The sequence below is a fragment of the Magnolia sinica genome, chromosome 19 (assembly GCF_029962835.1).
Source record: "Magnolia sinica isolate HGM2019 chromosome 19, MsV1, whole genome shotgun sequence".
NCBI lineage: Eukaryota > Viridiplantae > Streptophyta > Magnoliopsida > Magnoliales > Magnoliaceae > Magnolia > Magnolia sinica.
Window position 1 is genome coordinate 10,501,121 of NC_080591.1, and position 144,179 is coordinate 10,645,299.

Consider the following 144,179-nt stretch of genomic DNA (forward strand, 5'->3'; position numbering starts at 1 on the left):
GTAGTTCCAAATTAATTTGGTTGCAATATTTATTTATTTTGTGATCCATTTGATGAATGGTATAATTTTTTTGTGTTTTTAAAAAATAAAATTTAAATATTTATTGACCAAGGGGTCGGTTCTAGGTTCCTCTCTAAGGTTTGGTTCATGGTCCGGTTCAATTTTATAGAACTCCAAAGAACTGAACTGATCTGACTGATTCTTTGATTTTTGAAACTAGTGCACTCTAGAACTGTACCAAATTGTGCGGTCTGATTGTTTCTGGTCCGATTTACCAATTCTACGGTCCTATGTGCACCCTTATCAACCAGTGAGGGATCTAAATTGTCTACAAGACTAGTTTTATGCCGTTGCACAAAGCATCCAGCTCTATAAAGCCACCATGTTTTATATGAATCCAATCCGTCCGTCTTGTGAAAATATGTAGGCACAAAAATTCAACCTGTTTTAAAAAATCTGATAAGCCATGTAGTATAATTACTCCTATAAGCTTTTAACTCCAGACAATGTGTCCTGTATTATGTCTGGATGAGATTGATTTTTGTAATTTCACTTTATAAATATTCCAGTGAGTTAAACCTAATTAATGAGCTTGGGGAAAGATACACGCCTTCACCACCCAAAAATCTATAGTTGGCATATCATCCCACTGATCCCTGTAGTATTGCTCACGTAAGATATGGATCTCATTGATTTTTTTTTTCATATTTTCTTAGATTCGTGGATAAAACCTTATGGACCGAGTGGATTTCACAAAAAAACGACATGGTGAACCCCACAGCCTTGGTGTGTTTTTGCGTGTGTTACAGAGGATCTTGGTCCATGAATGGGTTCGCATGTCAGTGAATGGGCAGAACCTGACCACGTCCAGCAGTCTGATGCATTGAATGAATGCTTCCAAAGAATGATACATTGAAGGATGTGGCGTCGAGTCTTTTCTTTGGTGGTTTGTTCAACGGCTCTGCTCAGCTCAGCTGTCGATAACCACTAGTTTCGAGCGGTTACAATTTCGTGATATTCTCCGGGGTGAGGAGTTGCCCCAGTTTGTTCGGTTCAGTTACCTCCAATCCAGACCAACCTAATGGTGGGTCCTACCGTGGATAGAACATCTCATGGGAGTGGATTGGGTGTTACACGGGTAACGCTTTGTGGGTGTTAACTTTACTGTGGGGCCCATCTTGATGATATATTGTATATCCACGCCGTGCATATGTTTCTCCAGTCTGTTTTAGGACGTGGTACCAAAAGTTAAGCAGATCCAAATCTCAGGTGGACCACACCACAAGAAACAGTGGTGATGGTGTACCTAATAGTTAAAAATTCCAAAGGGCCCATCCTAAGGTTTTCATAATGTTTATTTGCCATCCAACCTGTTGATAATATCAAGAAGCTATGGATGAAGGGAAAATACAAATATCAGCTTGAAAACTTTTGTGGCCTACAAAAATGTTTTTAGTGGTCATTTATCACCTTTTCTAGTAGTGTGGTCCACTTGAGATTTTTATTTTCTTAAGTTTTGGAATAGGATTTTAAAATGATATGTAAAAACAGATGGACGACATCGATATATGAAAAACACATTAAGATGGGCTCCACACGATTAATGTAACACCCACTAACTAGTAATCCGGGTAACAGCTATATCGCTCCTATATCTCCTGGAGCTTGATTGGACTGGCTTGGCCCTATATATAGGGTACGTCGAATTTTCGAGCTGCCCTGTGCAACTGGCTAGCCTGCAAATGTGTTATTCTAATCGTAATATTTAGAAAGGTAACTGTTGATGCAGAAATTTGGTTCACCCTTATCGAGCTCCAAACAACACCCTTACCGAGCTCCAAACACTCATGCCGAATCCTGTAAACCTGTATAGGAGGAAAGCAAAGGAAACCTTGGCTAGAGCAGGGGACCCTCCGATGCCAAAGTTAGGCTAGGAATCTGGGTCTAAGTAGCGTTGATGGGTTTTGGGTGAGAGATTTTGCACACCTATTTCTGTAGAACAATCCCTTATTTATACATATGGATTGGAGCTAATGTGGCCGTCATTCTCGGCACGATCTCTGCCATTACGCGGGAGCTGAGTAACTGAAGACGTTGACAGTTACTCTGAGATTGTGCACCGTATGTTGCTCCTTACGTGCGTTACTGGAGTTAGTTCTTGGGCGTGATTGTAGGTCACGTCTCATTTGAGCCGATCCTATAGTCTGAATCTTGCCTAAAACGGTCTAAGCCTACAAATAGGTCGAGTTCACTTACTCGCAGACAGGGATCTGGTCGAAGTCGACGATAGAGTTGACGTTTAATGACTTATTCTATGTTCCAGACTGTGAAAGCTCTATAAAAGAACTTGACAGTCAGGCACTATCTCAACTGATAGTATGGACTTACACAGGGTAGACGAGCTGAGCACAACTATCGTTGAGTAGGCTCGGATCACGTTAGGTCGGCTATAGACAGGTATATTCTGGTCATTCCCAATTGATTTGGTTTGGATTGTTTGAGCCCATATATCGCCATGGGTCAGACCTTTGTAGCTTCACTATCTTGCTCAATGAATTATTCAACACGGCCGCTCGTTTGTCTAAGCAAACCTGAAATGAAGCTTAGTTGAGAGTGCCTTTCATATTTTACTCCTGGGTCAGAGACACTGACATTGCTATGACTTCGCTAAACTATACACAACAAGCAGGGCCATTTTTCCTATAACAATAACCATTCATCGATGACATCCACTCTTTCTATTTGCAAAGCTCCACAATCAATGATATGGCTAAAAAAATCTTTTTATTTTTCAATGGGGTATATTATTATCTATAATTTGCATATATCAACTAGAAATTTTCATTATTATTTACTTATGGCTGGCACAAGTTATGAAAATTTGATGAAATATAAAAGTATTTGCACCAATAAAGAATAAATAATATAGTTATCTAATTTTTGCTATAAAATTTTTCATAAATATAATGGAAGTAGAGTTGGGCATGGGACAACTCAACTCGTCTAACTCGTTTAGATCTGACTTGATCTGAATCGAGTGGGTGAGTCGATCTGAATTGGGTTGACATTGTCTAATTTGAACTCAAACCGAGTCGATTTTGAGTCACCCAATAACTTGACTCGATCCGAAACTTGACTCGTACATATATATTAAAAAAAACTCATATATGATGTTTCAGATTTGAGATGTTGTGTAGATGATAGAGAGGTTACAATTCTGACAAGTGAATCTAAGCTTTTGAGTGGTGATTTCAGTCCATGAATACCTGTTGCACTTGACTCGAGTTGGTGCCGACTTGACCCGACTTGATACTTGTGACTGGGTCGGACTTGGTTTGGATCAATCCATGCCAGACCCGGACTCGGATCAGGTCAAGCATGCTGGACTCATACTGAGTCAATTCAAGTTTGGGTCAAGCCTATTTCAAAACCAAATCGAGTCAGGTCAAGCCTAATTCAGTTTGACTCGACTCAGTAGCCAACTCTAAATGGAAGTGCCTTGTGAGAGGTGAAATTACCATAATACAATCGTACACTTATTTCCTTCAAAACAATAATAAAGTGAAGAATTAACAAGCCCACATTATATTTTTATGATATCCAACCTGTCCAAAGGATGTACTCTATCATGATGTTAAAAAAATTTTATTTTTTTATTTAATAACTGTTAGATCTTAAGAAATAAGATACATCACTTAAAAGCATCAAAATACACATGCAACCCATCCAGTGATTAGATGCGAAAGGTGGTTCTGTCTAATATGACTATCATGGTTGGATGCTTCTTGTCTGATAGGTTAAATATCATATACCTACTATTTGGGCTTTGAAAATTTCTAACTTTATTAATTTAAAAGAAAAAAAACTATAAAGGCATATGACAACGATTTTTAAATAAAAATACACTATTATTTTTAAATCCTTATTCTGTAGGGTTATTTATAAATAATTATTAATGCAGTAATACATGAAATCCCATTCTTCTAGTTACCAAGAAGCGATAAATTAAAATCCCACTCATGGTTGAAGGAGCTGAGCCGAGCCGAGCGGAGCGGAGTAAGCCAGTTGCATCCGTGACGGCACGGTCACGCATGTCATCCTTGAGGTCATCCCCAGTCATTGCCAACTCAGCGCTAATGAAGCAACCTAATTTAAAAAGAAAACGGACGCGGATTGCTTCCTACTCCGCCCACCGTGATGTAAGTACCATCCAGAAAATGAGGCAGGTGCATGGCTTGAGTGGACCACAAGGTGGGGATTGAACGTCCACCGTTAAAAACTTCTTGAGAGTTGAAAAAGTTTTGGATCAAGATGATATTTGTGTTTTCATTTCATATGCGTCTACGTGGCCTTATGAATAGGTTGGATGGTAAAAAAATGTCACGGTGGCCTTTAAAAAAGTTTCAATGGTGAGAGTCATTATCACTGCAGCTTCCTTTGGTGTGGTCCATTGGAACTGTGGACCTACGTCATATTTACAATCATACCTTAAAATGATATGAGAAAAGAGATGAACGGTTTGGCTAAAACACTTACATCACAGTGGGCCTCACGGAGCCCTAGGCAGGGTAAGACGCAATCCACGTCCAAAGAAAACAGCATTGTTCTCATTAAAATTTACGAGTTAACCTTTTAAGTTGACAATAACTCTATGAAGATTGTCTCTATCCCAAGCGGTGACATGGTAAAGATGCGTTCCACTGTCCAAGTATAATGATAAAGAGTTAATCGGGACCATTCATATATTTTTATTTTCCTTACATGTCACGTGATTAATTTTTATACACTAGGGAGCAATTCTATAATTACATTTCTTTTACTAAATTTCATCGACTAAATATTTTAAAAGTCACCATATATATAAATTTTGTTCTAATCTTAGAAATTGACCATTGGTGATAGCTTCCACTGATTCTATAGTCCAGATTGACAGTTTACCAGGGCGCCTTCTATGAAATCGGATTGCGTACCGAGTTACTCTGGTGCACTTTTATCATACTGAGTAAACTCAGTTGGGCACACTGTCAATATATTTAGTTTATCCACACTGTCCATCCATTTTTCATGATAAATTTAGCAGTTGATCCTAAAATTGAAGCAAATCCAAAGCTCAAGTGGACCATGTCACAGGAAACGGTGTAGAATAATGATTTCCACCGTTGAAACTTTCCTAGGGCCCACAATAATTTTTATTTGTCACCCAACATGTTCATAAGATCACAAAGACACCAAAGAAGAGAAACAACAAACATCAGCTTCATCCAAAACTTCTATAGCTTCCAAGAAATTTTCAATGGTAGAAGTTTAATCACACTGTTTTCTGTTGTGTGATCCCATTGATATTTTGATGTGCTTAAATTTTGGTGTCAATCCATAAAATTATCTATTTATTACATGGGTGATCGGAGTGGATAAAATAAATAAATAAGGGCGTGTTTGGACAGGCACGCTGCGTTGGAGTAGCCTGTATTAGGCTGGATAGGGTACTCCAATCCCACGTCGTCAGAGTAGCCGCCTGTTTGGACGGGCAATGGATTCGAGCTTGGAAAGAAAATCCGCTGGATTGGGGCAGATTTCGTCACTGGATTGAAAGGGTTATCGCCCATACGGCGCAATCCCATGAGATTCGACGCTGTATTTCTCTATTTTCATTCTCTCTGTCTTCCTCCTTTCATCTTCGGGGTTTCATGGGCTGGGATTTGGCGGGAGGGTTAGGAAGAGATGGTGGCGAGAGATGATGAGGTATGGTGTGAAAATGGGTTTATAAGAAGCCGTATCAGGTCGCCATGTTTCATCCTTTCCGTTCATACATTTTTACCGATCATTTTATGGCTTGATCCTAGAAATGAGAGGTATATACATTTTTGCTGGACCACACCACATAAAAATATAATGATTGGACATGCATCATTAAAGTCCTCGGAAGGCCCACTGGACTGTTCATTTGACGTCCAATAGGTTGATTAGGTCCTACAGCCCCAGATGAATGGGGAAAAAAAAATGAGCTTGATCAAAAACTATCTACAGATCAAATTGTATTTTAACGGTCGACGCTCTCTCAAAACTGCTTCCTGTAATCTGGTCCATTTAAAATTGGGATATAGGAATATTTGACTTCACACCATCTTAAAATGATCTGTTAAATTAGATGGACGGCATGGATGGGACATGTACATCATGGTGGGTCCCACGGAGCAGCGACCACCAGCCAAAGGCTACTGTCAGGTGGAGTACCCAATCCGTAAACCCAGTACATTAGGGTATGTTTGGCGGGAGACGGTTTTATAATCGTCCTTTGCACCTGACTTATCAGGTGTTGTAGTTGAATCCAATCGGTGGCTTACAATCCCACGCCTGTCCAAACACACATGCACTCAACCCAGTCCCATCCAGGCCGCCCATCCAAATAGGCCATGGGTTGGACGCTGGATACAGCAATCCAGTGGGATTGCTTATAATCCATTGGCACTGCATTGGAAGGCGTGCAATCCACCCAAATGCAACCCAATCCCATCCAGCGTGCCAGTCCAAACACGCCCTAAAGGTAAAGCCCACAAAGTTCACTCCGGATTGGAGCAATCTCATAGGATTGGCAGCAATCCCCTGACATCACCATCCTTATCTTGAAATCCACCCAATTCCTCCTAATCCCACCTATTTTACCTGACACATGTTTGGGTGGACGGATGGGAAGAGATTGGCCAGGCGTAATCTCGGAATTGGCCAGGCGGGCCAAACATACTCGGTGGTAGATTCCCTGGATATATCGATCCTATGGGATTGCAGCAATCTACTGGCGCAGCCATCATTACCTGCCATCCACCCTAATACAATCTAATTCCATGGGATGGGCCCGTCCAAACACGCCCTAAGGGTGCCGAGTTACTCAGTACGCAATCCGCTTCCGCTTTCTGTACAGACGCCTCTTCTCTTATCGGATCGGCTACTCCCCCTGCCACCGGCCAATCACTGGTGGTCGGTGCTCTGTGGGCTCTACCATGATATATGTGTTTCATCCATGCCATCCATATATTTTTCTAGATCATTTATGATATGAGACCAAAAATTAGGTATATATCATTCTCAAGTAGATCACATTACAGGAAACAGTGTTGAATGAACATTGACCATTAAAAACTCTTTGGGGGTCATAAAAGTTTTGGATCAAACTGATATTTGTTTTTTACCTTCATCTGGGTTTGTATGACCTAATCAACAGACTGGATGTTGAATAAACAGTATAGTGGGCCTTAGGGGGATTTTAATGGAGGATATCCAATCATTATTGTTTTCCTGGTGTGGTCTAACTGAGATTTTTATCCCTCTAATATTTTAGATCAAGCTTAAAATTATATGTAGAAATGGATTAACCGCATGGATGAAATACATACATCATGGTGGGCCCAAAGATCACCGAACACCATCCACGGGACTGGTGGCAGGTGGAGTAGCCAATCCGTTTCCCCGCTTTCGCTGCAGCAAATGTCTCCACGAACCGCAGTAATGCACTCTCGAGCGAGTACACTCGCGGAAATCTCCTTTCACACATGAAAAGTTGCAAATTGTGTGACAGATCCAGTCCGCTCATAAGTTGGTTTCCACCGCGTTGATTTTTTTAATCAAGAAATAAGGAAGATTTATGACTCATCTGGTCCACATGTGATCGCAAAAATTAAACCAATTTTTTCTCTCAACCGCTGGTCAGTTTTGTAAGGATGGGTCCCAAAATATTATAAAATCCATTTTATGTTTAAAAACAGTTGGGCCCACCTGTTGAGTGGCTTGGATCACTCATATGTGGAAAGCGAGTGACATAAACGTCCCCTGTGAACTGGATGCGCTGGGCGACTCAGCATTTATACGTTGTGAGTCCGCGACAAATGTGGATATGCCACCGCACCATCAATCTCATCCGAGCAGATTCTTGGCACCAAAACGAAAGCTAGAAGAAATTAAACAACGGTCCACATTCAGGTCCCAATTTGGACGGTTGGAGTCGTCCGAAGGGTGTTACTTTCAGGTACGGCATCACCTCGTCCGGTGCTCGCCAGATCGCCAGACCACCAGCTTGATCCAAATCTTTTATGGCCCCCAAAAAGTTTTTAACGGTTGCCGTTCATTCAACACTGTTTCCTGTAATGTGGTACACTTGAGATTGGGATATAACTCATTTTTGGTCTCATATACTAAAATGATCTATAAAAATATATGGACGGCATGGATGAAACACATACATCATGGTGAGGCCCACAGAGCACCAACCATCAGCCATTGGCTGGTGGCAGGGGAGTAGCCAATCCGTTTCCTGTCAGGAGTCACGAGTGTCTCGCAGCATATAGATAAGTGTGCCGCGGTGGGCCCCACCATGTCCAAAATCACGCTGACCATTAAATATTCAAAGTATGCAAAGCGCACCACCCAAGGCTTGTACGTTACATCTTCGGTTTCTAGTTTGCACTCGTGGAGCGAAGTGGGGCCCACATGAATGTGTAACCTTTATCCGACCGTTCATCTGTTGGTTACCACACGTTGGAAATCAGACTTCATGGACAATCCTCACCCTTTTTAGGACTGTTGCACGTGGTCCGTGGACAGCTAATTCGATTTTTCTTTTAACCGTCCATTTGTATTCTCAAAAGTCATACATCATGTGGCTAATATCATCCATCAAGCGAGAGTTTCTTGGTACGGATCCGTCCATGGAATGACGTGAACGGTTTGGATCACATCCAAATATTCTGCATGTGCTAGATTAAATATGGATATCTAATCTAATGATGGAAAACTGACAAACACAGATGAGTTTGGTGGTGGGCCCTTATGGAATAATCTGATGGCTACCCTTCCACTTCAGATTGGAATGCCAGGTTGGAGAATATGCCTCTAATTTATAAATTGTAAACCCTACAGGAGCTTTTGTAGAAGGCAAAGAAAGGCGGTTTTTTGGAACAGTTGTAGACAGATCTGGATCGTCCATCTCATGGGACACTTAAAAAAGCCATCAAGCGGATGATCCGAATTACCCATAAGTTGGCCTTCTTTTCCACAGCCATCCATTTCCTACGCCATGGATCAGACGGCCAGGATTACATGAAGTGCTAAAATCGATTCTCTGGATTCATGCACTATCCATGATGGACCTGATAAATAGGTCTCGATTTGTTGATTGGGCCTACTTTTAAAGACCGTTCACTTTATGGCCCTAATATATGGACGGTTAGATTGGTCTCCAATGGTGTATTTTTTTATGGTTGCTCATGAAATGGCTGATGTGCCTAGTGGATGGTCCAGATCTTCCAATTGGACTGTTCAGATTCTCTGATGAAACTAGGAGCACTGTACGTAATTATAGTGCTCGAAGTGCACCAGATCATTCTCTGCCTTATGATGCCGAGATTCGGCCCCGGCATGAGGCACGTGACGTTCCCCTCTTGATAGGGGCGAATGTCATATACTTGCTAGTGGACAAAAGCGGATATATTTATTTTTTAAAGCAAAATTGCCTCGTTCTGATTAATTAATTCAATGTGCGATAGAAAACTCAGTCAAGCCATTGGAAATTGCGAGGAATGATCCGAGATTCGATGGTGGATTTCCCGAGGAAGTCAAAGTGGGGCCCACTTGTTGGTGTTGGGTCTTCATTCAATGGTGGTGATGTTATGTAACATCTTGAATTTTCACTGTTTTGGATTTTCAAAAATTCTTGATTTTTTTTAATTATATAATTAACTTATATTGTCACTTACTGACCATTAACACTCAATGTTAGTTTACGCACTAGTGGAACCAGTAAAGAACCGCACAAGTCCGATTAATCAACCGTAGGAAGTCAACAAATCCGTTCGATCACTTGAACACCAAGTTTAGCCTCATGATTTACTCACATAGGGCCTAAATCTAACTGACCCATCACTATCTCAATACCTAATTCATTCCAGAAATGCCCCGATTTTTTGAACAAGCTCTAGACCGCTCGTTGGCGGGCCACTAGTTCTAAAACTATAGAATAATGTCCATTTTATTGGGCTTGACATCCATCGCGGGAGTCGGACATGGGTACTGTCCAGAACCGCTCAACTTGAGTCAAAGGACGAGTGCATGAGAAGTGCAAATACCCTAAAGGTAGAAGCTGAAACTTAAGTGAATTGGGTTGTCCACTCTTAGGCAAAGTTGAGAATTTTGGACCGTCGGTTTATGACCAAACTTCACACGTGGAGTAAGAATTTTCCCTGCTTATATTCGTATACCCGTGGCCTCGATCGACCATCGGTGACCGTTGAACAGACTTCTCATCATATCTGTCAACCGGCACATCCAAATAGCTGGCTGAACATGTCCATACGTAGATCATCATTAGGGTTAACTATCCTACGGTGTATATCAATATGTATACCCCATAGTGGGCCCTAGAGGCTAGAAAAACTATCCCATAGGGCTAGTATAGTAAAAATCCAACACTTGGAGCCATTTGCACCAAATCTGGCATTATAAAAGAGGCTTCTTTGGGGCACCCCTCTCCCCATACGAATTTGCCCTATTAGGAAAAGGGAAAAGGGAGAAGAGAAAAAGAAAGAAGTGAGGAAGAAGAGAATGAAGGATGGTGTTGTTAGTGGAGGAGCCCAAGGAAACTTAGAACTTTGGCAATCTTCTTCCTTTCTCCCACATCCACACTCCAAGCTCGATTCCCAACCGATTAGGGAGGTAAGCGCCCATCTTTTTGTAATCCTTTGTGTTGAGGGTGAATTCGTATGAGATTCTAATATGCAAGTACATTGTCTTAGGATTCCAGCCGATCGACTCTGAGTTCGGCGCTCCTAGGTCATTTTCCAAGCTTCAAACGATTCATAGGTGCAGACTATTATTCTTAAGTCGCCTCGCACCAATTTTAGTATGAGTTTAATGATTTTGCTTGCTTGGATGATGCATTTGGAGAATCTAGACAAACCTAGGGAAGACCTTACCCTTGATCCTATCGATTCACATGGAATGGTTATGGAATGTTGTTGCCTTTTGTATGATTGGGTTTAAATTGATGATTGCATGTACTTGTCCTGTTTGGTTCTCATATGATGTTGCCTCATAGCATGTATGATCCATTAACTCTTGTGTAATTTGGTTCTATTAGGTATAGGAAGTGCCTAACTTCCTCACTAGCCCACACAAAACACATGCACTCTTGTTTCATGATATTAGTGGCTTTGCTTGATAGGAAAATCTTAATTGTACATTGAGAAAATATGAAACATGATATTGTTTTATGCTAGATGATAACCCTGCTAGTTGGCATGCTATAGATTACCATCAAATCCTTGGGTTGGTCAGGAATATGAGGAGAGTGAAGGTGGTTCCGTTGGTAGGACTGTCCTGAGGTTAAACCCATAGATTTGGGCGGGTGCGTGTGGTGACAGTAGTTAGGCTACATGGGTCGCTCGTACCCGATGTCGTCTGTCCCGCACTCCCCTAAACTCGTGCGATCTATCCTACTTACTGACTAACCTTTTTCGTTAACCCTGTTTACTCATATATGTATGGAACCTAGAACACCCTTCAACCATTGTAGCCCATTGCTAGCTATTTGGAGCCGATCTACCTACTCATGAGCCGGGCATGGTGGAATGGAACACTGTGTTCGACCTGTCGGCCTACGCTGGGGTGACGAGCTTTCCCGTAGTGATCGCGAGCGATCCCAATTCTCAGCACTCCCCATGTGCTTGAAGTCGGGGATGGAGAACCCGACAGGATCAAGGATCGCGGTACCCTGGCCTCGTACGTTGAGAGGTCTTGGCATCGCAACTAGTTAAGGGCATTAATACGTGGGGTATATCAGTTTCCCTAACCTGCTGGATGAATGAAACTAATTAAGAACTCGGCTAACACTACATTGCATCGCACTAGTTAGGTTGGTGACTCGGCAGTTGAGGTCGCGATGAGGGAGTGTTGTTCATACGCGATCGTTAGATGGAGTCGCTTGAGGGAGCGTTATAGCGAGGGCATGCATCATATCATCTATCATGCATACGCATTAATAAGATTAGTTAGGTGTTTATGAATGATTGTCTTTCATTAAACGCATAATATAATTGATGCTTGTTATAACTTAAGACTAATAGCACCCATTGAGTTGATCACTCACTCCCACTCTGGGACGGTGTTTTAAAACACCAACCAGACTCTCCCGTAGATGCAGGTAATGCAGATCATGAGGAGCCTGACGGCGAGAGTCTTGACGAGGAGGATGAGCTGTCTTACTTCCAGTTGATGGGCGGTTCTCCATCGGCCTAGCAGACGGATTTTTGGATTGTTGGGTGTTGGTCTCAACATATTATTCTTTTTAGACATGTGATTCTTTTTGGTGATTTTGTTGGGCAACGCCTTGTGCGACCCATCTATATTCTTTTGGACCTGTACATATTGATCTCTTTTCATTTCAGCAGACTAGTTGCGATCGTGCTTCATGTTCAAGTAATTCCATATTGCACATTACCCTGATTAAACATGAATTAGTAAAAAGATTGGATAAAAGTGATACTGGGGAACTTAGGAGTCGAGCGTGTGCACGACCTCCAAATTTCAAGGTGTTACGTGTTCACAAAGACCGAGAGGAGGCCACCAAGTCTGTTGAATTCGGCCTATTACCAGGTGTAACCTACCCTGCATTTTCCGTGGTACGAAAGTCAAGCCAGTTTGGTCATCAGGTGCTTCCAAGGTAGGCCCAGACTCTTTGGATCTTGGACTCGTAGGGTGTTGGTCGGTGTGGAAGGCAGATCCAAATATCAGGTGGACCACACAAAAAGAACCAGCATTAAAAACTACCTTGGGCCCATTGTAATGTTTATTTGCCATCTAGTCCGTTGATTAGGCCAAACACAAATATCAGCTTGATCCAAAACTTTTTGTGCACACAAGAAGTTTTTAATGGTAGACGCTTAATCACCACTATTTCTTATGATGTGATTTACCAAATATTGAATCGGACTCATTTTTGGTTCATCCTTTAAAATGATCTGACAAAATGGATGGATGAGATGAATAAAACATATATGTTAAGTGGGGCCCATAGAACTTTTCCATCACCAACCACCAGTTGGGTACTTGAGTGGTCACTAATGAATAATAGTAAGGTCATGTGGGTCCATGGGATGTGCGTGACATCACCCCTACCAGCAGTCGCATAACCTGGTGTTAGGACCTGAGCCCAAAAATCACCTACGGTGGGCAACACAATATAGGGGAAAATGGGGATGGGGACACCGTGTTGCTCGCTATAAGAATCTTGTTGGGCTCTTATCCAACTCATTCATCAAGTAAGCCCCTCGAGGATGAAGAAGACAACATTACATACCATCCTATCTCAAACTTGGTCCGCCACCTCTGGTGAATCAAAAACTCATTTGACACCTTTTGTAATTAGAATTCAATTTAAAATCACACCAAAATTAAAGTAAATTGGAATCCTTATTTGTATTTGGCAGCCTATGATCAAAGCATACTGGAGTCTAAAAATTGTGCTTGGGAGCATAGATTTGAAATGTATAGAAAATCTGCATTACATTTTTGCAACCTGAATTCGATTAGTCACCTCGATACATTTGCTGTAAGTGTGTGTGTGTGTGTGTGTGTGTGTGTGTGTGTGTGTATATACCTGCGCACCTACGCACGTGCGCACCTTTGTACATGTGCCATGGGTGTCTAATCTGAACGGTCCATGTGATGCGGAATCCCATAAAACCTAAGGTGAAAAATTTTCACCCTGATCTAATATTCTAGTGGGCCATAGAAAAGAGAAATGTAAATCAAGGGAGGAAACTGTTTTCATTTTAGATATATAGGGTTTCAGAGGTGCCGCTTCACATAACGGTATATCCACATATGTATATGGGTTCTCGAAAAAGTTCGTATGTAGTATAATTTCCATGTATATATATATATATATATATATATATATATATATATATATATGAAGTAATGGTCTCCTTCGTGCTGTACCGTAGGTGACCTTTTATCGCACCTTTTCCCCACCGGTCATGCAGCTTGTGTGTATTTGAGGTGGGCTTCATTGTAATGTGCCTATGAAATTCACTCCCTCTATTAAGTCAGTGATAGTAATTAAGTCGTGGGGCACAAAAATATGATGGTTTGTGGTTTAGGTGCGCCCCACCAAGTGAAACAGAATAGATAGTGGGTGTCCTCCGCACTATTTTTTCTTATGTAGTATACTAGAATTATGGATGTGGTTGATGTTTAATTTGTATGCCTAAAATAGCGTCATGCCCCTTATGGTTGGAGTGGATTTTATAAACACATCAAGGAGGGCCCACCTCCAGTCGTCCCTGTATTGGTGGAGCCGCAGGCAGATTCCACGTTGAAACGGTCATTAGCCACCTTGTTTTTGATCAGGTGCTGGCAGGCCCAACAATTAAGTATGTATTTAATCTAAGCTATCCATCCATTTTTTCGAACTCAATTTATGAAATGGGCTAAAAAATGAGCCAGATCCAAATCTCAGGTGGACCACACCATAAGAAAACAGTGGATTGAACTTCCACTTGCCAAGGTCCACTATAATTTTTATTTTCCATCGTACTTATTGGTTAGGTCATACAAGGCTTGGATTAAGAAAAACAAATATATCAATTTCTTCCAAAACTTTGGTGGCCTCAAAAAAAGTTTTAATGGTGGGGCATCCCTATACTTTTCATGTGGCATGGTCCACCTGATATTTGAATCTTGCTCATTTATGGGATCATGCTATACAATGAGCTTGTAAAATGGAATGGATGACTTAGATTAAATAAATACATTATTGTTGGGCCAGGAGCACTGACCAACAACCAGGTGGCTACCCAAAGTCTCAACCTACAACAACAACATCCCAACGGGCCACATGAGCAGACAGTGCTTGGATGCCCACCATCCAAACTTTTTCACTTGGTGTGGCCAGCTTACATCACATATGGGCATTATGATTGGTCTCCATGAATTAATTTCTACAAGGCATCCAATGGTTGAAGTTGATTTTACATAAACATCATGGTGGCCTTGTAAAAATTCAAAGGCAGGTGCCCTCCTCTCCCACCGTTTCCCTTTTTGTGGCCCACTCAACTCACAAATCTACAAAAATTTTGTGATTTGTGGCTTAATTTCTATCTAAAACTTTATGGATGATGTGGATTTAATGGACGTATCACGGTAATGCCCACCTCAAACACACTAGACAAGTTGCATGACCGGTGGGGAAAAGGGAAGCTAGTGAGTAACTCACTACGCTTAGCGTACTGAGTAATTTCTGTGGTGTCCACCATGATTTATGTATTTTATCCGCTCTATCCATCAATTTTACCAGATAATTTTAGAGCTTGAGACAAAAAATGAAGCATATAAAATGTTCAAATGGACCACACCATAGGAAACAATTGAATTGAATGTTTATTGTTGAAATTTTCTTAGGGGCTACAAAATTTTTAGATCAAGCTTATATTTGCGTTTCCCCTTCATCCATGTCTATATGATCTTATGAACAGGTTGAATGACAAATAAACATTACTATGGGGCCTAGCAAGGTTTTAATGGTGGAAATCATTATCCTCACTATTCACCGTGGTATGATCCACTTGATATTTGGATATACTTAAATTTTGGGCTCACCCCCTTAAATTAGATGGAAAAACAGATGGACGATGTTGATAGACCACATACATACTGTAACGTTTCGGATTTTTGCCAACTTGGAGTTAGACGTCCTTGGGCAATGGGTCTATCATAACACCTTATCGACTTCTCAAAACTCAATCCCAAAGTTTCAAATCCCCTTTTTAACCTATTTTCTTCAAAAATCTCACCTTTCACCACCTTATTCTTCAAATTTTTCTAATTACTTTTATATTAGACACAAATCCTAAAGCTCAAAGGATGAATAACTATAATTAAATTAAAATTTACTATAAATAGTAAATATATAAATAAAATGGGCTTTTGACCATTAACCTTATGGAATCTCATAAAATAAATAGGTTGTTTGGATAAATCAGCTTCTCCTATCCCAAAATCATATATTGCACGTCGAATAACTCATTCCGGTTTGCGAAATACAACTGTTTCAAAAAAATTAGGTGGCAAGCACCACAAAGGGGCGCGGCGCTATCGCCCGAGTGGCGGGGCGCCGCCCGGCTCTCTAGTAGACCACGGTGCCACCGCCCGGTCGGTGGTGCGCCGCCGGTGCACCAAAATTCGGTAGACCCTCGTTGAAATTTTATGCAATATAAATCCGATTGAAGCTTATAAAATATAAATCCGATTTAAGTGATTAAAAAGTCAGATTGAAGCTTGATAAGTCTAGTTTCATATAAAAATAAGTAAAAAATAAAATAAAAATTTTAATATATTTAAATCTAGGTTGATGTGCAACTGTCCAAAAATTATTAGTACGGGCAGTTGCTACTTCCAGAATTTTTAGAATTTTTCTAGAATAAAAAATTTAATGAAATTTGGTAGAGATAAAGTAGACTTGATGAAGAACTACTAGAAAAATAATTAAAATAATATAGTAACTAAAAGTGCCAAAAAGGGACATAGAACTACCCTAAGACCTTATTCTGTCATAATTAGGGCGGAATTTGGTTAAGTACTAAACTAAATAATTGCTGGATTTAACTTGAACCACTATTTATACAAATGATAAGACCTAAAATTATCAAAATCACTGACTCAACACTACTTAAAAACCTAGGAGAAATCTCAAAAGCCAAATACTCTCGGGAGGACATTGAAACTCCGTATCGGACCTATACCGCACGTTGAAAGTTCGATTACCGCGAAACTAAAGGATTATGTCAGTCTTATTGGACTTGACAAGCCCAAACAATATCCAGAACCGCACAACTTGAGCTCTAAGTAGAGTGTGTGAGAAACATAAATACCTTTAGAAAATGTATTGAAACTTAAGTGAATTGGGTCATTCGCTTGTGGGCGAAATTGAAGACTTCGGACCGTCAGATTCTGACCAAAATTCACCCATGGGTCAGAGAAATTTCCTTGCACCAATCGGTATACTTGTGACCCTGATCGAGGAACGATGACCGTTGATCTAATACAGGTCCTTCACGGCCGATTCGTTTGTCAGATCGCACCAAAAACACAATCCTGACATAGATCCATTGTCAGGGAACTTACCTTACGACGTATGTGAGTTGTGGACCTCCCTATGGGCCCTGTTTGTAAAACAGTTGCCCTTTGGATACAAACCAGGTATACCGTGACCCTTGGGCCATTTGCATCGCTTTTGAGCCTATATAAGGCCCTTAAACCCACCTCCCTCTCTCTTATACGAATTTCTCTAAACCCTAGGAGAGAGAAGAGAGAAAAGGAGAGAAAAGAGTGAGGAGAAGAGAATGAGATTGGGAGATCGTTGCTGAGATTCACTCCCACTACTCTACGTACCGAATCGCCTCCCCACCATTGCTACACGAGCCGTTCTAACTTCGATTTGGGTAAGAAATCCTAACCCTAATCTTGTTTTAGGAATCCAAATAAAGGAATCGACGAAATAGCTAATGCATTTCGTGATTTAGGTACCATTGTTCTGTATACGGGAACGTAATATTCGAACTGAGTTCGAAACGAGTTATCCGATGAAAGGTGCGGGCTATAGACGTTTAGGTTATGGTTTTCAAGGCTTTTAATGTCAATAATGATTTATGTCTGACTTGATTGCTGTCGTATGATCTTAGTTACAATGTATTCGATAAATTATACATATGTGTGAACTATGTGAATATATAATGCATTCCATGTGTTTGTTGAAATGTTTGAATGAAATTGCAATTATGATTTGGGCTTGCCATGACTATTAATCTAGAATCCATGTTTGTTGTATGTATGACAACTCCTTTGTGAAAGGATTTGCCATAATATATGCTATAATTAATTTAGTTCATGTATGTAGCAATCTGTAGTCTAAGTGTTTAATAAATTATTTGAATGAGAAAATATTGATGATTTGTATCCATTAAGAGTATTAAGATAGTATTCCTATTTACCTTGCTCGTATGTATTGTTTCCTTCATATAATCATATTTGTCGTTACATAATTTATGGATGAAATTCAATGTTTGGTAATATGTTAATGTGTTTGATAAAATGCTCAAATGAGTGTTGTATTTGGATTGTTCGTTAAATGCTTATATGATTATCACATGTATCCACATGCTATATCTGAGTAAGATTGGGACTACAACATAGTCCAGGCAGCCGGTAACAATTCTCGTTTGAGTGGCGGACCTAGTCTCGCCACACTTGATATGTTCGGTGAATCCGGGTCATACGACGATTGTCAATAGTGGTTAGGCCACGTGGAGTGTTTATGCGCTCCATGTCGATTAACTCACCGTGCGCTCATACCAATTGAACTTGTCTAATAAACCGATTGGCTTATTGTGTGTTTACCATATATGGACATTGAAAGTGCCCTGGTTTGTCAATTAGCGTGAGTGTCGAGTCGAACAGACTGCAGAGCCTCGTGGTGGAATCAATTCAAGCTCAGACAAAGACTATTTTGTTCACAGCCCTGTCTCTAACGAAAATATTCAGGCTGTCATCAATCGAGACACAATACAAGATCTGCTTAATAGACAATCCTACATGATGAAACAGCTGGATGAGTGTGAAGTCCGTCTACTGGATATCAAAACCATGCTGGAAACCCTGTAACACGATACACAGCAAATTCTGAATGTCCTGCCAGCACTATAGAGGTTGTTGATTGTCTATAGAATGTCCAAAGAATCACAAACCTGGATTCTCATTGAAACGCTGAGGGCATTAATATCTTTTTGAATGCTCTTCCCTCATGCATATGTGTGATGCATTACTATAGCTCAAATCCTTTTTGTATATATATATATATATATATATATATATATATATATATATATATATATATATATATATATAAACCTTTGAGTAAGGAAGACTTAGTCTTTGGATGGTTTTCTGTTCTACTACTGCCAACCTTGGGCAGTGTATGTTCTTTTTTTGGATGCTGATGAATATGGCTGAATATAATTCTATTTTTACTGCCATTCTGATATATGTGATCCTCTGGCTTTATCTCGTTTCTGATATAGAGTTCTTGTGACTTTCATGATTATTTTACTCCTATCACTGCTCTATCTGATCTGCTATGCATACATACTTACTGCAAATAATGTCCGATTAAACTGATTTGATTATCTTATATCTGTTATATGCATATTCTTCTGAATGTTAGTTCTCCCACATGTCTTTAAACTTCAGTCAATATCAACTGTTATATCTTTGTCAATGACTGACAAAAAGGGGGAGAAAAAGTTCAAACACCCCGAATGGAAAATTGTATATTTGCTTGAATGGTGTTGCAGGTGTTAGGGGGAGTAGCTACACCAAGAGAGGGAGAGTTTGCAGCTAAGGGGAGTAGATACTAGGTTGTGTACATGGGTTCTCTAGAAATTGTAAAATTGTGTAAAATGCATGTACACACAATTTAGGATGTGTTTGTCTAGATACTGTTCTAGGGTGTTTTGGTATTTTGTTACGTAATTGACAAATGGGGAGATTGAAAGTGCCCTGGTTTGTCAATTAGCGTGAGTGTTGAGTCGGACAGACTGCAGAGCCTTATAGGAAGATCAATTCAAGCGTCTGCCTCAACCAAGATGTGTGCAAGCTTGCCTCAGGTGAATCTAAGCCTCACATCCCATGTCCCAAACACTAGGTATATAAAACCCTTAAAACAAATTAGAACATTATAGGGTTTATAAGTGAGAAAACTTTTTCAAAAATCAGAAAATCTTCAAATTTTCTTGCTCTGTCGATTTTATCGATACACTTCTCGATAGAATCGACCTGCTCTGTCGATATCCTCGATGCTTGATATCATCGAAATGAGGACAAAAGTGTCCAGCAACCACATATATCTCTGGACTGATTTATCGATATATCGATCTACCCATCGATATCATCGATATTTAAATCTCGAGTCTATCGAAAGTGACTCGATAATATCGACAGACAGATCTCCGGCGCCCCTGTTTTTACTTAAGAAAATCACATGTGCATCGATATATCGAAGCCGTTCTCGATACCATCGAAGTTCAAATCTCGATGATATCGGAGGGCTCTCGATATTATCGGTCATGGGCGCCTAGTCTTCCAGCAAAATATTTTAGGATGTTTATCTATGATCGGGGGTCCCTTGATAGAATCGATATTCAAATATTGATGATATCGGTACAGTTTCGATATCATCAAACAAGGATAGAAACTGTCCAGTAAGCTTAAACGAAAATCCTCTGGATTTATCGATGCATCGACACTCTATCGATATCATCGATATTCAAATTTTGATGATCTCGAAGGTCCCTCGATCATTCTAGTAAACCTGAAATATTTCAAAGCAAGTCTTCCTCAGTTTTTAAATGTCGAGGAATCGAACCTTGCATCGATGGAATTGAAGTTCAAAATCTGATGACATCGATACGAGTCTCGATTCCCTCGACCAGCTGGCAATTGGTTTCAAAAGCGTATGACATTTGAGTTTGTGTTATCGAGCGGCCAGTCGATGCTATCGAGAGTATACGCTCGATGATATCGACCATGCTCGATGATATCGAACTCTGTCATAAATGTGGCCATTTTATATCCGTTAAAACCTTTTGCCTATATAAAGAGAGCTTGTCTTTTGATGCTGGGAGAGAGAAAGAAGAGAGTACTTTTGAGTATTTTACTTTATATCATATACCCAAAGCCCTTTCTCTCAAGGAAGTTCATCCTCCAATCCACCACCATCATTGATATTCAATAGAGTGGATTGAGGAATGAACTTTCACATTCAAGGATTCTCTAGCTACTACCTTAATGACAAATCATTAAGCTGGGATGCCTTGAATGTATAACCGGAATCACTCATCTTCCTTATAGGAAAATTTTTTATAGAGTAGGATTCCGTCTTAACCTTGACCCAACCCGAAGCCTCATATTGGTACATCATTTGTGTTGCGGATCAAGGAAGTCGAAGATTCTTCATCAACAAGGAAGAGATTTTTGTCAATGCGCTGAATGAGACTCATCCACTTATTTGTAAGTAACTAGAGTCCAGAGGACACTTGTGATCATTCTTTTGTAGGATTGGGTCTAAGGTGTTTCTCACCCTTGCAAGTCCTCTAGGAGGCCTTCGACGGGAGTGTACGAAGTGGGTGCGTTGTGTGGACCCTTGATCTGTGGAGAGCATAAACATCTGGTTGAAGGTTAACTTGTCTAAAACCTTAGGTTAGAGGTGAACCAAGGAAAACCTCAGGGTTTTGTGGAAGATCCCTGACCAGTGTGCCTAAAAGTGGGTGCGTCATGTTGACACGTGCTCGTGAGAGCATAAATAGTTAGCCTTAGTGTAGGTTGTAAAGGTTGAAGGTGAACCTGATTTAAAACCTTAGGTTTGAGGTGAACTGCTGTGAAACCTCCTTAGTGAAATTCGGTACACTCAAGGGTTGAGTGCGGTTACCGGGAGTGGAGTAGACAAGTAGTCGAACCACTATAAAAATGATTGTGTTTGAGATTGCTATTATGTTGATTGTGTGATTTACTTTAATATTTTCATATATGAATATCTGAGATCACACTTCACACACATACACAGTCATATCCATCATAAACTAGTTTACATATTGTTCACTTCTTGAATAGTTTGTGATTGGATCCTCTACCGGGCTTGGAAGCCAGTAGAGTTACTCTTGAGTAATCTTGATAAGCGTCTATCGTTAGGATTAGTGTAATAGGATTTTTATTAAATCATAAAAACTTTAAAAAGTCCTATTCACCCCCCTTTAGGACATTGGCATATCCCTACTTCAACTAAAGCGGTCTTCACCATAATTTCAGACATCACCGCTTGAATCAAGGTACCACTTACCAATGTAAAGACCCATTTCAACTATGGTACTATGATCCGCTAAGACTCATGAGCCGGGCATGGTGGTATGGGATACTGTGGTCGAGCTGTTAGCTTACGCTGAGGTGACGAGCCTCCCCATAGTGACCAGTGAGCAACCCAAGCTCGTGAGCTGGGCATGGTGGTATGGGATACCGTGTTCAAGCTGTCGGCCTACACCGGCGTCGCCTGGCTACGGTCCCAGCGTGGGTTGGGGTGAGCCGTCTGATACGGACCCCTTTCGAAAATAGCACTCCAGTTGGTAGGGCGTTGGTGGAGTGACTTCAAGTATAAACTCTTGAACTTACCTATCCACTGTTCTCATTAGGGGTGATGCCCTACAACTTGCCTATCGTATGTGACTAACTAGGATTGATGACCCTGGATGGATCTTTTGTTTGGTTTATTGATATAAAGGGAGATACCTTAGCTTCCCAAATCTGCTGTATGAATAAACCTAATCAATTACTTAGCTAACATGACCATGCACCACATTGCATGTGCTTTGGCGAGGAAGCGCACGTTTAGGGAGTTTGTCATGCGCGATCGTAAAAAGAAGTCGCTGAGGGAGTGCAGGCGAGGGCATGCATCATTACTGAATTAACAAGAGTAGTTAGGAAACGCTTGTTGTATTGTTTTATCATTACTGCTTGATTAAATTGATAGCATGTTAACCTTTGCCTTATAGTACCACTGAGTTGGCCACTCATTCCCACCCTGGGACGGTGTTTTAAAACACTACCCAGACTCTGGTTTAGATGCAGGTGATGACGAAGTCTATACAGCCAAGTTGGACTTCGTAGGCGAGGAGGAAGGATTCTCCTACGTTCAGCTCTCAGATGGGTTTATGTAGACCCAGTGCTGATTCGACGGGATTACAAGGACTTATGGATTAGTTGGACATTTACGCTTTGATATTTTGTAAATTTTGGAACCATACATGTATATATTCAGCCTGGTAACATATTCATACTCTGGAGGATGTGGAACACTTATATACTTTATATATCTATCTCAGTATTTCGCTTGCCTAATTACATTAACTTTGGAGTATGATATGCTGATTTAGTATAATCCTACTCATGTTTAAATGCACTAATACGGACAATATTTAATTATCATTATCTATGTTGCATAAGTGATGCATTGGATATTGGGAGTTGAGCTTTGCTCGACCCCCGAAATTCAGGGCGTTACACATACAAGGTGGGCCCAACTGAGTTTACTCAGTACGATAAGAGCGTATTAAGTAACTCGTCACACAATCCCAATTTGGGGAAAAGGTGTGTAAAAGGTCTCCTGCAGTACAGTGTGCAGGAGACCATTATTCTACACACACACACACATAAAAGTTCTTGTCACTCATGTTGATGGTTCGATTTTTTAAAGGTAAAATTTTTGTCCCATATTGGAATACAAAAGAGAAGAAAATTGAATCTATATAGTAACATCCTTATCATAAGACTATTGTATAATGTGTTATACTATGCACAAGTTTGTATGTGCATGCAAGTGGTGCAATTAGTGGGATTCTTATTCAAGGTTTGCTAAAATTTATTTTTTAGTCATTGGATATGGCCCTCTCATCATCGGCTGTTTCCATTGTGTGAAACGTGCCATACCTTAAATGGGCGCATTTCCACTGACATCAGTTTTGGTTTTAAAGAAGGTGTCGGTTTTATAAATGGTTGTTTGTTTTATAAAGGGAAAGTTTTATCGAAAAAAACATGTAGAAAAAAGAAAACCTAACCCTATATCTTTCCTCTAAGAATCATCCATGTTTTCATTGGGCAATCGAATGCTAAGTGTGAGTTTTTGGTGCTGGGGATCTCTTCAACCTATGCACGCCGAGAAATTCGATCATTGGGTGTTGTATCTCGGGGATGGCCCGTCAGGAGCCTCTGCACCGATCGAAATCGTTCGATAGACGCCAACTATCTCAAAGAGAGTGACATCATCCACGCCTCGTCCCAACAACAGATTACTTTATGCATCAACCTACAATCAGCAATCGTGTGGGGTTCTAGTCGGGTTGCTATTCATTTACTTTCTGATTTGTTTACTGCAGCTATGCAACAATATTTATGACATTTTAGATGATTATAATAACAAACCCATTAAAATTGATAATACCTTAGGTAATTTTGAACCTCGAACAAAAATAGCAAAAGGACATGCCAAATTGTGCTTTGAAAAACGGTTGTCAAAGGCACAAATTAGGTTGCTTCATTCCTATACATGGCTCTTAGTAATGGATTTTCCAATACTAATAAATTCGAAAGTTTGTTGTTAGAGAAGACCCAAATATTAGCATACCTAAGTTGCTTTTGAAACATGCTCATTTGGGAGCTTGTAAATGGAGGTAAATGAATTGAGAGTAAATGGCTTACTTAGTTGTATTTGAATGGGAATAAATGAAATGCATTTGAAATCAATATATTCTGTTCAGATAGTAGTAAATGGAATGCCTTAGAATTTTTTAATATTTCACGAGAACTTATGTGATATCATAAATCATTTTTAATATCATAAATTACTATACATATGTGATGTTTAATGAATGATTGTAATAAGCCCATTGAAATAGATGCTTTAGTAAAAAAATTCAAAAATTTTGAGCTTCAAGTGGGCCACAAACATAATGATTACAAACAAGTAACTTGCCAACCTTTTTTAACCGTCCATTTAGATGGTCAACCTTTGGACAATTTGAATCATATTTATTGGTGTGATTTTAGTGATGTAGTTGATGATTGGACAGTTTTAGAGTATCATAAGCGTGCCATGTGTATGACAGACATGTGCGAAGTGGCACCTTTGTTTATTCATTCGACTCTCTAGGGGAGATCAAAAAGTCATTTCACCCGATTTACTTCAAAATCTTCTCTCATGGAAAGGATTTCATTTATTGGCTCATTTATTTTCGTTTCATTTCATTTCCATGCATTTACTACCATCCAAATACACTTCAAATTCCATTTATTTCCATTTACTCATAATTGCCCCCATTCACCTCAATTTACCTTATTTACTCCCAATCCATCCCCCCAAACCTTAATTTACCTCCATTTACTCCCAATTCCCCCCTTTTATCTCAATTTAATCCCATTCAAATGGCCCCTTAGTTTGATTAAGGTTGAAGATGCAAGGAAGGTTAGTAGTTTTTGTAGTAAGTCGGCAAGTATTAGTTTTAGGTTTATATAATTAATAAGGATCAACGGTGGAAATCATATGAAACAACAACATAACAGAGAAATTTATCTTATGACTTAGAGATATTTCGGGCATTGATATACACAAACACCCGTCACTTTAAGTAATGAACACATACCTACAGTTTGGGATGATTAAGGAGTTGGGTTGGCCTTAACCTCGGATGGAAATAGCAAAGGGACATACCAAATTGTGCTTTGTAAGATGACTATCTGAGACAGAAGTGTAGCTGCTTCATCCCCATACGTGGCTCTCAGTAGCGAATTTTTCGAGACCAATGAGTTCGGAAGTGTTGTTGCTAGAGAAAACTCAGTTATTATCATACTTAGGCTACCTTTGGAGCTAAGTTTGATAAAGATTGAATATGCAAAGAGGGTGTTGGAATTAAGTTTGATAAAAATTGAATATGAAAAGAGGCCTATAGTTTATGTAGAAAGTGATGCAGGACAACTAACCACTTGCTGTAAAAGTTCAAACTGATAGAGCGTGGTGAATCAATCCCTTTATCTCATAGCCTATGCCCCACATCTCATGAGTAAGCCATCAGTCGAGCCCGCACTGAATGCGCTCATGCATCCCACAGGCCACCCTACTCGAGCCCGGTGTGAAAATGCCCCTATATTAATCACTCGCAGTGAGGATTTTCGAATACGAGACCTCCTACTCTGATACTACTTTGATGCAAGACAACTAACCACTTGCTCTAAAAGCTCGAATTGATAGAGTGTTCTTTATCTCATAGCCCATGCCCCACATCTCATCGGTTAGGTCCTCGGCCGAACTCCCTTCGTGGGCTCTACGTCACACGCGTCTCACCTCACATGAGTCACCTGCCTCACACGAGCTGCCAACCCTGAGCATGCCCTCGCATCCCACAGGCCACCCCACTCAAGCCCGATGTCAAAAATGCTCCTGCATTAATGAGTATGCAAGTATCAACTTTGTGTTTGTATGATAAAGATTAATGCTGAAAATTATACGAAACAACATCAATGTGGCTAAGAAATTCACTATAGACTTGGTACTTGTCGTACACTCTTCACAAGTGAAGAGCACCCACCATTTTAAGGAGAAGTAAGCTAAGATGATGCAAAATACATTGGAAATGCCTTCCTAAAGATGTGACAGAGGTCTACTTGAGAAATCATGTCAGCTGATAGGAAGAAAAAAAGAAGAAGATCATGGTTTTCCGTTGGACTAGTGTTTTTATGAATTTTGTATATGATAGGTTGTCAATGGGCTAGGCCTAGGGTTGGCTTGGGGTCCAAATTTTGAACAGTTTTAGGTCGGCCCCAATGGGCTAGGCGTATTAAAAAAGTTGGTTTTGCGTGGCTCGAGCGCAGCCCATTGACAACCTTACCGTTATGTGGGGACACAAATTGTATGGTGAGGCGCTCAACGTGGTATGAAGATTCTATTTGGTCTATTGTGATGTATGTATTTTATCTACACCATGCATCTATTTTTTCTGTTTTCGTCTTTTGGCAGGCAAGAACAAACCATTTTCTTATTACTAACAGAGGCCACGAGATAAAAAATACAAAGAACAAAGAAACCATAATCTCAATGCCAGAGAAAATAAATGTAAAATAGAAGGAAAAATGCCAGAGAAAATAAATGTAAAATAAAAGGAAAAAAGAAAGAGAAAAAGATGGCTATGCCCTGAGCTAGGGAAGAAACCCACACTTCAAGTAAGGGGAAGCCCACACTTCAGGCAGAGACGGGGAAAGCATCCACACCCTGAGCTAAGGAAAGACACCTATATGAAAATAAGGGTATCAACTAGGGGTACAATTTATGGATTAGGCTCAAGATATCGAACATGAGCAAGTTTGGTAACAATCTTCCATTGGGAAAAGCTAATAAGAGAGATTGAGCTTTGTAATATGAATTATAGACTTTTAGTAGCTCTAGCTTTTAAAATGCAACTTCCAAGGAGATTGGAAGGGAGCCATGATAATCTTCTTAATTTCAAAGATGAAGACTTCAACTTGGATACTTGTAACGTTAGCTTAAGAAGTCTAGTCAAGCCTAGAAAAATAAAAGAAAATAGAGCTAACTATGTCCTCCCATCTAGCCTCTGAGATAATACCTCAATTAGCTTTAATGAAGGAAAAAAAAAGAAGCAAAGAACACCAATCTTACAATTAGAAAAAGGAGCATGGCAGAGATACTAGTTTCGAGAGTGATGGGAGGAAGAAGAAGCAATATCACATTTTTAATAATACGATGTCTATTAGGAGGAATATCCCAATAAGCAACAATAGTAGTGGACAAATCACTACCAACTCTCAAAAGAATACATCTCCTAATGTTATCAACGTTAAGCATAAGAAGAATATGCTTACCAACTTTTTGACTAAAAGTGTGATAGTTTCTCTCCAAACGGACCATATAAGCATAGAAAAACAAAGATTAGATATAAGAAAGCAACCTAAAATAGCTGGTATAGAATTGGTAAGAAAGGCGACTTTATAAAAAAATTATTAGAAGAATGATGATGCATTTTCATGCTTTTTTACTAGCCATGGATTTTCATGCCTTTTTACTAGCTATAGTCACAAACAATGGTACATTTTTATGTTTTTTTACCACTAATTTTCATGCAGTTATTGCCAGGCCATTCATCATCGGCTCAGGCCTCATCGCTGTGCTAGATTTTACGAATCGACCTTGTGATTTAAAATATGGAAAATGAGATTGATATATGCATTAATTGTGGGAATTGAAATAATTAGATTTGAATTTACATATCTATTTGAGAAGTCATAAGATAAGTTGGATGGATCGGATCTTCTACAACTTACACCTTTAGAGGACACTAACAGATGGAAAAGCTTTGTGGGAGTTTTTTAATTTATATTTATTCATTTGTTAAAAAAACTTATCCAAACTGGACGTGGTCCTACCCTGCCTGTCGCTAGCCTCGGATGGGCAGATCTGTGGGTGGGCTCACTGTGATGTATCTGTTTATCCATGCTTATTCATGCTGTCCATCTATATATTTTCTCAGATTATTTTAAAGCAGGAACAAAAAAATTAGATAGATTTGACGTTGAAATAGACCACACCACATATGACTCTTGCATTTAATGCAATTGGCATTTAATGTTTTGTGCATTAATGCAATCAGATCTACTTGAGTGTTGGATCTGTCTCATTTTTGTGTCCATGCCTTAAAATGATCTAAGAAAAGGAATGGATAGCTTGGATAAACAGATACATCATGGTGGGCCCACCCACAAAACGGCCCATTCAGGGCTAGAGACAGGCAGGGGTAGGACGCAATCCGCGTCCACCGAAACTTGCGTCCACCAAAACTTCTTTACATTCATGAATCCACGCTTAATATTTCATGCCCATTAATATTGTGTAACAATGCATGCTACCTCTAACACGTTTTCAATATGATCATAACATAAACGAAGTCCACTACTATGCTTGATCAAATTATTTATTTTTAAGTAGATTTGAACCCTTGATCAAGTAAGCCCACCTTAAGAAGTTTTACGGGCTTAGCCCATAGGATGTCGGGCCAAGTTTAACAGCCTGAGCAGTGGCCCTGCATGTGGGGCCTTTGCCTACCGTACTGCAAAGCCTGTCACTAAAACTTGGGCGTGCACCGATGGAAACGGATCGGCTACTCCCCCTGCCACCATCCCCGCGGCTGGTGCTTGGTGCTCTGTGGGCCGCACCATGATGTATGTGTTTCATCCATGCCGTCCATCTATTTTTCTAGATCATTTAATCATACGAAACTAAAAATGAGGTATATCCCAATCTCAGGTCTACCACATTACAGGAAACGGTTTTGAATGAACGTTGACCATTAAAAACTTATTGGGGGCCATAAAAGTTTTGGATCAAGCTGATCTTTGTTTTTTTCCCTTCATCTGGGTCTGTATGACCTAATCAATAGATTGGATGTCAAATAAACAGTACAATGGGCCTTAGGATGATTTTAATGGTGGATATCCAATCACTATTGTTTTCCTGTGGCGTGGTCCACCTGAGATTTATATCCCTATAATTTTTAAAAGTGAGCCTAAAATGATCTGTAAAAATGGATGAACAGAATGGATCAAACATATACATCATAGTAGGGCCCACAGAGCACCGACCATCAGCCAGGGGGCTGGTGGCAGGGGGAGTAGCCAATCCATTTCCTGCACTGACTACAAGTGGGGCCATGGTTCAGTGATTCAATTGTATATTGGCGGTGGTGCGTCAATGAAGTCACACATGGAATATCACACGCATTCAAAAGGTGGGCCGGCAAATAGATGACTAAGAAAGAAAATATTCTTTAGCTAGGATATTCTGGGAACTTATGGTGCATAGGCCATCCACCCATCCAGGGTGGGGCCCAACATGTCAATGGTTCAGAACGAATAGCCACAGAGAGCCTTCTCCTAATCAGGTGGGTCACATGCATAACAACGAAATGGATGATAAAAAATTTGACCTAATGGTCCACATTCAACGTACTCACGTTACCTACTAAAGAAGCAGAGAGGCCTGATTTTAGCCACATAAAATATACAAGGTAGGGCCCACCCAATGAACGGCTTTAATCTGAAGCATTGGCCCTATTAGAGGTGAATACACTAGCAATTAGTGAGTGCACGTCAGTCTCTCTTCAGGCATTGAGTCCCGGGGCCACAGAAGGCATAGTTAACGAAGGTGGGCCCACTACATTCATCAGCTATCCTCTTCTGAAGAAAAAGGGGGGGAGTTATTTGATATTGTGGCGATGGTTGATTCGGTGGACACCTGTTTACTGAATTCAGACCGTTGCTTATTTTTCATCTCAACCGTCTAATAATAGCTGATCAACAGACCAGTTAAATAATCAAATTTAGTTTACCTTTTGGTTTATAGATTCATCTAAAGTGGGTGTCACCATTTGTTAGCGCCCGTGTATCAACCATCACACTTTGCCAGAGTATGAAAACGTCTCTGTTCGTTGGAGGTAGGGCATCGTTACTGAAATGGCGGAATCGATATGCAGAGTGTTGAGAGATGGATGTCTGGAAGGAGAACATGCACCCGCTCTCACCATCAAAGACTCCGTACACATCCCTTTCGGATCCCACGCCTTTAATTACATCCTCTGCCATCTCTCCTCCAACATCTCTGCCCTAAGATCTCAAGCTCGGTAATCTCTCTCTCTCTCTCTCTCTCTCTCTCTCTCTCTCTCTCTATATATATATATATATATATATATATATATATATATATATATCCGTCGAGTATATTGTTTTCATCCGTTCATCGTAACAGGGGTCTTGTGCTCGTCGCCTTCGATCGGAGCCCGTCCTTCTATTTCGATTTACTAAAGAGTCGAGGAATCAATGCCGATAAATGGTAAGAAAAGTGCTAAATTTATTTTATTTTATTTTTTAAAATTAATATGAGTATGAATTCAGCGCGTCCTGGGTGCACGTAGGGTTGGTTGGCGGGAATCTATAAGCATTTCGTAATTTGACTATTCAAAATCCTATTTTGAAATGCTTGTTAAAATTCCCGCCCGCAGTTGTTGGATGGGTGCACGCAAGCTTTTCCTTTTCTGTTCGATCTTTGAAATTTCTGCGTTAGGGAATTTAGCTTTCTTATACCTGAATTTTAATTCTAGATATTAGTAAAGAAGCTTAAAGAGATGTTGTGCTGCACATGTGCTAGCATGGGCATGCTTGTGTGGGATCCAAATTCTAGACCACTCATCAGGTGGGGACCACTGTGAAGATGCCGTGGGCAAAAAATATCCAGAAGGTTTGCTTATCAGGCTGGCCAATATGTTCGTTGAGAATAGGCTGTGGGGAATGTTGTTCTAATGGCCCATTTTATCTCACATGTCTGCACACCTTATGAGCGGACATGGCTGACTTTCGGGCCAGAGCATATTCATAGTGGGCCCCAACTGATGAGTGGACTGAATCTCACACACATGTGCCATGCTGGCATGTGTAATGCTGTGAATTGCCACCTCAAATCCTTGTCATGCAAATTGCACTAGCACTGCCTGCTATGCAATGTTTGGACTGAAGAGTATATGGTTTTTTTTTTTTTTTTCTCTGGCTGGACCATGACTGGTAAAGATGGTCCTGTATTCTAGTGACCTGGAATGTTCATTTGGTGGGCCCACTAAGGATAGCACAACCTTGACCCTAGTTGCCATCTATGTAGCTTAGAAATCTAGATACATTAGAAGATGAGGTTAATAAACCATGCATATCAATACCTTTTATCTAACATAGAATCCTCTTCGACCTCTTCTTTTATATTATTACTTTTCATTGTGGGAGCTTTGCTCGGCACACTAGGTCAATGAATTACCTCATTCATTAAAGTTGTTCATGGGCCCACAAATATCCCATGACATAAATAGTCATTTCTTTGATTCTTTGATAATTACAACAACGTTTACCTAATTTGGATCTAGCAATTGGAGAATCTTCACCAGAAAGGAAAGTTGCATGCTTATTCATGCCCCCTTAGAATTATATGATCATCCACCCAAGGATATGCACATTAATGGGTATCGGTGGGGCTCAGTGATCTAGAGTGTTGAGCCGATGACCCACTTGGGGTGGACGATTGATGGGGACATCACCGCGCACACGCGCACGCACGCCGCCCCATACGCACATATGCCAAAAGAAGGAGGTCCCCACCGTCGATCTGGATCGATGACAATGTCCAGGGAGGGCCTCCTAGTTAGGAAACAAAGTTTTAATTCAAAAGAGTGGGCCCGACAATCAACAAAAGCCCACCATGGGATCTCATGATCATGACCCACTAGTCGGATTGATTTCATATTTTAGATTTTGCTTATTGTTATTATTTAGAACATCATAAACGCTTTAGATTTCTTTGTTTGGTTTTTATTTTAGTTTACTTCATCGCCAAGTAATAGGTTGCGCACATGGCGCGAGTTTTGGAGTATAAGGTTTTCTTATAAATAGGCACCCCTTGTAGTTCTTTTGATTCATTGACGATTAATAAAAGGTCTGCGTTTTCCTACTCTCTGAGTTGTAAAGCCTAATTGGGTACGAAGCCCTCCTTTCATCGAAGGGTTAACTACCGTGGTGCGAAGCCACATCTATTCCGATTCGCCCCCATCCATCGCCATCTTTACTACCCATCTTCTACCATCCTTTTTTCTCATCTCACCCCATCATCTACACTTTGAATTAATCATCTATTGTAACAATTTTCCTCCCCACAACAGAATTTCAGAATCTGGCCTTACAGGAGGGCTGAAACTTCGGCGGAGCACCACGCATAAACCGGACATCGGATCGAGCTAAGATTTGGGGGTTTTGGAGTCCATCCCTGGCCGACCAGGGCCAAGGTGGCATTTTTCTGAATAGTGGGCCTCACACACGTGCGACCAGGATCACACGCACGTGCGTCTGGGCCATTATTGTTGTCCACGCGTGCGGTACTTCTCTGAGTCGTCTCTCTCCTTTCTTTCACTTCGCTTTCACCCAAAATTCCTAAATCTAACCCTAAATTACTCAAATCTCCAATTGTATGCCCCTTTTCTTATCCTAGGGTTCCCCGAATTGGAATTTCTGAATCCCTTGGATTAGGGACTGATTACTATGCATGTGTGGATGATTATTTATTATCTTTGAGTATTGTTTGGTTCATAATTTTTATTGATCCAGCCCTATCATGTGTAGGCCTGGACTCGCATAGGTTCCCCTTAATTGAATGTTTAGACTCTCATGTGGGATATGTAATTTGTGTAATTGTTTCTAAACTAACATGATCTTAAGCCTGAAATCTCGCATATCATATTTAATTTTCATGTCCTGCATCAAATTTGGTATCAAAGCCTAGGGTTCTTGTAGGGGAATTCATTACATGTTTAGGGTTTGGTTGTTTATGTCCTTTACGCATCAATTCTCATCATATATGGCTGTTTAGAAGTCCATAAACCCTGACATAAGCTGCTGAAATTTTTTGTTACCCCCTTATTTGAATTATTTTAGAAATTAACTTAGCTTTCTATTTCTAGGTTTAGAAACTTTCCTTTTCTGTTTTTTAGAAACTATTTTTTTTTGAAACTTTCTTAATCTGTTTTTAGAAACTAATTTCCTTTCCTTTTTCTTTTTTAGAAACTAGTTTACTTTCCTTTTTCTTTTTTAGAAACTAGCTTACTTTCTATTTTTAAAAACTTTCATTTTTCTTTTTCTTTAGAAACTAGGTTGTTTTTTTTTAGAAACTTTTCTAATTTTTTTTTTTAGAAGCTTTCCTAATTTGTTTTTAGAAACTTTCCTTTTTCGTTTTTAGAAACTAGGTTACTTTTTTTTTAGAAATTTTCCTAATTTGTTTTTTTTTTTTTAAAAGAAACTTTCCTAACTTGTTTTAAAAACTTTCCTTTTTCGTTTTTAGAAACTAGGTTGTTTCTTTAATATTTTTTTTTTAAAACCTTATATTTTGACAACTATATTGCTGAATTTTGGTTGACACCCTATACTAAACATGGAACAATTGCAAGAGTCACTAAACAAGCTGTTCTAAAAGTTGGAGTTTTTGATTAAGCGCTTTGAAATGGACCAATGCTTTGAACAACTTGATGTATGCATTACCCGACTAAAGACCATCGCTAGAACAAACCCCACCATTGGGGTAGATGTTCAATCTTAGGCAGGTGGCCTGGAGGATAGACCAATGAATGGAGTTGGTCAAGGAATCAATTATGGGTGTGCACCCACCCCATGAGAGACATTAAAACCACTATTTTGAGGGGTACAACATGTGTGGTCTTATGGCTGGAGAGAGTACACCAGAGGCTAGTGTAGAGTTACCCACTGAGGCCATTCTGGTAATGGATGAGTTATGTGATGTCTTTCGTGATGATCTACCGGATGAGTCTCCCCCTAGGAGGGATATAGAGCACACTAAAACATAGGACACCGTAATACGTACAACCGAGTTTACGTTTAATAGTTTTGTCGATAGGTCCACAGGTCTCAGTCCTTATGAAGTCGTCACTATTTATAAATCTGGAAAACCTATTGATCTTGTCCCTATGTCACTGTCCCATAGGGCGTCAGAGCCTACAGAGTCTTTTGCGCATCACATTTATTCATGGCATCAAGAAATCAGGCAGAAGATCACTACTAGTAATGAACATTACAAATTTTCTGCAAACCAACATAAACGTTTCAAAGAATTCAATATTGGGAACTTTGTGATGGTCTGCACCTGGCCCAAGCGGTACCCTCTGGGGGCCGTTTGTAAGTTACACGCGCGTAGCGCTGGATCCTTCAAAATTATAAAATGAAACGGTCTCAATGTGCATGAGGTAGATCTTCCACCTTCCATGGGAATTAGTTTCACATTCAATGTGGAGGATCTAGTTACTTTTTAAGAGACCACTGATACTTTGTCCGGCCCTTCTCCCATCCATCCTGATTCCCCATATTTATCCCTTGAACCATGGTCCCTTTCCGACCCATTTGTCCGGCCTTTACCTCCCATACTTACTCTTCCTGACCTTTCTTGCCAGCCTCTACCTCCCATATATACCATTCCCGACCCATTTTTCTAGCCTCTACATCCCATATCTACCCGTCCCAACCCATTTTCTCAGCCACTATCTTCCATACCTACCCGTCTCGACCCATTTTCCCAGCCTCTACCTCTTATACTTACTCTTCCTGACATTTCTTCTCAGCCTCTGCCTCCCATGCCTAACCTTCACACACTCAGAGAGGAAATAGAGGATATCTTGGACCATCAGATAGTTTCAATGTCAGACGGCGAGTTTCAGAAGTACTTGGTTAAATGGAAGTCACGCCCAGCTTCAGATAACATGTGGTTCACTGAGGAGGAGCTTCAGAGACTTGATCCTGGCATCCTGGAGCGGTTCAGGAGTTTTATTTCACCAGTGGCGAAATCTTCGTAGCCGGAGAGAATTGATGGGGACATCACCGCGCACCCACGCCGCCCCCTACGCACGTACGCCAGAAAAAGGAGGACCCCACCGTCGATTTGGATCGATGACAACGTCCAGGGAGGGCCTCCTAGTTAGGAAACGAAGTTTTGATTCAAAAGAGTGAGCCCGACAATCAAAAAAAGCCCACCATGGGATCTCATGATTGTGGCCCACTAGTCGGATTGATTTCATATTTTAGGTTTTGCTTATTGTTATTATTTAGAACATCATGAACACTTTAGATTTCTTTGTTTGGTTTTTATTTTAGTTTACTTCATCGCCAAGTAATAGGTTGTGCACATGGCACGAGGTTTAGGGTACAAGGTTTTCTTATAAATAGGTACCCCTTGTAGTTCTTTTGATCCATTGAAGATTAATAAAAATTCTGCGTTTTCCTACTCTCTGAGTTGTAAAGCCTAATTGGATGCGAAACCCTTCCTTCATCGAAGTGTTAACTACCGTGGTGCGAAGCCACATCTATCCCGATTCGCCCCCATCCATCGCCATCTCTATTATCCATCTTCTGCCATCCCTTCTTCTCATCTCACCCCATCATCTACACTTCAAATTAATCATCTATTGCAGCAATTCTCCTGCCCACAACAAAATTTCAGAATTTGGCCCTACAGGAGGGCTGAAACTTCGGCGGAGCACCACACACAAACTGGACATCTGATCGAGTGAGATTTGGGGGTTTTAGAGTCCATCCCTGGCCGACTAGGGCCAAGGTGACCTTTTTCTGAATAGGGGGCCCCACAGATGTGTGACTGGGATCACACGTACCTGCGTCTGGGCCATTATTGTTGTCCACGCGTACAGTACTTCTCTGGTTCGTCTCTCTCCTCTTTTTCACTCCGCTTTCACCCAAAATCCATAAATCTAACCCTAAATTACTCAAATCTCCAATTTTATGCCCCTTTTCTTACCTTAGGGTTCCCCGAATTGGAATTTCTGAATCCCTTGGATTAGGGACTGATTACTATGCATGTGTGGATGATTATTTCTTATCTTTGAGTATCGTTTGGTTCATAATTTTTATTGATCTAGCCCTATCATGTGTAGGCCTGGACCCGCATAGATTCCCATTAATTGAATGTTTGGACTTTCATGTGGGATATGGAATTTGTGTAATTGTTTCTAAACTAACGTGATCTTAAGCCCGAAATCTCGCATATCATATTTAATTTTCATGTCTTGCATCAACCATGCTCCAAAAATCTCCTTGATAGGACAATCCTAATCTTTCCAATACTGGCTTACTTGTAGATGGTAAAGAAAAGAAATACAACAACAATACACATTTAATCAGAAAAGGGCCCAAGATTGGTGGCTATGATCTTTCAGTCCATGAGATTCTTGGGTCATGGTCCACCAAGTAGGGCCAAACAGGCTGATGGTCTGAATCACTGAACCTTGGTCTGGCTTCAAAAAACTGAAAACCTGAGTATGCTCTGCATGCCATTGGATGACAAACCATATTATTCCTCTTTTCTTTTTTGTTTGACACAACAAGCTTCTTGTTTCATCTTTAGCTTATGCAATTGGCTCCAAGCGGGATTGAAGATTTGTGTTGAAAGTGATTATGAATGTGGTGACTTTTGGTATATGTGAATCTACTAATTTCAATGCACAGGATTCAGATTTTGGACTGCTATTCAGATCCTCTTGGTTGGAAGGATCGGCTTGTGGGTCCTGGAAGTTGTGCCAAGTTCTCTGCAGAACGTCGAGTAACTCCTTTTAAGGATGTTAGAGATATGGAGAAATTGTTTACTTCCATTATTGATCTCGGAAGAGGTATCCTTCTTTCAGTTATGACCATGGCATTATTTGTCTATACGGATAGACTCTAAACTTCTAATGACAAGGCTGGCCATTTTTCCACTTTTTTTTTTTTCATTCTTGTTTAATACTCCTGGTGCTTGTTTTTGGTTACAGGAGTGGTTGAGCAAGGCAAAGTTCGCTTTTCTGTCGCCATTGACTCGGTACTTCCACTCTCTCCAAAATTTTTATTTTTTAAGAAGAGTGATAATTTTTAGAGAACTTGTTGCCTTGAAGCTTCAAAGCTATGGATGTCAGCAATTATGATTCATAACAAGAATTGCTAACCTCCATAGCCAAACATCAAACAATTGGTAACCTTATAACAATTGCATATAGAAATTTTTACAACCTTTTTATTAAAATGGAATAGTAATCGGCAACCTGATCCAGAGAAAGCAAACCAAATAGTCAGATGGCAGATGATGATGATGTGGCTTATGATGAGACAAATCTCGCCTCTAAATCTCCAGTGAATGAGGTTGAGAGAATCACTATTTTCCGTAAACAAAAGATAGAATGAAAAATATTTCAGAAGCATCTTGCAGGTTGAGAATTGAATCTATATAGTCTTAAACAATCTCTCAAATCATTGTTTGAGAGGCTTCTTATGGCTATGTGGATGGTTATTCACATGGGCATTTATGGACAAAAGATGCAAGGCAAGAAGTGCTCTGGTCTTGAAACATTTTGTTGGAAACTAAAGTTTCTTGTTCTAAAGAGGGCAATCTTCATCTGACAACCAAAAAACACCTTTGATCTCTTGCAGACTTTATATGTGAAACCAATCATGTGGAACGGAATTATCATTGTTGTGAAGGCAAGGAATTGGTAGCTGACCGAAGAGCCTATTAAAGACTCGTGCTTAAGTTGATTTACATAAGTAAAGCTGTCCTATGCTTTGTTTGTGCACACTCTCTGACATAATTGGAGTGTCTATGTATAATTTTGATGTATTTTTAATTCTTTCCTATGAATGGACTTCGAGTGGTTCTCATAACCATCTTCATGTCACAATAACATACTCAAATACTAGTTGGGTGGACTGAAAATTGGATAGATGATCCATGTTAGTGATTTGGAGGAAACCTTGTGGCCTAGACCCTGGGAAGCAAGAACAATTAGTGGTGGCTAGCAGCTAGGAGAGTGCTGAAACGGAGTATGGTGGCATGGACCATAAGGCATGTTTAGTGACATGGCTTAAGACTTTCCAAGCTGAATTGGGTATCGATGTCCAACTTACTATGAGCAAAGTATTCTATAACGGTAATGATGGCCACAATGGCCACTGCCGTTACCATTACCATACAGGTTGTAACGGCCGTTACGACCCTTTTTTTCTTTTCCTTATCTTTTTTTTTTCAATGGACAGTTACAGGGCTGTTACGGGCCATTTTTTTTTCCCCATCATGGCTGTTATGTCCCCATAACACATAACGGTCACCATTGTTATCGTTACGTAACTGTTTTGGAATACCTTGCCCATGAGAGATGAGATGGAGTGATTTTTTTAACATTCGTGAGGTGAATATTTGGAAATAAGTTAGTGTTTCATACATGAAGATAAGAGATCAATCGGCATAGGTGTTCCTAAAGGCCCTCAGAAGAACTTGATTGCATGGGACTTCGTAAGATCTGGGTACGATGGTCGTCTATGATCTAGCTTGAGGGAGACAGTTGTAGCACATTACTAATTGAGTGCGAGGGATTTGTTGTCATTTTCCGTATTAGCTAGGATATAATATGAAATTTGAATATTATACAATAGGCTGCAAGAGGATTAGGGTTGAAGGGCCTGCAAAGTGTTTTGGCCTGTTTTGGGCTCCATTGGGTTATGCCTAACTCTATTACTGACCTTTTTTGTTCCTGACACTTTGGTGGGCTGGGGAAAACAGAGCTCCCTATGTGGAGAGTTGCATTATTAGCCATCATCTGGTCAGTTTGGGGAGAGAGAAATGCTAATTGCTTTCATAATAGAAGCAACTCACCTTTGGGAGTTGCTTGCAAAGTTCGCCAGTACATAAGGGATTGGGTGCCTTAAGGCCTGATTGTATTTTCTTTTTCATCTTGCTTCTTGTATATTCTTTGCTCCTTTTCTGTTTTTCTTTTACTCTTGTGGCTTAATAAATCAATATCTTTCAAAATTTTTTTTTAAAAAAAAAGAAGAAGGAAAGGGGATGATAGGTAGACCTAAAGGACTTGGATCGAGGTGGTGAGAAGGGCTATCCAAACATGTTTACTTTATCAAGGATAGGGCCTTAAATAGGATTGATTCATGGGAAATGATATGTAAAACTGACCCAAGTAGCTGGGACAAGACTATGATGATGATGTAATAGGCTAGTAAGAGTCAAATTAAAATACCTATAGAAGCCCTACTGGATCTCTGTCGTGGCTGGTTGTAGAGCCCCTGCAGAAGTGGAAGGTTGATGTCAGGTGGACAGCCAGTCATAAAACTTCTGCTGATACAACAATTAAAAGCTATCTCAAATTGCTATGGAAATGATTAAGATGATTGTAATGATTGTGGTTATGGATGCCCCATTGGTTGATTTTTGCCCTTCCCAATTCCCATATTCTCTTCTTGTTCTTCTTCCTATTTCCATATGCCATGTTTAAGGTTTGTATCTTAGAAAAAACATGGGAACTTACTTGGAAAGCAGAGGTATTGATTAGTCCAATCCACACATATTTTCCTTAGTTGTGAGCAGTGTTCATAGTATTGGAATTGTTACATGAATCGCTAGTTGGGGATACGAAAACATGTATTGATGTCGCCAATACCCGGAAATGTATTGTTGATTGAGGGAAACTTGGGGAAATGGTGGAATTTCTCAATGATACTTCAAGAAATGCTAAAATACACATATTTGCACATTTAGTAATCAAATAATTGCAAAAAGAGGCATACATGATAAGTTCCCATTTTATGGGGGTTTAAAAGCACGTGTCATTGTAAAATATCAGTGCAATAGTAACTAGAATGAGTTTGTATAATTTAAATGCATCCAATCCAATCATCCATCCATGCATATGTACATGTCTAACCATCCAACCAACCATCCATCTAACTATCCATGCATGCACACATGTCTAACCATCCAACCATCCATCCAATCCAACTATTCATCCATCCATGCATACATACATACATACACATCTAACTATCCATCCATGCATATATACATGTCTAATCATCCAACCATCCATCCATGCATTGCATACATACGTGTCTAACCATCCAGCCATCTATCTATCCATCCATGCATACATACATGTCTAACCATCCATCCATCCAACCATGCATGATACATCCATCCATCCATCCATCCAACCATGCATCCATATTCACATACACACGGCCTGCCCGCGTGCATTTCATCGTACAACCATCCATAAAAAATTGAAATGGATTTTTTATTTTTATTTTAAATAAACATATTTTTTAATTAGTTTTTTTAGAAAGTATAATTTTTCATCAATAATTGCAGCCCATTGATCATAAACATGGACCATAAATAAGAAACATCAAAAGAAAACTAGAATTAAAAAAAGATTTAAATTGATTTGTTTTTTCTAATTAAACAGATTTTTTAAAATATAAATAATTAAAAAATCCTAAAAAATCAAGAGCTCAACATCAATTGATAGATCAGCCCCTCATCATCTACATATAAAAAATTGGGGGCCCAATTACATATTTTTGGCAAGAAAATGGGGAATAATTGGATTTCCCTCAAAATTTCCAAATTTCCCTATTTCAATCCTAAAAGCTTTTGATTTTCATCCAAATCCATGTCAATGCCTGCGAATCATGCATAGACATGGATTTGGAAAGAAATCCATGCAAAATAAATCCAAAAAATAATTTTTTTTAAAAAAAACAATTTTTTAGAACATTCATACCCTGGAAAGTTATGGCTTTAGGCTCTCTCGATCTTCGATTTCTCTACAAAACAGGTGTTTTGATTTAGAAAACTCTAAGAGGACTGGTTGAAATTTAGAGGGAAACAAAACTTCCAGAAAAATTCCACAAAAATCCCTTAGGGTGTTTACGCACCTCTCCCATGGAATCCCCCTTGCATCGACGATATCGGCAATATTATCGTCGATATAGTGAACCCTTACAAAAGAAAGGTGGTGATATCGAAACGTGTATCGTTATCAGTGATACCTGGAAATAATGAACCTCATGGATGTTTTGGTATCGTCGAGTCAGTGATACTGATATTATCAATAATATCGTCGAAATCTGAACACTGATTGTGAGTGATGGTATCCTGTTTGTGAAGTTTTTGTATTGTTTGGGTTTCATCTCATTAGTGATTGCATGAGTTTGACTTGAGGACTGAACTTGGTTTTTTAGTTGGCCAAAAGAAAGAAAAGCATGCTTCCTTGCATTTGCTGCCTTTTGTTTCAGTGGGTGCTTGGATCTTGCTTGGCTGAAGGATAAAAAAAGGAAAAAAAAAAGAAGAGGAAGAAGAAAAAGCAAGGCTTACCTGCTTTTGCTGATTTTTATTTTGGTGGTTGCATTTGTGGCTGGTGTAGACACTGCCCTTCATGTAAGATAAACATCAACAAATCTTTCAACTCCCTGTACAATATTTTTTGAAACCACAATAGCATCTCTTTATTCAGGGTAGGGGTTATTTAAGTCAAGATATGTTTTTTTTTTTCCCTGTTATTTGGAGTGAGTTTTGTCAAGTTGGAAAAGTTTGGTTACTGCATTTTCTGTTTATATTGAATATTTATCTCAGTATCACTATTTAGTTGCCAAGATTGCTTGCAAATTGGCTCTTGCTCTCAGAGGCATGCTTTGATCCTTCACTCCTTTTCAGGTTAGTGCCATGTTAAGACATGCATCATTGCCATCAATTTCAGGCCTTTTAAGCAACCTGCGCAGCAATGGTACGTGGCTATTCTCTTGGCTTAATATTCACTATTAGTTCCTCTTGGTAAATGAATGGTCTGATATTTCTTGCTAGTGCATTCTTTGTATTTGATTCTGAGGCTAGTTGATTCTTATCTATTCATTGCATGTTCCTCGAATATCCATGATGTTCCTATTGCCATCTGAACTAGTTTTTACTTTCTAAAAAGAATTCGAAACTCTTTTTGCTGTGAAGATTACATATTATCCAACAGGAAATACTTTACACGTGGATAAAATTCTTTAAAAAAAAAAACCCTATGTGGATAAAATTCTTGAAAACTTTAATGGCGTCGACGGATCTGCTGGCAGGATGATTACAAGATCTACCAATCACAACTACCTTTCGCAGTCCTAGTTGCTATAAGCAATTTAAGCAACTAAGTGAATGGGATACTCTTTTAAGATGATTGGACCTGATGGTACTTCATTGTTCTTATATTTAGGGCTGGCAATCGTACAGACCTGGGCTGGGCAAAATCCATACTTTCAATATGCCCAGCCCGACCAGTTCAGGATCCAGGCTTGTACCGAGCCCAGGCCTCTTATATTTGATGGAACTTTCATGTGCATATATTTGATGTTTGAAATCTTCCAAGTATTAGTGCATTTGAAGCTTTTGATGCTAATAATGTCAGGTAGTGGTTAGCTTTTGAGAGTGCTTTTTGAGAAAAAAAGGACTCATGTATTAAATTAACTTGCTTGAGAAGCTAATCATCTTCATTTAGGCCTAGGGCACTAACGCAAGGGCATTTTCACACCGGGCTTGAGTGGGGTGGCCCGTGGGATGCGGGGAATACTCGGCGTGGGTGACCGATGTGATTTGGGGCCCACAGGGGAGGTCTCGTGTTCGAGACTCCTCGCTAGGGGTGATTAATGCGCATTTCACACCGGGCTCGAGTGGGGTAGCCTGTGGGATGCGGGGACACACTTGGGGTGGGTGGCCCATGTGATTTGGGGCCCACAAGCCCGCGAGGGGAGTTCAGCCGAGGTCATAACCCCTGAAATGTGGGGCCTGGGCTATGAGATAAAAGGTTTAATTCGCCATGCTCTAACAGTTCGAGCTTTTAGAGCAAGTGGTTAATTGTCTTGTATCAAATTGGTATCAGAGCGGGAGGTCTCGTGTTCGAGACTCCTTACCGGGGGTGATTAATGCAGGAGCGTTTTCACACCGGGCTCGAGCGGGGTAGCTCGTGGGATGCGGGGATACACTCGGGGTGGGCGGCCCATGTGATTTGGGGCCCATGAGCACACGAGGGGGGTTCGGCCGAGGTCCTAACCCATGAAATGTGGGGCCTGGGCTATGAGATAAAAGGATTAATTCGCCATGCTCTAACAGTTCGAGCTTTTAGAACAAGTGGTTAATTGTCCTGCATCAGGCACATACCTGGTGGGGCCCACCTGATTAGCAGCTGGGTCTCAGACATGCTTTCTGTGTTGGCCTGTGTGAGTCACAGATGCTCTTGTCTAATTCCCATTGGCAGGGCTCCTCTTGCCTTATGGTGTTACTTTACAACCCACTAGACTCAAATACCTTTAATTTGCTCATGGCATTCACTATATCAATGGATGGATTCTTTATCATACCAGAAAGGTTCTCTCCCGCTAATATTTGTTTATAGGGGTTAATAGATTTCTTTGTCCTGTTCAGTCCAAATCTGAATTGTGAACTTCTATTTGCTTGATTTGGTTGCAGATCAAGTTTCATGTCTCTTTTGGTTAATACATTCAGATCTTCATGAAGTCAGGGCCGTTGCATCTGTTGAATACATGTCCAGTATAGTTGCCAGTTTAGAGCCACTAATTCAATCCATGGATGGACAACAAAGCCATTCAGGGAACCTGCTTTTGCTGGAACAGAATTCTAGAGGAGGAAAATTTAATGTGCGGATGAAGCGGCGCAATGGAAGAGTTAGAGTGATTGTGAGCTCTCTCTCTCTCTCTCTCTCTCTCTCTCTCTCTCTATATATATATATATATATATATATATATCCTGAAATCTCTCGTATCGGTTGGTAATTGAACCTTCTAACATGTTACAATTTGTGAAAATTGTTATTTAGTGTGAAGAGTTTCATATGGAGCAAGCAGGCATTAAATTTGTTGCCGTTTCTTCTGGAAATGTGGTGATCAATCAAACCCTTTTGCCTAAGGTCAGTCCACATCAATCAAACCCTCCCACACCTACGTGCTCAAACACACACATACAAGTGCAGAAACAGGCACACCTCTCCGTCTTTTACTGGGTTAGTTCCAGTTTTTTTAATGAATCCCCTTCAACAGGTACAATTCAATCTCCAGCTATCAGAGAAGGAACGGGTTGATAGGGCAAATGTTATCCTTCCATTTGAACACCAAGGTATGCATACTGTAATTGCTGAACTTTGATTGTTAAAAAATACTGATTGGCGTTCATTAAATTAGAAATATTGTCTTTATTCCTAATTTTATTATCAATTTTTATTTTTGCTTTAACAACAGTTTAGCCTTTTTCTGTTTATTCGATATTTTCATTCTTATCACTTCACATGAAAAAGTTTATAAATGATATCAAGGCCTTGGTGTTACTACACTAGTTGATGCATTACTCCAGCTATTGGGGCATTCCCAATTGTTACTTGGGACAAAATCCTTGATAATATATTAAAAGTAATGATCTGTTTTCGAGCCAATATCATGACATAAATCCCAATAACTGATGCTAGGGTGTGAAGTGCAAAACATTTTCTTTGGAGGTTTGACACCTGCAGTTTCTGACAAATAGTTTTGCACAAAGGGCAGATATTTTTCAGTGGCAGTGACTTCACTAGTCTGTTACTGAATATGCACTCACATGCAATTTGGGGACCAACCACGGTTCCAAAAAATCTTGGAGTCATTTCAAAACTTGGTGGCCGAGTCTACTTGACTTGGTTGAATTTCGAGTTAAATCTCCATGCTGATTCAGTTCAACCAATTTAAATTGGAACAGAGGGATATTTTGGATTTCTTTTTCTTTTGTTTGATGGGCAACCGACATTCTATTAAAAGAGAAACAAAAGTACAGAAGCCAAAAAACAGCAACAGAACGTCAAAATCAAACAACCACAATAGCTGCAAAAACCAGTACTAGCCCAACCCCAAAGACACCCAAAACCCTTAGGTTTCTTTCTTAGAAGTGTGAATGCTGGGAAATCGGCGCCCACGCAGATTTTGTCGTTGGTTTCCTAATGATGATGAGGGTTATCGAACTGATTTGGATTGTTGATGCAAAATAGACTTGGAGTCGTCACCAGCCACTTAACTCGAAATCCCGCAGTCGGCTAGAACCTGCAGAATACGTAAAGTTAGGGAATCCAAAGACTCTCTTGCTTTAAATTGACTCCTTATCTGCGGTTTGAAGATTCTGAGTAAGGGACCTCGGTTACAAAGAGGGAAGGTGTTAGGCACCCTCTTTGCCCGTACGGGTGTACGGTCTCTACTTCGTGTGGTAAAATATTCTTAAGGGATGAAATGATAAGATTGAAATGAGATTAGACATACTCAGATTTTTGATGTGGCAGGTTTCAAAATTTCTAAATGCCGCAGAGCATACGTCCAGAGAATGTCTACAAACGGGATTTATGATGATGTTAGAATGACATGTAGGAGGATTATACTACCATGAGTTTCTAATGTAACAAGATCCGAAGTTCTGGCAAGTCACAGAGCATACATTCAATGACAATTTAGAGGAGCAAGAGGGTTGAGAAGGGGAGTAATGATGCGATTGATAAAATATGAATGCTAGTGATGATTGTATGATCTTTGACTTGTACTTGACATGACTTGGATATTTAGGTGCATCATGGTTGGAAGGATTGACCTAAATAGGATTGAGGGGCTAAGAGATGACTTGATGAGGCTAGAGGGGTTTGGAAAAGATGGGAGCTTGAGAACTCAAGCACTCCCTCTCTCTCTCTCTCTCTCTCTCTCTCTCTATCTTTGTGGGTTGGTAGTTGTCGTTTTGAAATGAGGATAGTGGGGTATTTATAGCCCTTTGGGATGAATTTTATGTAATTTGAGGGTTTATCAAGGGTAAATGATGATGTGACAACTTTTGATTGGTGGAAAGGAGAGATGTCACATGACACTTCTTTATAGGCTAAAGGGCTTGGTAGGATGGTAAATAAGGTGAATCTGGAGGTCAAATTGGTGAAAGAGTTGACTTTAGGAGAGAGAAACAGCTATAGCTCAGAGGGGCACATTTGTCGAGGTGGGGTAGTAATCAGATTACCGCTCGCGGTAATCGGACTACCGCATTTAACTGTTTTGGTCCGAAATTCAGCCAGCTGGCTCCGCGCATATTTTTTTAGAGCAGGCGGTAATCAGATTACTGCTCGGGTACGGTTGCTCCCGCAATTTTGGGTCCTGAGAGTGGCCCAAAGCCCCTTTTGGATATTTGGCTCGAAAATGACTCAAAACTGGCTCGATTACAACTTGAAAGTGGCTCGAAAAGTGGATTGATTGTGGGTGAAGGTTCGGGTATGCTTTGGCTTGGGTAATGACTTAAGTTAGGACCTGGGGTAATGGAATGACTCAGGTTCGGCTAGGGTTTGGGAAATGGCTGCGGTTTGGGTAGGGTGTGGGGTTTAGGTTCAGTTCCTAAAGATCATCCATGCCTTATCAAGTTGCTAGCCTGGGTGGGGTGTCTACAAGAAGTAGGGCTCATTTTTGTGTCTACTGTTTGATCGGGTGATTGTGATTGCATACTGAGAAGTTATAAATGAAAGCAAACACATGGATTTACATGGTTAGTCATAATGTGGGGCCATGCCCGCGGGTCAAGAAGATCGGAGCTTTCAATATGCAGAAAAAAATGTAATACAACCAATTGCCACCTCTAAACATATTTTCTATACTGAAAATACCTCTAAGATATTGAAGTTGGGGGTGCTGCCCTTAAACCCCCACCCACGAGGCCACTAGCCTTGGACCCCGCCAACTAGGATTGTTTGCAGTCCCATAGATCAGATAGACACCTTAATGTAAATGTAACAATTACCTAGTTTTATAGTGTGGTGTTTATTTATGCTATTTTTTTAGTTTTTTAATTCATGAATTATATATCATTTAAATACCGAATCTATATCTTCGAGTTGACCAGACCTGAATTGACATTGAGTCAAGTCAGGTTTTTGGGTTCTTAAACAGTTTTTTTTGCCATGCATTGTTGTCTTCTTGCGACATTGTGTTGGGCCTATGGGTGTTTGTGAAATCACTTTTGCCCTCAGTTGGACCACCATCTACAAATGCCCCCTTTTTTTGTTGCTTCTTATAACTGCTACCCTTGATGGGATAATTTTTTAAGTGACTACTTGTTTATTTCAGAAAATGGTAAGGCAGAACAGATTTATGATGGCCGGCGATCCCTTTCCGAGGACCAAAGCGATCCGCATCCAATCAGATCCGTTCTTCCCGACAGTCAATTGATTACAGAAGCCAACAGTGGCAAGGGTGAGATCCACTATATTCGAGATTCAGATGATGAGCAGCTTGACTCCGATGAGGACCCAGATGATGATTTAGATATCTGAGCATGTTTCTCATTTCTTTTGGTTGCAAGCTGTTGAAAATCAAAGAATGGAGGACTGATGTAGATGTTGGTTTCATCTTCATTTGACCTGAAAAGAGTGAGGTGACAGTAGCAAGATGCTGCTGTATTTCTTCAAAGTCCATCAATGAAAGTAAACTCCATGGCCAGTGATGTGGATATGGCCCAACTGATTTCATCTTTCTATGGTTGCCCAGAGATGTCAAAGGAGATGCTAAAGATTGTGTAGCATTGGAAGAAACAGTTCAACCAAGTACGAAAAAGGGTGGAACCACTCGGATATGTGGAGTCATATCCACATTGTATGAGAAACCAATCAAGAGTGTGTCAGATCCGTTCTGCAACATACTTCTGAATTAGCAAACACATTACCAGTGCCCAGTTTGAAAAATGTGGATTTAGCAACCATCCAAGACCGTGCCAACTTGCATTCTTCAAAAGCATTCTGTTTGGAAACTGTGATATCACCATTTCCAACTCAATGGCAGAAGCCCAAATTGCCTGCTTCGAATGGACAACATGAGGGTCTTTATAAACCAAAAGCAGTTTCTGATAGGGTGGCGTATGGGCTGGGTCAAGCCAAAGCATATCCAACCCCAGCCAGTATCTGGCCTGGGCCAGTGCTACCATCCAAACAGTCTGCATACGAATGTTGACTTGGTCTGTGCTTACCTACTTCCTGGGTCTTTAGGTACACGCCACATCCTTCCCAAAGGATTACCAGGAGTCAGATTCATCCCCAGATCTGACCTGTGACTCTTGAGGCACTGCCTGCATGTGGTCTGGTCTTTGGGCCAGACTAGGCCAGTCCATTTGCCTATCTAGTTTTGAGGGGCCATTTAATTTCACCTTCGTTGGAGACATTGGCACCATATTACTAATGTTGAACTTCATCTATGGTTTTTAGATCTGCACACAAGTTCAGACATGTCCAACAATGAGGGCATCTTCAGATGCTGGATGCCGTGAGATGTAATAGATAGGATGGCCCATCTGTCGCATTTCAAGTTTGAGATGCAATGCATTGACTTCTAAAAGTGCCCTTGCCTGTGACTTGTTGAAGAAACTAAACGTTTCTCCTTCTGATTTGAACACTTGCAATGAGAAGATATCCAAAAGACATGTAATTCACGCTATCCAAATGTGCTCAGAGACAACATTGTCAACTAAATTGATGCAAGAGACAAGCGAGACACCCACAAAATCAGTCAGCTAAATCATTGTGCTGATGGGCCCCACAAGTAACTTGCCCAACATGTCCTTCTAAACTCAAATAAGAAGTGTTCCGCCACTTACCAAAAATTTCAGAGTGGATACAAAGTATCCTGAGATGTTTGGATTCAATCTAGCAAAGCGGCAAAAGAGTTTTTATTAATTTCCGAGTTCAGTTGAAACTAAGTAAACATAGATTTGCTACTTGGAATTTGGAACTATGACGGAAATGTTAACCAATTGGTTGGAAAACAAATTACACAATAAAAACCAAGAATGCTTCTGCCTAGATTTCATCAATGATTTACAAAAAAAATGGAAGTAGAGTTACATCCGTCGTCCTGAGAATCCAAACTCCAAATTCCTGCATATGAACAGATGGGATCAAAATAGAAAGACAATTAGATAAAAGAAATTTGCAGTCAGCCAACTCACTTGCAGATAAGATCCACATATAAGACAAAACTACAATTAGGTTTGTTTCATTGAGGCAACATGGAATATCCATGTAACTTCATGTTTTGATTTTCTCTTCTAAATTCCTTTTGCTTGAGATATTCATATAATAGACGGGAGTCTGGGTGAATGTGTGAAAGATAACAGTAGAGGATATAACAAAACAATACACTTCATTCATGCAATTCTACATTTGGAAAAAAAATGGATGGCTAGGAAATTTGGCCGACAGTCTGCATTTGACACAAGCATAGCTTAAAAACTTGAACACTTGACTCAACTTGATGTCTAGCTGAGTTAGGTCAACTCGAAGACTTGAGTCTCTGGTTGACTTGATTCAATATTTTAATATAATTAAATTTAAAGTATCTACGATGGGAAGAAAATTTTAAAATTGTTGGAAAGAGAAAAATTCAAAACAAAACAAAAACTATACTCTGTGGTGCGTTGGTAGCAGGTGCGACCTTCCTCAAATCGCATTTAAAAAAAAAAAAAAAATTAATAACAAAAAACAGATTGGACAAGTGACTTGGCTGATTCATGCCGAGTCGATCCAGTTTTTGAGCTGACTTGACAAGTCACATTGAGTCCCAACCGAGTCGATCTCCAGCAAGTTCCCATGAGACGGCTCAAAATCTCATTCAATTGGCTGAGTTTTGATTCAAGCGAGTTTTAGATCTATACAAGTGTTGGCCTACCTACTATGCTGCCCAATCTGAATTTTGGGAGCCTGATGAATAGCTTGAGTTTTGCACAGCTGTGCCTACAACCTGCACAAGTTGCATTGGCATCATTTACTCCATTTACTGGGATCCCGGCTTCCTTAGGGAGCATTTCTAGAAGCCATACTTCTAAGTACAATGTACAATACATGAAAAGCCCAATAAATAAAAGCCCAAGGCCCAAGCCCACAGCACTAACAACCACTATAACGGCCTGTTTGCAGGCACGGTGCTGCCAGTCAAATCAGATTTTGGATAGCCTTATTTATTTCATTTTTGAGTGGGAGAACAAAGAGCACAGTCTGAACGTATTTTCACTAGAGGCCCATTTGGATACCACTAAAGAAGTTACTTTTTCTACTTACAATAGCAGATAAGTAACTTATTTGAGATAAGTAAGTTTGGTTTAAGATCAATTATAAGTTACTTTTCTACTTAAAAGTACTTCAGCTTAATAAGTAGAAACCAAGACAAGCTACTTGAGGCATAACTAGCTTATCTTAAGTAATTTACGATCCAAATGCCCCCTTAACATCCAGGACTTTTTGGATAAAGCAAACTCTTGATTAGAAAATCTGACTAAATTGGGTTTTACCCCAATCCAAACAGGCCCCTCCTAAACAAAATTCATCACTATGAAGTACAGAAAAACATGAGAGGATCATTTCCTAAAACGTTAAAAAATCAAAGAATATAGGACAGAATTCTACCTCAGGATAAGATGACAAGACCAAGGTACATGGACGCACATAGAAACACAAGCGATATAAATCCCCTGCAAGCAAAGTCCATCAGGAACTAAAGTTACAGAAAGCAAAAACAGAATCGTGAAAACATCCGCTTGTTATCTGGGGAAAGTATACCCAGATGCGAAACACCACCCGACTATGGAAATCATTGCTCCATTACTCTCCACACTGATAAAAAGTTGTCTTTTTATGGGACTCTCCCTGCAATACTGGAGTTTTCTTCTTCTTCTTCTTCTTCTTCTTTTTTTAAATAAAAAAAAAAATCTAGTATACTTTCCCCAGAGACTCCAAACATAGCCTAATTTAAATAAACACATGACCATTTTTTGTAGCATGTTCATTTTCTTGGCAAAAGCCTCACCAAATGACTCCCCATGCAACACCATTACAAGGGCAAGGACAAACTTCCGCAAACTTCTCAGCATCACTTGAGTGGACCCTTCGAGAAATTAGGTCATCATAGATATCTGCATTGATGCGTATATATATGGCTTTTAGTATATGGCTTTTAGAGGAAAGCATTTGAAATTTCACAAGCGGTTATCTTATATCTGCTAACAAATGCCTAACTAATTAAGTTTAAGATTGCATTGATGAAATAGGAACTGCATGGTTCAGAGCCTCAGCAAATGTATGATTAGGTGACCCTCCCAATTCAGTATATGAGGGTTCTTAGTGATCTGGACTGTTGATCAGATGTGCCCCACAATGGATGGGTGATGCCTAAAATATCTCCCAGATCAATGCCCCACAAATAGACAGTTGAGAAAAAGTATTGGTCCATAAGGCAGACAAATCTTAGATGGGTTTGGTTTTCTGATCTTGATGATTTCGGACCATTGTCCTTTGATGAGGGGACCGTAAAATCAACATACTGAACCAATGAACCGTGGGTTCCACGTGTACGAAACTGGGAGCACTAGCAAACTTTTGTTGAGGCTCAGGATTCTATAATCCCTCTCAAACGAAAAGTAGTCGACAACTACCACGGTCGGAATACCATACCGTAAACTGAAAACAAGCTGTTCATTACACCTGCAATCATAAAAGGAAAGGGACATAAGCAATCTCTAATTTTCAAGATGGAGAAATATGGAAATCATTTAGAAAGTTCAATGAAAGGTACAACACAAACATCCAAGTACTTACCTATGAATAGAATGATATACCGGAGTATACGGACCTTTGTAGTTTCTTGCAATAGCCAAATTATTGCAAGGAATATAATAAATCCTGAGTGTTCGATTTTCCAAATGTTAATTATGTGCTAATCTTGAATGGAAGTACATAACATGAGTATTGAAGGAAAGACGGATCACGAGCACGAAGAGCTTACCAATACAAAGTCCTCGAAGCAACCACTGCACAGTCAATAAAAGAAAGATAAATCAAGCAGGCATGAAAAAGCCATGAGTCCAAATAAGATACAAGATTTTATTTTTTTCATCACTGAAGTCCTAAAGAAAGCTACATATTATGTAGAAGTACTACTTACGTTTTTGGCCACAAAGAGGACAATAAGCAATGCAACGCCAAAACATCCAGCAGCAATTCTTGCAGTGAGAAGATTTGTGGATGCAAGAATAAAAACCATTCCCCAAAATGAAGAACCAAGATCTGGATGCCAAAGGCACACGCTATTAGACAGTGAAAGCCACTAAGAAGCAAGTCTGGTATCTCAATACCGTTGGAATGTTGAGTGTTCTTATTCATGTGAGCTCCCATAGAACACATGGCACATATGCATACACGATGTGGCTGCTTGTCCAGCAGGTCCCACAGGCCAGACCCAAAAATAGGCCCATCATATGGTCCTAATTTTTTATTTTTTTTGGAAGATGAGCAAATGGGCAATCCTAATTGCTTGCTCGATGGTCCAAAAACAGGTGGTGCTCTCTCTCTCTCTCTCTCTCTATTGGACAGGTGGGCTTGTCCATCATCCTGATTGTTGGGCTATGGCCAGATCATCATGTTGGGGTCCACTGGATAAGCAGATGTCGTTTTGTAGAAGTTTGCCAGGTGTCCCATGGGAACTCGTGTATCATAAAGTGTGTGATAAGCCATGGGAACTCGTGTATCGTAAAGTGTGTGATAAGTCACGTGCAGTTCCTCCTAGGAGCTATATGAGCTTGACACGAAGGCATCACAGTATCCTCGAGGTTTCAGTTTGTGTGGGATCCCTGGCTCCGTTTTCTAGACAGTTGATCCGATGCTCTGCACCAAGGATGGATAATTGCACAATAAATCTCCCAGACAGGAAGATCATAGCTGCCCAATATTTGACCTTCTCTCAGTAGAATCTGGACCAATGCAGTACTTCTCTCCAGAAACTTCTATTTCCAGTTCACCAGTTGGGGTAGGATTGTCATGTCAGGAAAATGTTCCGGGCATGGCCCATCCGACCAATTGTCTAGATCACTGAACCAAGGGCCCCATTTATGCAAGCTGGATACTGTACTTGTCCTTGGCGAGTATGATATAATACCTATCCTCACCACCACCAACACCACCACCAACAACAATAACAACATGGATTTGCAAGGCTCTAACTCAGAGCTTCTGTTGAAAAATTACAAGTCTTTATAACGAGAAAACGTAAAGATCAAAGATATAAATGTATTACATCCAGCAGGCAAAATCACCCAATAAATACCGCCACGAGTCTGTGTGACTCCACCCTCATTGGCATGAACTTGGATCCCCTCCACCTACAAGTCAAATTGATTAGGAAAATATGTTCGATGCATGTAAGGATTTTATTAGAAAAATAAGGTCAGGGCATGCAAAAAGTGGATCTACAGACTAAAAAACAAAAAAAGAATTACATATGCGTAGGAATTGTCTTTATTCAAGCCGACTAGGTTGTGATGTTCTAAAATCATGCCACCCCTAACTCCATGAGAAACCACATAGCCACATTGAATAATCACTGTACCAAGATAGCTTAATAAAAAGCAATGGTCTCTTAAATTGCCCGATTAGAAGTCATTTCATAGAAATCCACCCCTAGAGACCTAAAAGAAACTAGCATGCATGCACCTATATACAAGGATGTTTCATTCTCTAAAGAAATTGTCATATGATATCTAGTTCAGACATATGTCGACACACAGAGACACAACTAACAGGGGAAACATCAATTAATCTTTGTATTGAATTTTCGGTGTGTTTGTGTGTGTAAGTAGAGAGAGAGAGAGAGAGAGAGAGAGAGGGGGGGCAGATATCTCATGTGCAAGCAAAGTTGGGCCAGATAACCTGTTGATGAAGATTTCCACAAGGGAAAGAGGGGCTATATATTATCTGAGAAAAATACATGAATACCCCTACACATATAAGAAAGACCCAACATGGGTCCAAGGGCCATAAAAGGAAAAAACTATAACAAATACACAATAATGTACAATATACGTGTGGGGCAAGAGCCCGGCAACTATGGCCATCTAGCCAAACGGCCCCTAAACTGATGTGGGTTGTCGACAAGCAGCAATTTGCTAACAAGGAAGCAATGTCGTGTAGAGGGTAGCGTCTTAGTAAGAATGTCAACTATCTGATCTTGGGACGCCACATGGGGGAGAGAGATGATACTAGACTGATATTTCTCTCGGATGAAGTGTCAATCAACCTCTATGTGTTTCGTCCTCTCATGAAAGACGGTTGGAAGCAAGCTGGACACCGCACTGAGGCTATCCACATGGAGAGGAGTTGGCGATTGAAGGTGAAGCCCAATATCATTGAGAAGCCCATGAAGCCATACAATCTCACTACATGTAGCAGGCATCGCGTGATATTTGGCTTCGGTGTTGGACTTGGAAACTGTGGCCTGCTTCTTGTACTTCCAAGAAATATGGGAGGGTCCAAGAAAAATGCAATAATCATTAGTGGAATGGCAGGTGACAACACAACCAACCCAATTAGCATCAGAATAAGCCCGAAGATCCAAAGGAGAGCTGGAGGAGAAGAACATAGACCGGTCCATAGTTCCACGCAAGTACCGAATAATCCGAAGGACAACGATCATATAGAGGGTTTGGGAAGCAGAAACGAATTGATTGACGACTTAGACAACATAGGCAAAGTTGGGATGAGTCATCGTTAAGTATACTAGACTCCCTACCAAGCAATGGTAAAGAGTAGGCTACTCTATTAAGTCACTATCATCACAACCATACTGAACATTCAGCTCCAGAGGAGTTTGAACACACTTCTGATCTATCGACTGAGCCAAAGCAATGAGGTCCTGTCACCCTGAAGGATATGTGCCAAATCCTGTTCCAGACGGTAGAGACGAGCTTCGCTGCTCTGTTGATAGACAGCCTTGAGGTGATCCCACACCGCCTTGGTTGTACGATGTGAGGTCAGGCCAACAACGATCAACTAATCCATGGAGTTAAGAGTTCAAATGATGACTCTCACAATTTTCATTTCCCAATTGGCTAGTTTCTCTAAATCAGTAGGAGGGATCAGAAAAGACCCATCAACTAGTCCCTACAACCCTCGATCTTTAACAAAGCTCTGGAAATGGATTGACCACAACCCATAGTTGGTGCCATCAAAACTACACTGAGGGGCATCAACCTGATAGGTTTCTTTGTCCATACCAACCAAAAAGGAGTCCAGGAGCAGAGAAGAAAATGAACACACTAGACAAACCCAAAGGAAATGGCAACAATAATAGGCGTTTAGAGTAAGAGGCTAAGAAATCACGAGTGAGGGGTGTTGGATCTGGTGCAGGAGCAGTCAGATCTTGAGTAGGGGTGCCAGATCTGGAGAAGGGTTGCCGGATCTGGAGCAGGGATTGTCGGATCTCAAGCAGAAGCTGTCGGATACGAGTAGGGGTTGTCGGATCTGAGCAGCTGGAGTAGCGGGTGCCGGATCTAGAGAAGAAGATGGGGACAGTTCTGCAATGTATTATCTTAATCGGAGTAGGATTTGGTAACCCTATCTGATACCATGATAACCTGTTGATGGAGATTTCCCTGTGCTTCCCATAAGGGAAAGATGGACTATATATTATTTGAGAAAAATACAAGAATACCCCTACACATATAAGAAAGACCCAACATGTGTCTAGGGGCCAAAAAAGGAAAAGACCATAACAAATGCACAATAATGTACAATATACAAGATGGGGCAGGAGACCCACAACTACGGCCATCCAGCCGTACAACCCATGAGACAGGGCGAGCATAAAGACATGACCAACAGGGCCGGGGCTCCACTAAGATGTGTTTCTAAAATCCACTCCAACCATCAGATACATTAGCTCACGTTAGGCCCATGGCCCAACAAATCAGCCACACCCATGATTCAGGTGGATTTCAAAAACACATCATGGTGGGGCCCATCCTATCCAACCCCTTATCCATTAGGAGAAAACGATGAGTATTGGCTAGACCCAGAGACTTCTCATATGCCCAGGCCGAACTTCGAACTTTGAACTTATAGGGGAGCTTCATCGTTTATGCTAACCTAAATACTAGGCGTCACCCCACTTAAAGGGCTTGCGTTTTTTAATAGCCTTTACACCAATACTATTCAAGACTCATTGCGCACTACCTTAGCTTGCACGTCCAGTACGTCAGAAACTATTGAAAGTCTGATTGCATCTGCTTAGCAATCACTAAAGGCAAAAATAGAATTCTCTCGTGGAGGAAGGCTTTGATACTCTCAAGATGGGTTTTCACACCAACTATTTTTGTCTCCAAAACTCTCTACTTCATTTCATTGATAAAAGGGACTATATACAACCATTACAACTTGTTAACCATTACAACTTGTTTACAAGTACAATGGCCCAACACTATTATGATGAGACATGATGGCTCATCTTCTTACAAGACACTAAAAAGGACATGACTCAGTACAAATTTGGTGACTCATTCCCTTACAAGGCACTAAAAAGGATATGACTCGGTACTAACTTGTGACTGATCTCTTTACAAGGCACTAAAAAGTACATAACTCATCCATATGACATAATGACTTATGACTCATCTCTTTACAAAGACATGGCTAATCCATATGACATGATGACATGTAACACCTCATAAGTAAGACAAACTATTACATGATTCTCATGACACCTTATAATAAGACAAGTGACACCTCATTACTTTACATCAAACATGACATTATATAAAAGACAGAATAAAGACATGAGATTCCTCTTAATTCTTTATTAATCTTCTATTATTGGTCCTCAATCTTCATCTAAAATAAATATGTCATCATTTTAGTTGTAGACTTGCTCCATTCTTTCTGCACAAGGAATTAATTCCCATTGTTCTTTGACACTTGGATCCTGGAACATCATTTTGATTTGTTTAGGAGCTTTAGTAGGACATTCATATTCATAATGTCCTTGTTTGCTACAGGAAAAACATGCTCCTTCTTTAAGGAATCGTCTGGAGTCTTTTTCTTGTGGAAAAACTTGTAAGGTTGAAATCATCACTTTTTATGAGTTTTCCTGAAATCTAAATTTTTTCGAAACTTAATAACATCCTACTCCAGGGATATAGTCACAGATTTTTTGACCAAATTTCAGAATTTCCTTTTTTGCATGAATGTTATAAGTTATAACATAGCTTCTTGATTTGTTGTTGCACATATTCGATGACGTTTATAAAAACAAGAGCATTAGCAGAAATGTTTTTTTAAAGATAATGTTTCGATTACCAGATTATTGATCCCTTCCGATAACAAGGCAACAAAACATCATATTAATCGTCGACGACAGATGTAGACCCAAATAATATACTTCTTGAGCTTAACTTTTTGCATATTCTTCAAAGAGTCAAGGTTGGTCAATCTCCTTTTGTATAAAGAAGTAACTTAATGGTTTATTGGTAAAATGTTGATGTCTTGAACTCTTGGAGGAGATTATTTCCTAGCTAAAAAACTCCAGCTGCAGATATGGCTTCCTTTTGTTCGACTGTTAAATAACTCCACCAGCATCTAACTTTTTTGAACATGCATGCATGATGCGTAGAAACATTCTATTGTCCACTAGCTTCATTGTTTGTGGTATGTAAAGTCACTTCACCCATACGACTATAACATCTTCAAGACTTCAACATCCCGAGTTGGAACATCATTGTGATTAATAAATGGGATGTCTATTCCTGTGGAAATGATGGCTCCTTTTATAGCTTCAGCCTTTGTGATTGATCTCATCATCTTTACTTGAGAAGTAGTGCTGTCTTCGATTTCTTCTCCGGTTGATGATTCATCTTTCTAGCTTGGGAATAGAGATCTAGAGTATTCCATCTTTTGCCTTTTGAATTCCTCCGTATTTTTTTTTGTGCAGGAAATCTAGACGTTGATTATGAATTTTGGCCGCTTCCTTCATTTCGCTTTGCAATCCATTTATTTCGCTTTCTTGGATTTCTGTAATTTTGTTGAGGATGTGCTGCATTTGCCTCGACTGTTTTTCTATGCTTGAGATATTGCGTTCTGTGAAAGTCATCCAATGAATAAGATAATTTAGCTACCTTATCTCATCCTTTTGATGTTGCTGAGACTTGGCATCATGAACTAGTAAGTAGCTCACATTTGCCCGCTTCATAACAACCAACAGCTGTAACCCATCCATAACAACCATCATATGACGCATTTGAAGCTTGAAGAAAAAAGAGAAGTATGAGTTGGTTAAGCAGCCCAAATCAATACATGAAGATGCTTATCCTCATATTTCGTCTCTTGTTGAATTAACAAAGCTATTAAAAAATGTTGTGAAGAACATCCATTAGAAGAAAAGGATGTTGATACTCCAAAAGCTCACATCCCAACCTTACACTACATTCCTGTCCAAAGTAAGGCTATCAAGTAAAATAAAGAAGATGAAAAGGAAATCCCTGTACAAGTTCAAGAGTTGCTGAAGAAAGGCCAATTAGACTTTTATAGTCTAATTACTCGTGTGCAAGATTCTTGGTCCACAATCATATTGAACACAACGAGGGAAGGCATGAATGGTGATCAATTATATCCCCCTAAACAATGTCACTATGGATACAAAATGGCCACTGCCGAACAAAGAGGAGTTAATACAAATAGTTGCAGAAAAGAAAGTCTTCTCGAAATTCGACTGTAAGTTTAACTACCATGAAAGCAGATTCGATGAAGAAGACATTTACAACACAAGGTTCTCGACTCTGGACATACTGTTAGAATGGCTAATTATGTCCTTTGGTATGAAGAATGCCCCAACCCAATTCTAAAGGAGGATGGATATTATTTTCCTTCCTTATTATGATTTTATTGCTAACTATATAGATGATTTCTTGGTATTTTCTGACAATATGCAGGATCATCTTAAGCATTTACATGTATTCGTATAATTAGTCTAAAATCATGGAAATTGGTCTTTCAACATCCTAAGACAAATTCCAGGTCATTGTTGAAGAAGTTGATTTTCTTTGGTCCAACTAGAAAAGGGCCAGATCCAGATACAACCTCATGTGCTTCAGAAGATTGAAAAGTTCAAAGACAAACTCATTAACAAATTGCAATGCCAAAGGTTCCTCAGATGCATCAATTACATTAGGAATTTCATTCCTATTATTTTAGAGAAGTCGAAATAGCTACAACAGGCGATTAAGTCCAATCCATACAAATGACCATCGGAAGCAACAAAAGAAATTGCTGAACCAAAAATGCTGATAAACAAGCTCTCGCCATTACAACCAACATATTAAGGTCCCTTTGTGTTATTCATAGATGTTTTCTTTGAAACATGGGTAACAATGTTGCTGAAAAAGGAAAAGAAGAAAAAATATGTGCCTACGTAAGTGGATAGATTTTGAGCTCAATTACTGGCCTGCAGAAAAACAAATTTTAGTAGCCGTAAATGGAATTAAAAAATTCCATACCCACTTAATAGTCGAACAGTTTGTCCTATGAATGGATTCAGTAAATTTGACGATCCATATGAAGAAGAAATTAATCAACCGTCCAAAATTACAATAATTCGCATGGTGGCAATTCTTATTGTCACAATATTCTTTCACCATTGACAGACTACCAGGAAAAGATCATCATATGTTAGACACATTAACCGGGGAATTAAAGATGATAAGATCTCAACTCAGTTCTAGTGAAAGCACTTTCTATTGGAAATCGTAACAACTAAAAACTCCCTAGTAAAGATTAGCATTTTGCCAGAAGATTAGAAATCATTTTCCAAATATGAGTTCAATACAAGGAAAATATCCAAACATCGATTTCTTCCTAACTTCATCAGAAAGAATTAATTGTTTGGTGAATAATTTCAAATGGTTAGGACTTGATGGAGAAATAACCTCTGGTTGGTAGAAAGAGGGATATTTGATGAAATCCTCCTAATAAGGGGACAGTTGTATGCTAATACTGTCTCGATGGATTATTTTGATGAAATTGTTCCAAACGACCATCAGGACCAAGGATTTATGCCGATACTCTCAAAGAATCAATTTCACATATGACAATACCATCAGGCACTACAAAGATGAAAAACTGATAGAAGATAACAACATCAATTAGACGTCATCAAGCCTCCAAAAATTGAAGAATTAACCCAAAGAATTAAAAAAGTATAAAAATTACAAGAAAAAGACAAAATTCTGCTGGGTTCATCAAGAGGAATACGAAAAAATAATTGATGAAGATTAATGAATAGTTTGAATACAAAAATACAATTAAGAGGAATCTCATGTCTTTATTTTATCTTTTTATATGATGTATTGTATAATATCCTGATAAGTAGTTAGATTTCACTTGTCTTACCATAAGGTGTTATGAGAATCATGTAATAACTTGTCTTACATGTGAGGTGTTATTAGTCATCATGTCATATATATCGGTCATGTCCTTTTTACTGCGTTGTAAAGAGATGAGTTATCAAGTAAGTACTGAGTCGTGTCCTTTTTAGTGCCTTGTAAAGTGATGAATCATCAAGTTAGTATTGACTCATGGCCTTATTAGTGTTTGGTAAAAAGATGAATTATCATGTCTTATTATGATAGTGTTGACTCATTGTACAATGTAGACACGTTATAATGGCTATATATAACCCATTTTATCAATGAAGTAAAGAGAGTTTTGGAGACAAAAATAGTTGGTGTGAAAAACCATATTGAGAGTATAGAAGCCTTTCTCCACCAGGAGAGAATTCTATTCTCTCCTTTCTTAAGTGCTAAGAAGGTACGATCAGACTCGCAGTAGTATCTGACATACTGGATGTGCAAGCTAAGGAAGTGCGTAATGGGCCTTGAGTGGCACGACATAGGCTATTCAGAAAAGCAAGGGTGGTGCTTGGTAGTCAAGTTAGCAAAGATGACAAAGCTCCCTTAATCATCTAATATGCTTGATCGCAATCCATCTTGACACTACTTTGGCATTATAGCTTTAGAGCAAAGACCAAACTAATGCTAATGAAAATGAAGAGTTAAACAAATACGAAAAAATGACTAACGGAGAACAATTTTTGATGGATCAAATCAATGGATTTCACAAGAATGAAAAGGAATTGAGGGAAGAGCAATCACAGAGACATGAACAATGTTAACTAGAGAGACCAAAGTAGAAGATTGGCATTGAGTAAATGTGCGGGTTTGTCCTTATATATGTACAATTGCATGAAAGCAAATGACATGACAGGAAAGTGCATTGAACCTGCAAAGAAATTGCCAAAAATAAAGGAGAAAAAATGTACAATTGTCCACAAGCAATAACAACAGGGGAAACATAATGTATTTTCTTAGAAGTACAGATCATTACCAAATTCCTTGAATGCTTTTAAGAAGAAGCTGTTATGAGAATGTGATGAGACTATTTCTTTGTTAAGAACTAGGTTGCATAGGGAAAAGAAATCTATGAGTGAATATTTTCTTGAGGAAGAATCAGAGGCTCTTACCTGACCACAGGTTAGTTTGCAAGCAAGAGCATGGCTTGTTTCGTGAAGAAATACAGTGATGAGCTTGAAAGGTGTCAACAATACCGTCCTCCACAACTACAAGAATTCAAATGGCAGAAACAAAACCACATTACAAACTACTTACCAGAATTGTTGAAAGAAGCACACATCATGAAGGAAACAACAAGGGAAAGGAACTAGGACAAAAAATCTCCTTTCAAGAGCCAAAATACGTTCAAAATCTTAGAAGAATAGTTTGATATTCTCCTATCCAAACATTTCATTGATTAAACCCATTGATTTAGTTACATGAACTCTTGACCTTTCTAGGATGTAACACTTGTATAAGGCAAAAGCAGGCCCTACTGCAAAAAATCTTTTCAAGGAAACATCTTAAAATATCCAAATTTCTGTTGAGATTGCATGTGGCAGCAGCAAAAGAGAAACACAAGGCAACCGATACCCAAGCTGCGTAAACCAAGATAATCGCACAAAGAAACAAGGAGGAAGAAGAAGAATTAGATTTTTGACAATCGAGTTCGCTAAACAAGATACAAAAACTCAGTAGATCTCATCTCTCTGCTCCCCCATCTCTACTTAAAAAAACGTTCAACCTACACCAACAGCCATTCTATAATAGACTTTCCCAACTCTATTCAAAGCTGAATGCTGAAACTTCTTAGCATAACTGTGGCGTTCAACCAATTCATAGATAATTACTTAAAAAGGAGAAATTCAACTCAACGACAAAGCCTAACCTATCAATGACTCTCGACACTCCTTGATTGCTTGTCCATGCTAGAATTCCTGTCCCAATCATATGCAGTATATGATATCATGTGGTGAGGTGGCCATCTATGCCCCACAATCATCAATCACATTGTGTTTCATATATCACCCAACTTCAAGCTAAAGAAAAGATTGTTGCCCATATTATCAAAATTTGTTTTTTCTTTATCTACAACATAGGGAAAACTATAGATGATAGCATAGACTGCCACCCCGTTAACAAGTGTTCTACTCCCTGATAATCTATGGAACACAACCCTTAGTCTGAAAGACCCACATGGCATGTCATATGCCACATTTTCCATGTTACCCAGTCTCAAACTCTACCTCATTTGAATTTTATTTTGAGCTTTGAATCCAAGATCAACATAATTCGCCCCAACCTCATTAAAATTGTAACCCTCGTAAGCACATACCAGCTCCCATGTGCATGGGTTAAATTCCGATTCTAGGCATGCATGCACATTAATTAGCCACGGGTTACAAGAAAACAAAATGACCAGCATATTTAGGTGTCCTAATCTACCAACAATCATTGATGTGAGATAACCTAAGGGCGTGTTTCGGCGGTGGATTAGAAGGGATTAGGTGGGATGGGATTCAAAAAACATAATTATTACCCATGCCAGGGATTGTCCCCTGTTGCCATGTGATAAGATTAATGCCATGCTTTGTTGGTAATACGGTGGTGCATTGAATGGATATACCCACCATCATTTGAAATTACTAAGAATAACACACGTGTTATATCTAAACCGTTCATTTGTTTTGTAACCTCATTTTATGGCATGGGCCTAAAAATGAGGTAGATCCAAAACTTATGTGGCCCCAAAGAAGTTTTCAACGGTAAGTATTCAATCCCCGTTGCCTTCTATGGTGGGGTCCACTTGAGCTTTAGATTTACCTGAATTTTTGGCCCATGCTCTAAAATAATCTCGAAAAATGGGTGGACGGTGTGGATATAGCCCACACATCATGGTGGGACCTACACAACTTGCTAACATTGAGTGAAATTGGCATGAGACCCAGTGCAATTCCATCTAATCTAATTCCAAGCTTTTCCATTCTTCCCAAACATGGAGTGGAATTGGCACAGGACCAGATGAATCCCATCCCACCTAATCCCTTCTAATTCCACTGCCCAAACACGCCCTAAGGGACCGCTTGGGGTGAGGGAATTGGCGTAGGGATTTGTGAAATCCATGGATTTCAAATCTCCCCTGTTTTTTTTTTTTTTTGGTTCCTTGAGAATTTGTCAAATTAGTGGATTTCCCAAATCCATACCCCTAAAAATCCATGGATTTGGGGCAAATCCAAATCCCCAAATAAGCTAAAGGCTTTGCAAATCCACAATGTGAGAGACTTGCTTAAAAAGCAATAAAAGTTATTCCCTTGCATTAAATGTTATGACATTGCCATAAATGCTCACAAATCCAAGGATTTGAAGCTTCATTCCCAAACTAGCAGACCTTGGGATTTGTCAAATCTAAATCCAATGCCAATCCATGAATTTGACTAGTTCATGGATTTATCAAATCCCCAGTTTCATTTCCCTTATCCCAAATAGGGCCTAATTGCCCTCAAAATCTCTCAGCAAGAATACTTTCCTAATCTAGCCCTAAATAAATAGCACGAGTCTAAAATGCTGACATGCAGGTTAAAGAGGAAAAATAAAAAACTAACATGTCTAAGAAAAGTCTACAATACATCTCACATGGATTAAATTCTCTCTTTCCCCCACATAAACGACTCAATTGGATGGTGCACATTGTTCAAACCTTGAGGTTGTGGATTTGATCCCAACTTAACTACAAAGTGAAACACATACTCAACCTAACATAAGACCGCTGTGCCTAATCTAAACAAATCCCCTAACCAAGGCTCTAAATATCAGCATCAGTGCCTCTGGCCCAAAACTGATATGAATTGGTACACATTGGCTTTATTGGTGTGAAATTTTCAAGTAAAAAAGTCTGAATTTATTATTTATTATTACTATTATTATTATTTGAAATTGGAAGTCTGAAAAAAAAATCAGCTAAATCTGAAAAACTGGAAAATACCTATTAACTGAAACCATTTAATAGAGATCTCTGGACACTAGTAGAAAATTACTAACTAAACAAAGATCTTAACAATTCAAACCTAGCATGACAAATTATTTGATATTAAGTCATCCAATTCTGCATGCTTAGTAATTCCAAATTCACAAAGAACTTACCCTTGCCATTCCTGAGGGGAATGATGGTAGTCCACCAGATGACCAAGTCCAGGGGCCCCACCACCTCTCATTGCGGGAAATGATGTGAACCAACCATCAAAAGATTGTGGGTCTCAACTGAAAGCAGGTGGATTTCTTTGTTTCTACCAATAGAGCCTGGGGGATCATCTTGTTCACTGGTTTGACAGATTACCAAATTTTTTTTGGAAGGTTACTGAACTTAAACTCCATAAAAACCCCCCCACCTCCACCCACCCAAAAGGAAAAACTGACAGGTTGCATGTCTCAAACAGGGTTTAGAAAAATGTCATAATGTCTTTTTAACATTGTAATGGAATGAAGCCATTATTTTTTCTAAACAATGCCCAACATATAATGGAATTACAGCCATTGTTCACCCAAGACAAAACACCCATCAACCAAAAAAATAAAAAGCAGGACAAACCAAGCTGGAGAATAATCAGAACCATACCATTTCTACCAATGGAAGCGTGCATGACCATCTAATTCGGTGATCAGGCAGATTAACATATCAGCATCTCCCACAAAAATCAGTGTTTTTTCACTAGAGAAAATGTGAATTCAACAGGAAGAAAATACTCAGCAAACAACATGCCCTGGAATATTGGAACTGAGCAATTCCTACCAATGGGGGCCCATAGGACGATCTAAATCGATGATTGGACAGACTACCAGACCGGCATCTTCCACATAAAACTCAGTTTTTCAACTAGGGGAATTCTTTCATACTCTGGCTGTGTACGACGCTTAATATGCAGGCACTTAGAAATGGTACACATGGCACGTATTAACTCAAATTAAACCGAATAGATTGTGGAATCCACTGTCACTAAGTTACCTTCTAAAAATCCGATTGGTTCAACAATCCTAAACCTTGATTCGTGGACACTTGTTTTTCAAAATAAGGCCATTTGACATTTTTCATTTTAACTGTCCAATAAATGTCAGAAATCTAGTATTTAGATAACCAACTATGAGTAATTTTTGGTTAATGATACATCTAAACTGGTACCGATAATTGGGACAGTTTCGTTTGAATTGCTTGTATGCGAGTACTTAGTTCCTCACTAATTTCTAACTCCTGTGTATCATCCATCACACTCTGCCAGAGTACCAAAGTACTCCTCTTTCAACAAAGAAAATGCAAATTTCAACAAGAAGAAAAACACCCATATATCCAAATATCAAAAAGGGGGAAAAAACCCAACTCAAAATTTATGATTCATGTCATGTCATCCTCAAGTCAAATATATATATATATATATATATATATATATATATATATATATATATATATATATATATATATATATAATTTCATAAACCAAACACAAATACAGCAGCAGATGAAAAACCGATCAACCAGGAAAAAAAAAAAGGGAGGGAAGAATCAGAACGTACTGCAAGGATTACAACCGTGAAGACGCCGATCGTAGTCAGGAATATGACCTGCTCGCGGTCGCAGCAGTTCTTTAGCTCCCAGTTAATCATCTCCCCTCTTTCTCAAACACACGCACTCTTTCTCTTTCTATCTGCTTTGAATTTCTGAAATCAAATGACGAAATGGGATTGAAGAAGAACGAACGAGTAACGGATTTTCAGATGGGTAGATTTGTAAGTTGGGATCTGGAGAGAGAGAGAGAGAGAGAGAGAGAGAGAGAGAGAGAGAGATTTGGAAGTTGGGATCTAGAGAGAGAGAGGAGTGGGTGGAGTGGGGTGGACCCCACGAACGTTGGTGGAAATGGCCGTCTGGAAAGCTTCAAAATTTCAAAAAACCGGAAAGAAAACGAGTTAGAATCCTACAGAGACTCGGTCGGGTTGGTGGAGTAGCAGCCAACCGGCCGAAAATAAAAAAAAGATCGCGGTTACCTACAGCGTCTACCACCAGGAATATCCCAGGAGCAGGACGTGGCCCAACCGCTGTGGGATCCACCGTGATGTATGTATCTTATCCACATCGTCCATCCATTTTCTCAGCTCTATTTATAGCATGATCCAAAAAATTAATCATATCAAAAGATCAATTGGACCACACCACAGGAAAGAGTTGTGGATTGAACGCCTACCGTTAAAAACTCCTCGGGAACAACAGAAGTTTTGGATCAATCTGATATATATATATTTTCCTTTATCCAGGTTTTTATGACCTTATGACCATGTTGGATGGAAAATAAACATCATGGTGGGCCCTAAAAATGTATCAACGGTAGATGTCACTATCCCCGCTGTTTCATGTGGTGTGTTCCGTTTGACCTTTGGATCAGCCTCATTTTTCAGATCATGAAATAAAATGAGCTGAAAAAATGGATGGATGGCTTGGATAAAACATATACATTACGATACCCGCACAGACCACGTCCTCCTCCAGGGATATTCTCGGAGACAATGGCTAGAGGGAATCCGCGTCCGATATTCACGTTCCCTTCTATGATTAGCTCGAAACTATCATTAAGGGCTGTTGTTTTTTAAATTCCTAACGTGTGAGGAGACTGCGGTAGAACCGGAAGATTGAGAAAATGGTCGGTCCATCTAAGGACACGTGGCAGGATATGTATGGCTGCTCTCCACCTATGTACTGTCTCCAGGTTGGATGGTTTAGATTTTAAAAATAAACTTCACGAAAAAATAGTAACCGTTACTTTTTTGTACGGTTTACCTCGCTACATCACCTTATCTGCTTTTGTTTTCCACCATAACTTTTAGTTGCCAAACATCGCTTTAATAAGTGTGATTTTTCGTATATAAACCACAGATGATAGGAAACTGTAAACGGACGGATGGGATTTTCGTATCGACGATGAGAAGTGTACTACGGTGAGATGGATGTACTGTATTCCCGTTCTTTCGAATCCACCGTATCATCTACCTTGTAGGAAACGGATTTTGTCCTGCCCCCGCCTGGACGGACCTGGTGGAGGCGGGAAGCGGATTGGGTCCTGCACCGCCTCTATGGACTCGGTCGAAGTAGGGGCTCTGTAGGCCCACATTGATTTCTTTCTTTTATCTACACCGTCCATCCATTTATACATATTATTTTAGGGCATGACCAAAAAATGAGTTGGATAAAAAGCTCAAGTGTATCACACGATAGTATAGTAAGTATCAATGACGCTCTCCATTTAAACCATCCTAAGGTCCACCGTCATGTTTATTTGCTATCTAAACCGTTCATAATATCGCGTAGATCTTGATGAATGAAAAACAAGAATATCAGCTTGGTCAAAATTTCTGTTGCTCCCAAAAAGGTTTTTATTGGTGGGGCGTTCAATTCCCACTGTGTGGTCCACATGAGCCTTATATCTGCCTCATTTTTTATATCATATCCTAAAAATATGATAAGGAAAAATGGATGGACTGTGTGGGTAAAATCCATACATCATGGTGGGCACCACAGAGGTCCTGCATGGACCGAGTCAGTCCCCGTGGGGTACGACCCAATCCGCATCCATCCAAGCAGGGCTTCTGTGGGGCCGCCATGATGTATGTATTTTACCCACCCCGTCCATCCATTTTACTATATCATTTTAGGGTATTAGCAAAAAAATGAGGTAGATCCAATGCTCAAGTGGACCACACCACGCAAGGAACAGTGATAATAAAGCCCACCGTTGAAACCTTCCAGTAGCCTACGGAGATGTTATTTCCCATCCACCGTGTTCATAAGGTTACGCAGATCTTGACGAATGAAAAACACAAATATCAGCTTGATCAAAACTCCTACAGCTATTAAAATGTTTTTAATGGTAGGAGTTCAATTTTTACTATGTGGCCTACTTTAGCCTTGGCTCTATTTTATTTTTGAGCCCATGTAATAAAATGACCTGGAAAAATGGATGGACAGTTTGGATAAAACCCATACATCGTGATGGACCTCACAAAGCCTCGTTTGTACTCAGTTCGTCTAGCCAGGGGAGGACGCAATTCATGACGGACGTGGACGGACGCACACCATGTGGTGATGAGAGGTGGTGGATGATGTGCTTGGCGCTGTGGGACCCACTTGATACGTGTGTTTTATATCCACGCAGTCAGTCGGTCTGTTTTGGCGGCTCATTTCAGGACATGAACCCAAAAATGAGCAAATACAAAGTCCAATTCGACCAAATCAAAGGAGAAAGTGGTGATTAATGACCGCCTACCATTACAAGCTGTTCAGGTGGTGGAAAGAGTTAGGGATAAATCAGATATTTGTGTTTTCCATCCTAACTGAGTCTGTGATCTTATTAACAGATTAGATGACAAATAAACATTACAGTAGGCTTTCCCCAGAAGGTTCGAGTGGTGGGTGTCATTATCTCCAGTATTTCCCTTGGTGTGATGTGCTTGTGCCTTAGGTCTGCTTAACTTGGGGTCCATTTCTTAAGATTACCAGGTTCAGCCTTCAAATTAATTAATTTTACCTTTTATTCAATTAATTTTTTTTTCCATTTATAATAGGAAAGTTTTATTAATTAGAATTAAGCAAGAGTGGAAAGAACAAAATTATATTATTAAAAGATAAACAAACTTATAAAAGCTTTGATCCTAGTAATCCAACGACTAATGTATAGATGGCAAGGTCCAAAAACTAAAGCCTTTTTTAGTATAGTGATTTGGGTATAAATGAAGGGAATTACACTACCTTCGAATTAAGTTAGTCTAGCATAGTAGCATATATATGTTAGATTATAATACTCTTGAGCTAAAGTTGGTTCAATTCAATAATGTTAAAAGATTAGATTACACTATTCCTAAGTTAGGATAAATTAAAATAAGATAAATAGTGTTGCACTATAGAGTTGTGTTAGGTCGAGTTGGTGAGGGCTCAGATGTCTTCGATCTTTTCTTTATTTATAAAACTTTAAGGTGGTAGTTAGAGAGAAATCTTCTTAGCCACTTCTCACGTTTGCTACAGTAGAAATAATTATTTAGGCCTATGAGCGATTATGACTTATTATGTAACATGACTTGTATTAGTTATTTATCATGGGTTCATCATTGGTTGTGTGCACGTAGTGTATACTTAATACATGAGAGGAAAGTTCTTCTCACAATACCATGTGTTAGTGATTGTTATGCTTTTCTTCACTCAAAAGTATATAGTGCATTATGAAACTTGGCTAACTCAATTTTATTGTTATATCCATTTATAAATCCTTAAGTAGTTTTGACTATAAGGACTTTTTTCATGTGATATTATTATATATTGGTCAAATCCATCACTAGCTACGATCATGTTTTGGTCAATACATACCCAATGTCAATTATGATACCATTATGGTAAGTGGTCGACTCAATCACACGAGTGAAACACATAACATATGTCTTATACCAATAGCTAGTTGGACTTACCCATTCTCATTTGCTCGTTATTAATTGTGATCAAATTTGAGCCATCGGAGCAATTGAAGAGAACTTTTGTTTATCTTATTAAGACGTAGTTGGCGTGTTGCATTATAAAAGTTATTGGATCAAATGTGGTCAAATCAAGTGTAAAGACTTGAATCTACACAATTTTGATCATGCCTCTAAAATGATTTGACAAAATAGATAAACGACTGGATAAAATACAAACATCATGGTGAGCTCCATCGAGCCCTGTTGGGAGGGAGTCCGTCCTGCCAAGTGTAAGATGCAATTCGCATTCCATTGTGACTCGACTGAAATGGATGAAATGATTTCATGGGGATGAGATCCGACTGTCCACTGGGTGCCCTACCTTTGTGTGGACGAGGCCAAAAAATCAAGATGGTTTATGGACATTAAAAACCTTCCATGGGCCACAAAAGTCTTAGATCAAGCTAATATATATATATATATATATATATATATATATATATATATATATATGCACACTTTCTTCCGGGTGTGTGTAACCTTCTCAACAGGTTAGTTGGTCAATGAACGTTAAGGTGGACAGTAGGAATTTTTTAATGGTAGGTGTTGAATCACCACTGTTTTCTATAGTGTGGTCCATCTGAAATTTGTTTCTGATTCATTTTTTAGAACATACCCTCAAATAAGCTGGAAAAATAGATGGATGGCATGGATGTACAATGCATACATCAAGGTGAGCCTTAGGGCCAGGTCCACCCATGTCTCTGGTTTCGGGTCGCAGCCAAGTCGCGCTCCACGCATGCTACTACGCGTGAAACTACTGAGGTGGAAGTCAAATAGCGGGTGGAAAATCAGTCAAACTGCGTGTGTATGTCATCCAATCAAACTGATCTGAGGCAACGACGCTGCCTGCTCGTGTGGGCCACACCGACGCTGATTGTCTACAGTGACCGACTGCACGGAATTCCTGTAGCACTAAGCTATATGGACCCCACAGTGGTATGTGTTATATCGCAGCCGTTCATATGTTTTGATAGCTCCTTTTAGCATGGGCCCAAAATGAGGCAGATCCAAATCTCAAGTGCTTTACCATATCACAGGAGACAGTATGGATAACGATGCTCAACGTTGAAACTTTCTTAATGCCTACCATGAAGGGAAAACACAAATATGAGCTTGATCCAAAACTTCTTAGGCTCTGCCTGGAAGTTTCTAATAGTAGGCGTTCAATATTGACTGTGTTACTGTGGTGTGTCCACTTTAGCTTTGGATCTGACTCAATTTTGGGCTGCTCTAAAATGATCTAGCCAAATAGATGGACGGCTTGGATACAACACATACATCACGGTGGGCCTCAAGGAGCTTAGTGTTGCAGGAATCCCCTACAGCTGGGTGCTGCAGGCAATCTGCCTCCTTGACCATCTCCATGGGGTGAGATTTTCTTTTATTTGTTTATTGAATTTAGTCCATTGGTTATTTTTAATTTTGTTTAGGGACATTTTTTTATTTTTTATTTTACAATTGTTTATTGTTTAGTCCGTTGATTATTGTTAACCGTGTACATCCATTAGATGTTCATAGATTGAATGGTTGGTAGATCATTTCATTATAAATTTTTTCTTATGATCCATCAAAGTGGGCCCTTTGATTTGAACGGTTTAATTTGAATTACATATGTGGTGCTTTTACAATTACACCCGCACATCAAGCTTTATGACATGCAAGATTATCAAAGTTTTGATACCTTGAAAATAAGGATATCCTACAATGCAATTTATATGCATATATTATGTTTTTATTTTATTTTATTTTATTTATTTATTTTGTTTCAAACCGTTAATCAGGTTTGTAAGATAAGGATTTATAATGCAATTTATATGGTACATGCTATGTTTTTTTCTTTTTTCTTTTTAAAAATTTTTAAATTTAGATTTTAAACCGTTAACCAAGCTTGTAGGATAAGGATATCCTACAACACAATTTATATGGTACATATTATGCCTTTTTTGGATTTCAAACCGTTAATCAGGCTTATCCCTTAGGATACTCATGGCTTGCTAAAAACCGTTGCAATCCAAATATTAGGTGGGCCACATTAGAGGCAAAACAATCCCCATCACTCATCCCCAATCAGAAGGGCTTTCTTGTCATTCTGGAAATTACCTAAGGTACTCTCCAAGCAAGGTAAAAGCCCCTACAGCCCCTACGCATGAGAGGCTATCATTTCCCCTTCCTCACCTTCTTAGCCATGGGATTGCCATCCTCATTTGGGTTTTCCACTCTAAATATGAAATGGGGTCCACCTTCATTAATTTAAGTTATCGGAACCGTACATCTCTTTACTCACGTCCTTATCATTCATGGTGCCAAAAATGAGGCTGATCTGAGTTGTAGTTTGGCCCTAGGAAATCTCAGTACTTGAAATTTGTATGGAACATTAAAAAAAAAATTTCGGTGTGGTCCACCTAATCATTTGATCTGTCTCGTTTTATATCCATGTCACTATAAAAGTCCATACCGTTCAATGGACGACACTGATCTGAAGGGTAAAACCTGTGGGCCCATTGTACATTTAACCCAATGAGGTGACGGTTGATGACAGTTGGATTTCATGAATCCGATTAAGTGTTACGCGGGTAACACAGTACCTAGTATGACTGTTACCATGTGGTCCCTTCTTGTTAAATATTTTGCATATCGATACCGAACTTTCATTTATTATGATCATTTTATGAGATAATCCAAGAGATTAATCTGATCCAAATCTCAATTAGAGCATCCAATTGTAAAAATGGTTTATTACCATTAGAAACTTTCCGTAGGCCAGAAAACTTTCAGATGAAGCTGATACTTCTGTGGTCTATTCATCCATGTGTTTGTGACATTATCAACGGTCTGGATGGAAAGATTATTGTATCTTTTAATACAAGAAACACTCAAGTGTACCCAACAGTTAAGGATCCACTTACCGTTGAAAGTGGCTCCGAAATCAGGGAGTGAAGTGGCTGTTACATGGGTAATAGCTTAGTGGGTATTACCATAACCCTGCTGGCCCACCTCGAAGTATTTGTTGCGTATCATTCCATCCATCTTCTTTACAATATCATTCTAGGACTTGGATGCCAAAAATTAAGGAGATCCAAATCTCATGTTGTCCATACCACTAAGGAGCTCAGATGTAATCAATTTATTAATGGCTAATTAAGATAATCACAACTAAATAAAGATTTACTTAAATTTGAGAGAACTAGGGTTCATATATTATTAACGAACTAAACTGACCCAATTACTATTTTAGCTTAAGAACAAACTGTTTAGGATGATTAGATTCAAATTGTCATTTTCACTAATTGCGGATAGATCACACTATAAACTTAGCTAATCCAAACTATAATCAACATGTATGATAAATTTTGTTATTCAATTCATTCCAAAAATGTCAAGATTCTTTGAATAAACTCTAAACCGCTGGTTAGTGGACCGTTAATTTCGAGACTATAGAAAGATATTCGTCTTAGCAGACTTGTTGTCCATTGCAGGACATCAAGACAAGATTGTGTATCGAATCTCTCAACTTAAATTCATAAGGTTAGTGCATGACATGTGCGAATATTCTTGAAATTAATCAAAAAATAGTTCGTATCATATCTTTGCCAAAGTTGTGGCTTTCAAACCGTTAGATTGTGACCAAATTTATAGCACTAACCTAAGTTAATACTCTATACCTATCACTATTGCCGCGTCTCGATTGACGAGCGGTGACCGTTGAACTAACCTCTAATCATACTTGTCGATCAACACATCCAAATGATGGGCCAATTATATCCATGCGTAGATCATCACTAGGGGTATTTATTCCATAGCATAGATTGACCTGTACACCTCCATACGGGTCTTAAAAACTAGAAACAACTTCTCATAAGGTTATAATATCAAATACCTAATTTTTAGGATCATTTGCACCACTTTTCGTATGTCTTAAACCAATGATGGTCATAACACCTATTTATGTTAGCATCCATATCACCATCCGTTGTATGGTCCCAATATGAAGATATTGACCTCTATAATGACAACCACAATATTGGGCTCCTTAACAAGATTTGCTATAGGTGTAGTTTTCTTTTTGCAACCATAGCACTCACTTGCAAAATGGCCTAGTTTGCTATACATGTAACAACCAACAGACTTATCCTGATTTGTAGGTTTCTTGTTCTTGTTCGTGGGCTTTAGCTTAGGCTTTCCTTTCTTTCTGAATTGATTGGGCTGGTTTGGCTTCAAGTTATTGGGTTTTCCCTTAGGCCCGACCTCGCCTTGCCATACATTGATTTTCGAAACACACACACACACACACACATATCTTCCACCTTACTTTTTTCTTGATACGAAGTGGCATTATGGGGCTTTGCATAGACAATTCTTTGGTTTTGTGATGGAGAGAGTTCTTAAAATGTTTTTAAGATGGAGGCACTTTTTCAAAGACAGTTGTCATTTGAAATAACTCATCCACTTTAAATCATTCAAAGACAATTATATAAGCCATCAACATATCATTCACCATTTAGTATTTAAAAAATATATTGACAACATACTTCTTTATGCCCGCTTCTTCTATTTTATACTTTCTTTTTTCAGGATAGATCTTATTTTGGCAAAAGTGCCATAATCACAAAAGAAATTATAAAATTGATTAGACAACACTCAATATGTAGTTCTTGCAGGGATAGTTGTCTTCATCCTACTTCTGATGGACAACAATTAGTGCTGGTTCATGTATATTTGAGTGTTTTGGTATATATTTATTACAAACGCCACATGAAAGGTGATAAGGTAGAAGAGCATCTTCTACCTCCACCTCGTATGATGTTGCCCATTGAAAGTTTTTGGACGAATAGACTTTGCATTGATCGATTCACTCGCAAAGGTTATAAGAGTCATGACTATCTCAAAATTAATATTGCAGATCTAAGCAAAGAATATCTGTAAAGAATGAAAGAACAATAAACTGAAACCCACAATTAGATAAATGAAGATCGCCAATCATTAATCAATTTTTGGACAATGTGCGGATGATGTCGCTCTCTTTGAGATAATTCACATCCCTTAGTTAATTGAATTAGTCCAACACGTTCTCCAAATGCACTATCCCAACATAAAACACCCTAGCATATAGTTTTCTTAGGCTTGCACACACCGAAGAAAACCCGACATCAATTCACTAGAATACCATCTTTCTATTGCCCAAAAAAGAATGAAGGAAAAAGGGATTTTGTTTTTTAATAGAGAAGCAAAAGTTTGCTATTCTCTCATAGACCCTAGCTAGATTAAAAATACCTTTTTTTTAATGAAAAGCTAATCAGCTTGTTATTGAGATGATTTACAGAATGTTGTGGTGGCCCAAAATAAGAGGAGGCGTGTTTTGCGTGGTAACCATCTAAATTAGTGGGTTACATCAGAATTAATAAAAAATGATTAGTAAAAAATAAAATAAAATCCCACTAGGCTGCCCCTAAGTGGCCTTATGAGCTTGAGCATAAAGGAGCATGACTCGCAAAAGACTTACGTTGGATATCCTTTATAAGCCCTTCCAATTCTCTCCTCCCATCTTACCTGGCTGGCACTGTTGTTTTGCACAAGAAAAAACATAAAAAGGACAAAACAATGTCTCTCTTTCTCTTTTATCCTTTCTTTTAGAAGTATTATTTTGATTTGAAATACTACAACAGTATGCTGGCAAGACTACTATTTAAGCAGCAATTTAGGTCCGGCCTGATTCCCACTCCTAACCTCATAGGTCAGGCTAGGCCTTCACTCAGGACTGGACCTGGACATGCTCCAGTCCACCTTGGACCAGCCCATTGGGGTGAATTTTTCTAGGCTGTCTACCAGTTTCTAGCGCTGTGGCCCGCCTAAAGAGTGGACTATCCTGAGTTTTCGCCCAGCTTGTCTACATGGTCAGACCCATCTTGATGGACGGCTGGGATCTTGTTCTGTTACACTACACTGGTTCATGTAGTGGTGTGGGCTTAGCAAACCTCTGTATTTAGAACAAGGTTTTAACACTCAGAGATTAGGAGCTACTCATCTGGTCTTGAGTTGAGTTGCACCAGATGAGTGGGGGGCAACTCAGCTCTCTATTTCCAATTCCAACAGATGGGACCCATGGTTCAGTAATCCAGACCATTTGCCTATTGATTGGCATCTTGAATGGAGCGTCTGCCAAAAAAAATCCCAGCTTAGAACAATCCAACCACCCAATTATTTCAGTTGAATGTGTAGTATTGTTGTTTCTCTTCTCAACTGTCTATCAGAGTATCTGTCAGCAACCAATCTGAAAATTATTTGAAGCATGGTCCATCCAAAATGATCCATAACATACTAATGGTTTCTATTGCAGAACCATGGGACCCACTTGCAAGAATTAAAAACCCAACTACATTGTACAAATTCTCAGTAGGATGAGTTGCATGAGAAGACTCGACCTGACTCAGCTGAATGGTTCAGGTGTGTAGCCTACCTGGCTGAGTCGTGAGCCCAACGGAGTCTGAGTCAACTCGCACGAATCACATTGGACTTGTATGAGTCAAACCATGATTTAGAATCATCACAAAAATGCAGGGCCTATAACAAGCTTTACAGAAAGAATATAGTGTTCTTGTCACCTTCCCTCATCTACAAAAGAAACTGAGATTGAATTTCTAGAATAATCTTCTGCTACACTACTCATTTCTGCTACACTACTCATTGTAGAAATTTTTGTAGCACCTGTATTAGTACTTGAAGGATTAACACTACTACTAACATTGGTACCTGAGGCTGAGGGACTAGCTGAAGCTGTGCTACTCCAACGTCCTCTCCGTCCTTGAATCCCTGGCTTCCCAGGCTTCTTCATTTCGAACGAATCGCTCAACAGCATCAGATGAACAGATTGCATGTCGGGTCTATCGGCTACACTGGCTTGACAGCAGAGCAAGCCTAGTTGAATGCACATAGCTGCCTGATCGCGGTGCAATGTTGGAAGAATGGGGTCCACCACTTCCAATGCCCTGCCTTCTTCTGATAGCTTCCATGTCTGCAAGAGGATTATAGATGGAGGTTGGAGAAGAGAGACAATGAAACGGATTACTTTTAATTTTTGAAAAGTATGATGAAATGGATTACATGCATTTTGATTTGCATGCTAGACAATCCAGCCTCAAGATATGGCATTATATGATCTTGGATCATGGGTATGGAGTCTGCAGTGGATGGACCATGTATAGAAAATCTCTTGATGGGACTATCCCAACTCTTCAATTGGTACCCCGCAAATTGAAGGTTACAAGAAAAAAAATGCACCTATGAACCACATACAAAGGTATAAAATCCAGAGATTGGAAGGCTAGGATATTCCAATCAGGATAGACGGGTTTATGATTTGGATAATCATATGATGGGTATGGCTGTCAATGAGAGGGGCTCCGGCTGTGCAAAATCAAAATTTTGAATAGGCCCAGCCCGAACAGTTCAAAATCCGCCCGAAGCCAACCTAGGTCTGGCCCATTGGCAGCCCTAATGATGGGCCACACCTGTATCTGAGGATACTAGCATGCATGCAGATCAAGGATCATATAATGCACAATGGTCATAAGAGCTGAAAATTTCGTAGTATTTGATTAACTCACATAGCTCAAAAGATCGGCGCTTTCTTCATCTAATCGCCGATCATGATTCTTTCTCCCACTCACAATTTCTAACACCACCACTCCAAAGCTGAAAACGTCGGTTTTCACGGACAAGTAGCCATGCAGTGCATACTCAGGAGCCATATAACCACTGCAGAACATAAATTGATTGCCCCACTTAAAAGATTGGACTGTGTTTGGATATTCAATGGAATTGAATTGAAATAACTGAATTCAATAAAGAGTAAAAAAACTAAGTGGGGTAAGGCCAGTTCAATTCACAGTGGGGAAAGGGCTGCAAATTGCATTGGCCCTTGATTCAAGTCCAACTCGAAACACAAGGAAATTGATCATTACTACTCATATTTATAGTCTGAAGCGGATGAAGAATGACAGATAATTCAAGAAACGCAATGAAGAATTTCAGTCCATCTGTGCATTCAGGTCCTATTGGTGATGAGTCGAACCCCTGCTAGATGGGAGAGGGAATAGACCTGGAATAACTGCAATACGGTAGAGCCATCTCTCCACAGTACACATGGAAGGGAGATGTATAGATTGCCACTGTCCATCTAGCAGGCTCTATCATGGATACTCAGGTTTCAAAAATCACACCAATTAGACAATCCTGTCCATACAGTTGTACAATTCTCCATGATGATTGTTTGGCCACTGACTATATTTCATCTCACTTGAAGGCCACCTTTCCATTGAATAGGAAAATTGGATATTTATTTATTTGAAAACTCTATCCATACAAAGTAGGGGCAATTAGAAGGACGAACCTGATTGATTCATTGCCTGCAACTTGTTCTAGGAGAGTTGGATCTACCATATTCTGGTTTTATGTGTTCTACTGGAACATCGCCTGACGGGAGATGCCCAAAAAATCATCCCCAGTGGATGATCCTAACTGCCCATTCGAATGTGGACTAGTGTTTGTAATTGTCCACTTCCATCAGAAGGCAAGAATCATCTGATAGCAGATATATCAGTGCATGGCCAATCCTATTGTCATGCCCATGAGACCATTGCTTTGGTCCCAACGACAACATTCTTGGGTACTTAGGTTTAAATAGAACATTTCTTTTGCCTGAACTTCATGGTTTCCACGCAATGTGGACCCATGTGTTTGTCCACACACACGTGGCCCGTTCATAAATCAGAGCTCTAGTAAAAGAAAAAGGAAAAGAAACTCACTAGGTGCCAGAGATCTTGTATGTATGGAGATGGGTGTTTTCATCAGGGAAGAGCCTTGCCAAGCCAAAGTCTGAGATCTTTGGATTGAGCTGGTCATCTAGCAAGATGTTGCTAGCTTTGATATCTCTATGGATGATCTTCACTGGTGATTCTTCATGTAGGTAGAGAAGACCCTTTGCCACACCTACAATGATTTGGAAGCGCTTCGACCAATCCAAAGATGCACTTTTGCTTTTATCTGTAAAGTAATAGCCATGTTAACAAAGAAGAACGTGAACCGGTTTTCTTTGAAACTCTTCTTTTTCTTTCTTTCTTTTCTTTTTTCCTTCCCCATCCCCCTCCACGGTTTTCTTTGAAACTCTTCTTTTTCTTTCTTTTCTTTTTCGATCTTATGCTCCCCAATTTTATAAGGTAGTCTATGTCCATTAATGTGTAATACGCGCCTATTTGGAGAGCATTTGAAATATGGAAGTGGAGAACCCTGACGAAATACTCCGAAAATGAAATTGTGGAGAAGTATGGAATCCAATAGTATATTTATTGTTTGGTTTTAGAGTGTTGTTTTTCATGAAAATGTTGAAAGGTCAATAGTCAAACAGTAAAAGCCATTGCTCGTAACTGTGGAAATCCACATTTAATAATTTTTTATTCCCTCTCTTTTTTAGGGGAAACAATTATACTTCATTTCTTGAGGAAAAGCTACGAAAAGGAAATTGACATAAAAGGAATTCATATTCTTTTCCATGGTTTTTTAGAGTATCTCTCCAGCCAAACAAGCCTAAAAATGTTCTTATGTTGGTAAAGTAGCATTTGGGTTGTGAATGTTGGAGTTGTGCCCTAGAAAACTAATGTAAGCCCAATTCATTGGCGATGTGGATGTGATGCTGATGTTCCCAACCGTAGATCATGATGACCAAGTGTACTTGGTGGACGGAATGCTATGCCTTAGTTAATATGTAGTGTTACCTTAAACATACATCAACATGGGTTAAATAGAGGAGTGATTCCTCTAGATGTCTGTGAAAACTAGAGATTGGACACAATGATTGTTGACCAAAGGAGAGTTGTCATCCATGGATTTCAGTGCCCTATTATACCGCGACCATCCTAGGTTTTAGGATAGACCTATGGTCATCACATGATGAGTAGTCATCCTATGTGAGGGGACTCATTTGGGTTAGGATGGATAGTCTCCACCATTGAAGGCCAACTTGGTGTTGGTATATGCCTTCACCCTACCCAACATGGGACTATGAGTGTGCTATCGATACAGGATCTTGTTGGACTGAATGGGCACTTGCATTGATGGAGTCGACTACATGATAAGTCAGTACCATAAGGTCAAGCTTTATGGGGCCCACCGCAATGTGTGCATGACATCCATACCACACATTTGATGCTCCCCACCATTTGGCCCCTAGCCTAAAAATCAGGTTGATCCAAAACTCAGGTGGGCCCCACCATGGGAAGCAATGTAGAATCATTCCCAAAACCTCAATTCACGTGGTTGGCCCACTAGAATTTTCAATTGGCATGATCGTTGGGTCGTCCCCTCATCCTGATGGGACGTACCTGATGAATGGGCTGGATGAAATTTATACACCATGGTCAGCCTCACCCACAATCTAGATGGTTTCTACGATGGGCATCCCCCTCTCCATTGTTCCCTATGGTGGGCCAGATTATGAAGCAAAGGTGAATTGAATTGTGAACATTCACTCTAATGGCCAGGAAACATCACTCCAATAGCCAGGAAACAGGAGAGAACTAATCCAGTTCCCAGCATTCATAATAAGGAAGTGATCCTCTTGCAGCTGCATTGCTTTCATGTCCAAGTTAAACTCCTCGGTGAGTGCACTAAGTCATGTCTAGATAGTAGGAATGCCTTGGAAATCAATGGAAAATAAAATCAAATTCCTTTGATGTGATAGATTAGAATGTTTGGATACAATGGACCTAAGAGAATTTCACAAAGCTTACTAGACTTGTCCATAAGTAGAATTCTTTGACACAAAAATATAATGTGACTCTTGTCTAATAAATATGATATTTTCCCTTGCCATCTAAACAATACTCCCTTAGACCTGTTTGGTTTCATGGAAAGCACACAAAAGGAATAGTGTTTCTTAGGAAACATTATTTTCCTCGTTTGTTTTTCAACAAGATTTTCCTAGAAATTTAATATCTATTTTCAAACTTCTAGTTTGGCAAAACAAAAAATTATGTGGGCACTTAAAGCTGAAGTGTATCACATGTGGTACATATGAGGCACTTGAAGCTGAACGCATTGGCACATTTGACACATGGGCACTTGAAGCTAGATTGTAACATGCGTGCGCATTAGTACCATTGGCACATGTGGCATATATATTTGGAGCGATTCAAGATGAATTACAACACGTAGCATATTTCGAGTGATTGAAGATGGATGATGGCACATGTGGCATGTTTAGAGTGATTGAAGATGAACGATGGCATATGTGGTACATTGGTGCATGTGGAATGCTTTGCATACGTAGGGTGAAGAGAAGATGAATGGTGGTACATGTGGCACATTAGGACATGAGGGGCACCAGAGAAGATGGATGGTGTCACATGTGGCACATTTACTTTACACATCTGGGAGGCAAGAGAAGATAAGATGGTCAGGGACACGTTGGGCATAAACAAAGATTGACAATGGCTCATTTGCATATGTGGCATGTGTGAGGTGATTGAAGATAGATTGTGACACATTTGGGTTTAACTATCGAGAAACCCGTTTTCCTTCCATTGTTGGAAAATGCATTTCTTAGAGGTAGAGGAGAGAAAATACATTTGTTTATTTTCCAACAAAAATAGAAAGTAGAAAATAATGTCTTCCACAAATTCCCACAAAGAAAGTCACAACAAACAATGAAAAGTGAGTTTCATACGAAACAATGTTTGCCCATAGATCTCATTCCTTAAGATCAATGGACATAGGCCCAATGAGACCATACTGGATACTCACATTTTGTAAGTGGTCCCCATCATTTCCACCAGTGTGGCCCTCTAAACCGACGTGCTTGATTGAACTAAGAAGGTAGAGAGAAGTTACCAAAGAGGATGTTGTCGAGGCTCTTGTTAGGCAAGTACTCATAGACTAAAGCCTTCTCCCTCCCTTCAAAGCAGCATCCCAGCAATGTGACTAAGTTCCTGTGCTGGATTCTACGTAACAGCTCCACCTCATTCTTGAATTCCCTTGATCCCTGCCGTGAAGTCACCGATAGTTTCTTCACCGCTATTTCCTGTCCACTCGGCATTGTCCCCTGCATCATAACATGATTGACGGTAATGATCATCAACCTTAAAAAACTAGAAACAAAAAGGATTAAAGATCAAGCACTATCAACCCATGACCGCACTCCAGTACTATAACTCCCTCTAGTCACTTGAGTGTAGTCCTTGACTTGGGATGTGGGCCTTTTCTTTTACGTTGGCTATTGTAATTTTTGGGCCATTCGCGCGCTTTGGGATTAATAATCCCTAGAAAAATATTGCGGAGCTAATTTTGGTAAGTAAAAATGGTATCCCCCACTTTGTCAAAAATGAAAGATTGAATATTTAGTGAGTTAATGTGAAATTTATTTATTTATTTAACAAATAGGATTATCTATCAACCCAGGATTGCACCGGGGTGCTATAACTCCCTCCAGTCACCTGAGTACACCCCTTGGCCTGGGGTGTTGGCTTATTCTTCTACTATTGGTTCTTGTAATTTTTGAGCCATTGGCGCTTTGGGATTGATAGATTTTTTGCTTATTGTTTCCCTAATAAAATACTAGGGATCTAATTTAATTTTGGTCGGTAAAAATGGTGGGCCTTGACTCCAGAGAAAATGAAAGATTGAATATGGGCCTGTTTGTTATTGCTGAATTTTTGCACTCAACGCGGAATTGGGAAAATGTTTTGTGTTTAGTGGTGTTTGTTAATGTATCGTTAACGCGGAAGAAGGAAAGTGCTAAGTGGTTTTTCACTGAATCCTTTCAGTGATAGGAGTCTGGCTTAATGGTGAACGCAGAATGCGCTCAATGAATTTTTCGTTAAACAAAAATTTTTGCTTCCAAACTTAGCCCTTTTCAAGTTACTTGGGCAATTTTCTCTTTAAATACAAAATCAACTTTTAATAAGTGAAACTTCACTATGCCCCACCATAATGTATGTGTTTCATCCATTCCATTCATTCATTTTTAAAGATCATTTTAGGGCTTGATACCAAAAATGTGAGGAAAACAGTGGACCTCACCACAGAAAACAGTGAGGAGAGTGACGCCCACCATTAAAAACTTAAATAGGCCACAAAGGTTTTTGATCAAGCTGATATTTGTTTTTTACCTTCTCTCACGTCTGTGTTAACTTGTGAACAGGAATAAAAATCACAGTGAGCCTTAGGACGGTTTCAATGGTAGGCATCAATCTCGCCACTGTTTTGTGTGGTGGTGTCAACTACATATTTGGATCTGCCTCATTCTTTAACTCATATTCTAAAATTAAATCTCCAAATAGATGCACGGTGTAGATAAAGCACATACATCATATTGGGCCCATGGAACTTGATGACGTCACTTCGGCAGTGAATCTCGCTATTCAACCTGTCAGTAAGTAATCCACACCCAAGTAGGATGCGGATTGGTTGGTGTACCTCACACCAGCTATATATATATATATATATATATATATATATTGATGTTAGCAAGTTCTGTGGGTCCCATTATGAGGTATGTGTTATATCCAAACCATCCATCCATTTGGCGAGCTCGTAATAAAGCTTGAGATGAAAAATAAGCTGCAAAAAGCAGCGGCAGATTGAACATCTTCCATTGAAACCCTTTTTGGGGTCACAAGTTCTGGATCAATTTGATTTTTTTTTTTTTTCCTCTTCATACAGGTATTTGTGACCTTATGAACATATTGGATGGAAAATAAACTTAAATAGGCCACAGAAGTTTTGGATCAATATGTTTTCACTTCATCCAATTGGGAATGACCTTATAAACGGTTGTGATAGCATATAAATATAAGGTGGGCCTTATTTGAAGGTTTTGTTGCTACTGCTGTTCAATCCCATTCAACACATAGTGACAATCTTCCCGCTAAGAGGAATCGAGGGCTTTATGATGATATTTAGTTTTTTATTAAGTATTTTAGTTTATTTGAATTAAATATAATGATTTTATTTTTATTAAATAAAAATAATTTCTTTATAATCTAAAACATTTCCAAACAAGTGATGGGGGCAAATGTGTCAAATTAACATATTTTAGACATTTAAGATGTTTGTTAACAAACAATTTATTTCAGATTCAGTACTTAATTTTTTGACTTCAGCCATAATTATCAAACAAGTTTTTTTTTTTTTTTTTTTTTTAAGATTTCAGATTCAGGCTTTAGATTTTAGATTTAACAAACGGGGCCTAGTGAGTTGACGTGATAATAATAATCATTTAACGGATAGAATTGTCTACCGACCCAGGACTGCACCTGGGCGTTATAACTCTATCCGGTTATCTGTTAGCCGACTCTAGTATCTGGCATGGGGTGTGGGCTTTTTCTTATATACTCCCCAGGCTTCAACGCACCGCCAGCAAAAAAAAAGGATCAACGGTTGAGATTCAGCGGTAGAAAGTGGAGAAAAACCATGGCTAGAATTCTCTGACACGTGGTTTCCAACACAGGCCATCCATGATGGGCCATTATATGGGTGGTTGCGATTTGATACATCACCCTAACACGTTAGAGGATCATTTCCATCACTGTCTTCTCATGATCGGACGGTGGAAAAGCGACTCTGTAGCGAACAGTGGGCCCCACCATCGATGCTGGCGTTTGGCACTCGATCTGTCCAATTAAAGCAAACAAGAGGGGTGGACCACGGTTGATACTCAGGTGCGTCATATTCGTGCCAACATGATTGCTTGTACCACAATCGGAACCATCCAAACAGTGGGCCCCACCATCAATGGTCAAAGGCCAGCATATGATCCTAACCATCCGAGTGGTGGATTGCAGTCGGAATGGTTCAAAAGAAAATTAGATAATGGTTAACACAAATGTATCCACGCACCCAACCGTCAAAAGTAAGATAACGTTAGACCCGACGGGACCCACCCTTACCAACTACACCAGGTGGAAACTCAAGACCCGACCGCGCAGTCCATTGACTTGACCCGAAAACCACATCTACGTCTAAAGGTTACATGTCTTTTCATAATCGAAAGCACTTGCGTCATTCGGCTGACCCTGAGGGGCCTGCGAATTTGCTGATGTGGAATGACGAGTCCATCTGGATAACATCCACCCCGTCCATCAGGTGCGCCATCTTATATTAGGCTTTGATCCCAAAAATCATACTGATCCAAATCTCAGGTGGACCTCACCATAAGACCGTGCCCAAAACCTTTAAATTCAAGCAGTGTGGTCCACCTGAGTTTCAGAACTGATTGATTTTTGGGGTACTTTGATCTTGCTAGAAAGAGTCATATGAATGGAGTGGATGGCATATGTAAACTGCAGTGGGACCTGTATACAACTAACAGCGGGCTTCTCATTTCAGCTCTTCCTTATGGTGGGGCCTACTTCAGTTTAGTACGGAATCAATTTCTGGGTTGAATATGAAAATGAGAATTTTTACTTCTCAACTCTTCCTTATGGTGGGGCCTACCTGAGTTTTGGATGGACCCCATTTTCAGTTTGAATGTGAACATGAGACAGCTCATGCGGTTGATGTGGATGGCGTGGGTCCCATGCACGTGGTCAAGACGAATGCTATTCATGGATGCTAATTTGCCAGATGTAGGTATGTAAATTGGCGAATGTGCGCAACGGGCATTTGGACCCGACCCATTGACAGTGACACACCTGTCACACGCATGATAAGGTGGGCCTTTCGTCCAGGTTCGGACGCGTTCATCAAACCATCCATCTCATCTGTTTGGCAGTGTGATTGTGGTTCATGATAAGCAAGATTCAAGCCGCTCGATATTGTGGGCCCCACTTGGATAAATTCCTCGGCTCCAACATCACACGTGTTTCCATTGATACGTGTGAGAAGCAAGGACGAAAAATTGTTGGGATTGAATCTTAGATGGACGACCCCCAATTGAACCGTGATCTTGTGGTCCAACCTGGCCCACTTAAAATTCATCAAGCCAAACCTGACACGACCATCTACTTAACCATAATCAGGTTGAGCTTGACCAACCCAACCTAACCCGGTCCAGCCCAAGTTGGTTAATGCGGAAACACAAGATCGGTCCATGGAAAACACTTGGATGGCTGGATTTCATCAATAAGTAAGTTTTTGTAGACATCCATCATCTACGGTGCGGCCCATCATTTCGAAGGTTTTGATAACCCCGTCCCGTACTTATCCTATGGATAACGAGGATTTCATGCACGTTAAGTTATTCCCCCAAGGTTAGAGAATGTAACCACGGTAAGTATCCAGCGCGAGGTACGCATTTGTTTTCCTTGTGATAGAATGCCGACTGACTGAGCCCACAGTCGGATGTCACATTTATATGAGATCTGGGCCATTCATCGGGTAGCCTACATCGAACATGCCATGTACAGAAATCAGGGTAGCGTTGTTGTAAAATATTGATTTTTAATATATTTTAATAATAAAAAATATTATATGTATAAAAAGTCTTAGCAAACCACTTTTTTCATGGGGTTTTGGGAGTAGTCCCACGTTGGAAGGAGGAGAAGAAATTGTGATTTAAATGAAAATGGTAGAATATTATAAAACTTACCCACATGGTTTAAAGGGGAATTGAACTTGGATACTCGGTCTCGGTGCAAGGGCGTGGGCATATGAGGCAAGGAGGTGCAACTGCTCCTACAATTCATTTCAGAGCCATGCTGAAACTGTTGCACGTGGCTAGCTCAACAACTAGAAATGGCTTGCCACTGTCTCACAACAATCAGCATGTAGCAGCAATAATGAACTCATACACAACAGCTAGAAACAACCAATAACGGCTAGTTTTCTCCAACAGATAGAAAACGGTCAATGGAATTTATTTCCCTGGACCATAACCCTCCAGCCACCAATATCTATATAAGAGAGCCTGGATGAGTTTCTAAACTATCTCAACACACTCCAACAAGACTTATACGAACCAGAGTCACTCCTCTCTTACTGACCAAAATATTCTAGCAATAAAGCAAGGTTGATTAGAGCTATTGCCTGAAGATCAAACCAGCGTGTGATCTAGAACGATTCAACTGAACCAATAACTGAAGAATAGGAAGAATAGACAAATGCAGTATTCTAATTCATAAAAATCTTCTTCTCTCCTTTTCTTTTGGAAAATTTCCTTTTTTCTATATTTCTGTTAGACTGTGTAACAGAGTTCCATCAGTGGGCCTTATGCGGACTAACAGAATTCCATCAGTGGGCCTTACGCAGACTTACATCAGACTCGTTATATCCTAAAAGCAGTTTGCCTGTAACCTTTCAACATACTTAATTCACTTGAGCAGGGTAAATAATGCTTTAAGGACAACATTCCAAACATGCTTCAACCGACCCTTATTTCAGATTAACTTGGATTTTCGATTTCCATATTTTACAAAAAAAAATATTATTTCTGTAATTTTTCCAACGAGCATAGTAATATATTAATTGATGAATGGCACTTATCTCTGATATCTGTGACATCAAACGGTGAGAGACAGCCAGAGCTTTCATGCGGCCCCGCATTCTATCAAAACGAATGGCAAGGATTGCATACTGACACCGCCACAGCGCCGTCCTCCAAAAAGATAGGAAGCGGATCGCCTGTGACCTCGCGCATAGAGATATTCCAGTGCCCGGGGCTGTGTGGGCCCCACAGAAATGTCCGTGACAAATCCACTCGGTCCATCTATTTTGCAAGATCACGATGGTACAGGCTTAAAAAAATAAGGCAGATCAGTGGGGATAGAACACCTGCAGGTGACAGTAATGATATTTGTGCCTACAGTTTATCTGAGTGGTCATAAACCTATCGACGGTTTGGATGGAATATAAGCATCATGGTCATCTCATGGAAGGTTTCAACAGTGGAAATTTCGAGTCCGGGCACAGGTATATCTGTGTGGCCGAGTTCACATCTCAGGTGGACCACACCACAGGTAAAAATGGTGATAGAACGCCGACCATTAAAAACTTCTTAGGAGTCTATGTGATGTTTATTTTCCATCCAAACCGTTGATTAGGTCACGAATACCTGGATGAAAGTAACAGACAAATATCACCTTGATCCAAAAACTTTTGTGGCCCCCAAGAAGTTTTTAATGGTGAGCGTTTAATCACCACTGTTTCCTGTTGTATGGTCCACCTGAGATTTGGATCTGCCTCATTTTTTGGCACATGCCCTGAAATAAGATGGCAAAATGGATGGACGGCGTGGATAAAACACGCACATCATGGTGGGGCCCTTAGAGCACCGTCCAGCAGTGTCAGCTGGCAATCCGCGTCCCAAAAGGCCTCTTCAAGAAGTGCCATCATGGTGGCGCCCTTGGAGCACCGTCCAGCAGTGTCAGTGAATGCCTACTTACGCCGCGTGCTACTATACTAAGGTAGTCCGTCGCCACGCACTTGACGAAGAGTCATCGTCCTCTTCAGGTAAATTGGAGGACAGGGACTACACGCCTTCCATATCCTTCATATAATAGTCCGCGGACTACCAAACCGGACCTCTATTTCCAAACCCCCCTAACCACCCCTAACCAAACTCCCCACCCGAGCTACTTCCGTCGACAAATGCTATTAAGGGAATCCACGCCACGTGTGGAGAAACGTGGAGTACGTGTACGAGATCCAGACCACTCATTATATTGGGCCTTCAGCGAACACGCTCTAGTCTCAGAATAAGGTGGGCCCGGTAGAAATGAACGGTTAGTAAAATAGGACCAAAGATCTATGCGCGCGCGGGTGACCAAATGAGTAGACCCGCCTGATTTTGGGGATCGGGCATGTTGGTATCGGGCCCAGACGACGGAATGGACCCGATACGACGCAAGTACTTGAGGTTACCACCTGAGCTGCGATATTTCTCAAGAAAAAGGGAGGCTGCTGCGTCCGAAGAACAAGAAAATTCCCGAAATTCAGCCCACGAAGATGATAGGAATTACGAGATTACCTTAAAAACGGGTCCGAACCCGCCATGCCCGAGCCGGTTCTCCTCGGAGAAGTTATCGGTGGCGATTTCCAAGGTCGCGAGGTCCATGAAGAAATTCCAATCGTCCTTATCCTCCTCTTCTTCTTCTCTCCCTCCGACGCCTTCTCTCTTCCATCGCTTGAAACACCCACCGAACGATTCGAAGCAAGACCACCCCATCACCCACCAACTCGGCGAGCGCCGTACGAACGCAAGCGTGTCGGAGTCCGTCGCGGCCGTTTTCGACGTATGGGAGAGACTTGAAAAAAAGGGGTGCTTGTTTATGTTTTGTATGATGCCGATGCGTCATCACGTCCTGTGTCCCGTGGGCGGGTCGGATCGTTACTCGCGCGAGTAATATGAAGAAGAGCGTTATCCGGCACGCTTGCGAGTACGAACGCAAGCGTGTCGGAGTACGGATTCGGATGTAAGAATCTTCTGAGCCGAAAGTTGGCCTAGTCCAATTGGGAAGTGGATTATGGGCCCGTTTGATTAAGTTCAAAATTGAGACAAATGCAATGCGCAGGTGGCCCGTAGCAAAGGAAGCAATGGCCTTAAACGTCTGCCATTAAAAGTTAATTTATTTATTGACCTTATATTAATGTTTACATATCATCTAATCTATTCACGAGGTCATAAAAACATTGATAAGGGGTAAACACAAATATTAGCCTCAGCCAAAACTTTTATAGGCCAAATAAATTTTTATACGGCAAACATTCAATTTCCACTATTTCCTATGGTGTGGTCCACTGGAGCTTTGGATCTGCCTCATTTTTGGGTTCATAGCCTAAATTAGGCTGACGTATAGGATGAACGGTGTTGATACGTCATGTACATCACCGTGGGTCTTGTATTCATTTGGCAGCCATTATCGAATTTAACGTCAAAAAGCTAAGCCGTCAATGCAGGCGCAGGAAACGATGGGGTAATTCCCTGGTAAGTAATTATTACTTATTTACTTGGTAATTACCATTTCCTTCAAAAATCAAACAGGCCCTAAGGCGTAGCTTTCCTCCCACCACTGCTATTGTGAGCCTCCCACGTGGAAGCACGATGTTACATCCACTTCGTCTATTGGTTTTGCAATCCCATTTTATGACAATCAAAATTAAAGTTGGTGTAAAACTCAACGAGGCCACACCAGTGGAAAATGCAGGAATTGAATGCCGGCTATTAAAATCTTTTGTCGGGCCTTAGTAAAGTCTCAACGGTAGCGTCTCAATCCATACTAATAATATGAATGGCCTACTTAAGTTTTGAATCTGTCTCATTAAAAAAAAAAGAGAAGATATGGTACTAAAATGAGCCGAAACTAATAGATGGAGTAGATGTCATATGCAAATTCCATGGTGGGCCCCACCATGAAGTTTCTTCCTTGTGGGTGTATTGTAGTAGGTTCTATATCCGGATTATGAATTTATATTAGGCTTTGTATACAGATAATGTGATTAATTTTTTATTGGACGTCCAAGGGCGGCGGCTCAACATTTTTGGGGGCCTTAGGCAAGTCATAAAAATGAGGATTTTTAGTTTTTTTTTTTTAAAGAATTAATAAATTTAAAATTAAACCATAAATTTGCTTCTTGCCTTTTTATATATAAAATTATTAATTAAACTTTTGTATTCAAGTTTACCCAATAAATCAATTTCGATAGATAAAATTGCTAACCCGTTTAATCTATCTTGAGATATAATTGTTTGTAAATAATTTTTTATAATCTTTAGTTTTAAAAAACTTCTTTTTGCAGATGCAAATGGAATATGTATAGTAAATAGTATTCTATATGCAATAAAACAATTTGAAAAACAATCTAGTTCTTTTATTAGATTAAGTATTTCAATTGGAGTATTAATTTCTGTTTTTGCAACTTCTTTTAAAACTAAATCTAAACCATTAGAAAAATGAAGTTAGAATTTAATTTAGAAAAATGACGTTAGAATTTAATTTTTTGATAACTTAATTGGCAATAAAGTAGGTAGTTGTGGTCCTAGGTTTTAGGAGAAGAATTTATTGGGAATGGTGCTATTATTTTGAAAAGAGACGATAGAGTTATACTGTTATTACTAATAGTGCTAATTTCTAGGAATTTTTTTTTTTTTTTAATTTCATATTTGTAAACTAATTTTTAGATGTTCCTATTTTGTAGGCCTTTTAATAAATTTTATTTCAAAAATTTTAGGCTTTTTTTTTCTTCTTAATTTTAATTTTGCTATAATATAGGACCTTCATAATTAAGAAATTTTAATTTTGCTATAATATAGGGACTTCATAATTAGGGGGCCTTAGGCGATTGCGTCACCTGCCTACCCCTTTGAGCCGCCCCTGTGGACGTCATGCTGGTGTCAAAAATAAAACTTATGTCACATTCTATTGTGTATGCGGCAAACTCCATCTGAGCCAAAACAATAGCCAATCAGCTCGATCCTGTTTACTTTGGTTTTCTTTTCCTTTTTATCTTTTAATAAAAGAGCCTTCTCTAGCACAGTAGATAAATGTGAAGTGGGATAAGCAAGTGCTCATAAGTTATAAATGCATTAGTATTAATTCATAATAAATTGTGCAAATTGTGGGACCCTAAATGACTAATTATCCCTAATCAATTATTTGAGTAACTCTAAACTGATCAGTGAACATAAATTGCTTTCCATTTTAACTATCCACTATTGGTTAAGTTATTTTATGGCCATCTAAGTTGAGAGGCATAATTTAGTTACTTTATTTAACTACTTCTATGCTATGTTTATAACTTATGGGCACTTATGTATTAACCATGCCACATTGCTAAAGTAATTAAACTTTTGTTTTCAAAGGTTGTAACATGATTTGAAAGTGGATTTCTCACAAAACAGTATAGTGGGCCCAACTAGCTTCCCATTCAATCCATATCTGAAAGAGAATATCTATGTTAATTAGTCCCCTTCACAATTTTCATACTCATCCGCTAGTATGGAAGATCAATGCATGCTTGATCAATGTGCTGAAGTGACCTACCAATAGTGTTCGCATCGTGTGGCAGTGCATGTGGGAGATGGGTTATAGGAGTGGCACGTGTGGTAGTTGGCATGCCAGGCGCCCCATCTCCACTTTTTTCGTGTGATATTTATAGAATCCTATTTTATTGTGGTCTCACATTTCAACTGTTCCGATTTTCTTTTCTCCACAGGCATGTATTTCTTGACGTGTGAAGTTTATATGGGGCTACGATAATTTATTTTTTAATTATACAGTTCATACATTTTTTCAGATCATTCTAAAGATATATGTCTAAAAACAAGATAAATTCAAAGCTCAAGTGAACCACACAACAGGAAATAATAAAAATTGATGCTACCGGTTAAAACTTCTTACTATCATAAAAGGCTCTCACCAAGTTGATATTTGTGTATTTTGTGAGATCGGCAATGACATATACCGATGAGAAAGGCTGACACTGAAATTTTCATGTGCTTTAGATTCGTACTGTTGCTGGAATATATTGCGATGTCTTACAATAAGATGCATTGCCAATTTAGCAATTAGACAGGCCTCATGTGGGGGGAATGCCAAAAAGCCGTCGGGTCTAAAGTTTCAACCCTTTAATCATACAAAAAGTTCAAAGGAGACCTCCATATCTAAGTGAAAAGGCTCAGAGGCTGAGGGGGTAGATATATTCAATCTCAAAGGTTTTTTTCTTTTCATTATCATCCATTCATTGTATGCACCGTGTAAAACAAGTGTTAAAGTGGATTATAGTACTACCACATGAATTAATGGGCACCGGGTTTCTGGCAACTAATGGGTACCAGGTTTCTCTTTGCCATATTACTTTAATTTTTTAAGTTGAAAAAATAAAAGGTCCTTACGTAAGAATTTTATAAGGTGAGTTTAATTGATCAATTGTTTAGATTTTTGTAAGGATTTGATAATATCATTAGGCATACTAGTGGACTCCACTTAAGTTGTGATTAATCTAAAATCGTGTAAGAGTGGTGCGCTATAGCTGTGTTATGTGAACAATGTTCTAGTTGGACTGGAAATGTTAAATCCATGTGAAACTTAAAGGGAAGGATTTTCAATAGATTTCAAACTCCTCATCCTTGATAATTATAAAAATAGAGCTTGGTCCCCAATCCAACATATGTCGAAGTAGTTCCCATTCCGTGTCTTTCTAAGGGTGTAATGTGGGAAAGATCCCAACATTCTCCATATGTAATATCTTTCTAATTAGGTATGCTATTTATTTAGTTTATTTGATGTCTGTACTTGATGCATAGCATGATCTATTTCAATTTCGCATTATGGTTTACATATGCCACATGTGGATCACATGGTTGGAATCAAAATGATAACCAACAGTCAGGCTTAATATACCATTGTTGTTGCTGATCAATCCAAATATATGGCTACACATGTTATGAGTGGTCTGAATTCAATTAAACATGTGCAATTAGGAATAACGTTGGGTGTACCAGAGTCATGTTCGATTCAAATCATTTGAATGTTTGTGGCCTTAGACGTCGATTAACTAGATTACGACCAAATCTTGACTGTTTAGCCACCAATCGTTCCAACGATCAGACAATTTTAGAAGGGGAGGGTTAATTATTCAGAATGAAATCTTTTTATTTTAAAATCAATGACTTTTCTTTCAATGATGATAGTGTATTAGGTTTCTTAATAAAGCAATAAAGATTCAGCAGAAATAAAAATAAGGTTGGATCACTGACTTTATTGATTAGATTATAAAATTAGTACATTCAGCAAAAAGAAAAAAAATTAAGTAGAGAGAAAATAAAATATCAATCGTGAAAACTACCAGGTGATCGTGAAACAATTGTTGTATGAAGTCAACAGGATATGATTGATGATGCATTAAATAATAACTCAATAATGAGGGTAATTCAATGATGAAGTCATGAATATTTAATCTATTGGTAAGTGTGTACTATGATGATGCATTGGATAGGGGTGAGACTAATCAAATGGCTCCAGACTTGCGACAACGTGGTTGAACAGAAGTGGAGTGACTAAGTTAAGAAGTTATGACTAACAAAAGTTTATATAGGACAAAGGATAAAGTAGTGTAAAGTTGTAGAGAAATTGATTATTTGTGGCAAGGGCTTGGAGCTTTCCTTCGAATGCTGCGTTTATAGTTTTAGAGAGGTGATGGCTTGCATATGATTCAATAATATGAGAGATTTAGATAGTTGGCGGTATAAATTTTCTTGATTATCTACATAAGTGTAACATATTGTATTAGGCCATGTATACAAAAAATCATGTTTGCCTCTTATTATTGCAATCATGCATAGAAAGGTTCAATGGAGTCTTTACATTACTATACTCTTGCATATGACACTTGTTGGAGTCCTCACATCACTTGGCTCTTATAACTGCAGAAACTTACTTTTTATATAACTCTAACATTTAATGCTCCTACATGTACATATATTTAACTCCTCAATTTGAAGTTTATCTACACTATGGTAGCATGGCCGCCACGTGACATCTTTTGGACTGTTTGATCTGGCCATAACCGGTTGGGTGCAAATAATATTTCTATGTTTCTTTGCATTCAAAGAATGTGATGGAATGTTGAATGACTTTTTAGTAGTTCTTCGTCAAATTGGCCATTGGGATGGCCAATTTGGTCGTTAAATTAGATATTCTGGCCATTAATTTGGTCATTCCAGTTGAGTTGGTCGTTAGGTCAATTGTTTCGGCTATTATTTTCCCGTCGGCCAAAGTGGTCGTGATGTTTTTCATCTTGTGGCCTAGGCAACTATGAGAATTTTCTTGTATTTGGCCATAATGGCCATGATGATTCTCCATACAACCATTGTATTTTGGTTGGAGTTGTGTATATATGTGGTGTATAGGTCTTATGATTGCATCATTCATATAATACGTGCTTAGGCGGTGCATCTTTTAGCGAGTTGTCTTCGTGATGAACTAACTTTTGATGTAGTCGTTGTGATTTATCGCATTGCTTTCTTATAGTACTATATCAGTAAGTTGCATAGACTTTTTAACAGTATCGTTCACATAACACATGTCTTGACGGCATATCTTTTAGTAGATTTTCTTCACAATGGATTAGTTTTTGTCCTTACCTCGTGAGTGTTGTTGGATTCAACTTGTTCATTTTATTTGGTTATTTCTTTAACAGCCTTTTTTGGATATCGATCTAGTACTTGATGTATTGGACCATTTTGATTTTTCTGAATTGTCCATAATAATATTCGTGTTTGTCAAATGTTCAATAACCCTCTGGCCTTAAGATTGACGAGTTACCTTTTTACATCGAATTGATTGGATCTTTACGACCTAATTGTCACGGTTATGCTGCGAGCGACAGATATTAATTCGTGAGAGGTGGTAGAGGACGACCTCGTGGTTCAGCTCGTCTAAGCCTCGTAGCTATAGATTGAACTAACTTTTTTACCTCTAATTTTTTTGGAGAATTATAACAGGTTAAAGATTCACCATTGATGAAAATCTTTCAAAAAAATATTTGATCATCTTGATGAGGCTCTCTATATGAGTCATATTGTTGTTTTTCATATGTCGTAAGTCAACTTGTATGTCACGGATGTTCTGTGTAACTTTTTCTAGCATAAAATTTGGTTGGGAAGAAGATCTTGCGTCCACATCGATGGATTCTGCCTGTTGTTCCTCATCTTATGCCTCTTCCGCAGCCTTAAGAGGATTACTGGCCTTTGCTCTTGATTTAACAACCATATTGATTTATTGAGAAACTCTGATATAGCATACCATGTCCCACACACTAGGCATGCAAGAATATAGTGTTGCTGTTCAATCCGAATGCATGATCATATGTGTTACAAAACACACTAATTTGGTCAAATGTTTGTGATTAGGAATAATGTCGAGTGTGCGAAAGTCGTGTTCGACTCAAATCAATTAAATGCTTTTGACCTTAGGCTTCAAATCAACAAAATTATGACTAGACCGTGAAGATTAACCTGATTGTTCAACAACAATTGTTACAACGATTGCACAATCGATTGAACGCTTGTGACCCAAGCTCCAAATCAACAAAATTATGACTAGATAGTTAAGAATGACAGGGTTAGTTCTTCAGAATGAGATCTTTTTGCCTTGAAAGTAATGACTTTTCTTTCAATGGTGATAACATATCAAGTTTTTCAGTAAAGTAACAAAGATTGGACAAAAATAAAAATAAAGCTATATCACCAATTTTATTAATTGAAATATAAAACATTACAATCAATGAAAAGAAAAGTAACCTAAGTGGAGAGAATAAAATTCCTTAAATAACTTGTGATGGCAAAACAAGCATAAAAACTACTAGGTAATTGTGGCATCCACTTAGTAGAATATGACTTGCGATGTATTAAGTATTAACTCAATAATCGAGCGATCTGACGTTAAGGTCATGGATATTTAACCTACTCTTAAGTGCATACTGGAGTGATGATTGTACAGTAGCGAGACTAATTTAAGGCTCTAAACTTGTTATAATGTGGCTGGACAAAAGTAGTGTGAATAAGCAAAGAAACTAAAACTAATAAAGGTCTATGGAGGGCCCGAACTCTTCTTCAAACCTTACTTATATACTTTTGGAGAAGTGGTGGCTTGCATATGATTCAATAATACGAGAGATTTGAATAATTGTCTTTGTGAATTTCCCTAATTCTCCACATGAGCATAACTTATTATATTATGTCACATGTATAAGAGATCATGAATGCCTCTTATTATTCAGGTCATGCATAAAAAGATTCCGGAGTCTCTAGGTCACTGAACTCTTATATAGGAAACTTACTGGAGTCATCACGTCACTTGCCTCTTACATCTGTAGAGAGTTGATTTTGATGGAAGTGTAGCATTTAATGCTTCCATTCATATATGTTTTTAAATCCTCCATTTGAAGTTCATCTACACCACGTGGCATCTTCTGGACTAGATGATCTAGTCGTGATCGACCAGGTGTAAACACATATAGGCGTGGCCCACATGTTAAAGTGATAGACTTAATTTCTAACAACGATAATCTTTATAGTGGGGTATATCATTTTCCAGTATTGATGCATCCTATCCTTGCTCGAATGGACTTGTCTTGAAAAAATCTATGGGGCTAATTGTGATATATGTGTTTTATCCATGCTATTCATTCAATTTAACATATCATTTTAAGGCATGAGCCCAAAACAGAGGCAAATCTAAGGCACAGGTGAGCCACACCATAAGAAGTAATAATGACACCACCATTGAAACCTTCTTAGGGCCCATCGTGAAATTTGTTTACCATCCAACCTATTCATAAGGTGATATAGACCTGGATGAAGGAAAACACAAATATCAACTTCATTAAAAACTTCCATGGCCCCTGTTTGCTATTCAATTAAACACAAGGTTACACATGTTAATGAACGGCTCGTATTCGGTCAAACATGCGTGATTAGGATAGTGCAAATATGTCAGAATCATACTCGACTTAAGTTCGATTGAATACTTGCAACCCTAGGTACCAAATCAGTCTTAAATTTAGATTTGTAAAGGTTGATTTGACTGTCCAGTCACCAACGTTGTAGCGATTAGGTGATTTAGAAAGGGAGGGTTAGTCCTTCTGAATATATTCTTTTTACATTGAGCTAAGGACTTTTCTTTAAACGGTGATCATAAGCCTCAAATTTCTTAATAATGTAGTGATGGATAGAAAGAATGAAAAACTAAATGTTGAATCACCGATTTTATTGATTTTATAATGGAGATCAATACAATCAGCGAGGAAATAAAATAAGCAGTGTAATAAAATCAAGATAAATACCCGTGATCGCTTAAATGGACAAACAGTCAAGGCAGATGGTCATCAAGATGTGATTGGGGTGTGATATTCTAAGTAAGGAATCGGTGGGTTTGGGATTTGATAATAGTGCGTCATGGATATTTATACTACTCATAAGCGTACTATAGCGATGATGCTAGATAATAGCGATGTAAGCTATCCAAAATTTCGAACGTTTTACAGTGGGGTTGGACAGAAGTAGAGGAACTAAGGGGGCGTTTGGCACATGGGATTAGGCGGTGTATGGTGGGAGTGGGATTGCCAAATCCCAAGTTTGAAAGAGGGCATTATTTGGGATGAAGTCCGTTGGCGGTTCGAAGGGGTTTCTCGGGTCCAACACCCGGGCTATGGATTTACCAAATCCCACATTGGTACATGAGCTTGGCTCAAGTCACTTCCATGTAAGACCACAACTATATTTCAGAAATCGATGTGAGACCCTTGAATTTGTAAGGATTACACATTGTGGTGGAACATAAGACTTCGATCAGAAATGGCGTGACCAACTTCTTTGGGGCCCAACATGATGTATTTTACATATCCACATTGTTCACCCAATTTGAGAGATTATTTTAAGGTGCATGGTCCAAAAAATGAGTCAGATGGAGGCTTTATGCGGACCCCACGATAGAGAATAATGGATGGAGTGACGAGCACAATCATTGATACATGCTAAGGACTACAATCATTTTCAAGAGTATGAATAATGTGTTTTCCCTTTTTTCATGTTCGCATTAACAAATGAATGGGTTAGATCAATGGTTGTTGATTGTGATCCTTAGGTGGGTTTCAACGATGGGTATTCCTCTTTACACTATTTTCTGTCGTGGGGTCCACTCCAACTTTGGATATGCCTGATTCTTTGGATATTGCCCTAAAATCATCTCATGTCGATTAGATGGACGGTGCGGATCAAACACCACTTACGGTGGGCCCATAGAAATTGTTAACGTCACTCAATTTTTTCGACTTTTGTATACAAAGCACTGCTACATATCAAGTGAGAAACCCATTGCGATTTGAGACCCTGTATTTTCTGGATGCATCTAAATCCCTCGAGTAGACCTCGTCTGGAGAGGGGAATAAGAGTATACTCTCTTATCCATTCAGTCATTGAAGAAAAGATATTTTCCACATATTATATAGGAAGGGGAAGGATGTAGAGCTTCGCCTATGCTAGATTTCATCTCTAAAAAGGTGACGATAGTCTCGTTTTTTTTTTTCTTCATTTTTTATTCTCATATCCTGAATAGTGATGCTTGCTCATGGACACTTCAGATCAAAGGCGGCAATAGGACGAGCACGGCTCTGCAGGTAGCATCAACTAGAGAGATAAACAGGATCCGTCCATTTCAGTAAGCTCATATGTTTAAAACCCATGTTAGTTGCATGTAGCTGAAGAGATAAATTGGAGATATTTGTATCGACGATGTCTAACGTGAGAAAATCCATAACATGCATTGTTTAGAAACCCAATGAATGAGAAAAAACCATGTATTATCTTGGTAACCTAGCCGATCGTGTAGGACATCTCATATGAAGCTCCAATGGACCATATCCTGAAGAGACTGATCAAATGGCCCTTCACTATAGTATACAATCTGATGTATGGCGTAAAACTGTATACTCACTGCAAACCCTTCACAAGTCCACCAGCTATAGTTTGCAAGCCAAACACATAGTCCCTAAATTATGGTAATGCAGCCTTATAATCTAGCCAGACACGATCGATATCCACACAGTGGTGGGAGATGATCCTTCCATAATCCAAGGTCATGTCACCATCCAAACAAGACATCACACTAATTCTGTAGCATGAGTTTTGTGTGAAGTGTCATCCAAACAGATCCCCTTCAAAGCCCACAGTCAACGAATTCCAAGACAATCCACGATAACCCACAATTATTTTGTTTTTTAAATCCCATCCCACCTAATCTCGCCTAATCCCATGCACCAATGTAGTGAATTATATTAGGCCTTGTGTATAGAAAAGTTCTTGTAAATATCTTATTATTCCAATCATGCAACATTTACAGGAAGCTTTGCTAAAATCTTGACATTGCTAAACTCTTTTATTTTATAGAGTTATTGTTTTGGTGGGACTCTTGTTTTGTAGAGAGTTACTTTTCCTAATCCAAATCTTCCCAATGCAAACACACTACTAGCCTCTGGGAAGGACTTTTGTTTTTTAGAGAGTTACTCTATTCGGAATCTTCCCAACACAATATACTACTATCCCATTAGCATTGAGGTTTATCCTCACCACATGTGATATGACTACCATATGACACCTTTTAGGTCATTCGATCTAGCATTTCGGTCGAGTGCAAATAGTCCTGAAGAAGTTATCAACGATATGCATTCAAGCACCATTGTTTATGTTGTGTGGTTCACTTGAGCCTTCAAGCTACCTCCCTTTCGAGCTCATGCCTTAAAATGATAGGTTAAGGGCCTGTTTGGCCACGTGCATTAGGTGGGATTAAAGTGGATGGAATTGAAAAAGTAGCAATTAATGCATGTATAAGGTATTGTTTATGAATTTAGTTTATCCCATGCTTTGTAATGCCATGTTTGGAAGAATTTAGAGTACTTTTTATCCCGCGAGATTTGAGTAAAGTCATGTTTGGAAAGATACTGTGGGATTGCAAAAGTCATTTTGCAAATACCCTCGAGATTGCTAAAGTCATGTTTGGAAATGGAATCGAGATTGCAAAAGTTACATCCCATTTCTCCCTATTCATGTTTGGAAATAGACTCGGGATTGCAATTAGATTGTACACGACCCACATATGTTGTTTATATGTGGCACACCATCGCATCACCTCGGCAATTAATTTATTACATCCAATTACCAAGGGAGATTTGAAGAAAAATTGTGCCCCATCACATAGGGCATCTGAAGCCGGAGGTAGCCCTGCTCTTCTCTGTCCGTGAGAATAGAGTGCGAGTTGTTTCTGTATTCAGCCGTCCTACCGAATAGCATGAGTCTCCTTCAGATATGGACGTGTATAGACTACGAAAGACTTTCACATGGACTTCTTACGAAGGGAAGTTAGGTGGGACCCACCGTGATGTTTAGTGGAAATCCACCACGCCCATCTGCTTCGCAATATCATTTTAAGTGATGGGCCCAAAAATGATCTAAATCCAAAACTCAAGTGAGTCGTACATCAGATAATGCGTGTGTAGGTAAATTCTTACTGTTGAAACCTTCTTGGGTCCATCGTGTTTTTTATATACCATCCATACCATTCATAAAGTAAATTCTAAACGGATGAAGTGAAAACTTAAGAATTACTATGATTCAAATCTTCTGTGGCCCCACGCATGTCTTAAAGGTGGACATTCAATCATCTGTTATGTGGCCCATATGAGATTTGGATTTCCATAATTTCTGGTTCCATGTCCTAACATAGTATTGAAAAACTGATGAATGTTGTGGATTTCCCATAAACATCACAGTGGGCCCTATCTAGCTTTCCTTCGCACGCAGTTCCTGCGAAAGGTTTTCGTAGGAAATCCGTGTCCTTCATATGTATTTGGAAATGTTTCACAAGTGTGGATTGCGAATGACATTTAGACACTGTATGATGGTCAAAATGACTTACAAACTATAAATCCACACTGTCCATCCCTTTTCAAAGGTATTTAGAAGACATCATCAGAAAAAAATAAAACTGAAAGAAATCTTAGGTGGACCACATCACAATGCGTTCACATGATTGAACAGTGACAATTAAAAACTTCATGGACTCCAACCAACTACTACATTTTTTGGGTGGGGACATAAAAACCTAATATAATTCGAGTGGACGGAGTAAATGTAATCATATACATCACAGGGGGCCCACAGTCAGGCGTCACACCTAAGTCGGTTGATTCATGCGGATGTCACATAATCCCCTCAGTTGGGATAATAAAGTAAGATACAAAATGCAATGATAGTACCCTTCACGTTCATGTGGTGTCATGATGCTTGGTGGGGCCCATCATGAACTTTATGAAAGATCCAAACCGTCCTTCCATTTGTACAGATAATTTTAAGTACCTCCAAAAGTTTTATCAACCCCACAATTCAGAATACACCTTGGGAGCATTTCCTACCATTGAAACATTCCTTGGCCCACCAAGTTGATTCCCAAATAAATTTTCAAGCTTTTATATGAAAATGATGAGGACAATCTCTTGGACGAGGTGAATTTTTTCAAACATCTTTCGATGGGCCCTACTAACCATCTAAGCGCACGTACATCCAATCCACATGCATTCTATCATGATAATTGAGGAAGTGGAAGTGAATTAAGCGGGTTGCATCCTATTCTTGTAAGAAATTAAATATGGATGTATATTATCTCAGTGCGGTCCCTTGTGATGTAAGATAAATATCCACGCCGTTCATCCATTTTTACTGTTTATTTTATGGCATGAGCCTAAAAAATAAGGCAGGTCCTATATCCACTGGACCACACTAGAGGATACAGCGGTTCTACTTCATTCCCGGTTGTGGTCCACTTCATTCCCAGCTCAACTTCATTTTCCAGTTCATGCCCTGAAATGACCCAAAAATAAATTTTAACGACATGGATACCGCCATATAGATTATGGTGGGCACCACAGAGCCCTGCCTTTTCACTCACCAACGTGGGATGCAAACTGCACATTTTTTTGGGGAATAACAATGGGATTTAGTGAATCTAAGAAGGATTGCCAAATTCTTCCCCCTTGCGGTTTGGGCGGGAGACCCAAAGACTCCTATGCCAAGTTTGAAAAATGGGCTCCAAACGTACTACTACGGAAAATTGGATGGGACCACGAATGCAGTCGCGTCTAATCTCACCTAATGCATGTACCCAAACGGGCCTTAAAATGGATGGACGGCTAATATAAAACACATACATTCAAGGCAGGGTTCCGTGGGACCATTGGGGATTGAACTCCCACGATTAAAATTTTCTCATGAGTGGCAGAACTTCTCTTTCAATCTGATATTACGAACAAATTGAATGGCAAATAAGCATTACGGTGGCCCCTAGGAAGGTTTCAACCGTGAGTTTCAATATCACCGCTGCTTCCTGTGGTGTGGTCCACTTGAGCATTAGACCTGCCTAATTTTTTAGGGTCATGCCCTAAAATGATCTGAAAAAATAGATGGACGGCGTGGATAAAACCCAATCAGCATGCGTACTGATATGCTGCACAAGCGGCGCGACGAGGAGACAGATTGTACGGTATTAAAAGTACCATTGCCAGCGTGTGATCAGCTCTTCTGTCCGTAAATAGGAGAAACGTCCAGCGCTTTGATGCAGTGCAGAGGACTTTCAGCCAGCATTTAAAACTCGGGTGTGCCCCACTAAGTGCTTTTATATGTTTTAACGGTGTCTTCACATCATTTTAGATGGTATGGCCCACCTGATTCCATATACAGCTTATTTTTGGGTTATCCCATAATTTAGAGGGGACCCATCAAATTCACGGTGTTGATGGTCGACAGGCATCACGGTGGAGCCCACACCGCTCGACCTCACGGGAGCTTATCGTGAGGTCGAGCGCATAGTACCTTTTCCAATATATATATATATATATATATATATATATATATATATATATATATAACGTCTTTTTTTTTTATTTAAATTTATTTATTTGAGGCACACACTACAATGGATATCCTACCGCATGTAGGTATGATACACGTGTAGTTTTTCTATGTTCACGTGGCATGTACCTTAAATCAAGACCGTCCAAAATGTCAGGAATCACTGAGATGGATTGTTGCCAAAATGTTTAACTGAAACCATGGAAGTAACTGATATATTGATGTACAAACTGACCGAAAATGTGTATTAATCAGTGGTCTGGATTGTCCACTCAATCTCATTTTAAGTACCTGAAAATTCAACAGTGGGTTCCACAATTTTGACAGTTATAAGTTCGGTGCAGGCCCCCTGTAAGTACTCATATGGAACTACCCAACTGCCCAAATCCTATATAAGACCTGCTTTATGCGGTGTATAAAACACCCAACTCGTGGGGCTCACTATTTTTTTTAATGTAAAATCTAGTCCATCCATCAGGTTATATTATCGATTTTAGGAGATGGAGAAACAAGAAAACGAGATTCACATATTAGGTGGGCCACTCCATGAGGATTAATGGGGATGGGATGACAACCATAGGTTTGTTTCTAAAGCCACTGCGGAGTTTATCTTTTATCAAACCCTTTAATAAGGTGTAACTCGCTAGCATTAAGCTAAAATCCAAAAATACGATTGATCCAATTATTATGCAGGCCACACTAACTGAACTTCAAGTTTAGCATATTTTTATCGTTTCCATTAGTGTGGTCCATTAAAGTATTTTATATGTATGATATTCTGTATGTACGGTTAAAAGAGTGGTTGTCACATTATGGATGGAGTGGATTTAAATAGAAAATATGGTAGCCCGACAGATCTTGTGTGTTTAACGCAGCTGCGTAAAACAGGTGTTGTAAACGGCTCCGCTCTCGGAAAAAGTCTCCTTGGACGCGGTCAGTCGCGAGATTGGGTCAACGTGACCATGTTCTGTGAGCCTACTTTGATGTATGTGTTGTATCCACACTATCCGCTGATTGGCAGAGATAATTTAGTTGTATGAGTCAAAAAATGCAGCAAGTGCAAAAGTCAAGTGGACCCACCATAGAAAATAGAAGGGACTGAACGCCTACCATTAAAAACATCTTACGGGCCACATATGTCTCTGGTCATGCTGATATTTCATGTATTTGCACCATGGATTTGGTGGTGAAAGGATGCATTTCAAATTCAAATAGTTCTTTTTTTCATTTTTTTATTATTTTTTTTATTTTTTATGCCTTTAGCAGCTTGAGATCTGGAGGTATTTCAAATCCTTATTTCGGCAGTGTTTTGAAATCCTAACAAAATGTTGATTACATATGGCCCTAAGGAAATGACTTTTTCACGTTTTTTAAGTCTCGTATGGTCACACATGTCACCGAGTTGTCTCTAAGCTAATAATCCATTAGACACATGGCACACTGGTAATATGCCAAAATAATCTAATTGTCAGATCTAACACAAATCACATTAGTAAAATGATTTCAACCATCCAAATGTTAAACATTTATATGGACGGTTAAAAAATGTTAGTGACTCATTTGTGATCCTTATGTTCGTGGCCCACTCTAACTTTGAAATTGCCTCCCTCTCTGTCTCTCTCTTCCAAAGTAAATATTTTAATAGACTTATTATAATCATTATATAAAATATCACATATATATTAATTTAGAATCTGATAGCTGATTTAGTTAATCAAATTTAAGTCATGTAAATATGTAGAAGAAATCCTATGCACTTCATATACAAACTTTCTGATATAATATTTGAAATATTTAAACTAAACACAAACAAGAATTCAGGATCACTTCATCTTAGTTTCATTATGATTTGGACTCTGAAGCATTTCAAACCGAAGCACTTTGTATTTTCCTTCATTCACATTTGCATACGTTAGTATCGAAATGTATTTCAACCATGGGCATCACTGTTCCCCTCTAAATTTGTCTCATTTTTTAGCTCATGCCTTAAGATAATCTCTCCAAATGAAAAGATAGCATGGATGCAATATATATATTATTCATATACCATGGTGGGGCCACGGAGCTAGGTGACGGCATTTCAGTAGCCAATTATCTAATCCCCATCCCCTTTGTGAATGGGACACAGATTAGATACCGACAAGTTGAGCAGCTAGACTCGCTGATGAAGTGATGTCACCAAGTTTTATGGACCCCACCATGATGTATGTGTTGTATCCACAGCGTCCATTTATTTAGAGATTATTTTAAGGAATGAGCCAGGTAGTGAAGCAGAATGAATGCTTTAGTGGACCCACCAAAGAAAATAGGAGAAGATTTGCCCACCTTTGAAACCTTCCTAATGCCCACCATATTTATTTTTATTTTTATTTTATTTTATTATTATTATTTTTTTTTCTGTGAAATCCAACCTTTTCAAAAAGTTTACAAAGGCATTAAGGAAAGAAAAACACAAATTTCAACGTTATTGAAAACTGTTTTGGCTTTTAGAAGTTTTTAATGGTTGTGTCACTCTCCTTTCTGCGGTGGGTTTCACAGCTTTGGATGCGTCTCGTTCTTTGGATATTACCTTAAAATGATCTCTCTGGATGAATGGATGGATGGCGTGGATGCCAACCATCATGGTGCGGCCTACAGAATTAGGTGACGCCACTTCAGTAGCTGTCTCGTTGCTCAACCAGTCAACGTCACTTCAGGAGCAGCCTCGCTACTCAACCTGTCAGTAGCCAATCCGCCCCCTTGTCAATGCCGTGTTTGACTTTTAAGTCGTTCAATACTCGCTCGAGCAGAATCATAATCTTGCTAGCGGGTACACGTGTAAGCGATGAGCACGTGAGTAAGATCTGGAGCATTCATCTGGCTAGCACATCATCTATATGCTTTGGCCTGTAAGCCAAGTGAAGGCTTTTATCATATGCCAAAACGCTTAAAAAATTGTTACAAAATTGATTATTAGCCCACTTGATGGACGGATCATGCTGATTTTCAGGGCAGAGCACATGCACAACTGGGGCAGCCTGATGAACGGTCCAGATCTTCTACACGTGTTCCAAGCTGCAAGTAACTTTATAGTTCTCGTTGCATGAAGCAACAGGTATTTCTGTTGTGTGGTTTTCGGCTTTTAGGTTTCCATATTAGTACGTGAATAAAATGACTGGCAAGAATAAGATAGTTTTGGATCCCATGCAAAAAACACCTTACACGTGGCAAAGTATGCTGAGATGGTGTAAGCCATACAAACCATAACCAGAACTGAATCAACGGTTAAGATTCAAATTTAGGATTGTGAAAATTTCTCAAATAGAAACCAGAGTATCATATACCCCACATCGGGTCATGTGAATTTTCAACAACACACATGGCGACGTTTAAAGATGAACGGTCTTGATTGGTGACCCACACGTTCGATGGTGTATATCGCCTTTGGCTCACTTCTCCTCATAAAATCAACGGTGTTGGATTTAAAACTCATGTACCAGAAGAGGCGAGAAACGACAAAACAGAAGCCGATTCTGTACTGTCCCTGCCGGACAGTAATGGTTCCAGGCAAGGGATGTGTGGGGTCCTTGTGATATATGAGTTTTATCCACGCCGTTCATCCATATTTCCAGATCATTTTAGGGTATGAGCCTAAAATTTAGGCAGATCCCAGGCTTAAGAGGACCACACCAAAGGAAGCACAGGTTTTATCCACGCCGTTCATCCATATTTCCAGGCAGATTGAACCAATTGGAACGGGGCCAAATGAACGACGGGGATTGGTGCTACCCCGCCTGTCTCGAGCTCGGAACACGCTAGGTCTCTGAGGGGCCCATCGTGATGTATAGGTTTATCCACACCGTTCATTCAATTTTTCATATCATATTAGAATTTAAAGACAAAAAGGAGATATATACGAGCTCAAGTGGACCACACAGTGGGAATTAAACTCCCACCATTAAAAACTTCTTGGGAGTCCCAGAGGTTTTGGATTATTTTTTTTTTGCCTTCATCCTGGTATACGAGACCTTATGAACAGGTTGGATTGAAAATAAAACTCACGGTGGGCCCTAGGAAGGTTTCAACAGTGGAAATCATTATCACTGCTTCTTCCTTTGGTGTGGTCCACTTAAGCCTTGGATCTCCTTCATTTTTTATTTTACATCTAAAATTGATATGTAAAAATGTATGGACGGTGTAGATAAACCCATACCTCACGGTGGGCGTACAGAGCGTACTTAGTACGCAATCCGCGTCCGATTGCAACAGGTCATTCGTGCCGTGGGATTCGACGTGGATTCGGCTAGGCGCGTGGAATGGGACGCGGATTTCCTGCGAAAGCCTTTCGCATGAAGTTCCTGCGCAAGGATTCTGTATGGGGCCCACTGTGATGTTTTTTAGAAATCCAACCCGTCCATCCGTTTTTTGAACTCATTTTAGGGCATGAGACCGAAAATAATTAGGATCCAAAACTCAAGTGGGCCATACTAAATGAAACAGTGTGGAAAGGAATTCCTACCGTTGAAACTTTCCTAGGATCCACCTTGATGTTTATATTCCATCCAAACCGTTTATAAGGTCATTTTCACGAGATGAAGTGAAAAGGCGAAGAAATTAAACAGATACAAAACTTTTGTGGCCATATAAATGCTTCAACGGTGGTCACTAAATCCCCATAGTTTCCTCTCGTGTGGCCTAATTGAGTCTCTGATCCTCCTCAGTTTTGGTCGCATGTCTTGAAATGAAGTCAAAAAACAGATGGACGGAGTGGCTTTCTCACAAACATCGTAGTGGGCCCCACACAAAATCTTGCGCAGGAACTTCCTGCGAAAGGCTTTCGCAGGAAATCCGCGTCCCGTGGAATGCAAGTAGGACACCCAGCTATTGGTCAACGGACTTTTTGCAATTGTGGTTGACTTTTTCTTCGCTGTAAAGTTGGAGGCTATTCATTCAACTACTCACTTGATTCAACCAGCCACGTGGACCGTCCATCCCGTGGGTCTCAAGATGGACAGCGACAACCCAGAAGGTCCTTTCTACTATTGGCTTTTTCTTTGTCCGATAAATGTGGGCCATCATCCTTCATTGTTGGCTAAATTGCACTTACCTCCCCTCAGTTATATGACAACTAACACGTCTCCCCTTTCATTCTGGATTATTACAAATAGCTCCTCCTATTTCAATTCTTCCTCCTGCAAAGGAAAACACAATATGTTAACACCATTTGGCTCGGCCACTAGTTGACCTCAGCTCGACGTCAGCTCGGCTCGGTCCTCGAGCCTAACTGGCTAGTTTGGCTCGGTTCGATCAGTAGCTTGAGCTAGTTCGAGCCAAGATCGAGTCAAGTTCGCCTGTGCAGCATTTTCATAAACACCTGGATTGCACCTTCAAAATCTCACTGTATTTAAGACCGCAGCAATGGTTTTTTACAAGTATTTTATCAAACACCTTCTAAGCAACATAAAAGTCAAGAAAAAAAAGGTATTGGTTTCGTATACATACCTTCCTTGCCACTAGCCACACTTTGTTACGTCATTTCATCAAACACTTGAGGAGCAACATCAATATCCAAGTAACCAAGTCATCAAATTGGTTCAATCCGAGTTCGATTCGAGCTGGGTTCGATCCGAGTCGAGTTGAGTTGGGGCCAGCTCGAACTTGGCTCAAACTCATTTTTGAGCTCAAAAAATCATCTCAACTCGGCTCGAGCTCAGCTTCGAACCGAGTCCAATTGAGCTTTTTCGAGTGAAGTCGAGCGAGCTTAGTTCATGTACACCTCTAAGCAGTAGACCATTTTACCCCTACTTATATACAACTAATTAATGTGTGGGTCCACCATGGTGTATGTATGCCATCCAACTCATTAAGTGTGGTCACTGCACCATGGAAAGAGAGTACTCCAAAAATTTGGCTAACCCAACCATCAGATGCAACACTACATGGATGTAGAGGATTTTGGATGGTTGTCCATTGGCTACAAAGGCATGGGTATGTGGTCACTTGATAATTGGATTATCTAGGTTTTTGTAAATGTTCAATATTTATGGTGTAACTACTTGTTCGGCCAAATAAACTACTCATATGAGGGTACTTTTATCATTTGGTTACAACTTGAGGGGAGGTAACTGTAGTTGTTGGAGTAAACGGGTTCCTTATCACATCATAATCATATAAACTCGAGCCACAATAGACCTGAATTAAACCATAGGTATTAGAAATTCGAATCTAACATTGTTGCTAATCCATGTATTTTGTAAAAGCATGATAAACAACAATAGAACAATATAATAAAGTAGAAAATCAAACTAAAAGCAATTAACCACATAACACATGATATTTTACGTCGAAAACTCTTGTAGAAAAAAACTACGGCATAAAATGACAAATATCTCAACTATAATAAAAAAAACTTGGAGCATACCACTCACATTTTTTTTTTATTACAAGATCACCGAATCTTCTCTTGCTATGCACAACCCTTTAAAAACTTTTCCCAAGCCCTTACAAACATTAGAAACCCTCTCACCTCACAAACTATTTTCCTTAGAGAAACGGTTCAAATGGTAAGCCCTAATTCTAAATTAAGCTTAAATACCCCATACATAAAAATGCACAAACTTTCATTCGCACCTTTGGTAGGTCGATTGACCTTTCAATAGAGATTCTCGATTAACTGAAATAATCATCGGTCGATTGGGAACATTATGACGAGGTTCAGTTGACCCTCAAATTTCTAGGTCGACTGAACTATCCTTGCAAATGAAATGTAAAATGCAAGGCATGACGAAAGGTAGAATGCAGGGCATCCTCCACAATAGTAATAATCCATAATTGAAGATGAAATGTTATTTCATGTATATCTGCTTTTTCAATTCGCCATGTAGGAAAGTAGTCTTCACATTCATTTGTTCTAATTTCAAATTGTATTGAACAACCAATGCTAACACAAATATAATAGATATTTTTTTTGACAATAAACGCGAAAAATCTCACTGAAGTCAACGCATTCTTTCTAATCACACCCATTCGCAACCAATCTTGTATTGTATTTATCATTTTTATTCCAATAGATCCACTTACATCCGATCACTTTATATCCAACGGGAAGATTCACCAGCTTCCACGTCTTATTTTTATACAAAGAGTTCATCTTGTTTTGCATCACCACCATCGACTTCTTGGCATCAGGAACATGATTTTACGTGAAAAATTCATGACAGAAAAGCAACAAACAAATCCACTATGAAAATGAATTACAAGAGATTGATAAACGTACAGATGTGAAACCCTTTAGAAAACCCTAGTTTTTATTTAAAACTCTCTTAGAAATGTTTGAGCTCTCTTAATTATACTCTAATCCCACATTACACATATATTTATAGTATAACACCCGCAATTTAAAATAATTAGCACAATTATTCAAAATCATGTGCGCCGTTGATCTAAGCATCGGTTGATTGACATCAATCGAGCAATCCTTGATCGATTGACAGTCATATGTTCAATCACTTAAACATGCTCTAAATATTTGATTGCTCGAACTTCTTAGGTCGATTGGCTAAACCTGTCTAGAACAGTCCAAAGACCAATTTTTATAGTTCAGAGCTCAGTCGATGGATCGAGCATTCTTTTCGATTGCTCAGAGACCCTTGTTTGATATAGGGATTGAACAACGTGCCTGGCGTTGTATCACACACACATCAAGGTGGACCCAGTGTCAGGGTCGCACTCACCTGGCTGAACCCCTGGTCGCAGCTATTCCGCGTCCTTCAACAAGTCTCCACATGTATAAAAAATCTCCATGCAAACGCGTCGCCAATGTTCACTGTCCAAATCAAGCTATTATCTGCCCATTAATGTCATCATGACTCGGCTATTGAACGTCCCATCAAAATTAAACGGTCAAAACTGAATAATCTAAATGCGTTGATCCATCCATCTTTGGGCGCCTATGGATCGTTTAATCGGATGGCCACGTGAGTTGTAGAGGGAAGACAATGGATGGTTCCAAACATGTCAAGAATCTTTGATGAATGCTATTTTCTAATCAATGGTCCAGATTTCACAAAAATAATCAAGCTCATAAATTTGTAGAGAGAAATGTAGTGAAAAACCTATTATTTGCTAGGCAAGGTACCACAACTTGTGGTACCGTACCATCCGTTCCCGTCAATATGCCACATGTGCAGGACATCGGTACTATGAAAATGGTAGGCCCCACCATGAGGATCACATTGTACAAAAATCAGCCAGATCCGATCATTAGATGGACCACACAGTTGGAAGTAGGAACAGTGGACAACCGGAAGTGTAATTCAGCATAGACGTGTATGGCCCACTTATTGAGTGGATCTGATTTCTTCCTAATGCGTCACTTGTGCAGAACACACGTGTGTGCCACACGATGAAGATCACCAACAGCGAAAATGAGGGTGGTCCCCTCATCCAATGAAACCAATGGGCTGAATCAATGTAAAAGTGGGACCCACCAAGGGAGTGGACGGGAGAACGTCAAAGGGGTTGAGTGCTTGACCTTACTAGCATCAGCAGGATTATTGACCATTGAAGAGAAAACAACAATGTCATTAGACATCCCTACCAAGAAATAGTACCTGAAAAGGAATGCTTCAAAGTAGCCCTTGTTTTGATTTCTTCCATGGCTGGCTAAGTTTGAAAAATCAGAATGGAAGGATCGAACGTAGAAAAATCAACGGTGGGTGTTTGAGTCTTGAGATGCCATGCTAGACAATGGTGAAAGTTCACCAGGAGGGGGTGCCAATGGGTAAACTGCCAGGTTTTGCTACTAATCCATGCCGTGGGGCCCACCTTGATGTATGTGTGTATTATAGAGGTGGGTCCCACGGTAAGGGCCGCACCTAATCCACTCCCAGGCTGATGTTGGTTTCAGCATGAATTTTGAACCGTTGGGCGGGGCTAATTCAAAATTTTGATTTTATCAAGCCTTAGCGCGGTCCACTGACAACAGAGGGGCTGGGCCAAATCAAAATTTTGATTTTGCCAGGCCTCATTGACAAGGGAGAGAATAAAGAGAGAAGGTGAGAAGTGGGGCTGGCTTTCCACAGGTAAAACTGGTGTTGTTGTCTGTTTTTTTGCAGATATAATCAAATGGACATGCCTCTACATCACCAAAATAGCATTAGATTTCTTCAAATGCCTTCCTATGTCCTTCCATTATTTAAAAGTTCATTGTCCTCATAAAATTAATTGTTGGGGTAAACTTGTACATTGTTATTAACGTTATGTAAGACTTGGTTGATATCCATTTACTCAGTTACCCAATATATTCAATTCAAGACAATTGGATATGAATATGTGAATTTTTTACTCGATTCAAAATTTCTAATCAGGTCACAGATATGTATTTTGCTTGCTTGATTATCTGAAGGTCATAACTTTAGAAATAGGTGGATGGATGGGATTCAATCCATGACTCGATAATAGACAGTAGAGGTGTGCACGAGTCGAGCCGAGCCGAGCTTTGCCCAGCTTGTGCTCGACTCGGAATGCTCGAGTCCTAGCTCGTGATCGGCTCAACTCGGCCGAGTTCGAGCCCGGATTGACAGAAAGGGAGGAAGACGGCCGTGTGGGTAAGGAAGGATGAAGGAGAGTCAGGAGTGTAGAGAGAGAGAGAGAAGGAGGAGCTTCGCCAACCGGATTGACAGAGAGGGAGGAGGAGGTGGGGTAGAGTTAGGGTCGTGCGGGCGGGATGTATTTTGAAAAGGGGGGTAGGTTTTTTTTTTTTTTTTTTTAAATTTAATTTTTTTAAAAGGGTATATATATACCCTATACCGAGTTGAGGTGAGTTTGAGCAGTATTCAGGTCGGGTCAAGTTGAGCTGGGGCAAGATTGAACTCGGCTCGAGCTTCAAAAATCAGCTCGACTTGGTTCGAACTCAGCTTTGATATGAGTCGAGCGAGCTACCGAGCTAACTCTACTCGTGTACAACTCTAATAGACAAATTCAACCCTAAGGTCACGGATTTGAAAAAGTCTCAACAGTCAAATACGTTAGTCTTTTTAAGGAGTGGAGCATTTGATACTCAGGTTTCGTGCGACCTTCGTACAGGGACTAAGTAATAGAAGAGGTGAGTTGTACTAAGTCTAATTAAACTGATCAATCCAACAGCTAAGCTCTTTTGCTTTCTTTTCATCTCTGTGATTAATCTTAACTATTGATACCTAAATTATGATCAACAGTGATTGAACCGCTCTGATTCGAGGATAGATAGAAAAGAAGGTTAAGATTGTTCATTTTCTTCACACTAATCAATAAAAATTATAGTGTTTTCCTTTTTGTTGATTGCATCCTGATTAATAGGCTTTTTATTTTTATTTTTATTATTTTTAATTTTTTGTTCATTTTGGATAGAAGATTCCTTACAATAAGTTGGAAAAGGATACAAATTCGGTATTAGTCCGATAAGAATATCCAAAATTCGAGTCCAATATAAATATGTATTATGATATCCAACCCATGTCTGAACCGTTTACAACCCAAGGATTATATATATTAGATGGGTTGGGCTTGGGTTGAACTTGAACCCCACCCATAGGTTGACCCTACCCAACCCAGCTGAAAACCTGAAACAAACTAAGGATTGGCTCGGCATCTCTACTTTAATCCCGTAAGAGCTTTTCAAATAAGAGTTGCTTTAATAAGCTTTCGTTGTTCTAGCTCTTGTTTTATAATGAGCTTGTTTGTTAAAAATATTAAAAAAAAAAACTTTTATTAGAGATAAGTACATTTACTAAAATGAGCAAATAATAGTCTTTTTAAAGGATAGTTGATGTCATTTTTAAAAATTACAACAAATTCTATTATAAGAGCAATCATTACGATTGTTTTGGTGGATCTCACCATAGATAGATGGTGCCCCAAATGGCAAAAGAACGGATGGCTGCAATCTTCATTTTTTAAGATATTTGGGCCGTCCATCATGTTGGACATTGGATGTGGATCATCAATCATATAGAGACCACTTTTGATGTGGATCATCCATCATGGGCCAAACCTTAGGTCATGCATCATGCATGGCCCATCCTAGATGTGGACCATTCATCGTTATGGGCCGACCTTTAACATAGATGGTCCATTATGTGGGGCCCACATTGATGTAGATCATCCTTCACGTGGGGCCCACCATCAATTCTAATGTTTCTTTATATGAGGGCCTTCGGTGTCTACTGCCAATCACGTGGAGTCCACATTTGATGTGTCAAACATGTGGGCCCCACCTTTGAAGTGGGTTGTCCATCATGTGGGGTTCACTTTTGATGTCCACCATCCACCGTGTGGGGTGCACCTTCTATGTGGATCATCTGTCATGTTGGGCCACTTTGGATATGGGTCATCCATCATCTGAGATCTTGGATTTGAACTGTCTATTAGGTAGGGCCTACTTGATGTGGACCGTCCATCACAAGGGGCCATACTTTGATGTGGGCCATCAATCATGTGAGGTCCGCTCCGTCCATTATGTAGGTACACCATGATGAGGACCATTCATTATGTGGGGCCCCACCTTCAATATGGGCCGTTCATCATGTGGTCCCACCTTTGATGTCAACTGTCCATCACGAGGGCCCAACTTTAATGTGAATTGTGCATTATGGAAGTCCCACCTTTGATGTGAACCGTCCATCAGGTGGGGCCACTTGATGTGGATGGTCCATCATACTGGGCCACACTTTGATGTGGGCCATCCATCATTTGGGCCCCACCTTCGATGTAAACCGTGCATTAGGTGGGCTCAATCTTCAATATGGGTTGTTCAACATGTGAGACCACCTTTGATGTCAGCCTTCCATCATATGGTCCCACCTTCAATGTCGACCATGCATCAATCATGTGGGACCCACCTTTGATATGAACAATGCATTATGTGGGCCCACCTTGATGTGGACCATTTATTATGTGAGGCCCAACCTTCAATATGGGTCATTCATGATGTGGACCTACCTTTGATGTCAACCTTACATCATGTGGTCCTGCCCACCACACTTTGATGGAGGCCATCCATCATGTGGGGCCTACCTTGATGTGGACCATTCATCATGTGGCCCCCCACCTTCAAAACTGGACATTCATCATGTGGGCCCACCTTAGAGAGATTATACAAGAAGAGAAGAGGGTAAGATGGGAATTGCTTAAAAAGTTTTATGACACATTTATTTCAAAATTAGCAAAAAATAATTTACCCACTTTTTTATTTTTACACACACACTCACCCCTCCCCACACACCCACACCCACCCCCACACACTCTTGCATACTTACACCACAGGGAATGCTCAAACTTGTCACCTCGTATTCATACTCCATTTAGAGTCTACCCACTGAGGCACCACAACAGGTGCTTTTTTACTTGCTTAGCCTAATTAAGCTCTTAAAAAAAGTGTATCTTCATCATTTATTTTCTAAAACATTTTATGCTTGTTTCTAAAAAATTAAATATAAAATTAAGATTTTACCAAATAGTCTATTTTCAAAATATAAGTTTTTTTTTTTTTTTTTTTCAAAATAAGTAAATAAACTCTTATTAATAAAGATGCTAAACGGCCAAAATAGTATAGAATATCATCTATAAGATGTAGGACATTTTTGCCCCAACAATTAATTTTTATAGGATAGAATATTATCCATAAGGAATTAGGTTGGCTTTGGGCTGACCCCAATCCATTGCCACAAGCTGAGTACAACCGGTGGCCCAATGAGTTTTGTGGCCCAGCCCATGTCAGGCTATGCACGGGCCTTACATTCAGGAGCTGTGACTGGACCTGAGTTCATAAGCCTATTGAAATTATGGCATGGGCCTGGTTCTGATCACCTATTGGTGCTGTACCACTTTGCACATGCCACTTTTATAGGACATCTGTTCAACAAAAATGGTAGCCTCAAGCATTGAGACGACAATAATGCTGATCCACTTACGAGATGGGCCCCACCATTGAATCAACGGACAATCCATGGTCTGAGTCAATATACAGGTTTGGCCCACCATGCGAGTCAATCAGCCTCATTTTTCAGAAGAGTGATATTCATGGTGTGGCCTACATTTTCCATTGTAGGGATGTTGTACGAAAGTTGGAAGTTGGCAGGACAGGTGGTTCTTTGCTGTACCTTATTTCATTACTAAGGATAGGGCTGCCAATGCCCCGGCCCATTTTGAGCTGGGCTTGGGTGGAATATTATGTCTGAGGACTGGGTCCATTCCCAAGCAATTTTTTGTCATATAACAAGAGAGCAGGATCAAATGATTATGAAAGATTGTTAAAAAATAGTTCCAATGGTGGAAGAATAATTCCATGCGCTAGAAATTCAAGTAGAGGCAAATGCCAATGAATGTTCAAACATGGATGGGAGAGGCCTTTGTTTATTGTATTAAAAGATAATGTGAATTGTATATAATTAGGGTTGTGTGAATTGTTATAATTTTTAATATGATTTAATGAAAAAATTTATGTGCGCCTATCAGATGTAAAGCATATAATAAAAATGATAAAAATATTATTTCACTCAAAGATTAGAGAAATTCTGCGTTTCATTGAAGGCCCACATATTTTAATTGGGCCACATTAGGGTTAGAGTCAATTCACATAGGTTAACAAATTGCTTACAAGAAAATTTTACTAAAAAAGTACAAACCCCATTTGCAAGCAACAAATAACCAATGAAAAAGCCATGAACCAAGAACAAAAATAAAAATAAGAAAAGAGCTGGCCTAAAGAGGCACACAAAAGGGGATGTCTCCAAGGCAAAACACCAAGCACAAAATGACACTGGCCTAAGTCACAAGAGGGTGTTGCATGGCGGACATTCAAAGATTGAATTTCTTTAGTCAACAGCATGCATAAGGAATTTGAAAACATTTTGTAGCTGAAAAGTCATTGCGCGCCAGCATTTTGAGGATTTCTTCTGTTTGGAGAATAAGAGAAAATAAATCTTGACTTACGTCCTCAAAGTCCCTTAATTATCATTTAAGCCTTATCTCAATTGATTAGAGTCAGCTAAACGAAACTTATTGTGTCATTTTTTTATATCAAAAGCCATAACTTCAATTAAGCCATAGGCCATCAAGTTTTCTTTAAGACAGAAGGGTCTCTTTTCCAAACTTACTTTTCTTGGCATGATAAAATAACCAAATCTCTATAGGTAGAGAGTTATTTCCATCTTAAATTAGATTAATTTAAAATCAATCTAGCATTTGAAAATTTGAGCAAGAGATTCTTACTTATTCTAGCTTTTATAAGCATTGAAAAGTTTAAATTTTAATGAAGTTATTTATCTTCTTCTTCTTCTTTTATTAGTGTTTTTTAATCCATTCTTATGATTTGAGTTCCACGACCTCATTGATTTAATAGCCCAATAAGATCAACAATATACAAATTGTTCGGCTGGTAAACCTAACTATGTATGGCAGGATAGGTTTAAAATCCAATCCATCTATCAGAATGGTACCGCCATATTGTTGTCCTAACCTAGAATCAGATTGATACGTTGATTAGGTTGGCCACACTTTGCAAAACAGATGTTGGGCTCTAAAATGTTTAAGTTTTCTAACGCATTCACCCCTCAAATATTATTGGGTGGTGAGTGGACCAGATTTATTTTCAAGAACTCCAAGGTCTGACCGACTCGATCGAACGATTATATCTCGCACCCATATGACATGTTGGCACGTGTGTTTGCGTGTCCATAAGTTTATTGCACACTTGTGTGCCCCTAGCGCAGCTTCCTGTTGCACATATTAGAAAATTATTGCATAATGCCTCTAGAATTTGGATGTTACAAAAAGGTGTCTCTAGAACGGATGGAGTGAGTAGAGGTGTACACGAGTCCAACTGAGCCAAACAAGGCACAGCTTGACTCGGCTTGGCTACTTGCTAACCTCAGCTTGAACTCGGCTCGGCTCGGTCCTTGAGCACGACTGGCCAGCTCGGCTTGGTTCAGCCAGTAGCTCCGGCCAATTTGAGCTGAATTCACCTATATAACATTTTTACAAACATATAGGCTGCACTTTCAAAATTTCATCTTACATAAAACTTCATCAAACACCTTCTAAGCAACATAAAAAAAAATAAAAAAATAGCTATTTGTTTCATATGCATACGTTCCTTGCCATCAGCCATACTTTGTTGAGTCATTTCATCGTACACTTGGTGAGCAATATTAATGTCAAAGTAAGCTAGTTACTGGACTGGTTCAATCTGAGTTTGATTCAAGTTGGGTTCAAATCAAGTCGAGTCAACCTCGGACAAGCTTGAACTCAGCCTGAAATTTAAATAAGCTTGGCTCGGCTCGAACTCAGTTTCAAACCTAGTCATATCGTGCTTTTTGGAGTCGAGTCAAGCGAGCTAACCGATCTAACCGAACGCCTTTTCAAAATAATAACGCTATACTATTTGTTCTTTTTTTTTTCTTTGTAAAATGAAGGGTCCAAAATTACAAGGCCCACTTGGTAATTGTGTAACATCTAGCCCGTCCATCAAATTCCCACTTATTAGGAGAATAAAAAAAAGAAAAGAAAAAAGAGGATCCATCCATAAGGTGGGCCAATCCATAAAAACTAATATACACCACCAAAAACATCAAATTTGATGTGTATCCCATCTGATGAGTTGAACGGCCTGATTTTTGGTTTGTTCAATCACTATGGTTGGAAGCTATACAAATACCACGTGGGCCCCACAGGTCTCGACATGCACTAATTTTAAAGAAATATCAAGATGAGGGCATTTGTGTACTTTCCTCCCTCAAAAAGCAATCTCACCTTAATATCTAATCCTTAGGCATGATTTGGTAAAATGATGAATCATGAGAAATTTTGCCGTAAAAATCTTTTAAAAAAGAAAAAGAAAAAGAAAAAAAGTGACGGTCTCCTACTCGTGGAAATATCTCAATGAGCCAAGTAGACGGTCCAAAATTTCTAACCATTCCATCACCATCAAAAGAAGTTATAGGGTCATGTACATACCTGTCGGTTTGGTGGTGGGCCATGGTTTGGATCGTTTGATCTTATGTGACAAAACAATGGACGGTGGATGGCCTGTAAATCTCCACCATCAGACTTTGACATTTTGATTGACGTGGCAGTATCTTCCAATCTGCGAGACACCTAACAGGAGACACAATTCGTCCCCCACCAATGTAGTAAACGGATTGGCTACTTGCCCTGCCACCAGCCCGGGGGTTGGCTGTCGGTTCTCTGTGGGCCCCACCATGATGTATGTGTTTCATCTATTCCGTTCATAAATTTTTAAAGATAATTCTAGGGCTTAAAACAAAAAATTAGATGGATACAAAAATCAGTTGACCACACCACAAGAAAACAATAGTGATTGGATATCCACCATTAAAATGCTCCAAAGGCCCACTGTAGTTTTTATTTGAAATCCAATCTGTTGATTAGGTCATACAGACCCAGATGAAGGGAAAAAATAAATATCATCTTGATCCAAAACTTTTATGGCCCCCAAAAAGTTGTTAATGGTCTACGTTCATTCAACATTGTTTCCTACAATGTGGTCCACTTGAGATTAGGATATATCTCATTTTTTGTTTCATATCCTAAAATGATCCATAAAAATAGATGGACGGAATGGATGAAACACATACATCATGGTGTGGCCCACAGGGCACTGACCATCAGCCATTGGCTGGTGGCAGAGGGAGTAGCCAATCCGTTTCCCCAATGACAATTGGACAGTAAAAAAAAAGAGAAGTGGGCAGCATCAGCACTTCAGGGATCAAAGGGTCCTCTGATCTGATGGTTAGGATCATCTGATTGATTGATGATCAAATCTTTTGAGACACTGTCTCATCCAGCGTATCACATGTACGGTTGAGATGGCTGCCGGCCTTGATTAATCCACTGGTTTTAGCAGACGTTACCTGCCATATCTGCAGTAGGTTGGATTACTGAAAACGACTAAAACATTATTTTATTTTCGGTAATGCCTCGTGAGTCCTTTTTCATACGTCTGTATGTTGAATATGCTATATCCAGCCGAACACAGACACAAGCGTCACGCACGTGCTGACTTACTAGCCATATCTAAGATCTGAGACGTTCATTAAGCTGGCCCCACCTAGTTGGATAACCAGCTTATCTCAATCACCAGGTGGGCCACATAGCCATTTAAAATGTGGATTGTTGACCATCCTATTTTAAAACGCCCATCTACGTGCAGAGATATCATACATGGAATAAAAGGGCTGATAGGCGTAAGTAAGGTTGAGGCGGTGACTCTTCTGCCGCAGGCAGTGGACCATACACCTACTGTGGAACTGGTTTCTCTATCCTTCCTATTGCTGCGTGTGAAGCCGGGAAATGGGTGGGCTACTCCCCCTGCCACCAGCCAATGGCTGGTGGTCGGTGCTCTGTGGGCCCTACCATGATGTATGTGTTTCATCCATGCCGTTCATATATTTTTTCTATATCATTTTTGGGTATGAGACCAAAAATTAGGTATATCCCAATCTCAAGTGGACCACATTATAGAAAACAATGTTGACTGAACGTCAACCATTAAAAACTTTTTGGGGGCCATAAAAGTTTTGGATCAAGCTAATCTTTGTTTTTTCCCTTCATCTAGGGCTGTATGACATAATCAACAGATTGGATGTCAAATAGGGCCTTAGGAAGATTTTAATAGTGGATATCCAATCATTATTGTTTTCCAGTGGTGTGGTTTGTTAGTAGACTCATTTTTACACCTTGGTTTGTCGTGAGCCGTTGTGTCATGTAGTCGGTTGAGCCTTTGGAAAGTGAACACTGAAGACACAAGCGGAACAAAAGCATCAAGGAGCATATACAGGTAAAGAAAATGCCTTAGTAACCCTAACTCTTAACAAAAAAAAAAAAAAAACCCATATAGTTTCTAGATGATCTTGACTTGATAAGAATATTAATTTGATTATCTCTTAGCCTTAGTAAACCAAGAAAAACATGATAAAAAAGGCAGGAAGAGGTACGGATCTACTGTATAAAAGATAGCTCAAAACAACAGATTAGATGGCATGTTCGATGACATCAAGCTGCCATCGAATAGTCTTCGATGACATCGAAACCTGGTCGATGACATTGATTGAGAATCAGGGAAGTTTAGCAATTAATCTAAAAATTTGGCTGGAATTCTCAACGGCATCGAGGTCTCTTCGATGACACCGATTTAAGATCCAGATCTGTCCAACAAGGTTCATGAAATTTCTCTTGATTTTCTTAATGGCATCAATATGACTATTTTCTGCTCGTTTTTTGACCGTTGGATCTCGAATTTTTTTATAAAAGACAGTCGGTTCTTAGGCATTTTTATGGATTTTTGGAGCAATAGAAGGTAATGTGTTTCCATATGCATATCGCTCATTCTTTATCTCTATTTCATTGAGTTATAAGCCATCTCTAATGAGGATTCCAACCTCAACATTGAGATATGCTTGAACCCCTCAGTTTCCTAAAGATTGGACTTAAGCATTCTTGGTAAATTATTGTCCAACTCTTCTGGGAGACTCATCTAGTTGAATCCCCTATGATAAACAACTACCCACTAGTTGTAGGAGATTGGACTCACTCCCATCACCTTGATCATCTTGAAGACACATTAAATGCAAGGAGATTAATCGTGAAATTGAAGCCTTAGCGAAGCAGTGACAAAATGATCAGGGGAGTATCGGGGAGTTGATTGAAGATGGGAGAGTGGAGATGATTAAGCAACCCAAAAGGAGCTATAAAAATGGACTCAATTCGATAAGTAAGTGTCATTGTTAGGAGTCCATATGTTAGCTTCATTCCTTGTATAGGATTGAGGCTAAGAGTTTGCCATCCGCAAACTCGACTAGGTTCTTATGTACGACCCTAGTTCTTTCATAGGGCCTAAATCCATGGTTCTTATGTAGGACCTTTGTCCTTGTGTAGGACATAAACTTAGGTTCAGGATTAGGACTTTGGCCTGTGTGGCCTAAACTCTTGGGTTCTTGTGTAGGACCCTTGCTCTTGTGTAGGACTTTGGCCTGTGTGGCCTAAACCTTTGGGTTCTTGTGTAGGACCCTTGCTCTTGTATAAAGCATGAACTGTCATGCTCTTGTGTAGGACTTTGGCCTGGATAGCCTAAATTGTCGAGTTCGGGATTAGGACCATTGTCCTTGTGTAGGACATAAACTTGGGTGCTCGTGTAGGACCACTACTCATGTGTAGGGCATAAACTTTAGAGTCCTTATGTAGAACTATAAAGGTTAGAAGTTAACCTGATTTTAAGCCTCCGATAGTAAAATCCGGTACACTCATGGGTTGAGTGCATCCACCAGGAGTGGGGTAGGCACGTAGCTGAAGCACTATATATGATCGTGTTTGAAATTGCTATCTTATGTGTCTTGAACGTTTAAATATGATACATGATTAGATGAATGTTTAGGATTGATAGGAATCACATCCCACATACTCATATACACTATCTTATATTGGCTATTTACTTAACTTGCATATCTAATGTAGCCTATGTGATTGGACTCTCTATTGACTTAGAAGCCTTAGAGTTAGATTGCCTTGCTTAGTTTAATTACAAATTAATTTAAGGTAGGCAATTAGAATTTTAAATTGACATAATTTTTAATTGGTCCTAATCACCCCCTCTAGGACTTAGTATATATTATTTAGCTCCGCCATATTCCGTACTTAGACGCATTGCGACCCATCTGGCGTAATTTCATGGTCCACCTGAGATTTATATCCCTCTCATTTTTGGGACCAAGCCATAAAATGATCTGTAGAAATGGATGAACAGCATTGATGAAACACATACATCATGGTGGGTCTCACAGAGCACCGACCACCGGCCACTGGGCTAGTGGCAGGGGGAGTAGCCAATCCGTTTTCGTGAAGCCCCGAGTTCTTAGCTTTTAAGTAAACCTCCATTATATAGGTGTGTGGGCTAGGAGAAATGTGGGTAAATAAAGATATATGTTTTTAGATTCTTTAGTCTAAGAATCGTTGTATTGTAGAAGAGTTGGAGAGAGATATATCCTAATCTCATTTTTTATTTCATACTCTAAAATGATCCAGAAAAATAGATGGACGGAATGGATGAAACACATACATCATGGTGGGGCCCACAGGGCACCGACCATCAACCATTGGCTGGTGGCAGGGGGAGTAGCCAATCCGTTTCCCCAGTGACAATTGGACAATAAAAAAAGAGAAGTGGGCAACATTAGCACTTCAGGGATAAAAGGGTCCACTGATCTGATGGTTAGGATCATCTGATTGATTGATGATGTAACACCCTGAAAATCGGGGGTCGTGCATACGCTCGACTCCCGAGTTTCCAGGGTCACTTATAATCGGTTTTCATTAATATGCGATTAATCCAGGTTTAAAGGCGCAGCATGGAATTACTTGAAACATGAAGCACGATCACAACTAGTCTGCTGAAATGAAAATAGATAATTATATACAGGTCCAAAAGGATATAAAAAGGGTCGCATCAGGCGTTGCCCGACAAAATCACAAAAGGAATATCATGTCCAAAAGAATAGGACTGAGTCCACAACTCAGCGATCCAAATCCTGTCTACTAGGCCGACGGGGAACCATCCATCAGCTGAAAGTAAGAGAACCCGTCCTCCTCCTCGAAGCTCGCATCACCAGGCTCCACGAAATCTGTATCACCTGCATTTATGAATGGGTCTGGTTGGTGTTTTAAAACACCGTCCCAGAGTGGGAGTGAGTGATCAACTCAGTGGGTGCTATTAGTCTTAAGTTATAACAAGCATCAATTACAAAAAGAATTTAATGAAAAGCAATCAATCATAAACATCTATCTAGTCTTATTAATGCGCATGCATGCAGGACGATATGATGTATGCCCTCGCCACAACACTCCCTCATGCGACACCATCTAACGATCGCTAATGCCAACACTCCCTCAGTGCGACCTCGACTGCCGAGTCGCCAACCTAGCTAATGCCATGCAATGATGATGTTAACCGGGTTCTTAGTTAAGTCCATTCATCCAGCAGATTTGAGAATCTGATACACCCCACGTATCAAATGCCCTGAACTAGTTGCGAGGCCAAGACCCCCCAATGTGTGAGGCCGAGACCCCGCGATCCTTGACCCCGTCGGGTTTCCCCCATCCCCGACTTCAAGCACATGGGAGGTGCTGAATGTGGGGTCTCTCGCGGTCACTACGGGGAGGCGCGACACCCCAGCGTAGGCCGACAGCTTGGACATAGTGTCCCATTCCACCATGCCCGGCTCACGAGACTGTGGATCAATATTTCATCCGGTATCGATGGGCTACAACGGTGGTGGGGTGTTCCAGTTTCCATACATGTGTGAGCAAACAAGGTTAACAAACCAAGTGGATCAGCCAGTGGACTAAACCGCACGAGCCCAAGCAAGTATGTGGCGGAACGACATCGGGTACAAGCGACCCATGTAGCCTAACTACTGCCGCCAACACGTACTCGCCCAAACCCATGGGTTTAGCCTCAAGGTGGTCCTACCAAAGGAACCACCTTCGTTCTCCTCATGTTCCTGACCAACCCAAGGGTATGAATAGTGACTCATAGCATGCCAACTACCAATGTAACATCAAGCATAATTAACACCATGTTCTCATGTTGCTCAACATACAATTCAAATTTCTTTAGCGAGCAAACTATTAATATCATGAATAAGGTGTATGTGTGTGGTGTGGGTTGGTGAGGAAGTTAAGCACTTCCTACACCTCAAGGGATCAATTACACAAGAACAATGAATCAACACACTAAGAAGCAACAAATGAGAGAAAAGAAAATCAAACAAACATGAGCATGTAATCATCCATACACTAGATTATGAGAGGCAAGATTTAACATCAAGGAGAACTAAACATGTCATTCCATACAATCCAACAACATACCATTCCTAGGTTCCTCTAGATTCTTCCATACAACATACTAAGCAAACAAAATCATTAAACTCTAACTATGATTGGTGCTAGGCCACCTAAGGATAATAGTCCGCACCTATGGATCGTTGAGATCTTGGAAAACGACCTAGAAGCGCCAAACTCGATGTTGATCGGCCGGAATCCTAAAATGATGCACTTGCATATTAGGATTACATGCATTTTCTAGCTCAAACCTAAAGATTACCAAAAATGATGGGTGCTTACCTCTCCATTCGGATAGAAGTGGCTTGTAGTTGTGGATGTGGGAAAGGAAATGTATTTCTCTAAGGCCCCAAGCTTCCTTGGGCCTTACCTCCTACCACACACCCCTTTCCTTTCTTCTTCCTCTCTCTTTCTCCTCCTTTCTCCTCTTTCTCTTCTCCCTTTTCTCTCTTCTCTCCTTCCTTCTCTAGGGTAAATTCGTATAGGGGAGGGGGTGCACCAAATAAGGCTTTTATATAGTGCCAGATTTGATGACAATAGCCCCAAGTGTTGGGTTTTTACTATACTAGACCTATGAGAGGGTCTTTCTAGCTCTAGGGCCCACTATGAGGTGTACAAGTCAATATACACCGTAGGATAGCTAGCCCTAATGATGATCTATGTATGGATATGATCGGCCCGCCATTTGGATGCGCCGATCTACAGATATGATAAGAAGTCTGTTCAACGGTCACCGATGGTTGATCGGAGCCGCGGCTATACGGATATGAGCAGGGAAATATCCTTACTCCACGGGTAAAGTTTGGTCGCAAACCGACGGTCCGAAATTCTCAACTTTGCATAAGAGTGGACGACTCAATTCACTTAAGTTCCAACTCCTTCCTTTAGGATATTTGCACTTCTCATGCACCCGTCCTTTGGCTTAAGTTGACCGGTTCTGGACAGTACCCAGGTCCGATTCCCGCGATGGACGTCAAGCCCAATGAGACGAACATTATTCTATAGTTTTGAAACTAGTTATCCACCAACGAGCGGTCTAGAGCTTGTTTGGATAACCGGGGCAGTTCGGATGACCCTCTGACCATGAAACTTATAGGATAGGTGCTCCATGGCCCGATGAAGGGCCATGCAAAATTTGAAAATGATCAGATATGAGGTTTAGTCGCACGGGTCTGATTCGCGATCAACGGTCACCGTGCCACGATCAGGATCCAGATTTTTGTGGGCGGGTGTAGAAAAATACATTAGACCCTTATCGTAAATTATGAAGAAATCTGACGGCTGAAATGTGTTACATTTCAGTTTTATTTACACGTGCCAGATTCTAATTTTGGCATTGGTGGGGCGCATCTGGCAAGTGCCAGATTCCATTTCTGGGTATCCATTGGGCCCATGGTCCGCGATGATCCCCAAGCCCAGTGAGATCTATGCTCCCTTGAACTTTTATAATTTTCTGACCTTCCCATGTCGCGGTATAGCCCGCACGGGCTATCGTTAAGTGTAAACGGTCATCTGGCTTGGAGGCCTGCACCAGGTTCTATAAAGGCTCGTCTGGTCTATTCAATTGGGCTAATCTTGGTCTAATTTATTTGTGATACCTCACTACGAGTAGCTTAAATGAACGGTCCTGTGACAAATCCTATGTGAACGCCCCAGGACACTGTTTTGGTTGGGCAGGACGTTACACTACACCTGATGTTCAAGTGATCGGGCGGATTCATTGGCTTCCTATGGCTGATTAATCGGATTGGTGCAGCTCTTTACTGGTACCACCCCTGTATAAACTAGCATTGAGTGTTAATGGTCATTAAGTAATATTTAGGTTGATTAAATAAAATTTAAAAAAATAAAAATTGATGGATTTTTGGAAATCCAAAACAGTGAAAATCCAGGATGTTACAGATGATCAAATCTTTTGAGCCACTGTCTCATCCAGCATGTCACATGTACGGTTGAGATTGCTGCCAGCCTTGATTAATCCACTCGTTTCAGCAGACGTTACTTGCCATATCTGTAGTAGGTTGGATTACTGAAAATGACTAAAACATTATTTTATTTTCGGTAATGCCTCATGAGTCCTTTTCATACGTCTGTATGTTGAAGTATGCTATTTTCAGCCGAACACAGACACAAGTGTCACGCGCGTGCTGACTTACTAGCCATATCTAAGATCTGAGACGTTCATTAACCTGGCCCCACCTAGTTGGATAACCAGCTTATCTCAATCACCAGGTGGGCCACATAGTCATTTAAAATGTGGATTGTTGACCATCCTCTTTTTAAAAGCCCATCTACATGTAGAGATATCATAGAGGGAATAAAAGGGTTGATAGGTTTAAGTGAGGTTGAGGTGGTGACTCTTCTGCCGCAGAAAGGCAGTGGACCATACACCTACCGTGGAACTAATTTCTTTATCCTTCCCTATTGCTGCGTGTGAAGCTAGGAAATGGGTGGGCTACTCCCCCTGCCACCAGCCAATGGCTGGTGGTCGGTGCTCAGTGGGCTCTACCATGATGTATGTGTTTCATCCATGTCGTCCATCTATTTTTTCTATATCATTTTTGGGTATGAGACCAAAAATTAGGTATATCCCAATCTCAAGTGGACCACATTATAGAAAACAATGTTGAATGAACATCAACCATTAAAAACTTTTTGGGGGCCAAAAAAGTTTTGGATCAAGCTGATTTTTGTTTTTTCCCTTCTTCTAGGTCTACATGACATAATCAACAGATTTGATGTCAAAAAGGGCCTTGGGAGGATTTTAATAGTGGACATGCAATCATTATTGTTTTCCTGTGGTGTGGTCTGTTAGTGCACTCATTTTTACACCTTGGTTTGTTGATCATGTGAGCCATTGTGTCACGTAGTCGATTGAGCCTTTGTAAAGTGAACACTAAAGACATAAGCGGAGTAGAAGCATCAAGGAGCATATACATGTAAAACAGTTGCCTTGGTGACCCTAACTCTTAATTAAAAACAACCATATAGCCTCTAGATGATTTTGACTTAATAAGAATATTAATTTGATTATCCTTTAGCCTTAGGAAAAAAAAAAAAAACATGATAAAAAAGGCTAGAAGAGGTACGGATCTACTGTAAAAAAAGATAGCTCAAAACAGCAGATTCGATGGCTTGTTCGATGACATCGAAACCTGGTCAATGGCATCGATTGAGAATCAGGGAAGTCCAGCAATTAATCTGAAATTTTGGCTGGAATTCTTGATGGTATTGAGGTTCCTTCGATGACATCGAAACTTAAGTTTCGATGGCATTGAAGACCCTTCGATGACATCGATTTAAGATCCAGATCTTTCCAACAAGGTTCTTGAAATTTCTCCTGATTTTCTCAATGGCATCGAAGATCCTTCGATGGCATCGATATGACTATTTTCTGCTCTTTTTTTATCGTTGGAGCTCGAACTTTTTTATAAAAGACAGTCGGTTCTTAGGCATTTTTATGGATTTTTGGAGCAAGAGAAGGTACGGTGTTTCCATATGCATATCGTTCATTCCTTGTCTCTATTCCATTGAGTTATAAGCCATCTTTTTTGAGATTACAACTCTAATGAGGAGTCCAACCTCGACATTGAGATGTGGTTGAACTCCTCAATTTCCTAGAGATTGGACTTAAACATTCTTGGTAGATCATTGTCTAACTCTTGTAGGAGATTCATCTAGTTGAATCCCCTAAGATAAACAACTACTCACTAGTTGTAGGAGATTCGACCCACTCCCATCACCTTGGTCATTTTAAAGATACATCAAATGCAAGAAGATTAATCATAGAACTGAAGCCTTAGCGAAGTAGCGACAACAAGATCGGGAGAGCATCGGGGAGCTGATTAAAGCATGGGATAGCCAAGATTAAGCAACCCAAAATGAGATATAAAAAAGGACTCAATCCGACAAGTAAGTGTCATTGTTAGGAGTCCATAGTTAGCCTCATTTCTCATGTAAGATTGAGGTTAAGAGTTTGCTATCTACAAACTCAACTAGGTTCTTGTGTAGGACCTTGACTCTTTTGTAGGACCTAAATCTATTGTTTTTACGTACAACCTTTGTCCTTGTGTAGGACATAAACTTTGGTTCGGGATTAGGATGTTAGCCTATGTGGCCTAAACCCTTGGGTTCTTGTGTAGGACTTTTACTCATGTGTAGGGCATAAACTGTCAGATTCTTGTGTAGGACTTTGGCCTGTATAGCTTAAATTGTCAAGTTCAGGATTAGGACCATTGTCCTTGTGTAGGACATAAACTTGGGTGCTCATGTAGGACCATTACTCATGTGTAGGGCATAAACTTTAGAGTCCTTGTGTAGAGCTGTAAAGGTTATAAGTTAACCTGATTTAGAACCTCCAATAGTGAAATCTGGTACACTCATGGGTTGAGTGCATCCACCAGGAGTGGAGCAGGCACATAGCTGAAGCACTATATATGATCATGTTTGATATTGCTATTTGCATATTTATTTAATCATGCTTATGTGCCTTAAATGTTTAAATATGATGCATGATTAAATGAATGTTTAAGATTAATAGGAATCACATCCCACACAATCATATACACTATCTTATATAGGCTAGTTGTTTAACTTGCATATCAAGTGTAGCCTATGTGATTGGACCCTCTATTGGCTTAGAAGCCTTAGAGTTAGATTGCCTTACTTAGTTTAATTACAAATTAACTTAAGTTGGGCAATTAAAATTTTAAATTCGCATACTTTTTAATTGGTCCTAATCACCCCCTCTAAGACTTAGTGTACATTATTTAGTTCCGCCATATTCCACACTTAGATATATTGTGGCCCATCCAGCGTAATTTCATGGTCCACCTGAGATTTATATCCCTCTCATTTTTGGGACCAAGCCATAAAATGATCTGTAAAAATGGATGAACAGCATAGATGAAATACATACATCATGATGGGGCTCACAGAGCACCGACCACCAGCCACCAGGATAGTAGCAGGGGGAGTAGCCAATCCGTTTTCGTGAAGCCCTGAGTTCTTAGCTTTTAAGTAAACCCCCATTATATAGGTGTGTGGGCTAGGAGAAATGTGGGTAAATAAAGATATATGTTTTTAGATTCTTTAGTCTAAGAATCCTCGTATGGTAGAAGAGTTGGAGAGAGAGATTTCTTATATAGTAGAAGAGTGGAAGAGAGAAATAAGCTTTGTAGTCTTGTTTTCTATTATTTTACTAGAGAGAAGCTTTTTTGTTGTTGTCCTTACAAACACAAGTAAATTGTCCCTAAATATGTCTTTTATCTTTTGTGTTTTCCTTAAACTTATGGTCTTTGATTTAGGTTTTTTTTTTTTTTTTTTAAATGATTTTATTTTGCTTGCATTGATTACATGTGGGTGTTTTCTACTAACAACTGGTAGTAGAGTTAAAAGGTTGAGAAGTCCTTTGTGACAAAATTATTATTCATTTAACTAGAGATTTTGATATAAAGAATTTTGGTATCGATAATTACAATATTATGATGACTATACTTAGAGACAATGAATTAAAAAGTCTAGATAACTCAAAAGAATTATGTTAAAAGAGTTTTGCATTATTTCAGTATACAAAATTTTACTTCAGTTAGTATTTTATTATCTATTGATTGTAAATTATCTTTGTATCATTGTCTTTGTAAAAGTGGAGAAGATAAACTAATGCTTATCAATGTGCGTATAAGACCAGGCATTGCACCAACAGTGCAAGCAGTAAGTAAAATATGGAAAACTTTAGTAGAGATTATTAGATTATTATGAAGTGCATAATTCATAATATTAATGGTATTTCCAAAGACTCTATTTGTTATAGTGACTAAAATTTAAAGTTGGTTGAACATGTCTATGCAAGTAGATAGATGTAAGTTATACATGCATGCAAACAATATATTTGATCATAGAAGTTACCAGAATAATTAAAATTCAAATAGAAAGTTACAATGATTAATAGTGATATTTAGCGTCGCATTATACTTGAATAAAAATCTTATATTTCCTACTTAGACTAATCACAATGATATACAATATCACTCTGCTTGTGACATAAAAGAAGATTGAGAGATCTTCTTGCAAAAGATTCACTCAAACAACATAGCGCATATGCCACAAAAAACATTGCAATGAGATTTTTCGTGTAAGATTTTTGTACTTTTTATTTATTTATTTATTTATTATTATTATTATTATTTTTACTTGTTATTAACTAGCAATTAGTGACACTTGGGCAACTATTATTTAAATTATTTTTTACACTAGTGGTCCACTTGATCTTTAGATCTGTCTTATTTTTGGGTTTAACCATTAGAACCATCTCAAAAAATGAATGAACAGTTTAGATATGACATGTACCTCGTAGTGCGCCCACGAAACTTGGTGATGCCAACCCACCAGTCAGGTAGCTGGTGTGTGGTACACTAGCCAATCCATTTCCTCTGTCTACTGCCCATCTTCAATGAGTAGAGATAGCAAGACCAAACCCAACTCCCCATTGAACCATAAGGATGGAACCCAACCATGTACTTCATGGGCCCATCATTCCAATCAATCAGAGTCATTGATTTGGTAAAACTGGCAATTACCCAAACGTACCTCAACATCATACTCAATGTTGAAAACAAAATTACCAAAATATCCCCCACAAGATGCCCAAACTTCATGTCATTTCGATAGATCAGACTATAAAAAACCGCCCCCCACCCCAGACGCAGACAGTGGATTGGATTGATATAAAAAGGGTTTGGTAGAATGCGGGTCCTGCATGAAAACTCCCATGCAGGGAAATTTCCTAGGTCAAATGGAACACGTGTCAGTGATCCTGACCATCCATTAGGTAGTGCCCCATTGAAACATGCCCTATACAAAAAATAAGGGTAGTATATTCATTAAATCTGCCACACCTATGCTTTTTGGTCCATCGGCCCATTTTTCTTCTATAAATTTAATCTTCCTGATCAGGGGATCAGCATTATTTTTTGTCCATGTTATTTTCAAGGTGTACCCTACCTGATGAATGACCTGGTTTGTGGCCGTCCGTTGGTTGATCCAATGGTAATGAACTCCTTTTCTTATTGAAGAATAATGAAGTCTTGATTGCATTTGAGTGCACCCAAAAGCTAAAAAACATAGTAGTAGGAAGGGCATGTGAGCAAAAGCGAATTAAATGATCTGGCATGGACAGCTGATTACCTATTATCAGCTGTATATTAACTTAACCTAAAGCCTCATAATTAGAAAATAGAAATATTTTCCCTTTGAAGATTTGAGACCTTATCACCTACTTGTGCCACAGGACTTGTAAGAAAATTAGTGGCACCCATGAAGATCACCCCTCTCCAAAATCATGGTGATCTGTTCATTAGGTGGGCGGATTTTTCAGAATTTTTCAATGACATCAAGCATCCGTCAATAGCATCGAGTTGTATGTCGATGGCATCAACAGACTTTTGCTTACAGATTTAAGACATCAACAACAGGCTACAACTGCATGTTGAATCAGATGCCGGTTGTCCATTTATTAGTAGTATTGCCCACCTGATAAGTGTATGAGCCTGATTTTCTTGCTAGGTGAATGTTTTCATGGTACCCACGTCCTTCACAAGTGCATATTGTTGGCCAACTAGTACATCCCATTCAACTAACTTGATGGGGTCCACCACAATTTGACTTTTTTTTTTTTTTGGAGTATGACATTAGGGCCACATTAATAATTACAATGCCATTTGCAAGGATACACAACATATGTAAGAAATACATAAAAAACATGTCATGCCGAGTGGCTTTCATTAGTTTAGGAACAAAATGTTGTCAGAAAGTCTTCAAGTCCTGCCGCTCGACCGGTCAAGGCCCCCTCGACTTAAAGTCCAGCGAGCTGGGTTTTTGGGTATCCGTCGGGCTCGACTAGTCGAGGGTCTAGCTCGACTCCCGAGTTCCCGAGAGTCGCCATCAACAGATGATCATAAACGTGCATTTAATCTGTTTGAGTTGCGCAGTCTGAAGTTCCCTGAACATGAAACATGAACACACAGGTCTGCTGAAATGAAGAGGCCTCACATATACATATACAAGTCCAACAAATAAATGTAAAAGGGCCGCGCATGGCGTTGCCCAGCCAAACTAACAAAAGAATATGATGTCCAAAAGAATGGGACAGAGCCCGAGACCCAGCCATCCAATCCCGCCTCTCATGCTGGCGGCGAACCCTCCATCAGCTGGAAGTAAGACAGCTCCAGCTCCTTTAGCATCTGGTTGGTGTTTTAAAACACCGTCCCAGAGTGGGAGTGAGTGATCAACTCAGTGGGTGCTATTAGCCATAAGTTATAACAAGCATCGATTGTAATAAGAATTTAATGAAAAACGATCAATCATCAGCATCTATCTAGTCTTGTTAATGCGCATGAATGCAGGATGACATGATGTATGCCCTCGCCCAACACTCCCTCTTGCGATGCCATCTAACGATCGCCAATGCCAACACTCCCTCAGTGCGACCTCGACTGCCGAGTCGCTAACCTAACTAATGCGATGCGATGCGGTCGTGTTAGCCGGGTTATTAGTTAGGTTCATTTCCAGATTTGGAAATCTGGAACACCCCATCTAATCAACGCCCTAAGCTGGTTGCGAGGCCAAGACCCCCCAATGCGTGAGGCCGAGGCCCCGCGGTCCGTGATCCCGTCGGGTTCCTCATCCCTGACTTCAAGCACATGAGGAGTGCCATGAGAAAAGGGATCGCTCGCAGTCACTACGGGGAGGCGCGGTACCCCAGCGTAGGCCGACAGCTCGTGGGGAGTCCCAGGTTCCATACAATTGTGAGCAAACAGGGTTAACATTCGTGGTTGGCCAGACAGTAGGCTAGACCGCACGAGTCCAGGCAAGCGTGCGGCGGAACGACATCGGGTGCAAGCAACCCACGTAGTCTAACTACAGCCGTCCACACACGCCCGCCCAAATCCGAGGGTTTAGCCTCAAGGCGGTCCTACCAACGGGACCACCTTAACCTTCCTTGTTTCCTTAGCCAACCTCAAGGTTTGAATGGTGGTCCACAACATGTCGACGGACAGGAGTATCAGCAGGCAAGATTTATCATGCTCTCATATCTCAAGCATGTAGTCCAGATTCAACAGATAAGCAAACTAACTATTTATGGGCAATGGTGCATGTGTGTTGGGTGTGTTGGTGGGGAAGTTGCTCACTTCCCATAACTCATGAAGACAAATTACACATGTAGCAAATAGGGCATGCATATTACAGGGCATCAATCTTATGAGCAATCCATCAAGTCATCAACAAGCAGTCATCAAAGTTCAACGAGTCATGTGAGATACACGAATAGCATCATGTGAGGAAAATCGAACAAGACACCCAATTTCATACCATTACAATAGGCATACATCCCTAGGTTTTCTCTACACACTCTAAATGCCCATCCCATCAATCACAATCATTAAACTCATATTATAATTGGTGCTAGGCCACTTAGGAGTAATAGTCCGCACCTATGGCTCGTTGGAGACTCGGAAAAGCTTTTGGGTAGAACGGTCGGAATCCCTAAATCAAGCTATTTCATGTTAGAGTTCCAACCAAAATCCATAATACTACTTGAACTTCAAGAAAGATGGGGGAAAAACTCACCTAAGCAACCCACGGATGCTTGTTGAGGCTAAGGAAAGGAGTTTCCTCCTTATAAGAGTGGTAAAGAGGTGGAAGGGTTGGCTTTCTTGGGACCCACCTTGATCTAGAGTCCACCTTAGATCTCCTCTTTCTCTCTCTCTCTCTCTTCCTCTTTACTCTCCTTTACTCTCTTCCACTCTTGGTAGTTGTAGCAAAAGGGAGAGGGAGCTAGGAGGGATAGGGTTTATTCCTTAGACTTGGGCCCTTTGGCCCTAAGTTCCCTCATATTCCTAAAATAGCCTACAAGGGACATTTTCGGGGTTGGAGTGGTCCTAATGCTCCTTTGGTCACCAATTTCGGTGGGTAGGTGCCTCATGGCCCGTCTAGGACCCGTGTAAAATTTGGGAATGAACGGATAGACGAAAGTGGGGTTTGAGTCAAAGGCTTTGGTCTTTAAATGGCCCTGTGGGGTCCATTTTAGTGATTTGAGTGACTCTGGTGGTCCTTAGGCTATGAAATTTCTAGGATGGGTGCTTCGTGGCCCGATGAAGGGCCACGCAAAATTTGGGAATGATCTGACCAGTGGTTTGATCGTACGGGTCCGATCCATGATCGACGGTCACCGTCCCACGATCGGGTCCCAGAGTTGGTGGACGGGCACAGAAAAATCCATTAGGCCTCCACGGTAAATATGGAGGAGATCCAATGGTCGGATACCCTGGAAACTTAGTTCCATTTGCAAGTGCCAGATTGGTCCTGGCATGGTTGCGGTGCGTTAAGTCAGTGCCAGATCCCGCTTCTAGGTGTCTGCCGGGCCCGCGGTCCGCGATGGACCACAAGCCCAGTGAGCTCAATGTCTCCCTAAATTATTAGATTTTTCTGACCCTTCGGCGTCGCGGTACAGCGTAAATGGGCTGTTGTCCAGTGTACGTGGTCATCTAGCTTGGCGGCCCGCACTTGGCCTTGGCCAGGCCGGTCTGGTTTATTCAACCGGCCAATTCTAGATTAATTAGTTCATGGCATCCCAGCCCTGAATATTTTAACCGTTCGGTCCTGCAGAAAATCCTACGCGGACGCCTCAGGACACTGTACCGATTGGACGGGGCGTTACAGCAAGAACCCAAAAAAGGAAGCTACGCAGATCCTGCGCGGACTGCGTAAATTTGAGGCGGTTTCCGTACTTTTTCGAACTAGGTGCGTAAGTAGAGTTTCCTAAACTATAAATATGGGTCTCTAGGGCTATTCTAAGGTATTCTAAAGCTTTCTAAAAGTTTTTCAAGGATTCTTAAAGGATTTTAGGGTTATTAAAAGGTGGAGCAAGGGTGAGATTCAAGGTTGTTCGAATCGGGTAAGTCCTCTCTCTTGTAATTTTCTTTTCATAATGGATTTCTGTCGCTTTGTGCCATGATTTTTTTCTGCAAGGGTTTTCCACGTTAAATCTTTGTGTTCTTCTGTGATTGCTTGTTACTATGGAATTGCTATCCTAGATCTAAATCTGTGTGATTCCGCAGCACAAATCCCTAACAAGTGGTATCAGAGCAATCGTTGGGGCACGGATCTAAATCTGTAAGATTAGTAATAATGGGAAACAACAAGTTTGATATTGAGAAATACTCAGGTAAAAATAATTTTGAGTTATGGAAGGTTAAGATAATTAGCCTCTTAACCAAGCAAAGCGAGATTAAGGCTCTTGAGGAGCGAAAATCTACCATGAAAGATGATAAATGGAAAAACCTTGATAGTAATGCTTTACTCTTTATCCGTTTATGTCTCACGGATGAGGTTCTTTATAATGTTTTGAGGGAGAAAACTGCGGCTAGTTTGTGGGTGAAGTTAGAGAACATCTATGCAAAGAAGTCCTTTGAAAATCGCATACACTTGAAGTTACAGTGTTATACCTTCAAGATAGCAGAGGGTGGAGATCTAGAAGCCCATATCAGCAACTTTAATAAATTGATGTGCAAATTATTGGATATGAAGGAAGTGGTCAAAGATGAGGAACAGGTATGTATATTGTTGAATTCTCTTCCTGCATCATATGAGTCTTTCAGGAACACTATGTGCACCACAAATAAAACCCTAAGTGTTGAGACCGTTATCTCAGCCCTTCAAGAGAAAGCTATGAGAAACCTAAACGGCGACATGAGGGCAGCTTCCAATGCACTGATTATGAGGGGCAGAGATTCTGAGCGAGGTAAAGGATCCTCAAGGCCTAGATCCAAATCCAAGGGCAAGGGCAAAAGAAAATTAAAGTGTTTAAATTGTGGGTTGTCTGGACACATGAAGAAGCATTGTAGAAATCCTAAAGCGAAGAAAGAAAATTCAGCGGATTCTTCCAAAGAGGCCAATGTTGTCACATCTGATGAAGAGACAAGTGGTGGTGAAGTCCTGTCTGTATTTATGATCGGACATGTTCACGACAATCATGTAGATGAGTGGATCCTAGACACAGGAGCGTCATATCACATGACTCCTCATCAGATTTGGTTCGCCAGTTACAAGGAATGCGATGGGGGACATGTTTTTATGGGCAATGACAATGCTTGTAATGTTGTGGCTATTGGCACGGTGAGCATCAAGATGTTTGATGGGATGGAGTATACCTTGACTGATGTCAGGCACATTCCTGATATGAAGAAAAGTCTGATTTCTCTCGGTGCATTCGAGGCTATAGGGTGCAAGTTCACCGGTATATATTGATGGTGTCCTTAAAGTTTCAAAAGGGGCACTCATGGTTATGAGAGCGCAGATGCACGGAAACCTTTACAGGTTGATTGGGAGGACTTCGGCAGGTGGAGCGGCAGCAGCTATTGTAAACTCCACGTCTCTACGTATGTGGCATGATTGTTTGGGCCACATGAATAAGCGATGCATGAAGGTACTTTCTTATCGATGTTTGATTCCAGCTTTTAAAAATTCAGATTTAGATATATGTAAGCATTGTATATATGGTAAACAATCTAAATTATCTTTTAAATCTAGAAAACATATTTGTAAGGGAGTGCTTGATTATGTGCACTCTGACGTATGGGGGCCATCGCCAGAAGTTTCCATTGGGGGCTCATCATGGTTTGTTTTATTCATTGACGACTACTCCATGAAAGTTTGGGTTTACTTCATGAAGCGTAAATCTGAAATTTTTATCATATTCAAACAATGGAAGATAATGGTGGAAAAATAGTCAGAGCGAAAAATAAAGGTTTTAAGGATTGACAATGGTGAAAAATTTATTTCCACTGAATTTAATGATTATTGTAAGGATGAAGGGATCATCAAGAACAACAAAGTGTGCTACACGCCCGAGCAAAACGGTGTGGCTGAGCGAATGAATCGGACTCTCCTGGAGAGGGCCAGATGCATGTTAAATAATGCTACGTTGGGCAAGGACCTATGGACTGAGGCCGTTAACACGGCTTATTATTTGGTGAACCGGTCTCTTTCAACGATAATTGAATGTAAAATCCCAGAGGAAGTATGGAGTGGTCAGAAAATCGACTACTCAGATCTACGCATATTTGGTTGTGAGGCTTACTCTCATGTATCGTCAGTTGAGAGAAATAAGCTAAATTATGGGGCCAAAAAGTATATATTTATTGGCTATGACATTGGTATGAAAGGTTATAAGTTATTCGACAAGGTCACAGGCAAGGTCATCACTAACCGTGACGTTAGATTCGATGAAAGTTTCCTATTTCGCAAGAATGATCAAAAGGAGAAAGAGGAACTAGAAAGGGTGATTGTAGATGTCCAGATTGACACAAATAATACTCAAGCAGAGGCAGATGTGAAGACAGAGGTATAAGATCAGGTGGAGCAGCCACTTGTGAGAAGAAATCCATCACATGATAGCAGGTTACCGGCAAGATACAAAGATGACTCTAATATTGCATATGCCCTCATTACAGATGAGGAGGACCCGTATACTATTCAAGAGGCTCTTGATGAGCCTGATGCAGAAAAGTTGAAGACAGCCATGGACGATGAGATGGACTCATTGCATAAAAATCACACATGAGAGCTAGTAGAGTTTTCTATGGGCCGAAAAGCGATCGGATGCAAGTAGTTATTCAAAAAGAAACAAGATAGATACAAAGCAAGGTTGGTAGCGAAGGTTTATATTTAGAGAGAATGGATTAACTTCACAGAAATATTTGCGCCGGTGGTTAAGTAGGTATCTATCAGATTCGTGTTGGCGCTGGTTGCCCAATACGATCTCGAGCTGGAACAGATGGATGTGAAGACTACATTCCTGCATGGGGAATTAGAAGAGCAGATCTACATGAAGCAACCAGAGGGCTACGAAGTTAAAGGGGCAGAGAAAAATGTTTGCAGGTTAATGAGGTCGTTGTATGGCCTGAAACAGTCACCTAGGCAATGGTATAAAAAATTTAATTCTTTCATGGTGAGTCAGAAATTTACTCGGAGTGAATATGATCACTGTGTTTATTACAAGACACTAAGTGATGAAAAATTCATCATCCTAGTACGGTATGTTGATGATATGTTGATCGCTTGCCATGATATGTCTGAAATCAACGTACTGAAGACTCAGTTATTAAGGACATTCGATATGAAAAATCTGGGGGCTACAAAGAAAGTTCTCAACATAGATATTAATAGAGACAGGAAGAGGAGCAGACTTTGGTTATCATAGGAAGAATACCTTGAAAAGGTATTGATCAAGTATGAGATGGATCAGGTAAAGCCGGTGAGCGTTCCCCACGCGGCTCACTTTAAGCTTTCCTCAGAATAATGTCCTAATTTCAATGAGGAAAAGCAGGTTAAGTTTCATGTGCCCTATTCAAATGTGGTTGGCAGTTTAATGTATGCCATGATTTATATGAGACCAGATATTTTACAGGCAGTCAATGTTGTGAGCAGATACATGTCAAACCCCGGCAAGTAACATTGAGAAGTGGTGAAATGACTACTTTGATACATTCGAGGTACAAAAGACTACGTCTTAACTTTTAAAAAGACGTGGACAAAGTTGATAGGATATATGGATTCTAACTACATAGGCAGTATAGATTCCAAGAAGTCTACTTTAGGATACTTGTTTATACCAGCGGATGGAGCAATTAGTTGGATGTTAAAGCTTCAGTTCGTGGTGGCTCTTTCCACGACCGAAGCAGAATATATGGCAGTGATGGAAGCGTTTAAAGAAGGTGTTTGGCTCAAAGGCATGATAAATTAGTTGAGACTTCAGTAGAAGGCCATGCCGGTTAACTGTGATAGCGAGAGCGCTATTGATTTGGCTAAAAATTCTGTTTATCACTTATGTACTAAACACATTGATGTTCGTCACCACTTTATCTAATAGGTGCTTGAGGAAGGAGGCGTAACACTGGAGAAGATTCATACCAGCGTGAATCCAGTAAACATGCTCACCAAGGTCGTTCCTATAGAGAAGTTCAAGTTCTGTGCAACTTTTCTGGGCATAGCGATGACGTAAAAGAAGGACGGAGAGACGCGTTGATTAAATCTATAATGAAATGCAGAGATAATAGAAGATGTCAAGTAGCTACACGGTTGATGATTGAAGACTTGGTGGAGATTGTTGTCAGAAAGTCTTCAAGTCCCACTGCTCGACCGGTCGAGCGGACCACTCAACCAGTCGAGGGTCCACTCGACCGGTCGAGGCCCGCTCGACTCAAAGTCCAGGGAGCTGGGTTTTTGGGTGTCCGTCAGGCTCGACCAGTCAAGGGTCTGGCTCGATCAGTCGAGCGGGTTGCTCAACTAGTCGAGACCTTCCTTCGACTAGTCGAGGCTACGCAAATCATGCGTAGACTGCGTAAATTTGAGGCGATTTTCGAACTAGGTGCGTAAGTAGAGTTTCCTAAACTATAAATAGGGGTCTCTAGGGTTATTCTAAGGTATTCTAAAGCTTTCTAAAAGTTTTTCAAGGGTTCCTAAAGGGTTCTAGGATTATTAAAGGGTGTAGCAAGGGTGAGATTCGAGGTTGTTCGAATCGGGTAAGTCCTCTCTCTTGTAATTTTCTGTTGCTTTGTGCCGTGGTTTTTTCTTGCAAAGGTTTTCCACGTTAAATCTTTGTGTTCTTCTGTGATTGCTTGTTACTATTGAATTGCTATCATATATCTAGATCTGTGTGATTCCGCAGCACAAATCCCCAACACAAAATACATTCCAAGCCATGAACTAATGCAAGCTCTTGATTATGTCTCTCTCAAAAAAATACTTGATTAAAATGTAAAATTAGAGTAAAAATTACCATGGTATGGAAAAGCATAAAACCCTAATCTACGATCCTCCATTTCATAATGTTCAGATCCTCAATCAGGCTGAAAAGATTCATGCTATCCTTAGGGTACAAGAGTGATTAGTCCAACAAAGCCATGGGTCTTATATGCCAAATATGAGGTAGAGATTGGTTCCCTAACTCAAGTCATCCTGTGATAGAACCAAGCATAGATGTTATAGTAAGTTTGCGCTATGGCATTAGGAATCGGGTCAACTGAGAGATTGATATATAGAAAGCTTGGTGCGTGGAACCATGACGCCATGGCTTCCCCTGTGAGACGAAGCACATGGTGCCGAGCCCTTCTAGTGATAATGAGAGTGTTTATGTAAGTGAGACTTACCTTGATGAGCATCTGTGCCTAAGGTCTGGAAGTCCAAGTTAAGTTGGAGGCTTCTAAACTCAATCTCAATGAGGTTCACTCAAAATTAGTTGAAGGGGTATTTATAGGCCCGCGGGTTTGAATTTCTTGCTTAAGAGGTAGTGGACATATGATGCCTTGTGATTGTTTGATGAAATGCATAAAAAACTATGGATCATAGCTTTAGTGTTTGCCTTGATAGTTTAGTGTTGAACGAAGTATCTATCCTTAGTGAATGAACCCGAAACTAACTTTTTAGTGCATGGGAAATGAGGATGAATTGGATAGGTGCAATGATGCCATGGGATGCATTAGGGCCTTTGTTAATAAAGTGTAGAGCTCTATGTCAACACCATCATAAAGAAAATCTCCTCAATCTAGCGATTTTGACCATTCCATTTGGACCTAAAAATAAGGGACTAAAAAAGAAATACAACAAAAGTCCATTGTCAACTAAAGAGGGTCAGACTTCTTCTGGAAGGCCAGGATCTTTCTATATGTGACATTTTTGAAGTAGAGTCCATGGCTTGGAGATCACACCCCTTGACCAAAGTGCAACAAAATTGACATATAGTGTCAAATCACCACTTATTCTAAAAGCTCTAGCGTATGTGCAGGGTGGAACTTTGCATGGGAGCATATTGTACAAGGGTAGAGGAACACTTTTACTCACACCATAGACAGGCGGGGTAGAGGGAAAGTTTCCGTGGGATAATATATTAATGGAGGTATATTTGCTTGTCCCAAGATTCGAATACTTGATTACTATTGACTCTAATACCATCTCAAATCACCCATTTCTCTAAAAGTTCACAACTTTATCTAAGAAACCAAGCCATTAGATAATGGTGTAACAATGTATATCAAGAGACTTAACACTCCAACATATATTAAAGAGGATGGTGTATCAATGTATATCAAAGGTACTTCACGCTCTAGCATATAGTATTAAGAGGATGGTATATCAATGAATATCAAAGGACTTCACACTCCAGCATATAATATTAAGAGGATGGTGTATCAATGTATATCAAGGGACTTAATACTCCGATGTATAGTATTAAAAATAATAATAATAATGATAAAAACAAAACAACTCGGGCAAGTGATTATAACAGTTGGATAAGTAGCCAAAAAATGGTAAGAAAGAAAAACAGTGTGCAATAAAAACTATTGTGTCATCCAATCTGAAATCTTTTTTAGAGACCATAATTTAGAGTTCACCTAACAAGGATTGAAACAAGAGGTCTCAAGTCCAACGGGTTGATCATATATAACTTATGGTCCACCCAACAAATAACTCAAGCTTTCTTGTACCTGCCGTGTCCAACCAGTCTAAATGGACTGCCCAATCAATGAGATTACCTTATGCAAAAATCAGCTACATGCACTACTACACATTTTGCTATTTATCATTAGCTAAATATTGTTTTTTCTAGTGTAGCCCACCGTAGTCCTTCCAATAATTAAGTTGGCCTTATATGAGTGGGTGTAGTTGATTTTTGTACCAGACAACCCTCATCGTAGGGGTCAACCTATTCCATGAGTTGGATGCAAGACAACACCTACAGTGGGGCCAACCTATTTCATGGGTTGGATGCCAAAGAAACTGGATAGGTTCAAAGTTATGTTGAGAATTTCATTTACCTATTTCATGGGTTGGATGCCAAAGAAACTTGATAGGGTCAAAGTTATGTTGAGAATTTCATTTACCTATTTCATGGGTTGGATGCCAAAGAAACTGGATAGGTTCAAAGTTATGTTGAGAATTTCATATTTGGTTAAATTAAAAAATGCGTGTGAAATTCAATTTAAATTTTATTTGAAAAATTCATCTCCTCCAGTTCATTTTCAAAAAGTGTGAAAAAATGATTTTTTATTTATTCCCGCATTGGTTAGAAATATAATTTTTTTTTGGAGGTTTATAAGCTTTCTTACATGCAGGACACAAATATAAATAATAAATTAAGTAATTTGACATTTATTATTTTTTAATTAAGAAGACAAACACTTTGATTAGAAAATCCTAACCATCTAATCAACCCTGGAAATTAATGGTCTACATGAATCATATAGCAAAATATTTAAATTTTCAATCTACCTCTCCATTAAGTGGGTCCCAATTTACACTACTCAGATTCTTAGTAATCACCTTGATCGGACAATTCTAATTATTTGATCAATAGCTCTGTATAAACTATGCATAAGTTCCGTTTGAATCGTCGATCACGTTGGACCCTTTATTTGATTGCCTGTACCTTTAAGGACCGTCCGTCCTGTGAGAGGACTAGGGGTGCACACGGTTCGGTTTGGTTTATAATCCAACCCAATTGCAAGCCCATGTTCATCCATGTTGTGGTCCATTTGATGAATGATTTAGATGTTGTATAAGGTGTTCAAAAATATATTTATGAAAATAATTATTCTAGAGAAAATAATTATAAGATATGCAAAAATACATCGGTTCGGTTCAAGGTTTGGTTCCACGGTTCGGTTCTACGGTTCTACCGGTTAAATGTGCACCCCTAGAGAGGACCCTCTACCAAAGAGGTTGAATCGGTTGGCAAACACCATATCGCACAACAATGTCAATGACTGTGGCCCACCTCGATACATGTGTTTTATATCCATGCGGTCCATCTATTTTTACATAACATTTTAGAGAATAATCCCAAAAATAAGGTAGATCCAATTATCAGGTGGATCACACCATAGGAAAAAAAGTGATGGTTGAATACCCACCATTAGAAACTTCCCAGTGCCCACTGTAATGTTTATTTGTCATCCAAACTGTTGATAAGCTCACAAGACCCAGATGAAGGGAAAA

At 39.7% G+C, this 144,179-nt stretch overlaps 3 protein-coding genes across 4 annotated transcripts; 1 reads left to right on the forward strand and 2 right to left on the reverse strand.

Annotated features, from left to right (window-relative positions):
* The first annotated feature begins 29,918 nt into the window (after positions 1-29,918).
* Positions 29,919-47,610, forward strand: LOC131234311 (elongator complex protein 5). 2 transcript variants are annotated; one of them, XM_058231097.1, is made up of 9 exons: positions 29,919-30,323; positions 30,449-30,532; positions 36,751-36,911; positions 37,053-37,099; positions 41,774-41,843; positions 43,598-43,788; positions 43,929-44,018; positions 44,149-44,224; positions 47,215-47,610. In XM_058231097.1, the coding sequence occupies exons 1-9, from the start codon at positions 30,157-30,159 to the stop codon at positions 47,418-47,420; spliced, it is 1,092 nt and encodes a 363-aa protein (XP_058087080.1). In that variant the 5' UTR covers positions 29,919-30,156; the 3' UTR covers positions 47,421-47,610. The 2 variants fall into 2 exon arrangements, with proteins under 2 accessions (XP_058087080.1, XP_058087079.1); XM_058231096.1 differs by having other exon boundaries at positions 29,921-30,323; positions 43,562-43,788.
* A 1,166-nt stretch (positions 47,611-48,776) lies between these two features.
* On the reverse strand, positions 48,777-66,334 carry LOC131234313 (uncharacterized). The gene is made up of 10 exons (XM_058231098.1): positions 65,897-66,334; positions 61,465-61,560; positions 53,200-53,284; positions 52,072-52,193; positions 51,913-51,937; positions 51,726-51,809; positions 51,582-51,611; positions 50,938-51,043; positions 50,538-50,602; positions 48,777-49,013 (listed from the first exon to the last, which is right to left on the reverse strand). The coding sequence occupies exons 1-9, from the start codon at positions 65,984-65,986 to the stop codon at positions 50,539-50,541; spliced, it is 702 nt and encodes a 233-aa protein (XP_058087081.1). The 5' UTR covers positions 65,987-66,334; the 3' UTR covers positions 48,777-49,013; position 50,538.
* A 10,051-nt stretch (positions 66,335-76,385) lies between these two features.
* Positions 76,386-89,128, reverse strand: LOC131235165 (cysteine-rich receptor-like protein kinase 44). Its single transcript, XM_058232306.1, has 5 exons — positions 88,827-89,128; positions 81,755-81,965; positions 78,676-78,913; positions 77,476-77,626; positions 76,386-76,883 (listed from the first exon to the last, which is right to left on the reverse strand). Exons 1-5 carry the CDS (start codon positions 89,022-89,024, stop codon positions 76,470-76,472), a joined length of 1,212 nt encoding a protein of 403 aa, XP_058088289.1. The 5' UTR covers positions 89,025-89,128; the 3' UTR covers positions 76,386-76,469.
* Positions 89,129-144,179: the final 55,051 nt, after the last annotated feature.

Bases quoted from the DNA above. Each gene is read 5' to 3' on its own strand.
- LOC131234313 (XM_058231098.1), bottom strand. From the start codon at position 65,986: ATGATTAACTGGGAGCTAAAGAACTGCTGCGACCGCGAGCAGGTCATA. The intron at 52,194-53,199 runs GTAATACATTTA...TTTGGCATCCAG, and splicing joins GGTGATTTTGCCTGCTGGAT to ATCTTGGTTCTTCATTTTGG. The intron at 51,938-52,071 runs GTAAGTAGTACT...TTGACTGTGCAG, and splicing joins TCCTCTTTGTGGCCAAAAAC to TGGTTGCTTCGAGGACTTTG.
- LOC131235165 (XM_058232306.1), bottom strand. From the start codon at position 89,024: ATGGGGTGGTCTTGCTTCGAATCGTTCGGTGGGTGTTTCAAGCGATGG. The intron at 81,966-88,826 runs GTAATCTCGTAA...GTTATGATGCAG, and splicing joins GGTTCGGACCCGTTTTTAAG to GGGACAATGCCGAGTGGACA. The intron at 76,884-77,475 runs GTGAGTTAATCA...ATCCTCTTGCAG, and splicing joins GCGCCGATCTTTTGAGCTAT to ACATGGAAGCTATCAGAAGA.
- LOC131234311 (XM_058231096.1), top strand. From the start codon at position 30,157: ATGGCGGAATCGATATGCAGAGTGTTGAGAGATGGATGTCTGGAAGGA. The intron at 30,533-36,750 runs GTAAGAAAAGTG...TTCAATGCACAG, and splicing joins GGAATCAATGCCGATAAATG to GATTCAGATTTTGGACTGCT. The intron at 44,019-44,148 runs GTCAGTCCACAT...CCCCTTCAACAG, and splicing joins ATCAAACCCTTTTGCCTAAG to GTACAATTCAATCTCCAGCT.